Source organism: Microtus pennsylvanicus, chromosome 1 (genome assembly GCF_037038515.1).
Source record: "Microtus pennsylvanicus isolate mMicPen1 chromosome 1, mMicPen1.hap1, whole genome shotgun sequence".
In the NCBI taxonomy this organism is placed as follows: domain Eukaryota; kingdom Metazoa; phylum Chordata; class Mammalia; order Rodentia; family Cricetidae; genus Microtus; species Microtus pennsylvanicus.
The window spans coordinates 72026667-72170845 of record NC_134579.1 but is presented as its reverse complement, the minus strand read 5'-3'; the positions used below and the strand labels follow the sequence as shown (position 1 = coordinate 72170845).

Genomic DNA, 144179 nt, shown 5'->3' with positions numbered 1-144179 from the left:
CAACACTCAGGAGCCAGGAGCTGGTGAGCTCTGTGAGTTCAAGGCCAGCCTGGACTACAGAGTGTGTTCCAGAACTGCCAAGGCTACACAGAGAAAACCCTGTCTTGAAAAACAGACAAAGAAACAAAACCAAAATAAACAGAACAGCTATATCTTTGAACTAGGGTATCTCTGAAGTCACACGGAATTTCATAGAGGAAGCTAAGTTCTTCCAAGCTTAAGAAGGCAGTCTTCCTGGGGGCTGGAGAGATGGCTCAGTGGTTAAGAGCATTGCCTGCTCTTCCAAAGGTCCTGAGTTCAATTCCCAGCAACCACATGGTGGTTTACAACCATCTGTAACGAGGTCTGGTGCCCTCTTCTGGCCTGCAGGCATACATGCAGACAGAATACTGTACAATAAATAAATATAAAAAAAAAGAGTGACATAAAAGAATGATTTAAAAAAAAAAAAAGAAGAAGGCAGTCTTCCACTCAAAGGCAGGTTCCTGAGACGTCTTACAGGGTTTTGTCCATAAATATATTTCCCAGTAGTCCATCTCCTGGGACATTCACATTGGTTCTTGGTTTTGTTTTTTTTGTCTTGATGGTTTGACCTGTATATGGAAAAACAGGGAAAAGGGGTATATGGGCAAAGAATATGGGTAAAAGGATGCGTGGTTATATTCATTCTTATGGGGCTTAGTAAACACAGTTTTGGGTGGCTCCAGATCTTCCTAGCATTTTAGACGGATACCTGGTCCCTGGATGTTCTTGGAACATTTATCTGTTTTATAGGATGGTTAATACTGTTTTCTCTTGATGGTTACTACCAGTCTGTCCTGAAGTCAAGTCCACATTTGCTCTCAGGTAGCAAAATGGTTAGGCATTATGTTGATTTTGAGAAGGATGCATCTGGCCACAAGGTGGCGCTCCAGCCCTCCCAATTTGGTACTCCCCGGCCCAACCTCTCTAAAGAGAGGCACCTGTCGGCCGGACAGATTCAGGGCAAGCAAAGCCTACCACTCTCTCTCTAATTGTTCAGGACTGCCTGAACTGTCTGTCCAACCCTCGGGGAAACACGGATCCCTCAGAAAGTGAGTTGCAAGAGAACAGATCTCAAAAATCTTTAAAAATCCGCAGGAACAGATCCCTATTTTATGAGGTTTGTTAGTTGTCATAGTTACAAGACGACAGTGTGATTTAAAGAGACAGAGTTCCATGCTCCTAACAAATACTATTCTGTTTCCAAACTCAAAGTTTTAAACATTTTTCTAATTAAAAATATGTTTCTTTCAACATTTTTGTTTATGTGTGTGTCGTGTATTTGTGCGTTCACACACACGCAGATGTTCTGGGAAGACAGAAGGACGGCTCACTGTGAAAGCTGAACGAGCCTCAGGTTTCTCAAGAGAAGTATCCATTCTTAACCACTGAGCCATCTCTCTAGCCCTTGTCTTTCTAATTTCACAAACACCAAATGCTTATTACAGTGGCTGAAGCAATTATGAAAAAGAAAATAGTCAGGCAGTGGTGGTGCCTGCCTTTAATCCCAGCACTCAGGAGGCAGAGGCAGGAGGATCTCTGTGAGTTTGAATCCTGGCCTACAAAGAGAGTTCCAGGACAGCCAGAGCTGTCACACAGAGAAACCCTATCTGAAAAAAAACAGCCGGGCAGTGGTGGCGCACGCCTTTAATCCCAGCACTCGGGAGGCAGAGGCAGGCGGATCTCTGTGAGTTCGAGGCCAGCCTGGTCTACAAGAGCTAGTTCCAGGACAGGAACCAAAAGCTACGGAGAAACCCTGTCTCGAAAAATAAAAAACAAACAAACAAACAAACAAACAAAAGTCAAAAAATAAGAAAAAGATAATAAAACCCATCCTGTTTAATCTCTGAGTGATAACAAGTAAGATCTGCTGCTTTTTCCCAATCCTTTCCCGGTATATGTAACATATATATCTGTACTTAAAGTAGATCTGCTGCTTTATCCCAATCCTTTCCCGGTATATGTAACATATATATCTGTACTTAAAGTAGATCTGCTGCTTTATCCCAAGCCTTTCCCGGTATATGTAACATATATATCTGTACTTAAAGTAGATCTGCTGCTTTATCCCAAGCCTTTCCCGGTATATGTAACATATATATCTGTACTTAAAGTAGATCTGCTGCTTTATCCCAATCCTTTCCCGGTATATGTAACATATATATCTGTACTTAAAGTAGATCTGCTGCTTTATCCCAAGCCTTTCCCGGTATATGTAACATATATATCTGTACTTAAAGTAGATCTGCTGCTTTATCCCAATCCTTTCCCGGTATATGTAACATATATATCTGTACTTAAAGTAGCACTCAAGTCCCATTTCACTCAATGTTATGAACACTTCCCTATTTTGCTAAACTTCTTCAAATATATTAATATGATAATATGTTTTTATTGTTCCGTTGCTCCTGCATCTTCTTTCTTTTCCCCTTTCCTGATTTTTATTTCTTTGAGACAAGCTTGCCTGGGACTCACTCTGTAACACAGACTAGCCTCAGCCTCACAGCGGTCCTCCAAGAGCCAGAATGGGGACTTTCATTATTAAAAATGCCATGCAATAATCATGAATCTATTGATTTGTTTCAAATATGGAGGAAGCTTATTACCGGGTCGAGGTACACACCAAGAGACAAGTGCAGTCTTCTCAGGACACAGAAGCCACACAACTGTGATTGTCCATGCATTTTTATTTCTCACACATATTTTTCTTTTCTGCTTTTTAGAGACAGGGTTTCTCTGTGTAACAACCCTGGCTACCCTGGAACTCTGTCTGTAGACCAGGCTGGCCTCGAACTCACAAAGATTCACCTGCCTCCCAAGTGCTGGGATTAACAGTGAACACCACTACCGCCCAGTCTCGCACATATTTTCCTAAGAACAAGTGTGTGAAGGGCCAATGAGATGGCTTTGCAGGGGAGGGTGCTGATAACAACCCCAGGACCTGAGTTTGATCCCCTGGATTCTCAGGGGGCGAGAGAGAGCTGACTCTGGCAGGTTGTACCTCAGGACCTGAGTTTGATCCCCTGGATTCTCAGGGGGCGGGAGAGAGCTGACTGTTGTCTCCCACACTGCTGTTGCACATGCGTTCACATGTGTGTGTACTCATATATACATATGTACATACATACATAAATACATGCTAGTTGTTTAAATGGAATAAAACCCAGCTGGAGCTGTAAGGCCACAGTTCATCTCTGCAGGGAGGACAGATTATATATTTATATTATATATATTTATATATATAAATTATATATTATATATATAATTTATATATATAAATATATATATATATTTGATTTTAGAGACAGGGTTTCTCTGTAGTTTTTTTTTTTTTTTTTTTGGTGCCTGTCCTGGAACTAGCTCTTGTAGACCAGGCTGGCCTCGAACTCACAGAGATCCACCTGCCTCTGCCTCCCGAGTGCTGGGATTAAAGGTGTGCGCCACCACTGCCCGGCTGAGGACAGATGATATTGACCAGCTATTAAGATGATACCCATTTCTTCAGTAGAGGAAGTTATGCATCTATTTAGTGTCAGGCACGAGTCAGGGACAAAAGACATCTCAGTAAGCATGGGATGTGCTCCATTGCTGCTGGGCCGCATGGTTCTGGCAGAGACTAGAATGATTGAAGGGGGAAAAACCCCAGATCTCTAGCCAAGAAGGGGGAGGAAATAGATGGGATATCACTGAGTAAAGAGTCGGTGTGATGGGGAATAATGCCCATGTAGCCGGGAGGGCAGACCATCCTGGAGCCTGCTGGGGCAATCCGGGAGAGATGCAGTGCTCAGATTTACCTTATCCAGATGCCAGGACCTAAGACAGCTGTGCCTTCAGCATCATCGGCTGGCACATGGGTGTAACGTCACCACCAGCGGCTGCAACTGGAACCTGTGATCAAACACTGATCAAATACATCAATAACGATTTCCACTGAGTACCACACTTAAAGACTATAAAGAGTTTCACATAGTTTGGATCAGAATTTTCCATCCAATCAGCTCATCAGTCAGCTTCCGGACAAACGGTGTGAGAGGTTCTTCAGATCCTTAGATCCTGGAGCTAAAGAATGAGGGCCTGCGTCAATACTGAGATGAATACGTAAACCTATTGCAAACCATACCACTTACTGCTTTCTTCTTTCTTCTTACAAGATCACCCCAGAAGCTTATGAGAAGCTGGGATTCCCTGGAGCGGACGAATTGGCCAACATGTTTCGTTTCTATCACATGAAGCCCAACCGTGACATCAAGCTTACCCACCGTCTAAACCCCAAAGTCAGAAGCTTCAGCCAGTTCATCTCAGACAACCAGGAAGCCTTTAAAGACTTGTGAAGACCTTCAGCTGTTGAGGCAGCATGACCTCCTGCCCCTCAGGTCATGCTGTCCTTGCAACACAACACTCCCCTTTACAGAGCAGCTAGGCCGGGGAGGCAATTATCTGCACCACCCGGGGGTTCCCCCTGCCTTCTTTCTGGGGGATACACTGTACTGGGGATCCAACACAGCAGTTTGATTCTCTTCAAACTTTCCAGCTAGTAATCCATGGTGGTAGAGCTGCTTGGTAAATTGAGAAGTCCCAGAATACATTGCCTTCTCCAGATCTTTCTCTCCAAGATCCAAGTTGTCTCAAAAGGCTGGTGTGATGAACTCAGAGCACCTCCCTTAATATAAGTGGGAGGTCACTTATCTTTCTTCTGAACGAGGGATCCCCTTCTGAAATTTCCCTAGCATCTGTTTTCTCTGATGTATCTCAAAACTTTCAGCAAATTAAAACCAACCTAAGTGACCATCAAAAGATGGATAGACAACACAATGTTTTAGGTATAGTGAAGTATTATTTGATCCTAAAAAAGGAATGAACTACTGATGTATACTACAACATGCCGAGTTTTGAAAACACTGAACTAATTGAAAAAAAGTCAGATAGAGCAAGATAAATATCGAATGATTCCAATTATGAGAAATATCTAGATGGGCAACTTCACTGAGATAGAAAAGGTTTATGACTGGGGCAAGGAGGAAGTGAGTCACTGCTCAGTGGTTACAGGGCTTCTATTAAAGCTGATGAAAGTGTGGACAACAGGGGCCACAGCTACACTATATTGTGAATGCAGTTACTGCCAATGAATTGTATGCTTGAAATGGTAAATTGTGAATATATAATTGCATATACTTATTATGCCACAATAAAAATTTTTCCAAAATATAAGTGTTACAGCTCTGAAGGGAAAGATATCCTCACAGCTAGGAGCCAAAGAATATCACAAAGTCACACAACCTAACAAACTTCATACAAGGTATTTGTTGGGAAAGATACAAGAGGGTGGTTGCCTCTGCTTGGGAAACAAGCAGTTGAGAACTGGCAGAGGGTGTGGGGATTCAAACATGGAGGCAGTTGCTTGTGGAAGAGGAAGACTTTATTTTGCCCCATCTAGAGCCTTTTATACCTTTAGGCAGCTGGACTGAGGCATGCTGGGCAGCCAGAACCTGAGGTCAAGGTTAGGGCATCGTGTAGGAAGAACACTTCTGCAAAACACCACACACCAGAACACAAACATCCTTGTCAAATACAGGGTACAAGGAAGTTCAGCTGTCGGTCAGGGGGAGTGGTGGTGGCCAGGCCATCTGGGTGCAGCCAGATCACAACAACCATGTGGTTGCTAGGAATTAAACTCAGGACCCCTGAAAGAGCAGCCAGTGCTCTTAATCACTGTTGCTGTCATTCTTCAGGTTTGAGAGATGGGACCTGGAAGTCACTGGCTTGGTGTGGCTGTGCACACCTGAGGCTGAGGCAGGAAAGCCTTCATGGCGCCCAGGACACTGCCCCTCCCCCTTATTTCACCAGTAGCAGTATGGTTGCAGGACATTTAGGAGTTTTGCAACCTCTCGTGTTTTATTTAAAATGAACGCCCTTGTATACAGAAAGCATACATAGACTAATAAATTCAAGTGAGTGGCTCTACACAATATATTCCTTGGGAGGAGAAATAGATGTTAAAAGGTACAAGGTTTTTGTTTGTTTTCTTTTTTAAAGGCAGGGTTTCTCTGTAGCCCTGGTTGTCCTGAAATTTACTCTTTAGACCAGGCTGGCTTTGAACTCACAGAGATCCGCCTACCTCTGCCTCACAAATGCTGGGATTAAAGGTGTGCACCACTACCGCCTGGCTGGCACATGCCTTTAATACCAGCACACGGGAAGCATAGGCAGGTGAATCTCTGTGAGTTACAGGACAGCCTGGTCTAAAAGAGCTAGTTCTAGGACAGGCTCCAAAGCTACAGAGAAACCGTGTCTCAAAAAACAGAAACAAAAACAAAACAAAAAAATTATATAGAACTCTCTGGAGAATGTTGTATTCAATGAACAAGCATAAAGTATTAGTCCTGAAATTCAGCTAAGTATAGGGACATACACCTGTTATCTCCACATTAAAGTGGAAGGACTGCCTAGAGTTCAAGATCAGTCTGAGTTACATAGCCTGGGCTACAGTGTGAGGCCCTGCCTCAAATGAGCAAGACCTGAACCGTAACAAAACATTAAACACCTCTACAGCCAGTTCAAGCTTTGCTTCAAGACTGAGCGATCCCTCTGATTCACTCATTAACACATCTACGCATCCATTATAATCACCATTCGCTCAGCCGTTGCCCTGCGTTCAATTCTGCAGTCCGTGTTTTAGCATTGGTTGGGGGAGGGGTGTACACGTGGACTTCTCCCTTCCCTTGTGTGTGTTCTTACTGCGGTGGTCCATTGACTAAGGATGATAGGAAGCCGTCTCAGTTTTCGGCTACATTTATGACAAGCCAGACGTGAGGTGGCCATCTAACCACCAGGCTCCCAGTGGAATTCAGAGCATCTGCCAAGGATGAGAGGGCAGGGAGCTGGAGGTGTGGCCTGGCCAGGGCAGGGAGAAACCATCCCACAACTTGGTTGTCCCAGTTGCTATTCTTCTGGCTATGAGCAACTTGTATTTATTTTGTTCTTTTGAGACAGGAGCCCAGGCTGACCTTAAACTTCTTGGGTATCAAAGATGACCTTCAACACCGGATCCTCTAACCTCTGCTTCCCTGAGTGCTGGGATTGCAGATGTTGTATGTCAGAGCTTTCCCTGAGAAGATGCGAAACACAGGTCCACTCACCCTAGATAGGGAGCTCAAGCCAGACCTAAGTATGAATACCACCAAAGTCCAACTTGGTGAACCATAAATTTTATTGGGGTTACTTACAGGAGTATGGATGAGGAGTTACTTACAGGAGGAGAGATGGCTCAAAGACAGCTGCATTGCTAAAGCTCACCTCAGCATGGGAGACAGCTCATAAAAGCCAGGAACCTGGAACTCATTGCACAGCCTGCAGGCAGCTCACCAGGTTGAAGAGTGTCCCTTCCAAGTGACCTCTTGCACGCAGCTTGGCTTGTCTGAGAGTCCTATTTGCAGCTCAGCTGTGCTCTCTCTGAGAGGGAAGCTTAGTGTTTATTCTTTAATCTGGCAAGGAGGGGCCTAGTGAGTCTGGTCAGTTTCAGGGATTTCCTGAAGTTGTTATGAGTTGTTTACCTTTCGGCTCAAGGAGCTTCTGTCTAGGATGGAATGTTTCAATCTGGAAGAAACTGTTACAGCACCGCACCTGCTCAGTAGGCCTGTCTTTTTACACACACACACACACACACACACACACACACACACACACACACACACACACACACAAGTTGGCAAGTAAGCGATCAATAAATGTTAGTTGAGCAAGGTAAATAGATTTATTAGGTTTCAATCCCCAGCACCGCATAAACCCGACATGGTGGTGCACCTCTGTAATCCCAGTACTCAGGAGGTAGAGGCAGCAAGATCAGAAGTCCAAGGTTGTTATTGGCTACATAGCAAGTTTGAGGGGGCCTTGAATACAAAATGCAGGGACACTGGCTCATTGGAACATGTGACACTGGCAGGTCGTGTCCCCAGTCCCTCTGCCACGTCTTGTCTCCCCTCTATCCAGAGGCAGCTCTTTGTCCCTCTGGGGCAAATAGCCCTTCCCCCTTTCCCTATTTGTCTTCCCCTTCTCTTTCATCCCTTATCTTTATTCTAACACAGACCTCCCCTTTCCTCCCTGCATCCTAGCCCATTCTAACACAGACCTCCCCTTTCCTCCCTTTATTATAAGTTACACCTGCGAGGTCATTTGCTGCCTGAGTCAGAAAGCAGCTGCTTCAACTTTTCTTCCCTGCTTAACATAGGATCTCTCTGTGAAAACAGGTGTTTGGATGTGATTTGTGCCTGACCCAGGGTCCAGTTGCTGTACGGGGCTCTCCTTCACATAAGACTGTTTCTAAACGTCACAAAAAAATGAAGAGAAACAAAGGTTGGGATTGTAGGAATGGTTAAAACTAGCCACTGAAACTTTAAGGGTCAGGGGTGCCTACTTCTGCAGAGGCAGGGGACCCTGACTTCCCTAAGGCATGTGGTGCATGCTTCTGGGTTTAAGAAGGAACAAAGATGCTTGGTGTAATGGATTTGATGTGAATTCCCAGCAGCTTGCTGCGGGATCCCTGCGGCAGCAGACAGTGGATCCCTGGACGGTGCAAGTCCCTGGCAGTGGGCAGTGGAAGCAGCTGGTCCTAGGCAGGGACTGCGCCTGAGGCCATGCCGGAGGTCTCCAAAGGTGTCTGGTCCCTGGCCAGGCAGGGACAGTGCATGAGACCATGCAGCATATCTCCATGTGGCGGTGGGGGCAGGCAAGAGAGAGATGGATAGGCACACCATACAGAGTGAAGTTGGAATTTATTTAGGGGTTATGGAAGGGAAGGGAGAAGGACAGAAAGGGGGAGGGGAGAGAGAGGCAGAGGGAAAAGGGCAGAAAGAGGGAGGGGGAGAGGGAGAAGGGCAGAAAGGGGGAGAGGAAGAGGGAGAAGGGCAGAAAGGGGGAGGGGGAGAGGGAGGGAGAGGGAGGAGAGGCCGAAACTGCCTCTCAGAGAGAGCGAGCCAGAATATAGAGACTAAGGTGGCAAGCAGGAAGGAAGACCTGCCTGCCTCAGCAGATGGGGGAGGGAGTGGGCGTGGCTTGTTTCTTAAAGAGACAGAACAACCATTACAGTTGGGAGGAGATCATGGGTAGGGAATCTGACCCAGTAAGAGGCCTTCAGGATGGCAAGCCACCTTTCTGCAGAGATCTCAGCTCTGGAGAAATCACACTGAAGACTGTCGTCCTTCTTGGTGCCACTGTAAGCAGTCAGAGCAGGAATTAGGTCTTGACGTGTGGTCGAGATTGGAAAAGGAAACCCAAACTAAACTAAAAATCGATGATTTGTTACTCATCTGGGTGGGCCATGTGGGAAAAATGGCGGCTAGTCTTATATAACTCTGTGTTCAGCAGGATGGTGTGTGGCTTCTCCCTCTCCCGGACAAGACGGGGCAGCCATAGGCCAACTTCCACTGCTCTGTAAGAGTGTAAGTGCTTTTAGAATGTTCATCCAAGCTTTACAGAGGCCACCGGTGAGATCACTCCCTTTAGGGACCTCCGTCTCACACAGCAGGAGGGAAAAGAACCTCACACATTAATCTAAGACTTGTGAGGATGGCCAGGTAGGGTGATGCTTCTATTCTCAGGGCTGCACTCTGGGAATTCCAGGCTAGCCTGGTCAAGGCAGTGAGTGTAAGGCCCCAGGCCACAGAGCCACGGAGGGAGACCTGTCTCCATTGAGAGAGAGAGAAAGAGAGGGAGAGAGGGAGGGAGGGAGGGAGGGAGAGAGAGAGAGAGAGAGAGAGAGAGAGAGAGAGAGAGAGAGAGAGACTCCATTAGTCTCCAGAGACTAGAGACAAAGCCGTCTCTTTGGGGAGCACGGTGGGTTATCCATCTACTGGAGCAGACTGCTAGGACATGGGTTTAAGACAACTGAAAGTCTTTACTAGCTGGCTGGTGACTATAGTGACTACACTGGGTGTTTGGGATCCCAGTGCAGCACCAGCTCTTTCTCAGGGTGAGCTTTTACGCACAAAAACCACGACCTGGGTTGACACACTTCAGTTGAGATGGAACAACAGAACCCAAAAAGCAAGGTTAGTCCATAACTGTGGACTTTGGCGGGTTTAAGCCTTTGTTTTTGTCCTGGCAGGTGGAGCTGTCCACAGGCTGAGCTTTATGACCTGAGTGGTACGTTTATCATGGAGTCAGTTGTGCTGAGGTCTGGGGCTGTTACAGGAGATGCTTGGGCTGCAGACTTGAGGACCTGAGAGGCTTTACAGGTGGAATGGAGCCATGCCACACAGTGAACATGAAAGATAACCTGTCGTGTTTGGTCATGGGTGGAGGAAGGGACAGAAGGAAGGGGGTTTTGCTGCTTACCCATGGTTGTCCTAGAATTTTCTCTGGAGACTCAAACTTGAGGCAATCCTTATGTCTATTTCCCTAGTGCTGGGATTTTAGGTATGCGCCACTAATCTCTGCTAAGAGTGCCACTGGATACTCTAAGACCCTTCCCAGAATCCCCAGCTACGAAGTCATATAATCCCGATTTAATTGACAAGCTAAGTGAACCTGGTCAAGTTCTTTGACCCCTGGGCTCTGTTCTGCCTCCTCACAAGGACTGCAGGGAGAACCAAAAGGCAGAGATCACAGAAAGTCCTGTGTGTGGTACTTGTCAGAAGGAAGTGATGGGGAAACAGGATCATTCTTGCCCCAGACTCCTTCATAACGCCCCAGCCCACCCTGAGTTCTAGTGAGCCCTGTGACCTCTACCTGCCTACCAATCTTGACCTCCCCAACCACCTGTGTCTAGTCTATACCATTCCCGGTGCTCGCCACTAGATGGCAGGCCAGGCCAGGCTGAGAAAGACTCGCCAGAGCCTCATTCCAGGTAGATTTTATTTTTAAAGGCTTTTTTGGGGAACGGAGTCAAAGGAAATATGTAGAGCATATTATAGACCTTTGGGTCCCTTGTTTCTAGGCTCTCAGTCACCTCCAAGGCCCGGACTCTTCTCTGGGTCTGGCATTAGAGCTGTGTCTGTGGCTGATGTGGAACTCCGGGAAGTAGAGATGCAAGAGCCGATTGCAGTCTCGAATCAGCACTGTCTCAGTCCACACAGAAGGAGCCCTCAGGAGGACAAGCCTTCAGTGTGGACAGACGGCTGCATGGCCCTGCCTCATGCGCTCAGAGCACAGAGCCTGGGAGCTGGGCTCTTTGCTTTGTTGGTTGTGGGGCCTGCTGCAGCTACTAACTTCACCCTCCACCATCTTCTCCCACCCCAGGTATCCTTGTAACTCTGAATTTGCTAGAGGCTGCACAGGGCACTTTTAGAGAGAAATCAGCTGAGTAGCCCTCCACCTTGTGCTTGCTCTGGGAGCATGAGGCTTCTTAAAGAAACAAATAGGCAATAATGAGCTTTTAGGATTGGCCTTGGAACTCTCTATCCCAGGCTGGTTTCAAACTCATGGCAATCCACCTGCATCAACCTTGCACATGCTGGAATTAACAAATGTGATTCACCACATCCAATTAATAACATGAGGTTTTTGGTGTTTTTTTTTAAAAAAAAATTATGTGAATGGGTATTTTGCTTGCACAGAAGTCTGTGCATGCAGTGCCTGTGGAGGCCAGAAGAGAGCATCAGATCCTCTGAAACGGGCATTAAAGACAATTGTGAGCTGCCATGCGGGTGCTAGGAATTGAACCTGGGTCCTCAGGAAGAGCAGCTCTCTAGCTTTTAAATCTCTATACTAGCACCTTACTCAAGATTATCTCATTTTAAGATAAACACACTTTAGAGAGTTTTGGTGGCTAATCCAAGTCATACAGCTGTTGGAGAGGGTCTGTCTGCCAAGAATCAGAGCTGTCAGGTTAGAAAAGGATTGGGTCATCCTATCTGGAGTTCAGAAGTTTGGAATTTGGACACAGTTTAGCAACTCCATGAGTTCTAATCTGCCGGCAACTCTCCCCATAGCTAGTGAAACCACACCCACTTACGGCTGATAAACCAGTTATCTCTAGAGTGTCGGTAGCCCTTTCTCCCACATGGACACAAGGGAGAATAAGGAAACTAACGCTCGGACGGCACAAAGACGTAGCTGGGGATGGAGGCCAAGGGTCTTATATGGAGCCAGGGGATAGAGGCCAAGGGTCTTATATGGAGCCAGAGCAGCGGTACAGGCCTTTAGTTTTAGCTACAGGGGAGACCAAGTGGGAGGGTCATTCGAGCCCAGGAGGGCAGGGGCAGTCTGGAAATATAGGGAGTACCGATCTAAATAGAGCAAAAATGAACACATACACACACAAAGCCAGTGTTGTCAGCACGCCTAGTGCGTCAGCCTTCAGAAGGCTGAGGTAAAGGATGCGAGGCCCAGCCTAGCACAGCCCTGCTAAACCAAACACAAAACCCAAACAAACAAAATTATTCTTTTATGTGTAAAGAAATAGAAAGCGGAGACATAGGGCACCTGAAGGTTCAGGCAAAGCCATGGGGTCAAATGTCCGACCAGTGGGCAAGACAAGGTTTAGGGTGGAATTCATAGAACCGTGTGGATTCCTACATTGAAGTCTCCCTCAGTGCTGAGAGTATATCGTATGTTCCTGAGAGCCACACAGGCAAATAAAGGATGCAAGACAGAAGGGAGGGGAGGGAATTATGCCATGGGTGCCTGGGTCACACACCATGAGGCACGAGCAACACATTTTAGTGGCAACACTGGCAGCCAGCAATTCCAGAAATGGTGTTTCCTGACATTGGGGCCTGTCTCCTTGAGCTTGCTGATTTGGTGGCCGAGGAAGGACTTGGTGACCTGACACTGTGGGTACCATATGGGAAGTGGCCCCATCACGGGGAGGAGTCACGACAGGATGGCAGATCCTGCTCTTTGGAAATAGGGAAGTGTGGGCCTAGGACCAGCAGGCGCTGGGCAGCTGCAGTTCCTGTCTGTGTCATTACAAAGGACAAAGCTCTTGGCCACAGTGGAAGAGGAGGAGCCACGTGACAGCTACACATTTGTGGTCTGCATTTCGGGTCAGCCTCTTCTCTCTCAGCCTTACTGTGGCAAAGACTCAGGAGACAGCGCCCATGTTTCCTGGTACACAGCTGGGGCTCATTTTCTAGTGCAGTCTGCAGTGAATTGCAGCTGTGTGACTGACTTACAGATGCTCCGCGGATCAGAAACGCTGCGGGACGCTTGTGGGCCTGTGCACAGCGCTTAACCCTGTGGTAAAGCTCCACGGTCTTCCCGGGCGCTGGACTGATGCGTACAGGAAGTTACATTAGGAAATGGTGGCCCCAGCTACCTAAATCCCATCTGAAAGGACAGCCCCCACCCCACAAGACATCTCTTTAAGGGGCTGAAGCAATGGGTCATCAGTTAAGAACGTGCGCTGTTCTTCCAGAGGACTCGAGTTGGGTTCCCGGCACCTTCATCAGGCAGCTTACAGCCACCTGTGACCCCAGCTCCAGGATGTCCCAGTGCTTCTGGCACTTGTCCTCGGGTGTTTCGTGTACACACGGACAACTGAAAATAGAAAACAAAAACGAAATCCTGCAGATTAGAGATATCCACTCAGAACTTTATTTGATCCAGAAATAAATTTCCATAGTGCTAAAAGGCAATTTGCTTGGTGCTTTCTGTATTACCAGTGGTTCTCATGTCCGGGTTACAAAGAGGGAAGTGGGTTCAGGCGGGTCAAGTAATTTGCATAAGGACACACAACTGAAAGGAACTCACTTGAATGAACCTAATTGTCCAGCTCTCAAGCCCAAATCCTGCCCATAGCAACGTCGTGTCCAGCGTGAGGGATCAGTTCTGCGGTGCCTAGGCTGTGATTTCTCTGCCTATTGTAAGTCACCTCTCCGTGTAATGGAAGCCTCAGTTGCAAGCCAGAGAGAGGAAAGGATCCAGGACCCCACCCGATCTATACCAAGCTGCTTAGGGAGAAATCTGAGCAACACACTGCTGTGCCCCCTCTCCCCCCAGCAAGCTGCAGCCTCCGCACCCAGCCCTCTCATCCACCCCCACCTCCCCACCCTGCCCCCTCCAGGAGCCTGGCAGCGCTGAAGAGTTTTTGATCCCTTGGTGACACTCAGGCTGGTCCTCTGTCCATTGTCATCTGTGTCCCTCCAATCTGGGCTCAGAGGTGAACTCTGTGAACTGTCCAAAGAGGTCCCTGCTATCTCTTTGTTCAGGGACAACGGCTGTGGTAACAAAAGAAAATCAGATGCAGGTGAAGGTTTATTTTTAACATTTCTGAGGCCGAATGGGGATTTAACATGAAAATCAGAGCTTTGCGGCTCTCGCCTTCCAAAAGGGGCGCTTTTGGCTGGCCGGGACGCCAGTGTGCTTGGGTCCTTTCCAGGGGCTAGGGCTGGGGGAGGGGTGGGGTAGACAGGGAGCTGGGAATGTAGCTCAGTTGTTAGAGCACGTGGTTGGCCATGCCTGTAATTTAATATCATCCTTGGCCAGACTCGGTTCTGGGGGACCTAGCTTAAAAATACATACATACATACATACATACATACATACATACATACATACCTTTTACTTTTGTTTGGAGTGGGAGTTGAGCTTGTACTCTTTGGTGTTATCAGTTTAGGAAACCAGGCTGCGCAGGCCACCCCCCCTCCCCCATAGATACCATTTCTTTACATTTCAATCAAATCAGACTGACCCCTGAACACAAATGTGTAATGAAAATGAAGAGGCCATTTGTTGGGCACAAGGGCATGTGACTTTCGTCACAATCGGGAGGCTGAGGCAAGAGGGTTGTACATTTAAGTGTATTCTGCTTAGAAACGTACAAAAGTACAAAAGCAAATCAACCAATCAAACAAAACGCAAAAAGACAAAAAAGACCATTCCTTGAAACTCTTAGCCGGCTCCTTGGCCTTAGTCTTCTCTTGGGCCCCGTGGAAGCCCACAGGTTGGCCTGGGGTGTGCGTGCACAGCAATTGGGATGCCTGGGAGCTGCTGCAGGTAACTTATCTGCCAAGGACTTAGCCCTCTTTTGCTCACCCCAGTGACTCAGCAGTAGCCATGCTTGGTCAGGGAGAGAATCAGCTCAGAGCTGTTCCACAGTGGCAGAGTGTAACACCGCTCAAAAGCTTATTGACTGTCCATCGTCCTGTGGTGTGTATATGAATGCTCATTTTCTTTTCTAAGATTTATTTATGAATGTCTATCTGCATGTACGCCTTTATGCCAGAAGAGGGCATCAGACCCACTGTTGATGGTTGTGAGCAGTCATGTGGTTGCTGGGAATTGAACTCAGGACCTCTGGAAGAGCAGCCAGTGCTCTTAACCTCAGAGCCATCTCTCCAGCCCCCTGACCATTCATCTTCTTTTCTCTGATTGTGCTGTATTTGCGGTGGGTGGGTGGGAAGTGAGAGAGGGTCTAGAGCTGGCTTTCTCCCAGAAACCATCGCTGCATTTTTCCTATCTGGATCTTCAAATGAGAAGTTACAGGTTCATGGTGCCATAACTGCAATAAAATGTTTCCAGGAAACAAAACAATTGCTAGTAATGATAAAAAGAATGGTGTGTTCTTCTTTTTGGACTGAAAACTAAATTGGCCTTCTGATTGGAAGTGATTTTTCCGTCCTTTCTTTCCGTTCTTGCTCTGGCAAGCTCGGCCTGAGAGAGAGGGGAGGAGAAAGGGGAGGAGAGAAAGCGGCCTTTCTTCTTCACCTGGTGAATGTGCTCTGTCTTCCTCGCATTTTGTGTCTTTAATAGAAACGTGGAAAGGATGGGGTACTGAAGGGAAGGGTGGGGGGAGGAGGTAGATTGAAAAAGAACAGCTGTGTCGGGCAGGGCTGCCGAGCTCTCCCAGATGGGGAGGGCAGCCTGTGGTGGCACAGACAGTCTGGGAACTGGACCCTTTGGCCGTCATCTCTGCCCTTCAGGAGCTCTGCGGTCCTCTGAGTGGCCAGGTCACCATCATCCTGCTCTTTTTCTGGATGGAGAGATGGAATAGTCCTTGTGTACACTGTGAATATGTATTACTCTCATTGGTTAATAAAGAAGTTGGAAGTCAGGCGGTGGTGGCCCACGACTTTAATTCCAGCACTTGGGAGGCAGAGGCAGGTGGGTCTCTGTGAGTTCAAGGCCAGCCTGGTCTACAAGAACTAGTTCCAGGACAGCTAGGGTTGTTACACAGAGAAACACTGTCTTGGAAAAAAAAAAAGAAGTTGGCTGGCCAATAGCTGAAGAGGATGACATTAGGCAAGAGAGCCAAACTAAGAATGCTGGGAGGAAGAAGGGTGGAGTCAGAGGAGTCACCAGCAGATGCAGGGGAGCAGAAGATGAATGTGCCATGCTAAAATAGGTACTGCCGGGGCAGTGGTGGCACACACCCTTAATCCCAGCACTCAGGAGACAGAGGCAGGCAGATTTCTGTGAGTTCGAGGCCAGCCTGCTCTACAGCGTTCATTCCAGGACAGGCTCCAAAGCTGCACAGAGAAACCTTGTCTCAAAAAACCAAAAAAAAAAAAAAAAAAGGAAAAAAAAGGTGCTGCCTCTTGGCAGAGCATACATAAGGAATATGGCTTAATTTAAAATTAAATGTTAGCTAGTGACAAGCCTGAGCTATTGACTGAGCATTTGTAATTAATACAAGCAGCACTTCCTCCACGGACCCCACATTCCCCCATTTTCATCCCTAGCAGCTCCTGTCAACCTCAGCAAGGGTGAAGTCAAGGCCACACCCTCACACCGCAACTTCTGTTTTCTCTTTGTTGGCTTCTCCTCCCCCTCCTCTTTCTGTCCTCTTTAGAGAGTGTCTCACTATGTAGCCATTGTATGAAAATTTCATACAATTATTTTGGCCACATTTATACCCTATTCCTTCCCGGCCCACTCTGCCTATCTCTCCCCCTAACTTCCTGTCCTCCTCACTTTTAGTAACCCATTGACTCCGTTGCTGATGCTCACATGCTCCTGGATGTGGTGCCATTCCCTGGAGCATGGCCAACCCACTCATCGCCGCAACATTCAAGAGAACTGACTCTCCCTTCCTCAAAGCCATCTATTGGCCATAGCTTCTCGGTTGGGAGCTCATGAACTTGCTTCTACTCCATGCTAGAGTACTGACTGGCTTGATCTCTTGCAGATCTTGAGCAGACAGTTACAGCTGCTAGGAGTTCGTGAGCGCAGCACTCTGTCCTCTCTCTCTTTTCTTTTCTAAACAGTGTTTCTCTGTGTGTAGCCCTGGCTGTCCTGGAACTTGCTCTGTAGACCAGGATGGCCTGGAACTCACAGAGATCCTCCTGCCTCTGCCTCCGGGGTGCTGGGATTACAGGCGTGTGCTACCACCGCCTGACTCATATCAGTTTTAACGAGGACTTTGCCTGAGCACAGGCGTGGAGTCAATACTGATTCTTCTGTTATTTTCATGTCTTTCATCGCAAAGCCTTTTACCTTTTCTTATGACTTGAACCTGAAGGAAGTACTGTGTATGTTCCCACATGTCGAAGAACGAACTGAGGCATGGGGGGCTGAAGGGCAGAATCTGGGTTGAATCTGAGTGTTGTGACTCTGGAACCAGCACCTGTGTTCCTTGCACGTTGGTGCGGCCTTAGTCACTTTGCCACACGCCCCAAGCACCCCCACTCAGGATCTTTTCCTTGGGGATGCCTTTCTTTTTCTTATGTCACCCTTGTTTTTTACAGCGGCTCCCTCCCCCCACGAGAAGGAAACTGGATCTGGACTTAGTTCTCTATTTCCATCTCACTTTCCATCTGTCAAACCCCCTGTCGACTCTCAGTTCCCCCGTGTCTCGGTGGCGCGTCGCTGTCTCCCTCACAGCCTTTCTGACTGAGCACAGATGCCTGCATGTCCTCGGTAAGCTCTCCAGATGCAAACCCCTTTGGTGTCTTAAAGCAAGGATCCGTCTTTTAAACTTCAGCTTCCTCTTCTAAGAAGAGGACCAAAAATGCACGTTGTGTGCTCTTCGGCCCTTGATCTTTCTTCAGCTGCTGCTGAAACATTATTTCTGTCTCTTGTTCGCAGGGGAATAGTCCAAGACCACACCTTCCCACTTCCCCCATTCTCTGAATGACGGACATTTGTCTCCTGGCTTAATTCTGCATCCACAGTGTGTTATTTGTTTACCAAAGAAAAACACTGTGCAGGTTCCTTTGTGGCACCCACGTGGCCTTCCACCAACAGCCCCAAGCCAGTTCCGAAGCGGCAGGGCATTCTGCAAGCTTAGCAGCTCCATGACCCTTGGAGTGCTTGTTCAGCTGAAATTACCGCGTCTGGCACAGGCCTTCCCTTTTGACTTTGGCAGTGCACGAGGGAGCAAAAAAGCTGGGTTAGTGTTAGGGCTGGGATTAGAACAGATCATAGCGTTAACACTTCTCTCTTTGCTAGCTATATGAAGTTCAAGAAAAGCTTTCTGGGGACCGGCACCGGTTCATGTGCCAAAAGCTGAGATGGGCCAAGGGAGATGCAGTCAGCATTTGGAACCGCCTTGCCTTAGAATTTGACAGCCAAGGTGGGGGAGAAGAGTCTGCTGGGGAGCAGGCGACCATGTGGGTAGTGTGTAAAAGGAATTTGGAAGGATTCGGGATGCTGAACAGGCTTGGCTCCTGGCACTCCCGCCCCCATGATGTCTCTCAAGCCATCTCTCTCCCTTCTAGCCCAGAACCTTGTCCAGGTCCTCGTCATCCTCACCAACTAAAGCTATAATTTCTGATGCATCTCCTTGTCCCTTGTCTGTTCTAAACCCCGATCCCTGTTTTTATGAAGCCTGCTCAAGTCTCCTCGGTGTTTGTCAAGTCATCACCTTTGAGCACCGCGTTCAAGCCCCTCCCCCAGGAACCACACATCTTTCCTCACGGCGTCCTTTCTTTCCTCCAGAGACTCTAGTGCCAGCTAGATCCGTGCTGTCCTCCAGACGTGACATGGCATGCCCAGCCTAGCTGGCCTACTCTGGTTCCTCTGCCCAGATCGCCTCCTGTCTGTCTTTGTCCCGTAGGCTTCCTATCATCCTTGAGGACATGGTTCAAACGTTGCCTCTTCTGCAGAGCTCTCCTCACCTCCTCTGGGCAAAGCTCACACCCCATTGGTTTACACTGCAGACTCATGTACTGCACTTGTGTGTGCCAGTAAGGGACCTTGGGGACAAGACTATGCCTTGTTCGTAATTATACACCTTCGACTTTGTGCCAACTGTCTGGTTCAGCATGTTATTTTATTCATTCATTTATTTGTTTATATATATATTTATTTATTTGCAAACTGATGAGAGTAACTCCCATGATGCCCGGGAAGAGCCGGAGTGGTAGGTTGAGTGGATGACTGTGTCAGGCTCACCGACTCTGTCTGCACAGGGTACGGGCTCTGCCGCAGCGTTCATCATGGGTAACTGCTCATTATGAGTGTATCTGTCTCTAAGAGAGTGTCCCAGGGGCAAGCTTTTAACCCAACTAGGTTTACTGTATTAGTCACTTTCCTGGTCACATCGTGTCCACAGTCAAGAATGGTATCCGCCAGCTGATGTCTTCTTTTTATTCATTCCAGGACCCCAGACCATGGGGTGGTGCCACCTACATTCAGGGTGAGCCTTCCCACATCAGTCAAGCTCGCTGGAAACACCTTCACAACCACTCCCAGAAATGTGACAAGATCCTAAATCTAGTCAGGTTGACACTGAAGATTGACCATGACACTCACAAAAGTTATCTTCATCGCGTGGCAGAGCCTCTGCGGACTCGGGGGACATCCTCAGTGGGATACTGAACTGGACAAGGAGGTCTTAGTGGGTGAGATTCAAACTCAAGTCATGAAGCTTGATACATTCTGGTAAGCCTGGGAGCATTAAGGTAGGCTTCCTGGAGGAGGTGACCGAGGAACTAACCATTGAAGGATGTGTAAAGGTGGCAGATGTAAGGATGATGGGCACTCAGAACTGGAAGCTCATTGGTGGAGCCGGGAGGAGGCATCTGTCAGTGGGGAAGATGCTGGCATGTAAGATGGCTTTGGGACGTTAGACACAGCAAGAGAACACAGTCTGGAGAAACATCTGGGCAGAGGAACAGTGTGAGAAAATGCACGGAAAAGTAGCCAGCTTGCTGTAACCGTCGTCTCCAGTCTGTTAAGAGTAGACTGTGGGAGGAGGGGCCTGGAGAGGGCCAGTGCTCTGGGCCGTGGAGGGTCTCAGTGTCTCCCGAGAGCTACTTTAGAATGGCATGGAAAGACCTGCACTTTGGCCAGGTTCCCATGATCTTCACCATCAGTGAACTCTGCAGACCCAGAGACAGGGACTCCTGCTGACCTCTGTATTCCCTAGAGAAACTCAGCAGGCAGCTCGCTTCTTTCCTTTCTGTGTCCACGCTGGTGTGGTCAAGCCGACTCACCTGGTAGCAAAGGGAGGAGTGAAGGCAGAATGTGCCCAAGAATGAAGAGCGTTTTCCCGAGCGCTCCCTTCCCGTGTGAAAGAGAAACTCTGCACATAGGACCGTTTAGATGGGCTAGGGGCATGGTGGGATTTGAGAGGCTCTGGGCCTCCCCCAGATTAGCTGGAGTCCTATGCTATAGTCCGCAGGAGAGAACTGTGGTATTGCCTGTTAGCCTCCACCTGAGCTCAGAGGTTGGTCCAGTCATTGTCTCGCTGCTCCTTAGTCCCAGGCTTTGCAGGGATGAGGGTCTGCCAGAATGTGGGACTCTTGACCCGGCTGGGGAATACATCAATCCTGGGGATCTTGGCCTCAGGCTTAATATCAGGGTCCCATGAAAGATACACAAGAAGGGCCCTGGAGCCACGTCTTCCCTTTCTGGGTTGGCTCCACTTTCAGTCAGTCTTAAGTTTGCGATTATAAGTTGTCCCAGCTCCACAAGGCTATGCATTTAGTTTGTGTCTGATGAGAAATGAGAAATGATTTCTTTCTCAGGACCGTTAGCAAAAGCCTCACAATGCACCACTGTCTTTCAGAACTCTGGTCTTCGTAAGAATAGCAAGATCTCTTAAATATGGGGCTCTCTCTCTATTTGTTTTGTCAAAATAAATTTATATTTCTGTTTGTTTGATTTTTCAAGACAGGGTTTCTCTGTGTATAACTTTGTCCTGGAACTAGCTCTGTAGATCAGGCTGGTCTCGAACTCACAGAGATCCGCCTGCCTCTGCCTCTGAGTGCTGGGATTAAAGTTGTGCACCACCACAGCCCAGCTATTTCTTTTTAAATTTTGTTTTTGTTCATGCTTTTGGCTCAGGGCCGGTTACTTTAATCTGAAAGAACCCAGATTGTTACAGACTCAGACACCTTCAGAGTCTGTGTTTAATTCGGTTTTCTCTGTACAGCGTCACAGCACTAAGGGGTCACAACCGGAAGACTCCACATCGTTCATGGCTCCGAAAGGTCAGGGCGAATGGCTTCATTGATCTACTGTGAAGAGTGTGTTTGCTTATGGTCACGCTAGGTTCTGAATTAGTTATGGGCTAATTATCTCTTCTCTGGGATTAAACAGCCAGGGGACAGTGTTGACAGAGGAAGGGAATAAACATTGCTCCTGGCAGTGTGTGTGCCTGTGTGTCCTCTTTGCATTTTTGCTTACTACCACAATGCCTTTTGAAATAAAGTCCTTAGTCCTGGCTACCTTGAGGACCTCAAGGAGTCCAGCACACCTCCCACAGGTAACCCCGCCACTGAACCCAATTTCCCACCTGAAGGCCAAGTAGAACCACATACCTCCTACAGGCCTCTTGAACTAACACACCAACCCCTATCTTTCAGTCGACTGGAACTTACTCAAGTGGACATGGAGAACCACACCAGAGGGCAGCAGGGAAGAGGACCGGCAAGGGTTGGATTGACCCTTGGATAGCGTCTGACTGTGCAAATAGTGGCAGAGTCTCAGAGCCTGGAGGTAGGACCTGTAGCCTTCAGTCCAATTTCCACCAAGGAACACAAGGTCCTACCCCTTTACAGCTTAATCTGCTCCTAAATATTGTACGTTTACATAGAAAGAAAGATACGATTAACAAACTACTTCAGATGCCCAAGTCCCAGAGAAGAAATAAAAGTAACACGAAGAACCAAGATCACATATTCACCCCCAAAGTTACTAATCCCATGGTAATGAACCCCAGGAAGAACAGCCTGGAAAGCCTTCCAGACAAAGAATTCAAAAGAATGATTATAACTTTGTTTATATAACTAAAAGAAGACAAAAACAAAGAGCTGAAAGAAATGTGGAAGTCAATCCAAGCTAGGAAAATTAAAATAAAAAGAATTACTGGTCAGACAGTGGTGGCACACATTTAACCCCAGCTCTTGGGCGGCAGAGTCAGGAGAACCTGTGAGTTTGAGGCCAGCGTGATCTATAGAGTGAGGTCCAGGACAGCCAGGGCTACACCGAGAAACCCTGTGTTGAAAAACGGAGAGAGAAAGAGTGAGAGAGTGAATTGCTGAAGAAAAACCTAACTGAACTGATACTGACACCCAACAAGCCAAATGAAAAGTTCGGTGAAGCTGGGTGTCGTGGCACAAGCAGGCAGCTCTCTTGTGAGTTCAAGGCCAAGTTGACCTACAAAATGAGTTATAGACAAACAAACAAAAACAAAACCCTCAGTTAAAAGCTCAAGAGTGGATAATGCAGGAAAAAAAAATCAGGGCTGGTTGACAAGGTAAAGAAATCACGCAGTGGGGGAACTGGGGTTGGTATGTAAAATGAAAAGTAAATTCTCGAATAAAAAATATGAAAGGGAAAGAAATCACACAGCAAAAGTTAATAAAAAGGTTATACAAATCCATGAACAGAGGACACGAGAGCTTCGGGACACTGTGAAAAGACCTGATCTTCAGATTATGGGCACAGAAGGAGAAGACCTTCTCAAAGAGATAGGCCTTATTTTCAGTTAAGTCATAGGAGAAAAATTCTCACAACTAAACAAAGATTTCCCCCAGGTCCAAAAGGCCTACAGAAACCCAAATAGAGAGGGCCCGAAAGTAATTTCCTTCAGCATACTATACTTAAAACACTGAAGACACAGAAGAAAGAAAGGATTTTGAAAGCTGAAAGAAAGGCAGGCCCACCAGAACCACACCTAGTTTGTTGTTTTGGTTTGGTTTTGAGACAGGGTTTCTCTGTGTAGCCTTGACTGTCCTGGAACTCACCCTGGAGACCAGGCTGGACTCAAACTCAGATCTGCCTACCCAAGCACCGGGATTAAAGGTGTGTGCCATGACTGCCTGTCTTTTGGACAGAACTTTTAAAGCCAGAAGGATGTGGCAGTCTTCTGAAGGTTACATGTTTTTTGGTGTTTCACCATATGACCCATGTAAAATTAATTTCTAAATCACCATTAGAATAATCAAATAAGACTTACATCCATGAAATGTACAAATCTTAGATTTATTCCCTGTTCTCCAACTGTCAACACAGGCAAAATCGAAGGAAAAAGATTTCTCAATAACAGATTAAAGGAGCTGGGTGGCTCACTGGTTAAGAGCACCGGCTGCTCTTCTAGAGGACCCAGATTTGGTTCCCTGTGTGCACATGGTGGCTCACAACCATCTGTAACTCCCGTTCCAGGGAATCTGATGTCTCCTTCTGGCCCCTGCAGGCACTAGGCACACGTGTGATACACAGACATGCATGTAGGCAAACACCCACATATATAAAATAAAAGTTGAAAAAAATAAACTCAAAGAATTCATGACCACTCAACAATCTCTACAGAGGCTATTGGAAAGATTAGTTCAATTTGAAGAGAAAAATAAATACACCCAAGAAGTTACAATACAGTACAGTTAAATAAGAGAGGTCTATGAAAATAACCACAAAAGCAACAAAATGACAGGAATGCATATTTCCCAACAACAACTCTTAATATTAATGGATTTAATTCCTCAATTGGTGTGGGACAAATCTGTATTCTGTCAATTATGTTTTAAATAAATGCTGATTGGACAGTAGCCAGGCAGGAAGTATAGGTGAGATAACCAGACAGGAAGTAGAGGTGGGTAAAAGAGAACAGGAGAATTCTGGGAAGGAGGAAGCCCATTCCTTCCCTGTTCTGTCCAGACACCGAAGAAGCAGGATGTGACCTGCCCTACTGAAAAAGGTACTGAGCCATGTGGCTAACATAGATAAGAATAATAGGTTAATATAAGTTATAAGAGTTAATAAGAAGCCTGAGCTAATGGGCCAATCAGTTTATCATTAATATAGACCTCTGTGTAATTTCTTTGAAGCTTACCGGCTGTGGGAACTGGGCAGAACAGAAACCAGGCCCTCATGTTACACTTAATAAAAAGACACAGACTAGCAAGTTGAATTAGAAAGCAGAATCCATCTTTTGCTGCCACCAAGAAACATACCTCACTCCCAGGTGTGGTGACATATACTTTTAATTCCTTTAAACTCGGAAGGCAGAGGCAGGGGGATGTCTGAGTTTGAGGCCAGCCTGGTCTACAGAGTGAGTTTCAGGACAGTCAGGGCTAAGAAACTCTGAAGAAAAGAAGAGAAAAGAAAAGGAAAGAAACATAGACACGATCTTAGGATCAAAGGATGGAAAAGGGATTCCAAGGGAATAGAACTCAGAAGCAAACAGACATAGTTATTCTAATGTCTTAAGAAAACAGACTTCAAAACAAAACTAATCAGAAGAGATAAGGAAGGCCACTTCATACTCCTTAAAGGAACACTCCACCAAGAGAACATCACAGTTCTAAACACATACTTACCAAACACAAATGTACCCAACTTCATTAAAAAGTATGATGTTATAAGCTGCAGAGATGGCTTAGTGGATAAGAGCACATACTGCTCTTTCTGAGGACCTGAGTTCTATTCCCAGCACCACATCAGATGGCTTACAACTGCCCAGCTCCTGGGGGATTTGACACATCAGACCTCTGTAGGCACTTAACGTTCCCACATGATGTGGGAAGGTCATTTGTCAATCTGCTGTTTCATTGGTTAATCAATAAAGAAAACTGCTTGGCCTGATAGGTCAGAAAATTAGGTAGGTGGAGTAGACAGAATAGAATGCTGGGAAGAAGGCAGTGAGGTAAGATGCCTCAGACAGACGCCATGAAGCTCCAGCCCAAGATGGACATACGCCAGAATTTTCCTGGTGGGTCACTACCTCGTGGTGCTACACACATTAATGGAGGTGGGTTGATAAGGATGTGAGAGTTGGCCAGTAGGAGGCTGGAGCTAATGGGCCAAGCAGTGTTTATATGAATACAGTTTGTGTGTTGTTACTTCGGGTGTAAAGCTAACCATGTGGGAGCTGGGCAGGACGAAAAACAGGCCTGCCCGCAGCTCTAACTAGATCTATCACATGATCCACTCTCATATATGACATAATCTCTAACCAGATCTACCACGTGATCCACTCTCATATATGACACAATCTCTAACCAGATCTACCACGTGATCCACTCTCATATATGTTACAAGCTCTAACCAGATCTACCACGTGATCCACTCTCATATATGACACAAGCTCTAACCAGATCTCCACGTGATCCACTCTCATATATGTCACGAGCTCTAACTAGATCTCCAGTGATCCACTCTCATATATGTCACAAGCTCTAACCAGATCTCCATGTGATCCACTCTCATATATGTCACAAGCTCTAACCAGATCTACCACGTGATCCACTCTCATATATGTTACAAGCTCTAACTAGATATCCAGTGATCCACTCTCATATATGACACAAGCTCTAACCAGATCTACCACGTGATCCACTCTCATATATGTCACAAGCTCTAACCAGATCTACCACGTGATCCACTCTCATATATGACACAAGCTCTAACCAGATCTACCACGTGATCCACTCTCATATATGACACAAGCTCTAACCAGATCTCCACGTGATCCACTCTCATATATGTCACGAGCTCTAACTAGATCTCCAGTGATCCACTCTCATATATGTCACAAGCTCTAACCAGATCTCCATGTGATCCACTCTCATATATGTCACAAGCTCTAACCAGATCTACCACGTGATCCACTCTCATATATGTTACAAGCTCTAACTAGATCTCCAGTGATCCACTCTCATATATGACACAAGCTCTAACCAGATCTACCACGTGATCCACTCTCATATATGTCACAAGCTCTAACTAGATCTCCACGTGATCCACTCTCATATATGACACAAGCTCTAACTAGATCTACCACGTGATCCACTCTCATATATGTCACAAGCTCTAACTAGATCTACCACGTGATCCACTCTCATATATGTCACAAGCTCTAACCAGATCTACCATGTGATCCACTCTCATATATGTCACAAGCTCTAACTAGATCTCCACGTGATCCACTCTCATATATGTCACAAGCTCTAACTAGATCTACCACATGATCCACTCTCATATATGACACAATCTCTAACCAGATCTACCATGTGATCCACTCTCATATATGACACAAGCTCTAACTAGATCTACCACGTGATCCACTCTCATATATGTCACGAGCTCTAACTAGATCTCCAGTGATCCACTCTCATATATGACACAATCTCTAACCAGATCTACCACGTGATCCACTCTCATATATGTCACAAGCTCTAACTAGATCTCCAATGATCCACTCTCATATATGACACAATCTCTAACCAGATCTACCACGTGATCCACTCTCATATATGTCACAAGCTCTAACTAGATCTCCAGTGATCCACTCTCATATATGTCACGAGCTCTAACTAGATCTCCAGTGATCCACTCTCATATATGACACAATCTCTAACCAGATCTACCACGTGATCCACTCTCATATATGTCACAAGCTCTAACCAGATCTACCACGTGATCCACTCTCATATATGTCACAAGCTCTAACCAGATCTACCACGTGATCCACTCTCATATATGTCACGAGCTCTAACTAGATCTCCAGTGATCCACTCTCATATATGTCACGAGCTCTAACTAGATCTACCACATGATCCACTCTCATATATGTCACAAGCTCTAACTAGATCTCCAGTGATCCACTCTCATATATGACACAAGCTCTAACCAGATCTACCACGTGATCCACTCTCATATATGTCACGAGCTCTAACTAGATCTCCAGTGATCCACTACCATATATGTCACAAGCTCTAACTAGATCTACCACATGATCCACTCTCATATATGTCACAAGCTCTAACTAGATCTCCAGTGATCCACTCTCATATATGACACAAGCTCTAACCAGATCTACCACGTGATCCACTACCATATATGTCACTTCTGGGCACATTCCCAAAGGATTCTGTATCCTACTAGGGATACTCACTCCATCCGTGCTCTCTTCTGTTGTGTTCACTATAGCTAGGGAATGGAAACAGCCTAGATGTCCATCAATGAATGAATGGATAATAAAAAGAAAGTCCACTTACACTATGAAATATTATTTAGCTGTAAAGAAAAACAAAGTCCTGAAATTTGCAGGTAAATGGATGAAACTGGATTGATCATTTTGAGCGAGGTAACCTAGACCCCAAAAGACCACACTCTATGTTCTTTTTGATGTGAATGTCAGTTTTCACTTTTTGAGATTTTTCTTTTTCTTCTATGTGGTCGTGTGTTTTGTCTGTGCACCACATACATGCAGTACCCCAGAGGCAAGAAGAAGTGGTTATATCCCCTAGAACTTGAATTATAGAGTTGTTAGCCGTCATGTGGGTGCTGGGATTTGATCCCTGATCTTCCGGAAGAGCAGTCGGAGTTCATGACTGCTGAGCCATCTCTTCAGCCCAGATGCTAGCTTTGAAACACTCTGTTTTAAGTTGGAATACCCAGATAACAGGAAGGATAGCCATGGGGGAGTTTCAAGGGAATGGGGTCTAGGATGAAGGTAGAGGGAAGGGCATAACAGCACAGGAAGGGTGGGTGGGGGTGGAAGGGCAGGGTGGAGGAGGGCTAACCAGCACTAAATACCTTTGAAAACACCATTACTGTAGAAGTTTCCTTAAACAGATGCATACACACATATAAAAGGGGTTTACACGTAGCTACTCTATAATGGGAGACATTGCCTCTCCCCAGATACTATAGACTATCAGATAAAAAGCCCAGCGCCAAGTATGAATGACCTCTTTTCAAGTTGTTGGTGAGTGTGATTCTGTAGTGCCCCCATCAAACAATAATATTGCAGGTTACTGCCTTTGCTTTTGCTTACCCTCCAGAATTTGATGGTAAGCTTCTGTTGCTTACCCCATATTTAAGCCATAGAACAGGCAGAAATCAAGCTAACTTGAAGAAGTATCATTACTAGATATAGTGTTTCAAGTTTCCATGCATGCTGCTACGGGCATTCTACCCACTGTAAAGCCTGTGATCTATAGTAACAACTAGCTTGCCAATATATGTTCACTGGTGCAACAGTGGCACAAGTACTGTGGGGACAACCAACCACTTTCTTATTAGATTTTAAGTCCCCTCCACAAGACAAAACTGCTACCCAGTGCCCTTAATTGGATCAAAAACTCATGGCTGTCTAGGTCAGAGGCTCCAGAGGAGAAACGGACACTTTTGTTCTACTAAATAGACACAGTAATAAATGACATACGTTCTTATGTTTATACCACAGATTAGCCCATTTATCTACTCTGATGAGTGAAGTTTCTTTTGGCAGAAGATGGTAACTAATACAGAGAACCACAAATGTCAACATGTAGAGACTAAGAGACTGTGGGTCTGCCAGCACTAAGTGGGACATTTATATCACAATGTTCCCCCACCGCCCTTTCCACCCCCTGCTTAAGGCTCGGGGATCCCTGTGGAAGAGTAATGATCCTAAAAGCCAGAGAGAATAGAGACCCGCAGGGTAGCAGCAGTATTTGCTGAACTCGACAGGGCGGTTGCACATGTGAACTCAGAGCACCTGGGGCTGCCTACACAAGATCTGCACAAGCCAGCTGCAGTCTCGGCATGGATCAGGGAAGTCCCACCTCTGGCTGAGAGGCCAAGAGGCCACTTTTTTTTTTTTAAGGATGCAGGCCATGCTCCAGTAGATTGTCCCACATCATATTCATACGGGCCACCCTGCATTGCCTCAGTGGGTTAAAAAAAAACTGCATGAAGTTGGAAGAAGTGGCCAGAATAGGAAAGGAATTGGAAGGAAGGGAACAAGGGGTTGGAGTTGATCAAAACACATGCTATATGTGTATATGACATTCTTAAGCACTAACCCTCCTTAAAAGCAAACCAACAACAAAACAAAGCAAAACAAAATGAACAGTAACAAAGAACCAAGGTCCCTAGAACAGCAGTGGCTACATCATGAGGAAAGTTGTTGGAAATGCAAATTTTCCGCCTCTACCCTAGAGCCCTGGAGCCCACACAGGTGCACTCCAGGGGTCACCCCCAGTGTTGGGGACTAAAGCCAAACGCTATGGTGGCTCTCCGAGGCCGCTGCAGTATTTGGTCAGGAACGAGGAAAGTCTTAGGAAATGAGCATGGCTTTGTGAGGACTCTGGAAAATGAAGCAAATGGATTGAAGCAAATGCAATTTCATAAATAATATTCCAACTCCAAGGAGGAAAATTTTGAAAATTCTTTACACAGGCAAATTAATTGCCTCTTTTACTTATTTCCTTTCCATCTTTGGCTCCTGAGTCCATATACACACTTATTTGTAACTAACAAAGAGTTTTTCTACTTTGGTTTGGTTTTTGTTTTCTGAGACAGGATTTCACTCATCACTATGTTAGCCTTGGCTGGCCTGGAATTTTCTCTGTAGACCAAAATGGCCTCAGGGATCTACCTGCCTCTACCTCCTGAGGGCTGGTATCAAAGATATATGCCACCATGCCCAGCTATTACATAAACTTTTTAAACATTTGGAATAAAATTTGGGAAATTTATTCAGGAATTCTTTGAAGTTATCTGTGGATTTATTATCTTAACCCATAATTGCTATTGCCTTCTAATCTTTTTCTCTTGGAAATCAGTGACATAATTGGTATAGCAGTAGACATGTATTGTACATATAGAGTTAGCATGCTAGCACGAATAGTCCTCATTGTTGAGCAGTATTTGTAGCTATATACAAGAGGCTAATAAATAAACCCTCCATGGTTTATTTAGCCAGTGTCTTATCTCCTACTCCTTCTAATGTCTGTAGTGATGAACATCTTTGCTTGTGAGGTGCTTTCCCCCTTGTTCTAAGTTAAACCCTTAGCCTTGATTTCCAGAAGTGGAATTTCAGGGTCACCGGATACAAATTGGTTTATGATTCCCAATACATTTTGCCAAATTTCTTCCAAAAAGTTTTGTGCCGGTTTATATTGCCACCAGCGATGTGTGAAGATGCCAGCTTTCCCACATCCTTGGCAAGTTTAGGGAGTTTAATTAAAAATTTCTGCCAACTTAATAAGCATAGATTTTTATTCATTTTAATTTGCATTTTTATTACTTTACCTAGTATGTTTTTCCTATGTTGCTTTAAAGTTCTCAATAAATCCTTTTATATTTGCCAAGCCCTTTTAGCGTTGGGTTTTGATGGATGAACGTTCGGATAGAGCCATCTACTTTAGAGACCCCCCCACAGAGCCCGTGCTGCGGCAGGCCCGGAGGGCTCACGCGCGGCCTTTCAGGCTCAAACTCATTGTCTTCAGCTCCCGCATCCTAGCCCACCTCCTCAGTAAACAGCAATACCAGCTATCTCGATTTTTCCAGACAAAACCCAGGCGTGGGAATCACTGTCAGTGCCTCCCCGCTCTTTCCTAACCAGTTCCCCACCATTGCTCTAGAGATTCATTTCATCCCCTTCATCTGCGCTTCTACCACCCAAGTTCAAACCCTACCCTCTTCCGAAGGATAGCAGTCAAACTCCTGTGGATCAGATTTCCTTCTAAACTGTACTTCACGCTGCAGGTGGATCTATGGTTCTAAGTTTTAAATATAAATCAACATTTTGTCTTTTTTTTTTTTTTACAACTTCTCTTTGCTTCCTGGATGTAGTTCCCAACTTCCAAGTCCTTCTTGCTGACCCTGTATCCTCTGAACCCCACGTTGGTCTTAAACGTTTCTTTCTTACGGGTGTTTGGCCTGCACGTATGTCTGGGGACATGCATGTCTGGTGCCCACAGAGGCTAGCAGAGGGTGTCAGACCCCCTGAGACTGGAGCTGCAGATGGTTTTGTGCCACTCTGTGAGTGCTGGGAATCCAACCATGGTCCTCCCAGAGAGCAGCCAGTGCGTTGAACTACTGAGTCATGTCTCCAGCCCCGGCTGTCCCGCTCTGACCTGAGTGGTGGCACACTGTCAGGAGGCTTGCTTGCCCCAAGACTTTGGACACGACAGCCACGTATTCAAAATTGTTGACTGAGACCAGGGTTAAATGATGGGAAATAGAATCTAATTCCACAAGCGACTTCATTAATATGCCTGCCATTGCTGAAGGGTGGTCATCAGAGTGGTATTTTGTCTAACTCTGGCTTGGTCTCTGAAGGTTTTGCTACTGGTACAAGATGGGACAAATATGAAAATAATAAATAGTGCCAGGTGGTAGCGCATGCCTTTAATTCTAGGCCTGGGGAGACAGGGGAAGGCAGATATCTGTGAGTTTGAGGCCTGTTTGACCTACAGAGCAAGTTCCAGGAAGAGAAACCCTGTCTCAAAACAAAACAAAAAAAACAATAAACAAAAACCCAAAACCAACCCCCCCCAAAAATAAGAAGAAGAAGAAGAAGAGAAAGAAAGAAAGAAAAAAGAAACAGGAAATAGCCTTTAGAAACTGTCACAGCAACTGGGATAGAATAATTCTCCACTTAGGAGCTAATAACAAAATCTGGGTTTGTACTTTGGTTCTTAAATTTTTGTACTTGCTGCTGGACGGCACAGAATAACAAAGGGTTTTGAAACAGATGGTGGCTGCATTATTTGCCAGTGTTAATTTTGCTTTCTATATGTTCAGTGTACATGCAGGCATATGTGTGTGCTCACACGTGTTCATGTGTGCATGTATATATGTATGTGTGTGTGCATGAGTATTTGCTTGTGAAGACCAGAGGACAACCTAGGGTATTGTCTACAAGTAATTTCCGCTGGTTCCCCAGTGAGCCACAGGGGTCTGGCTGCTTCTGCTTTCCCAGCTCGGGAGCTTTAGGTGCACACCACCACTCCTCCTTCCCTCCCTCCCTCCTCCCCCCCCTCCCTCCCTACCTCCCTCCTTCCCTCCCTCCCTCTCTCTCTCTCTCTTTCTTTTTTAAATTTTTTTTTTGGTATATTCTGGGGATTGAACTCATGTTTGAAGGAGAATACTTTACCAACCAAGCTATCGCCCTAGCTCCAATTTTTTTCAGTGGAGGGAAATGCCAAACCTAGAGCTATTATCACAGACTTGGTGCTCCACCTTAAAAATGGCCGTGTGACTAGGCTGGATTTTCTTTTTACTTGTCTGTGCCTTGCGCTTTGCACTGAGGGCCACAGTTGTGTCGCCAGCCTCCCTCATGTGCCACAGGCTACAGAGGAGAACCAAGCGGTACTTCCTGGGAGGTTCCCCACCCTCAGCCAGATGAGCTCCTCTTCTGTGTTTAGAAATGGGCCTTTGTGTAGGGTTTAACTAGAGGTAAGATTTCATTGACATTAAGTAAATGGTGAAACTTAGGCTAAATGATTACCAGTATCCCTGCAACCAACCAACCTTCCTTCCTTCCTTCCTTCCTTCCTTCCTTCCTTCCTTCCTTCCTTCCTTCCTTCCTTCCTCCCTCCCTCTTCTCCTTCCTCCCGCTCTCCTTCCTTTCTTCTTATTTAAAATGTAAATATATTCTTTGACAATTTCATGCTTATATACAATGCGTCTTGATTATGTCCACTCCTCAGACCCCCTCCACTCTGTTTGGACCACCTCCCCCCCACCAAACAGATGCCTCGTCTCTCTCATCTTGATCTCCTCCTCCCCTAATCCTCCAATTAGAGCTACCCACATCTCTACCAGTGACCCTACCAGTGACCACATCTTCAAAGAAAAAGGACTTCGCCGCCGCCGGCAGCCATTCTCTGATAACTCTCCGTCGGGCACTGTGACATGTAATGGCAGATGCCTGACTCATAGGCATAATGTCAGGTGTGGGGGCTGGATATCTGAATGCATAGAAGCGAAGGAATGACATCCGACTGGCTACACACGCAATAGGGAGCAGGTAGACCTTGGTGGATGGAGAAGTGCCCTGTTTAAGGGCTTCTGCCTGAGGCTGCCACGCGGCATGTGAGCCTATTCATCAGGATATATAGTCTAGAAGCTAACCGTGCCTCATTCCCTCTGGACTCTGTAGTTCTGAAATTCTTGGAAATGTTTTAATGCTGAATAAGTGAGACATATGAAGCATCCGGCTAGTGGACCGGTGGCCTCTGCTGTTGCTTAGCACTGTCTGGCCCACGCTGAGCCGACTATGGTTGCTAGCTGTCATTATCATCATCATCATTATTACCTAATAATGGTGGAGCAGTCTTGAATCTGCCGATAATTGCCATGGAGTTGCAATGTAATTATACAATTTCGTGCCATTCAGATTTAATTCCTCTAAAAAACATATCATAAAACTGGAACATTTTGGGGGAATTATTGACAGCAGGAAAAAATAAAGTCTCAGATGAATTTGGGTCAAGTCCAAGGTGAGTCTTGTATTCTTCTGCCAAGTGTGGCCCTTCAGATTCCTGATTGCTCACAATGAAAGCGTGTGGGGGGCCGATATACTGTCTCATTCTGTGTGCCAAGTCAGGCCTATTCCAGAGGCTGGCCCACAGCGCAGTTACAGATAGGTGTCTAGATCTGTGGCTTCTTTCTCACACAAGACTGCTGCAGTTTTGAAAGCAACATCCTGTAATTCTATGCTAAACCTATGATAGCATCCATAGGATTAAACCCTCTACCTCTGCCTTACATAGAATACGAATGCCCAGAGAATGACTTCATGTATCCACTGTGAAATTTTAAGCAGGTTTTAGTTTTACTCTTTTAAAGTCACAGAACAAACGGAAGAGGAAATAAAAACGTTCTCTCCATCCTAACAATCTTCTAAGACGATTGTTTCTTCAGAGGCCTTCTCTTGGCCTGTTTTACATGAAATAAAGTAAGTCATAACATTACTGAATTTGTTAAAGATTGGTAAAGGAGTATGGTCATGCCGCAAAATTGTCTGTCTGTCTGTCTCTCTTTCTCTCTCTTACACACACACATACACACACATACACACTCTCTCCTGCACGCACACACAAAAGCAAAGCAACAATAAAAATTCCACACAAACAAAGCAGAAATAAACTGAAAGGTAATTTCTTTTTGGGAAAAAAAAGTGTGTTGTTCCCCAACGCAGGCCATTCAACACACAAGGCCAAGAAGGCCTCTGACTTTTTTTCTAGCACAGATGGTGACTGAGTCTCATTCTGTTGGTGGGCGCTTGATCGCATAGTCTGACACGTGGCACAGGGGAAGGGTATGGCAGATCTGGGGAAACAGGCACATCAAAAGATCGAGCTTCCTAATCAAGTCTATTCCAGTGCTTGTCCAACAGCGTAGTTACAAACAGACGGCTCAGGTCTGTGGTTCTTAGCCATCGCTGCACGTGGCTGCTGCGGTGTTGGGGGCTTGTGGAATGTTGGCTGTTGGAGGGCCGACTGCCTTTGATAGAAAAAACATTTCTCATGTCACAAAAGTGGGTAGGATATAGTGTACTTTTTGTGGTTTTGTTTTTTTGTTTTTGTTTTTTTAACTCTTTGGCGCCCACTACCCAGCTCCAAAATAAACACACGGAGAGCTATTCTTCTGGATGAATGCCTGGCCTTAGCTTGGCTTGTTTCTAGCCAGCTTTTCTAACTTAAGTTATCCCATTTCTCTTTACGCTTTCCCTCTGAGCTTTTTACCTTCCTTATTCTATATCTCTTTCTTTCCTTTTTACTCTGTGGCTGGGTGGCTGCACCTGGTATCCTCTCCTCCTTTCCTCACTCCTTCTCTCTCTTTTTTCTAGCCTAGATTTCTTCTATTTATTCTCTCTGCCTGCCAGCCCAGCCTGTTCCTCTCTCCTGCTTACCTATTGACCATTCAGCTCTTTATTAGCTCAATTGGGTGTTTTCTTTGTTTTTTTAAACATTTTTAAAGTTTTTTTAATTTATTTAACCTTATTTTATGTGCATTGGTACAAAGGTGTCAGACCCCCTGGAGCTGGAGTTTCAGACAGTTGTGAGCTGCCATGTGGGTGCTGGGAATTGAACCTGGGGTCTCTGGAAGAGCAGCCAGAGCTCTTAACCGCTAAGCTGTCTCTTCAGCACCAATCAGGTGTTTTCAACAGGCAAAATGTAACACAGTGTCACAGAGTTAAACAAATGCAACACAAAAGAACGCAACACATCTTTGCATCATTAAACAAATGTTCCACAGCATAAACAAATGTCACACATCTTAAGCTAATATTCCACAACAATACAGTTTTTACTGGGGCGGGGGTGAAGACGGTGGTTGAGGAGGAAAGGGTCTGAGACCTGCTGGATAGCACACCAGAGGCTTCGCCTGCTGGATGAGCACGCCACAGCTGACCTATTGCGGCCGTCCCAAAGAACTTAAAGCAGACCGAGAAAGAGGAGGAGCTGATTGTAGAGTGATGAGCCCAGAGATCCCAAAGATGCCTCTCAAACTTGCTGTCGAGGTGGAGAGGCGGCTCGGTGGGTAGAGACGCTTGCTGTGTTTTGCTTTCCAGCCATGCAGCTCACACACATGTAGTCATGTAGCTCAAACGCCTGTATTGTCCTACAACTTCTGGAGAACCGGATGCCTCTGTTTTAGAACATGTTATGTAGACCAGGACGGCCTGGAACTCAGGGAGACCTGCCTCCCTCTGCCTCCTGAGTGTTAACAGTTCAAGGTGGGTACCACCTTGCCTAGATTAAAAGAAATAAAAGATTGTATTTTATTTCAGTTGTGTGTATGTGTGTAAGTGAATATAAGTGCTGGGAACCAGGCTCGGATCTTCTGGAAAAGCAGCAGCTGCTCTTGACGGCTGTACCAGCTCTACTGCGCCTGTACTATTTCCTATAGTTCCCGAACAGACAGCTTGCCTTAAGGTATTTCCATCCCCCATCTTTTTTTAGACAAGTCTCATGGAACTTAGAGCCTTCTGATTGGCTAGACAGGCTGGGCTGTAGCACCCAGGAATCCTCTGCCTCTGCGCCGCCCCCCGCCCCCCCCCCACCAGTTCGTTCTGGGGATCAGGAATCCTCTTGCTCGTTGTGGCAAGCACTTCATTGATTGAGCTATTCCTCTAGCCCGGTGTTTTAGTATGTGTATTCATTGTAGAACAATTTGAACAATGTAATTAACATATTTATCACCCCTTTTATTTGTGTGTGTGCTGAGGTTTTTTTTTTTTTTTCTCTTAGCAACTTTAAAATATACTGAGTATCAGGCTGGGCATGGTAGCACACACCTTTAATTCCAGCCTGGTTTACAGGGCGAGTTCCAGTATAGACAGGGCTACACAGAGAAACCCTGTCTCAAAAAACCAAAAACTGAAAGCAGAAACAACAACAAATACTGACTAGGGCTGGAGAGACAGCTTCTTGCTCTTCCAGAGGACCCAAGTTCAATTCCCATATGTGGGTACATTGGGTAGCTCACAACTACCTATAACTCCAGCTCCAGGAAAAATCTGATGCCTCTGGCTTCCACAGGCACCTGCACGCCACATGCATATACCACTGCCCACCACACACAAACACACTAAAAAAAATAAAACCAATAACACATTGCCACTTAACAGAGTCACCTAGCTGTGCATGGGAGCTCAAAACTGCATCATCCCCTATGCCAGAAAGGGACACTTGGATCTGTCTGCGAGGGGCAGATCAATCTCTAGCCCCTTACCCTGCCCGCCTCTAGCCTTTGGCCATAGCCACACTCTTCCTTGGATTTATGGGCTCATCATTTTGAGATTATAAGGTAAGTGAGATTATGAGTCTTCTTCCTGTAACTGATTTTTTTCCCAGGGACCATTGTACAGTTTGATGCCATCATTTTGAATTTCAAATAGAAATTCTGAGTAGAGGAAACGGGTATGGATTTTCTTCCTCCAGTCGGGAGGAACTGGGGACAGATGCTGGCTGACCCTGTGGGGAGCCTGACAGTGGAGAACAGGCCTTCTCTCTGCTTGGGCCTTGTCCAGGACTCTGGTCCTTTTAAGAGAGCCCCTTAGGGCCTGGGTAGGCAGCTGCTTTCCTTTGGTGCCACTTTCTGGGCAAAAGATTCAGTGTTGGGATTTTTATTAGCCAATAAAGTTAAGGGGGAAATGCTGGGAGGAAAAAACTCCCAGCACACTGTTGTTACTCTTATGAATGAGCAACTAGACTATTAATGTCTAAATGGGTTTTCTGTGCTCCCAGCCAAAACACATTTCATAAAGTTACACAGAGATGGACTGCATCCCAGTTAATAAATCAGTCGTGTGCAGAGGATGCTGGTCCAACCAGAGGGGAGCTGACTGCTGGGTGGTTGCCACAGTTACTGTTCCAACTGTGGTTTGAGTTGACTTTTCAAAAACAAAGCATTTCATTAAATCATTAAACTTAAACATTATTACCAAATTTTAACTCCAAAAATTTATTTATTGTGCAAGATATTGGAAAGATGTAGATGGGCTTTTTTAATGAATTACTCTATCTCTTTGTAAGGCAGGGCCTCACATATCCAAGGCAGGCCTCAAGTTCTCTGTGAGCGGAGGATGATCCTGAACGTCTCATCCTCCCGTCTCTACCTCTCAAGTTCTGGGATCACAAGATTGCCATCATGTCTAGTTTATGTGGTGCTGGGGATCAAGCCTAGGGCATTGTGGATTCAGCGGGCACCCTCCCAAACGAGCAACAGCCGCACCCCAATTTTCAACATTCTATTAACAGCCGCAACTAATTATTTGTAAATAGATGTACTGGTTTGAAAGAAAATGTCCCCCAGAGAGAGTGACACTATTAGGAGGTGTGGCTTTGTTTGAGTAGGTGTGGCCTGGTTGGAGGAAGTATGTCACCATGGGGGTGGGCTTTGAGGTCTCCTAGGTTCAAGATACGCCCAGTGACACAGTTCAAGTCCTGTTGCCTGTGGATGTAGAATTCTGAGATCCTTCTCCAGCACCATGTCTGCCTGCATGCCGTCATGTTCCACCATGATGATAATGGACTAAATCTTTGAAAATGTAAATTGGCCTCAATTAAATGTTTTCCGTTAAGAGTTGTTGTGGTCATGGTGTCTCTTCACAACATTAGAAACTCAAACTAAGACTAAAGAGATGTTTCTTTTTCTCCTTTATTCCCTTACTTTTTTTTTTTTTTTTTTTTTTTTTTTTTTTTTTTTTTTTTTGGACAGGGTCTCACTATGCAGCCTTAGCTGATCTGGAACTCTTTATGTAGACCATGTTGGTCTTAAACTTGCAGACATCCTCCTCCTGCCTCTGCCTCCTGAGTGCTGGGCTTAAAGGCATGGACTACGACATCTGGACTTTTTCCTTTCTTTTTAAGATGATATCTTCCTATGCACCTTGGCCTGGCCTCAAATTTAGGATGTGCTAACTTCAGCTTCCTAGTGTGAGGAACACAACTTAAATTACATGGATTTGTCTGCAAGAGATGACAAACATCTTTCCCGCCCCCTCCCCGGCATAATATTTTTGTTACTTATTGGGAATTGCATACAATGCACTCTGATCACATTCGCTTCCCACTCCTCCCACACTACCCTCCCCTCCTTGCGCCCCACACCAAACCCATTTTGTGTTGTCCATATCATCACTGAAGCATGGTCAAACTCCTAGCAGCCAGTCAGTCCCTTAATGGGAACTGAGTTGTGCCCCCTACTACCACCAGAAGCCATCAACTGTGGAGAACTACACTGCAGCATCTTTAGTACAACTTTTTAAGGTCTCTCTGCAATAGCTTCCTGCCTGGACTACTTCTTTTCTTTTCCCTCTCTCTCTCTTTTTGGAGGGGGTTGTCACAGAAGACTTCAATGTCTCTTATTCTCATTTATGAATCTGCAGTCATCCATACCATGCAAAATGAGCTTCCTTGCCCATAACAGCTAGCAGTTGTGTGGAACATGGACCCCAACATGTTCTCTGGGAGCGGCATGGACCACAGACATCAGTACAGCCTGTGGCGGCTGCACAGGTCATACAACATGGTCTCCAGCAGCAGCGTGGACCATGGAGGTCTTTCTAGGAGGGTTAATCTGGAAAACGAATCATTCTTCACCTTAGATATTTTGTTGTTGCTCAGAGTCAGGGTGATCCTGTGGCTGGGCAGTGAGTTCAGGGGCAGAACCTGTGTGCAAGCTCCAGGCTGCTGCACACCATTCGCTGGCCCCGCTCGGCCCATTCGACCATCTTTCCCATCTCTTTATTGAATATTCATTTATTAAAATGGCGCTGCAAACTTCTGTGTGTCACACTGTGTATTTTTCCCCCCAAACAGCTTTTCATGCAAATATTTATTGTGTCGAGTCTGGTTCAGGTTTCTGAAGCACTGTAGGTACTGGACTAACTCTGAGACTCATCTCTTGTTGCCCAGAGTCAGGGTGGTCTTGCAGCTGGGCAGCACATTCTGGGACAGGATCTGTGTGAGCCCCAGGCCGCTGGCAAACACCTTTACTCCCAGCACTCAAGAAGCAAAGCAGGCAGATCTCTTTGTGAGTTTGAGACCAGCCTCACATACATAGTGAGTTCCAGGCTAGTCAGAGCTACACAGTGAGACCCTGTCTCAAAAACCAAAACAAAATAACACCAAAAAGAACAATACCAAAGGATTTGATCCAAAACATATTATATGCATAAATGAAGTTCTTAAATAAAAAATTATAATAAAACAAATACAGAGTAAATAAAAATAGCAATAAAATGACCCAGTTAATTTTATTGCCGGGGAAATGGAAAAAAAATAAATAAAATACAGGGTAACAAAATTTTAAAATTTTTAAATTATACTTCTGGGACCAGTAACATGGCCCAACTGGTAAAAGTGCTTGCTTGCTTCTTGGGCCTAGTAACTTGAGTCTGATCCCTGAAACACATGGTGGAGGGTGTTGTAAAAGGAGCGGAGGGCCGCTTCCTGCTGCCCGGCTCCTGGCCGCTTGGCTAGCTTATATCCCAAAATAACAACACACAAATTGTATTCACTTAAACACTGCCTGGCCCATTAGTTCTAACCTCTCATTGGCTAACTCTCACATCTTGATTCAACCCATTTCCAATAATCTGTATGTCACCACGAGCTCATGGCTTACTGGGAAAGATTCAGCATGTCTGACCTAGCAGCTTCATGGCGGGCAGCTCTCTGTCTCTGCCTCTTTTCTCCCAGCATTCTGTTCTGTCTACTCCGCCCATCTAAGGGCTGCTCTATCAAAAGGCCAATGCAGTTTTCTTTATTCAACCAATGAAAGCAACACATAGAAAGAAGACCCTCCTATCCCAAGAGGGAGTACACTGACTCCTGAATGTTGCCCTCTGACCTTTCACATATGTGCCATGGCATGCATACATATCCTAATAATAAATAACAAAACTAAACTTATATTTAATGGGCTGGGGATGTGGCTCAGTTGGTGGAATGCCTGTCCAGCATGCTCAGGGCCCTGGAGTCGACCTCCAGCATTGCAGGAAACTAGGTGTGATGGTACATACCTACAATTCCAGCAACTGGGAGGGTGAAGCAGGAAGATTGGGAGTTCAAGACCATCCTCAGCTACATAGTGTAAGGGGGGCCTAAGTTATATGAAGCTGTCTCAAAACAGAAAACAAAATAAAAAAATTTTAGATGTCTACATCAATCTGGGAAAGGCATTCATTACATTAATAAAATAAATTCTATTTTGTTTATTGATTGATTTTCGAAACAGGATCTTATGTCTCTCAGGATAGCCTAGAATGGCTCTGGAGACCAGACTGGCCTTGTACTCATAGAGATCTACCTGCCTCTGCCTCCCGAGTGCTGCAGTTACAGGTGGGCACCCCTGCGGGCAGCACGTAGGATTGTAATGCTAAAAATGACACTGATCGCTGTGGGGTCCTCAGCTCGAAGAGTTGTGATCGCCTCCCATGAATGGGGACAATATATTTCAGAGCTCAGCATCCTCAGGCAAAGAAGAAAAGAGAGTAGGAAAGGTGGCTGCAGGAAAGGCTTGGAGTTCCTCCCAAGAAGCCCACCTTGTGTTCTTAGAAACCCTTCCCCATTCCAGAACCAGCTGCCGGTGCTCAGCTCACACAGAGTTATAGCGGCCTCCTGGGCGAGACAGAGAAATACATGGCACAGGAAAGTGCTTGCACCAAGCCAGGAGAATGCTTTAGGTGTCTTCGTGCATTCCTTTCTTCCCTAAAAAGGAGCATGGACAGAATGAGGAATATTAGCAAAGTACCAAAAATAAATTCAACGTGTATATGGAACTATATCAGATGTAAGCTGCCAGATCATCAAATTTGGAGTGATTTTACTTTGTTATTTATTTATTATTTGTGCAGTACTGCGAATGGAGCCCAGGGCTTTAATGCACGCTGGGCAAGGCTCTACCACTGAGCTTACCCCACCCCACCTTTTAAATTTTCAGTTTGAAGTAGAATCTCTTTAAGTTTCCCAGGATGGCATCAAATTCACTGTGTGGCCAGATTGGCTTTAAATTCCCAATCCCCCTGCCTCAGTCTCCAGACTAGCTGGGATTACAGCTGTGCAGGACTGTGCTTGGCAGGATGGATATCGATTTGATCTGTTTGTCCTTTTATATAACGAGTCTGTTCCTCTTAGGAAAGAAGAATTTATTCTCCCACTGTGTGTGTGTGTGTGTGTGTGTGTGTTGTGGTTTTTGGGTTTTTGTGGGGGAGGTTCGAGACAGGGTTTTATTGTGAAGCCCCAGCTGTCCTGGAACTCACTCTGTAGACCTGGCTGGCCTTGAACTCAGAGACACACCTCCCTCTACCCCCAGAGTGCAGGGCTTAAAAGTATGCACCACTACCTCTCAATCTCTGCCAACTTCTAAGTATATATCCCCAGACTGGGAAATGACTACAGGATGAGTTTGGGGTCCCACTGGATCTACTGTGAATTGAACTTCAACCAAAACTCCATTAATCACATGACCTCTATCACTGTGGCTCCCCAACTAAAGTAAGGGGTGATAGTGTCGTTTCTGAACCAGTATCCAACAGACCTCAGAAAGTCTGATTGTTTCCTTTCCCCCAGTGTACCATTGCCTTTGTAGAAGGCCATAGGTCTCTCTAGGGAAGGGCAGGAGGAAGGCTAACAATAAAACTCTTAGGCATTTAGCAGAGTCTTTCCTCAGGGAGACCTGGCATCCCCTTAACTCCAGAGGTTCTGGTTCTGCACACTGGCTCAGATCAGGAAATTAATTCACAAGCTGAGATTCCCCTTTGCAACAATCCAATATAGTCTTTCTTTCATTTGTCTGAAAATGTTTCTTCCACAGATCAAATAAAAATGCAGTAGACTTCGTATCTATTTCACGTCTGGAAACACCATGATTGATTAGCCAATACCATATGAGTCAGGCCACCATAAAAATCACTTTGCCTATACCGACCATTACAGGTCAGGCCTTTATGGACATTAAATTGTCTGTGCTGCCCATCACAATAGCTACAATCATCTTGCTTTTGGTGATTCAGTGCTGCCAGCTGGCCCCTGCTACTTCAGGGCCCAATGCATTCAATACATTCAACTGAGCAGCGCATCTCCAACTCCTTTCTGGCACAAAGAAAAGGGCGACAACAAAGCTCAGCTGTGCTGGTGCCCTTCTCAACGTTTTGTGTCTGTTGGCATTAGTGAAGGGTGTATCTTCTGGGCTTTCCCATTGTGGAGGATTAGGTTTTACCCATCATACCACCCTAACATCGCAGTTTCCCCGAGTCTTCACCACCCTTCATCAGCCCTAAGCCAAAAGATATCAGGAATCTCCAGCTCCTTTCAGTAGGCCATCTTTTGACAAATGCTTCAGCGAAGCATTCAAAGAAACTTTTGGACCTTCTTGTTCTTCTTCTTCTTCTTCTTCTTCTTCTTCTTCTTCTTCTTCTTCTTCTTCTTCTTCTTCTTCTTCTTCTACCTCTCCCTCTCCCTCTTCTTCTTTCTCCTCCTCCTCCATCTCCTCGTCCTTGTTTTTAACTTGGCAAGCTTCCATATTTTTATGGCGTCCACTTGGAGCCAGCACAGCTCATGCGCCAAGTCAAAGCAGATGACAACAATTTATTGTGATCAATCCACTGCTGACGGATCAGGGCCGCAGAACTGATCTGAACTTGGGGGTTGAACTGTGACCCTGAGCCAGAATGTTACAGTTTTAAAGTCTGAAAACCACAAACATCTGCGCCAAGTTATAGTTCCATTTTCTACCAGTCAGGATTCCGGGACAGGGGACTTTTCTAGGAACACTGTTCTGTGGTCCACTTATCTTGTTTTCATTGGTCGGTTTACTTGAGTGAGTCAGGGTGGTTTGCCCACCATTCAAGTCTCACCTTGGTAGTCAGGATATCAGTGAAGTCAGTTACACAGGGAGATCTGGAGAGGTCTTGGGAATTTAAACTTTATTTGAGCTTTATTCAAAATGGAAGTTCTATCCAAAATGGCTTCAATTTGTTTCCTTCTTACAATAGTAAACCTAGATCTCCACTCAGTGGGCCCATATGGATATACTCAGACTGATCCAGTTTTATGTTCCTTCTGCCATTATCCTACACCCTTAAAATATATTCCCACACACGTTCCCCAGACTTCAGTTTGAATGAGTTAGCAAGCTCATTAAGCTCTTTAGTAGTGTAACGCACCTCCTCGTGGATTACACTTTCTATCTCCCCTCTAGGAGCCTGCTTAGCCTTATAGATCTACAGGCAACTGTTCTTGGACCCTGAGGGACATCAGTAATGTCTTGTCTAGCATCTCCTTTCAGGGAAAGTCATTGCTGGTTTAGCAGACAATGAAGGATTGATTTCTTTTGTTAAAGGTGGGAAGGCAATATTTTAGGGGGTAGAACTATACCTTCTGCTGAGGATAAAGAGACTACTTCCTCAACGAGATAAACCCTTGAGTATCTGAGGGTTCAACGTTCTCGGCTTCAGCAGGGTGCTCCCACACAACCCCATTCCAAGTTATAGGATCCCATTCTTTATCAATTAATGCCCTTACTTTAGCCATTGATACCCTCTGAGGCTGAGACTAGAATTTTAGCAGTAATCCAGGCAACCTTATAATGGCGGCTTCTGTTTGATTTTTCACAACTTGATCCTTGTGGCTGCTAGAGAGAAGATTCTTTTTCAGGGTGCACTTAGAAACCTGTAGAGTCTGAAGTTTAGACTGTTTATGTGCATATGGAGGTGGCCAAGTTTATCACCGAGTTCACTCTTGTCCTTCACTGTATTCTGAGCTTAGTCTTTTCCTTTGTCAGTTTACCCAGAGATGCTAGGACCAACTAACCAGCATCATTATTTTCCTTATTGTTCCCCAATTTGTCAAAAGTTATATATACAGAGTCAACAAATTCCTTTCCTCTCACAACTGGTGAATCAGGATAATCAAATGTATTTGTCTTAATAATTTTATGAAGTAGTTTATACCACGGGCTTTCAGGACTCTCCGAGTTTGTAGGAGAGGCTTTAGTAACTGCAGATGTCAGCAGGTTGGAAAGCCTATTCCAGATACTTAGACTCATCCTTATACTTCTCTTATTCTAGCCCCACTTCCAGTACCAAAATCTGTGCTAGTCAGGTTTTCTAGAGGAACAGAACTGATAAATAGATGGACGGATGGATAGATACAGATAGACACATAGATAGATACAAGGATAGGTAGAAGTAAATATCTATCTAGATATATCAAGAGGATTTATTGGTGTGGCTTACAGGCTGTGGTCCAGTTAGTCCCACAATGGCTGTCTACCAATGGATGATCCAAACATCCAGTATTTGTTCAGTCCACAAGGCTGGGTGTCTCAGCAGGTCTTCAGCTTGTGCTGGAATCTAGGAAGTATTCTCTAATGTCAGTGAAGGAATGGGCTTAGCAGTGAGAGTGAGCAGGCAAAAGCAAATGCTCCCTTCTTCCGTGTCTTTATTTAGACTGCCACCAGAAAGTGTGGCCCTGACCAAAGGTGGATCTTCCCACCTCAAAAGATTCAGACTGGAGCTGGAGAGATGGCTCAGAGGTTAAGAGCACTGGCTGCTCTTCCATAGGTCCTGAATTCAATTCCCAGCAACCACATGGTGGCTCACAACCACATGTAATTCCATCTGGTTCCCTCTTCTGGCATACAGACAGAACACTGTATAAATAATAAATAATTTTTTTTAAAAAAGATCCAGATTAAAGGTGGGTCTTCCCATTTCAAATTATTTAATTAAGAAAACAATCCCCCACAGTTGTACCCAGCCCTTGGGTTTTAGTTAATTCCAGATGTAGTCAAGTTGACAACCAAGAATAACCATCACAGGCTTGAATCCTGGGGAGCCAGGAACTCAACTATTCTGAGTTTGCCAGTATTTCCCCCCAAATGCACAGTCTTTCTGGGACCTTGGAATGTGATTTTACTTGGGGAGTAAAGTGTGGTTAAGGCATGTGCGAGGTATGGCAAGCCCTCAGTCCAATGTAACTGGTCTTGTGAGAAAAGGAGAAACAAAAACACAGCGGTGCCAGTGAGCTGAGCATGGATCAAGGTGATGTATCCGTGAACTGAGGGATACCAAGAATTGCTGGCAATCTCCAAAGCTAAGACAGCAGCACCCAGGCTCCCCGATCCACAAGTTCCTTGGCTGTAGGCTTCTGACCTCTGCTGTGAGACAGTACATTTTTGTTGTTTAAGCCATGTAGACTACATGGCTGCTCTAAGAACTGAACACAACATTCATAAGTGCTAGTGGATTGAAATATTATATACATTAAGAAGCACACATATGAGAAAAAAAGACATTGAAATACATAGATAAAAGGCCAACATTAAAAACATCTTTCAAAGTATTTTATTTTTTTTAAAAAAAAAAGTATTTTATTTTTACTTTTTACTCGTGTGTGTGTGTGTGTGTGTGTGTGTGTGTGTGTGTGTGTGTAAGTGTGCTCAGGTACATGGGGGAGCTTGAGGAGGCAAGGGGAGAGCATCAGATCCCTTGAAGCTGGAATTACATGGGGATTGTGAGCTGCCTGATGTCTTTGCAAGAGCAGTATACACTCTTAACTGCTGAGCCATCTCTCCAGTCCCTAACAAATTAATCTTATCTTGCTTACTTATAATATACAAAAAGTCCTGAGAAGTATAATGCTGTGTGACTTGTTTGTTGGTTTGTTTGTTTGTTTTGAGACAGGGTCTGGCTCTGTGGTTCAGGCTGGCCTGGTATTTACCATGTAGTCCATGCTAGTCTGGAATTCAGGGTGCTCCTCCTGCTTCAGCCTCTTAAGCACCAGAACCACGTGTGTGTGTGTGTGTGTGTGTGTGTGTATGTGTGTGTGTGTGTGCGCACGCGCGCCATCATTATGTGCCGTTTTAAAATAAACTTTTCATTCTGGAATAAGGTCACATTTATAGAAAAGCTGCAAAGAAAGCACAGCGAGTTCTCCCTGTTGTGTGTGGGGCAGATGGTGCCTCCCGGGCCCACAGGCAGCTGGGATTCTGAGGAGAGAGCCCTGGCTCATTCTCTACACAGACCCCAGAACATCTGACTGGTGATGGGCTACCGCCATCTTTCCACCCCCATTTCTCATTCGGGAACAGGAACACAATCACTGGGAAGGTGGAGTAAGTCCCTGCCCCGTGCCAGGCGAGCTAAGTGGTCCTGAGAGGACACTCAGCTCTTTGAACACAGGCTCTTCCTACTCAGAGAAGTGAAGAGAGTGAAGCCTTCCCTCCAGGTGTGAGTGGAAGGAAGGGGAGCTGTTCAGCCGTGGGCTTCTGCGTGCTTCTGCGTGCTTCTGCTTTTCCTTTCTTTACCCCTAAGCCATGTTTTCCAGGCTTCTCCTTATGCTGAGCTTTATTCGTGGGGTGAAAATGGTAGGTCAGACATCTGCATGATACATGCTGGCACTCCAAGAGATCCTGTTCTGAAATGCTACAGCTCCTGACACACACACACACACACACACACACACACACACACACACACACAGAGAGAGAGAGAGAGAGAGAGAGAGAGAGAGAGAGAGAGAGAGAGAGAGAGAGGAGAGAGAGAGAGAGGAAAGACAAGAGAGCACGGCAGGGGGAGAGAGTGTGTGTTGGGAGGTGTAGGTGAGAATAGAGGAAGAGAGAAAAGGAGAAGAAAAGAGAGGGAGGCAGGAACAGAGAAAGGGGTGATTGGTGACCCTTAAGGACCTAACAACCTTGAGGTTCTTCACACCAAGAGAAGCAGAATGTAGGCTGAATACTTTTCTGCTAGGAGTAGTGCCTAGCTCTGTCTGGAAATTTCCAGGAGGCGGCTTCTTCAGTACATATGTCTGAGAAGAGCTGATTTGTTCTAAAACGAGCAAGTGCGTGGGCTGCTGCGCACCGCTGCTCCTCCTCATCACCCTCCCCTCGCCCCCACTTCTCCCAGCACCAGCTCAGCTTCAGTTTAGGAACTCTGATGCCACCAACCCTTTCTCTGGGCTTCCTGGGCCCTTTTCTTCTCTTCCATGATGGCAGAGACCATGGGCCACCCATTTTAGTGCGGGCTGACTCAGTCTTGTCTATATTTTACTTTCGAATCTCTTGGGGCGGGGAGATCTGAAACCCATGGAGATTCTGATAGCTTTGAGACAGGCTATGGCTGTGGACCCCAGGCTGTCCTTGAACTCATCTCAATCCTGCTTCTTCAGCCTTTCGCGTGCTGGGATTACAGGCACACACTACCACGTCCAGCAGGCAGTTCTGATTTAACTGGACAGGACGAGGCTGAAGGGTTTTGTTCGTTGTTTGTTTGTGTGTTTGTTTTTTCAAAAGCACCCTCCTGGTGATTCAAAAGTTCAACCACGATTGAGAACTACTGCTTTCTGCCACAGGCTCCCAGATCTCCTCAGATAGAAGGCAGAGACAGCAAGTCTCTCCCGAGCGTGTTTGTTGGATGGGTGAGCAGACTTCTCAGCAGAGCCCTAGAGAGGTCTTTGGAAGCCATGGAAGGATGGAGAGACGGTGTCAGTTTTTGGACTCTAGGCCCCATCTTTAGTTCTACTGGAACAGCTCCTGTTTATCTGTTATTATATTTCTTAACTGCTTCCCAGTAAGTTACGTGCTATACTCTGGATCAAACGTCTCTATAGATCCATGTGTTTTAAACACATGGTCCTAGGTGCTGTAACTGGGAAGTGCTGGTGCCTTAGAGAGGTCAGGCCTGGTGATGGTGGCGGTCTTTCTTTCTTTAGCCACTGGGGCCGAGTGCGATTGAAGCGGATTGTGTGGCCCTGTCATTTCCTCTTTCTCTTTGGCCTTACCTGGAGGCAAGGTAAGCAGATGGTCATGCCAGATACGGCCTATCATTGTAGCTTGGCAACCCTCCAGAGGCCTGAATGCAGGGGCTGCCTGACTGTGGGTTAGAACCTCCAAAACTATGGGTCAAAACAACACTTTTCATTATGTTGCCTGTTCAAGCGGTGGGACGCTGCCCAGAACCGTGCAGAAGCTGCTAACTGAGACACAACTCCAAGTTCCGTGCAAGGGAGCAAAGGATGGTTCTCTTGATACGTGAAAATAGCCCACAGAAGCGGGAGAAAAATCCAACATATACTAATTAACAAGTTAAACTGGGATTTGTTGTTGTTGTTCTTGTTGTTTGAGAATAAGGTTTGATGTGTAGCCCCAGATGGCCTGAAACTCATTCTGTAGACCAGGCTGGCCTTGAACTCACAGGCTGGCCTTTGCCTCCTGAATGTTGGGATTAAAGGTGCTTGCCACTATGCCTGGTCCACAAGTTGAATTTTATAATTCAAGAATAATTTAAGGAGTTGGAGAGATGTTTCTGGTTAAGAGCATTTACTCTTCTTCCCAGAGGACTCGGGTTTGATTCCCAGAACCCACATGGCTGTTTCCTGATGTCTGAGGAACCCAGCACTCTTTTCTGGCCTGTAAGCACACGGTGCACACATGCAAGTAAAACACTCATAGACATAAAATAAGCCCTAAAAAAAAATACTGCCAAGTAGTGGTGGTGTACACCTTTAATCCCAACACACTGGAGGCAGAGGCAGGTGAATCTCTGAATTCCAGGCCAACCTGGTGGTCTACAGAGCCAGTTCCAGGGCAGCCAGGGCTACATAGAGAATCCCTGTCTCTAAACTTGGGAGGTTACGGCCATAGGATTGCTGTGAGTCCAAGGCCAACCTGGGCTACATAGTGTGTGCTAGCCAACCCAGGCTTCACAGTGAGATCCTGTCTCAAAAGCACCAACAAAAAGAGAAGACCTAAAAGCTGGGCGATGGTGGCACACGCCTTTAATCCCAGCACTTGGGAGGCAGAGGCAGGCGGATCTCTGTGAGTTCGAGACCAGCCTGGTCTACAGAGCTAGTTCCAGGACAGGCTCCAAAGCCACAGAGAAACCCTGTCTCGAAAAAACCAAAAAAAAAAAAAAGAGAGAGAGAGAGAGAAGACCTACATATATATAATTATGAACTCAGGGGAACCTGACAGCCATTTCTCCTAGCAGACTTTATCTTTGGAAGATCTTAAATCTAAATGTACAGACAAATTGCCTCTGGTGTTCTCCGACCAGACAGGCCATGTTGGTAACCAACACATGTCAGAACAGATGAGCTAATACAGACACACAAAGTTTCCACTCTTAGTGTGTTTCCTCAAGTCCTTTTCCAGAAGCCGACATTATGTTCAGTTATCATGTAACCTTAGGCTCTTCTTGGTTGTGACAGGGTCTCCCCCCTCTCTTTCTCTTTCCCTTCTCACCCTCTCCCTTTCCCTCCCCATCTTTGTGACCAAGTTTGGCCCTGTTAATCTAGGTTGGCTTTGCGTTTGAGATCTTCCTTCCTCAGCCTCCCCAGGGCCGGAACTGCCACCATGTGGAGCTATGCCTGGCTGCCCTTCCCCTCCTCCCCTGCTCCTTCTCACCCCCCTCACCTGTCCTGAGTCACAGGTTTATTTATGTGTGGTCTTCGGGTGGTTTTCCTTAATTTTGCTGCCTTTGTTGTTTTCGGCATTGGCCACTGGGCAAGCTGGTGGAGCTCCCGGTCTGTGAACGATTGCCACCTCCACTTCCTTGCTTTCTGGCACTGGGAACTGCCACAGATTCATCTCATGTATTTTCTGCTACAGATAAAACCGTTTAGAAAGACATTTGAATTTCTTATATACTTCTTGGGTTTAGATTAATGTATTTTTTTTCTCAGAATAATTGAAGTTTTAAAAAGATATGATTGGAGAGGTGTGTGAGGGAGGCTGTTGGGGTCTGCAGTACAGGCGAGCTTAAAAGCTCGAAAGCTTTGTCATTCTCTTTCTTGGTTGAAATAAATACTATTTTATATTCAACCTGGTATTCACAACTTGGAATATTTTCTTTAACAGAGTCTGCCTGCCTGTAAAGGTGTTAGGCCTTAGCTTTTCCCCTGGTGAGTCCCCAGGGTCCTCTGGCTGCCTACGTGAGCTGGAACATGAAGCCTGGGTCTTGACTCGTCGTGAAGTGGGACAAAGACAAAAGTGTAGAAAAACAGAACTCAGGCCAGCAAGATGGCCCAATGGATAAGGGCGCCTGCTGTCAAGTATAATGTCCCGAGTCAGACTCGCAAGCCCCAGAGACTGGAAGGACACCTAAATCCCAGAGAGTGCTCCTCTACACCCTCTCTGAGGTATGTACCTGTCCCCCCTGACCCTCATGTTCACACGTGCACATACACATACATGCGCACACACACCAAAGAAGGAAAGAAGGAAGGATCAACCATAAATGAAAATGTAAACGTCTATCTCAGTTTGTGAGTCAGGACTTCTGAATTTTCCTTCAGATAACGGCTGAACATGATACTTTGTACACAGGCCTTCTTTGTCAACAGTGTAGCTTGGGTTGTTTCATTCACTTTTAAAGATTAAAACATGTATGTAGCCAGGCGTCGGTGGTGCACACCTTCCATCCGTTCCTCCGGAGGTAGAGGCGGGTGAATCTATTGGGGAATACTATTTTCAGATGTGTTGCTTTTATTTATGCTGCATTTGACCGTGAAGCTGGGTTACTGTGCCTGTTTAAAATGCCTAATGGTCCTAATAAAGAGATGAACAGTCAACAGCGAGGCAGGGGCAAGGATAGGTGGGGCTGCCAGGCCAAGAGTATAAATAGAAGGAGAACCAAGAATGAAAAAAGAGGAACAAGCAAGAGAAGGAGAGGCGGGCATCAGGGGCCAGTCACCCAGCCAGTCATGGAATAAGAAGTAAAGAAAGGTATGCAGAAATAGAGAAAGCTAAAAGCCCAGAGGCAAAAGGTAGCCAGGTTAGTTTAAGTTAAGGAAATCAGGCAAGAAACAAGCCAAGCTAAGGCTGAGCAATCATAGCTAAGAATAAGCCTTTGTGTGTGATTTATTTGGGAGCTGGGTAGTGGACCTCTCAAAAAGCCAAAAGAATAAAACATCACACAATGTGGATCTCTGAGTTTAATTCCCGTCTGGTCGACAGAGAGTTCCAGGACAGTCAAGGCTACATAGAGAAACTCTGTCTCAAAAAACAAAAACAAAAACAAACAAAATTACATGTATGAGTGTTTGCCTGCATTTATGCCTATGTACCATGGGAGTGCCTAGAGGGCAGCAGATTCCCTAGAACTGAAGGTACAGTCAGTTGTAAGACACCATGTGGATGCTGGGAACCAAAGCCAGTCCTTTGCAAGAGCAGCCAGCGCTCCTAGTGGTTGAGCCGTCTCTCCGGCCTCTTCAGTTTTCTTATTTAGTATTCCACTAAGCACATGCTGTTGGCAGTTCAGCCAGGGCACGCTCAGTCAGAGCAGTCTACGTTATATTCATCTTCCTGAGTATAGCTGGAAATAAAGCAGAACAATGTTGCTAACTCCAAGAAGCCAATAGTGGGGAGGGCATAAGGCAGGGTGGCATGTGGGTAATTACAGACGGACCATGAGGGGACTCTGGGTCACTCTCCAGGAGTAGCTGAGTCTCTTCCGGGGCATCAGGAAGCCACCACAGAGCAGAGGCTCTTTGCACTAGATTCTGACAGATGAGTCAATGTTTATAATGCAGAGAAAGGGTGGCTGTGTTGAGGTACTTCCTCATTGGGACAGCCAGTCTACAAATAATGACATGGAGGCTTTCTATTAATTAGAAAAGCTCAGCCTTAGCTTAGGCTTGTCCCCAGCTTAAATCAACCCATATTTTTAAATCTGTGTTTGTTGTGGGCTATTTTGATTGCACTCAGATGACTACTAACCAACCTACATTTCTTAATTATCGTAAACAGGTTGCAATACCAGCCTTTAAGGGCTAGAGCTTTACGTACAATCTTCTACATGGCTTGTTACCTCATCCCCCAACTGCCCATCCTGCTTCTTCCGAGTCTGGCTGGCGACTCCGCCTTTCTTCTTCCCAGAGTTCTCTCTCTGCCTGGAAGTCCCACCTATTCTCTCCTGCCTAGCTATTGGCCATGTAGCTTTTTATTAAACCAATCAGAAGGTGCCTTAGGCAGAGACACATCGAGACTGTGTAAATAAATACTCCACAGCATTTTGGGCTGCAGGATGGAATGGAGCTGGGTGAGGAAGGCTTAGGGTTGTAAAACACGTCTTGCCAGACATGTATTGAACCCTAGGGGGGGTGAGTGAGCTCAAAACATAATCAGGTTTATTTCAATGTCTTTTCCTAGATTAAGGCTTCCTGTGTTAGATTCCCGTCTGCACCCCTAACCTCTGTTCAGTTCATAGCAAGTGATAGGTGAAGGAGACCCCCACATAGCAGGGGTTCTCTCCCAGATCCTGGATTAGGCACAAACCACACCCAAACACCAGTTTTCACAGAGGTTCTTTACTAAGTGGGGAAGAAAAGTTAAAGTGGCTGCTTTCTGACTCCTTAAGAAAAACAGCAGCAAATGGCCTTGCAGGTGTAATTTTTAAGAAGAGAGAAAAGGGAGACCTGGGTTAGAAGGGGCTAGGATGCGGTGGCATATTTTAAATGGGCATGTTAATTAGGTGAACCAGAAGGGGCTTTTGATTGCTGGACTTCAATACTTTGATGGCTGGACCTTGGTAGTCGGTCTCAGGAGGAGCAAGTGGCCAAATGAGGAAGAGACTTTGATGGCTTGGATGTGCTCTACTGGTTTTTAGCAAGACAGAAGGAACAGAGAGAAGGGCAAGGCCTGCTGGAGCCGTGCTCGCCACGCTGGCCACGCTCGCCGAGCTCGCAGAGTCCCTTCAGTAGGCGCTTATGATAATTTGCTGAGTGAAAGAAAGAAGACAAACAGCCCTGTTCTAAACGTACTTCTTTAAGTTGTAGGAATTTTTAAAGATGTAACTTTATTTATGTGTTTGTGAGCGTGTCTCTGTGTGTGGATGTCATCTGTGTGCACACTATCTGTGTGCAGGGGCTGTTGAATGCCAGAAGAGGGTGTCAGGTCCCTGGAGCTAGAAGTAGGGGCATTTGCAAGCTCCCTGACATGGATGCTGAGGTCTGAGCTGAGGTTCTTTGGAAGCGCTCCTGTCCACGAGGCCCTCTCTCAAGCTCTGAGCTCTATGAATATTTGGACATGAAAATGACCTCATTAAATTGCATATGATACCAAAAGTCTCCAGAGAACTTAAGTATCCAGCAGAGGTAGAACAGCTAGAAAAAGCATTGTATGTTACTACTAAAGCCAGATCCTTTGTACTATTAATAATGATAAAGATTATTGTTATGAATTTAGAAAGGTTGCTTATATTGTGGTATGATATGAGGAAATGAAAAGAATAATTATGTAAAATATGAACCATTTATAAACTGCACATATACACATATGTACATGTGAGATATCTGGAGGGGATTTTGCAAATAAGTTATAGAAAATTTCAATTTCATCCCTATGGTTATTTACTTTTCCTAATTTCCCCATCTATGTGAAATGTACAACAATAGAAATGTTCTTAGAAAACAAAAGTTTTGTGTAAAAGTGTTTACTGAAAAACCAAGTGTAGGGTTCCCTATCGGAACACATGCACCGTGTGTGTGTGTGTGTGTGTGTGTGTGTGTGTGTGTGTGTACAGCCATGAGCATATGATATAGTCATATGGATATTTTAGTACTTTACTGCCTGACATCAATTGATTGTGCCCTAGTCACTCATTGAATTTCCATGGTAGCCCTGGAACATACAGTGAGTGAGAAGCACCTACGTACTGCGGTTTGTGACTCAACACCTGGCTGACCCTAAGCCATCCAAGGCCTCTGCACTTCGAGGACCACTGTCTTTTTCTTTCCTGAGGGAGGCCTAGAGCCATAGTAATATCTCAGGGCTTTTTCCTGTCATCAGAGCCTTTGCAAGCGATAGCATAAATGTCCACACAAATCCTTAAGGTTAAAAAAAAAAAATCACATTACAGAAGTCTCGTCTGATATCAGTAAAAATTCACTGTCTGCATCAACACATGAAAAATGCATGCATTGGGAGGCAGTGCCAAGTGCATAGAGCCTTTCTCTGCTGTAAAGTGTGAAATAAGATTTGTGTTTGTTAGACGCTCGCGGGCCAGCGAGTCTGGAGTACACAGCGAAGCGGAGACAACAGGAGGATGCTACCTCGAAACAACACAGAAGCAGGGCGTTGAATTCCGAGAGTGGTCCCCTAACCACTGTGGCACGAGCATGTTTGCACACACACGTACACACACACACACACGTTTTGTTTTTTAACAGAATAATTTTGGGGCTGGGGATGGCTCAGTATTGAAGGGCACTTGCTGCTCTTGCAGAGAACTCAGCTCTGTTCTCAGCACTCATGCTGGGTGGCTCACAATCATCTGTAACTCGCGCTCCAGGAGATCTGACGCCATAGCCCCTTCCGATATCTGCATTCTCGTGCACATATCCATATGTAGGAACATAAACATACATGTAATTTAAACTTGTAAAATCTGGATGTGGTTGTGCACGCCTTTAATCTCAGCATGCAAGAGGCAGAGGCAGGTGGATCTGTGTGTTCAAGATCACCCTTGTCAGCAGAGTGAGTTCCAGGACAGCTAGGGCTATACAAACAACAAAAATAATGAAAATAAATCTATTGTTATTATTATTATTGTATAATAATAATATTATATTATGCCTCAATGTAGCCCCGGCTATCCTGGAACTCACTCTGCAGAACTGGCTGGCTTTGAACTCACAGAGATCTGCCTGCCTCTGCCTCATGAGTGCTGGAAGTAAAAGCATATGCCACCAGGCCTGGCTTTAAAAAAAAATTTAAAGAAAAGAATTTGTGTTTATGCTTATATTTGTATAAGGGAATATTAGGGAGGTAGAAATAAAAAATTTCACTTCTCAAAAAGTATTTTTTAAACACCATTTTTATCTCGAACCATTCAAAAAACTCAAATTAAGCCAGGCACCCCTGCAATCTGATTGCTTAAGAGGCTGAGGCAGAGAACTGTGAGTTGAAAGCTAGCCAGGGCTTCTGGATGAAACGTCTCAAACAAACAAATATCTGGTTGGTTTTAACCCTAAAATTAAAACACTTTAAAATGCAATAAATACAACAAAATGCTCCTTTTTCGCAGTAGGGAATCGGGAATACTTATTCCCTTCTTGGCACATCTGTATTTTCTCCGTGCTTTACACGTGTGAGAAAGGAGTTATTTTGAAACAACTTTCAAACTTATTAAAGTCTTTCTACTTATATTTGGAGACAGGCGTTGATTAAGATTTCTGAAGGGCTCCATGGCATCTTGCAGGCTCCTGAAAAGGAAGCCCAATTTTCACCTGAGACTGTTTGCTGCTGCTGCTGCTGCTGCTGCTTGTCAGACTCCAAAGATGCATTCTGAACCAGGCTGCCATTCCCAGAATTCCCTCTGGAATTACAGTCCCAACACTGTTCCACTCAAAGGTGACTTCAGGTCTTCCATTTCAAAGGGCCATTCCTCCTCTGCCCCAGGCAGACCCAGATAATGCGTAAAAAACAACCCAGGAGGCCCACCTTAAAGGAAATCGAAGGATTTCCAAGTTAAAGTCCAGAGATATTTTCTGGGCCTTTCGCTCTTGAGTGGCTGTGAATTTAAAGTATTTTTAACTCCATTCAAGCGCTTTTCCCTCAGGAGATGCATCCCCAGTTTCTCGGCCGAGTTGCCTTGCGTTGTATCCGTGAAATTTGGCTGGGTGTTTGTTGACACATTTTTCTGGGCAAGGCTATTTGAGAAACTGACATTTGCCTAACTTCCTCTCCAGGCAGAAGCTGGTTTTTCTCCCGGGCCCTGCTGGGGCTCCAGTCTCTGTCTTGGAAGTGAAGAATCTGCTTTCATCTTTACAAGCACGTTCCGATTCCTAGTCTCCTTCTTTTATTTTCCTCTCCTGATTTGACCCAGCCTGGACGCTTCCATCCATGCTGTCTTCTGCTCTCCCATGTGAAATGGACCTGCAGGGATCTTTTCAGTTTCGAATCAGGAATCACCTTTGCCACATGATCACCCAACAACTTCTTCTCCAATTTTTCCCTGTATGTAAGTTTTCCATTCATTAAAGAGGAAATCCATTTTGAATACTAAGGAGGGGCCCGGTATTTGATATTGCAGGACACACAACAACTTCCACATTTTCAAAGCTGACTGATATTTTGGTTTCATGATGACCAACAACACCCAACACTGGAGTCTACACCTTGTCTAGTCTTTGTACGGGGGGGGGGGGGGGGGGGGGGCCTGCTTTGAGGCCCTATTGTTTACCCTTTAGTTTCTTCTAAGGGAGAAGAATTAAGGAGGGTAAGGAAGAGATAAGGCTAGGTAGACTGAGCAGCACTGAGACAGGCATTTGCCCCAGGGGCAGTAGATGGTCTAAGAAGAGCTTGGCATTTGTCTTTAGACGAAGATTTGCCCTAGCTCTCTGCATCACTTACTGACCAGGTGGTCTGGGCCAGCCTGTTTGTAAAGGTGGAGCTGTTGTAACTGCTCCATGGGCAAATTGGAAGACGGAAGGAAATGGTGGAGGGGAAACCTTTTTTATGATCAGGTTTCCTCAAAAGAACCTAATTATTATCTGGATGTTATAGATCAAGGTTCAGAGCACCCATGAAGCTGCTAAGTCCCAGGAACTACAAAGTGGCCAGTCTTAGGCAGATCTATAATTAAAAGAGGACAAACTGAATAAGGAAAAACACAAAATGGAGAAAAAGGGTACCAGGAAGTACAAACAGGTTAAAGAAAATCCTGTTGCTAAGTCGAATAAAGGGAATGGTGACCTTGGAGCAAGATTACACCTTGTGACGAGGAATTAAAGGAAAAGTGTAGAACCAGGCGTGGTGTGCACAAGTAGAAGGCAGAGGTCGGGGGATCTCTAAGCTCAAGGCCAGCCTGGTGTACAGAGCAAGTTTCAGGCCAGTGAAGCTTAAGCACTGAAGGAAACCATAGAAAATAGGAAGCTGGTGAAAATGTATTTGAACAAAGGGACCATAGCCCCGGCAAGCAGCACAACTTAGCAGCTTCAGCTATGCGGTTCTGACTTTAGAATAAATGCGAGGTTGTGGGATCTCCCACTGTAACTAAGGAAAGCTGCTGAGGCTGGGCATGTGTCGGGAGTGTCCCTGTCAGAGGCCCAGAGAAGCCATTGTGTGAAGGTGTGAAGGTGAAGCCCGGATCACCTTGGAGACCCCAAGATGTTGGAGATGTCAGAATATTGGGATACCTTCTAAGGAGAGCTACTAACAGGGAGTGGAACCAGCCCAAGAGAGAGGTGTGTGTTGGATCAACAAAAGAGAAAGGAGTTGGAGATCTGAAGAGCATTTTGACATCAGACCTAGAGATGCCAAGTTTGGAGTTTGCCCAGCTGGTTTTTGGTCTTGCTTTGATCCAGTATTTCCTCACTATGTTTCCTTTCATCATTATTCGAATGGTAATATATATTCTATGGCATTGTATGGTGGAAATATGTGAACTGCTTTTTCATTTTGATTTTACAGGCAGTAAAAGTTAAGAGATTGCCGTGAGTCTCAGGAGAGACTTTGAACTTTTAGTGTTGAGACTGTGATAGATTATGGGGACTTTTGAAGTTAGACAGAATGCATTTTGCATTATGATATGGCTACAAGCCTATGGGGGGGGTCAGGGAGGAAAATGTTGTGATTTGAATAAGAATGGCTCCATAAGCTCACAGGGAGTGGCACCATTAGGAAGCCTGGTCTTGGAGTAGGTGTGACCTTGTTGGAGGAAGTGTGTCACTAGGAGTGGGCTTTGAAGTTTTAAATGCTCCAGCCAGGCCAACTGTCTCCCTCTCTTCCTGCTCCCTGTCCATCTAGATGCTGAGCTCTCAGCTCTTCTCCAGCACCATATCTACTGTTCATGGCCTCGCTTCCTGCCACAACAATCATGGACTAAACCTCCAAACTGTCAGCCCCAATTAAATGTTTTCCTTTATAAGAGTTGCCATGGTAGCTGGCTGGTGGGTTCTAAGTCAAGTCAAGCCAATCAGAGTCAAGGAGACTGAGCTCTAACTCGTTCGTTGTCTTTTTACAGAAGTCTCTTTCTGTGGGGTTTGGAGCTGTGATCCCAGGCTTTCTTGACCCATCGCTATGGATGGCTCAGGCAGAAAGCAGCGCAGAGAGAAGCAGAGATTTCCGTGGTAGAGACACAAAATCCTGGCAGTTACCTGAGCGTCTGGTGCTGAGGCTGACCATTATTTCCAACAACAAGTCCTACTCCCAGAAGACTCTGAAAAACAAAACCGTACCCCCATCATCCCCAGGCCAATTATTTGAAATAATGATTTCGTTACAGGTAACGTTCCAAATGTGAGTTTGTCCCTGCAGTACCAGCTTTCAACATGGTTGCCCAGCGGTGTAATGATGGAGAAACCTTATTCAGGCAGGCCATTAGATCAGAAGCTGCTAAATACCATTAGGTTAGCCAGGCAGTGGAGGTGTACACCCTTAATCCCAGTACTCAGGAGGCAGAGGCAGGTGGATGTCTGTGAGTTCAAAGCCAGCCTGGTCTACAAAATGAGTTCAAGCACAGTGAAGGGTATTACACAGATTAAAAACAACAATACAACAACAACAAAACCAAACAACCCAAAACATTAGTGATACTTAGTTGGTGAATGGGCTGTTATTATTAAGCAATAGGAGAAGAATTGTATTCATTTATTTCGCTATTTCTGGAACTGGCCAGAGGAACTGTTCGTCTGCATGGGTACAGGGCGCTGTTTCAACACAGTCAGACCCTGTGCGTGACTCAGGTGCTGAGGCTGTCCATCATCTCGAACACTCAGCTGTCTTTGTGATATGAATGTTCAAAATTCTCTTCTAGCTATTCTAAATAGCCATATTGCTTATGACTAGATTCGCTTGTCTGTAGGGTAGAATACCAGAATGTTCCCCTTCTCTGGCTAAGGTTTTATACGTGTTTAACCCTTATCAACACTTCCTATCCCAACCTCTGCATCTCTGATGCTCAGCTTCTTCAGGGTCCACATATCAGTGAAAAGCATGTGACATCTGGCTTTCTTTCTTTTTTTTTAAGATATATTTATTACATATACAGTGTTCTGCTTGCATGTATACTTACAGGCCAGAAAAGGGCACCAGATCTTATTACAGATGGCTGTGAGCCACCATGTGGTTGCTGGAAATTGAACTCAGGACCTCTGGAACAGCAGCCAGTGCTCTTAACCTCTGAGCCATCTCTCCAGCCTGTGACATCTGACTTTCTATCTTGGGTTATTTCAGGTAACGTTGTGTTGGAAAAAACTAACACAGAATTTCAAATAATTTTTTAAATAGCTGCAGCTGGCAAAATGACTTAGAGGGTGAAGATGGTGGCTACCAAGCTTGATGACAGGGGTTGGATGCCTAGAACCCACGTGATGGAGATGACCAACTCTCACAAGTTGTTCCCTGGCCGCCACACACACATGGCCCTCACAACACACCTACAGACACACACACAAGAAATAAATAAAATGTTCTTGAAAACTTGGCTAGATACTAGTTCATCGTGCATCTGTACCACATTTTAAAAAATCTGTTGATCTACAGCTGGACACATTAAAAAAAAAACCTGTTGATCTGTAGCTGGACACATTAAAAAAAAACAAAAACCTGTTGATCTGTAGCTGGACACCTCAGCTGAGTTCACAGAACAGGTACTTACTGGAACCCAAACAAAGTCATCAATGCCAGCATTCCTGATCGTGACGCCATCTGTAGCTGCCAGTAAGTGATGGGAAGCACACAGTGACACTCCAGGTGCATCCCTGGCAAAAACACTGGACCAGAATCCCAGCATGAGAGGGTATTAGACACACTCAGCTTACAAGACAATCTCCTCAACAATGTGTCTGGGGAATGGCCTGGCATCCAGGAGCTGAAATCATTAAAGAAGGGAGCAGATAGGCACTCATGAGGATTAAAGTCAAGTGCTGATTAGTGCCCATGATGCTATTATTTTCTGCTTTTCATGGGTTTGAAGTTGTTATAAGTCCGAACTGATGAAATGAAATACGTGTTCACAAAGTACATGCTATACGGCATCTCAAATGATCGCATACATACCGTGTCTTCAGTTACAGTCCTTTCTATCAGCTCATACTAGGAAATGTTTGTTATAATTATAGCTGATACTCATTTCAGATGATAATAAGATTCTGCACCTTCTATTAACAAAAAATAAGATTATATGCTAGCTGCTTGGGTAGTTAGTTTCAGCTGTATATACCTTTCTTTTTCATTAAATACATGGGAAATTTAATCACAATGTCTGATGAAATTAAAGAGGCTATTTTGGCTTTTTAAATGAATAACTTAATTGCATTATTCCCAAAAGCTCACCACCAGAATTCACAACCCACGGGAACACCCATTTGTCAAAGAGGTACCTTCCTTTTGGCATCACCGGTCACATGAATAATAACCCATAGCACAAAAGAGTGGAGAGATGGCTCAGTGGTTAAGTGCTCTGGCTGCTCTTCCAGGAGGATTCCTAGTGTTCACATATGGCTCACCATTGTATGTAACTCCAGTTCCACAAGACCTAACATCTTTTCCTGACCACTCTAGGCAAAACACCCATACACATAAAATGAGTTAAAAATAAATAAAAAATGATAACCCACGGCTTGAGTCAGTTCTACAGTTTGGATAATTGTAATGAGGTCACCACTGTCATCTTGTGTTGGCAAGTTGATAGATGAATTATATTTCTTCTCAATCAGGTTTATCTGCTTTAATAATCTTTTTTATTTATAAGGTCTCACTGGGTATTGTTTGAACTCATTCGTGATCCTCCTGCCTCATCCGTCTCCTGAATGGTGGTGTTCCGTGCGCGCACAGTGGCGCTCTGCTCTTCTGTAGTATTTCATATGGCAGGAGCTACAAAAGACACCACTCCACCTGATGACTCTGCCATTCCTTCCCTCTCTTTTGGCATCTCCTCATCCTGTTCCTTCTTCCGCCCCGCGGACTCTCTCTAATCTCTCTTCCTGCTGAATTCAGGAAACTTCTGAAGCAAAGTTGCCTTCAGTACCTCAGAGAACATTCTTTCAGTTCGTGAGGTGGCCAGTGGGCTCCTGCACACCATCTGGGTAAGCATCCCCTTCACCATGTCTGACCTACTCTAAAACATAAACCTTGTGGGCCCAGCCGCCCCCAGTAGATTTAACACCCAGTTCCCTATCCAGCTTGAACCACTGGAACTCTCTTGACTTGGATCTCAGCAAAGTGGCCATTTGCTGTGAAATGGCGACCCCAGGGTTGATATATTGCTTCATCTCTATGCATCACCTCTCCTTTTGCTTAAAGGGAAACAACACACTGTCCAAGGCCCTTTCTTACCAGGAACTCTGGCGAATCACAGAGTTTTAACACTGGAACTCTCAAATAAGACTGGACATTGTGAATGTAATTCTTACCTGATAATTGCTCTTGTTCTATATAGTTTTACTGGGTTAGAGTTAAAACATTTTCTTTTCATTTAGACAAAAAGGAGGAAATAATGCGGAATAATCTTTTTGTACACTGTGAAGATGTTAATAAAAAACTGAACAGCCAATAGCTGGGCAGGATTTCCAGACTCAGAGGATGCTGGGAAGAAGAGAGGTGGAGTCACCAGCCAGATATGGAGGAAGCAGCATGTAGATCAGAAAATATGGCTTAATTAAGTTATAAAAGGCAGTTAGAAACAAGCTTAAGCTATTGGCCCAGCTTTTATAATTAATAATAAATCTCCATGTCATTTTTTAAAATATTTATTTATTATTTATACAATATTCTGTCTGTCTGTATGCCTGCAGGCCAGAAGGGAGCACCAGACCCCATTACAGATGGTTGTGAGCCACCATGTGGTTGCTGGGAATTGAACTCAGGACCTTTGGAAGAGCAGGCAATGCTCTTAACCTCTGAGCCATCTCTCCAGCCCTCCATGTCATTGTTTTTCGTGAGCTGGTAGCCCAAAAAGAAACTACATGCTCAGACTCTTCATATTGCATGCATGTGCGTGCTCGTGCACGGGAACACACACACACACACTTTGCAAAAAATCCAAGTGGCATGAAGACCACCAGCAGGCAGGAACATAATAGTTTAAAAATGTGAGCCTGCCATCCCATGTTGTCATAAATGTAATTAAATTCACTGTTTTCCGTAAGACGATAAATTTTCTGTGTCCATCTTATTATCTGTCTCTTTAAGGAGGGGATAGAGTATAAAAGGGCAGGAAGAAGGGAAGGGAGATGGAGAAGAGGCAAAGATGCATCTTCAGTAAGAAAGATTGGAAGGAAAAAGACAGTATGTTTTGGATAAGAAAGGATTTTGTGGGTGGGTTTGGTAGTGCATGTCTTTAGTCTTGGTGCTCATGAGCCAGAGGGAGTGGGCAGGCAAGGCTATAGTGCGATGAAAAAATGAGAGAGAGAGAGAGAGAGAGAGAGAGAGAGAGAGAGAGAGAGAGAGAAGGAGGAGGAGGAGGAGGGAGGGAGGGAGGGAGGGAGGGAAGGAGGGAGGGAGGGAGGGAGGGAGGAAACCCGTGTGGTAAAATAGATTTGGGTCCCAAGGCGAAACTGACTGGATTTTTCCACAGTGGGAAAGTAAAGACGATGACACACCGGAAGTCCTAGTAAGTCACAGGTCTGTGAAGAGTAAAACTTAGGCCTTAGTGAAGGTGAATAAAATTCAGTACAAGGTTATAAACCTAAAATATAACTCTCTGGTTAAGCTATGAGGTTTTCTCATAGTTTGTTCTTGGTCACATGTATAAGAGTTGGCTTTAAAATATTGTTTGTGCCAGGTGGTGGTGGCACACACCTTTAATCCCAGCACTTGAAAAGCAGAGGTAGGCGGAGCTCTGTGAGTTTAAGGCCAGCCCTGTTTACAAGAGTTAGTTCCAGGACAGCTAGGACTGTTACACAGAGACCCTGTCTCGAAAAGAAAAAAATGTTTGTATTTATTGAGATAATTATTTATATTTCTAATAACCTTGTCAGGCTTAACTAATGGGAAAATTGAGTCTTAATGAAATTTGTATTTAATTAAAATTCTCTTTGTTTTTGTCTCAGCTTTACCTAACTGTTAACACAAAAGTTAAACCTAAAATCCATTTTCTCCTCAATGCTGGTAAAACTATCCTGGCTATCGAACAATCTAAGCTTGAGGGTCTAAGTCAAAAACAGTCAAGATTTTGGCCTTTGACCTCCAAAGTCAACCAGGACCCTGGGATGATGAATCTCTAACAGGGCTTTGCAGCTCCAGGAAGTCACTTGTCTTTTGGCTTAGAGAGCCATGGTGACTCCGGAGGTGGGACTCTGGCCAGTGCGCACCCATACAGAGAGGAGAGTCCCCTGTGCCTCTATGGAAGCCACATCTTCAGCAAGACTGGCCCGTCCCAAGGGATGGCACAACTCATAGAGAAAATTAAGGAGCCTGAGAATTCCTCATAAGTCCCTAAGAGTAACCCTGAGGGGTCTTGACTGACTTTTACAGTTAAGGGAAATGCTTATATTTTGGTCATTTACATGGTATTAAACATGCAGTAGGAACACATGATGAAAGAATAACATAATTGGTATTATTAATAACAAAATTTCAGGGGCTGGAGAGGCAGTTCAGCAGTTAAAAGCACTTGCTGCTCTTGCAGAGGACCTGAGTTCAGGGCCTGACACCCTTGCTAAGGGGCTCACAATTCTAACTCCAGACCTAGGGGCTCTGATGCCTTACTGCATTTCCATGTACATATTTATGTGTGGACACACACCTACACATGATTCAAAACAAAAATAAACACACATTTCTCTTTCATTACATGTGTATGAGTGTTTCCCTACATGCATGTATGTTCACCATGTGCACACAGTACCCTCAGATGTCAGAAGATGGAACCAGATCCCCTGTAACTAGGGTTACAGGTTGCTTCCTATTGGAGTTACAGATACCCTGTAACTGAGGTCACAGACTGTTGTTAGCTTCTGTCCCTCCAGAACTGGGATTAAAAGGCTGTACCACCACTCTCAGCTTGTGGGGGACATTTCACAGTCAAATCTCAGCTCCCATAAAAATCTTTTAAAGATAGTCTATTCTTCTGCCATAATTAATTGTCTGGATCTGAGTAAAGAAAAAGAAGTTCTCTGTTTGATGTCTCCTCTTTGACTGAGGAGAAAATCTCTATCGTACCCGGGCTTGTCATTCATCCCCAGGCTAAGCACACAGGCCTGTTCAGCCCCAGTCTTCAAGACAGATCCTTAACTCCACCTGTGCATCTCAGACTCCGGGGACCCCTGGAACATCACTGGACAACTGGCACACACTAACTGGACATTTTAAAGCCTGTCTTCTATTTTGCTTCTCCCTCACAGGGACTTTAAATACAGACATAGACACACACACACTGGGGAATATTATTTCAAGGTGTATGACTTTTGTTTATGCTGCATTTAACTCTGTGAAGCTGCCATTCTTTGCTTGTCTAAAACACCTGATGGTCTAATAAAGAGCTGAACGGCCAATAGCAAGGCAGGAGCAAAGATAGGTGGAGCTGTCGGGCAGAGAGTATAAATAGAAGGTGAACTCTGGAAGAGAAGGAGCAAACAAGAGAGAACCAGGAGAGGAGGATGTCAGGGGGCCCCTCCCTGCCTCTCCCCTTCCCTTCTACCCTCTCCCATGGTCCCCATGCTCCCAGTTTACTCAGGAAATCTTGACCTTTTCTACTTCCCATGTAGATTAGATCAGTGTATGTCTCTCTTAGGATACTCATTGCTGTCTAGGTTCTCTGGGACTGTGAATTGTAGGCTGATTTTCTTTGCTTTATGTCTAAAAGCCACTTATGAGTAAGTACATGTGATATTTGTCTTTTTGGGTCTGGATTACCTCACTCAATATGTTTTCTAGATCCATTCATTTGCCTGCAAATTTCAAGATGTCACTATTTTTTCTGCTGTGTAGTACTCCATTGTGTAAATGTACCACATTGTCCTTTATCCATTCTTCGGTCAAGGGGCATTTAGGTTGTTTCCAGGTTCTGGCTATGACAAACAAAGCTGCTATGAACATAGTTGAGCACATGTCCTTGTGGCACAATTGAGCATCCTTTGGATATATACCCAAAAGTGGTGTTGCTGGGTCTTGAGGAAAATTGTTTCCTAACTTTCTGAGAAATCACCACACTGATATTCAAAGGGGCTGTACCAGTTTGCAATCCCACCAGCAATGCAGAAGTGTTCCCTTTTCCCCACAACCTCTCCAGCATAAGTTGTCATCAGTGTTTTTGATCTTGGCCATTCTTACAGGTGTAAGATGGAATCTCAGAGTTGTTTTGATTTGCATTTCTCTGATGGCTATGGATATTTTAGATTCTTCTGTTGAGAGTTCTCTGCTTAGGTGTGTATTCCTTTTTATAAATTTGATTGTTCTTTTGATGATCAATTTCTTGCACTCTTTGTATATTTTGAAGATAGGTCCTCTGTCTGATGTGGGGTTGGTGAAGATCTTTTCCCATTCTGTAGGCTGCCATTTTGTCTTGTTGACCATGTCCTTTGCTTTACAGAAGCTTCTCAATTTTAGGAGACCCCATTTATTATTTGATGCTTTCAGTGTCTGTGCTGCTAGGGTTATATTAGGAAGTGGTATCCTGTGCCATTGCATTCAAGTGTACTTCCCACTTTCTCTGCTTTGAGGTTCAGTGTGGTTGGCTTTATGTTGAGGTCTTTGATCCCATGGACTTAACTTTTGTGCATGGTGATAGATATGGGTCTATTTTCATTCTTCTACATGTTGATATCCAGTTATGCCAGCACCATTTGTTAAATATTTTTTTTTCCATTTGACATTTTTTGCTTCTTTGTCAAAAATCAGGTGTTCAAAGGAGTGTGGATTAATATCTGGGTCTTCAATTTGGTTCCATTTGTCTTCCTGTCTGTTCTTATGTCGATTCCAGGCTGTTTTCAGTACTGTAGCTCTGTAGCAAACTTTGAAGCTAGGGACTGTGATGCTTTCAGAAGTTCTTTTATTGTACAGGATTGTTTTGGCTAGCTTGGGTATTTTGCTTTTCCAAATGAAGTTGAGTACCATTCTTTTGAGGTCTGTGAAGAATTTTGCTGTGATTTTGATGGGCATTGCATTGAATCTATAGACTGCTTTTGGTAATATTGCCATTTTTACTATGTTAATTATACCTACCCAAAAGCATGGAAGATCTTTCCATTTTCTGGTGTCTTCTTCAATTTCTTTCTTCAAAGATTAAAAGTTCTTGTTATACAGGTCTTCCACTTGTTTAGTTAGAGTTACTCTGAGATATTTTATGCTATTTGTGGTTATTATGAAGGGTGATGTTTCTCTGATTTCTTTCTCAGCCCATTTATCATGTGTGTAAAGGAGGGCTACTGACTTTTTTGAGTTAATCTTATATCCTGCTACATTACTGAAAATGTTTATGAGTTGTAGAAGTTTCTTGGTAGAATTTTTGGGGTTGCTTATGTAAACTATCATATCATCAGCAAATAGTGAGAATTTGGCTTCTTTTCCAATTTGTATTCTCTTGATTTCCTTTTGTTGTCTTATTGCTCTAGCTAGGACCTCAAGAACTATATTGAATAGATATGGAAAGAGTAGACAACCTTGTCTTGTTCTTGATTTCAATGGGATCGCTGTGAGTTTCTCTCCCTTTAGTTTGATGTTGATTGTTGACTTGCTGTATATTGCCTTTATTACGTTTAAGTATGTTCCTTGTATCCCTGTTCTCATCAAGACCTTTATCATGAAAAGAAAAAGACCTTTATCATGAAGGGATGTTGTATTTTGTCAAAGGCTTTTTCAGCATTTAATACGATTATCATGTGGTTTTTATTTTTTAGGTTGTTTATATGGTGGATTATGTTGACAGATTTTTGTATCTGTCAAATTGAACCATTCCTGCATCTCTTGGATGAAGCTGACTTGATCATGGTGGATGATGGCTCTGATGTGTTCTTGTATTTAATTTGCCAGTATTTTATTGAGTATTTTTGTACCAATGTTCATGAGTGAGACTGGTCTGTAATTCTCTTTCTTAGTAATGTCTTTTTGTGGATTGGGTATCAGGGTAATTATAGTTTCATAACAAGTTTGGCAATGTTTCTTTTGTTTCTATTGTGTGGAACAATTTGAGGAGTATTGGTATTAGTTCTCCTTTGAAAATCTTATAGAATTCTGAGCTGAAACCATCTGGTTCTAGGCTTTTTTTTGCTTGGGAGACTTTTGATGACTGTTTCTATTTCTTTAGCAGTTATAGGTTTATTTAATTTGCTTATCTGGTCTTGATTTCATTTTGGTAACTGATATTTATTCAGAAAGTTGTCCATTTCCTTTAAGTTTTCCAATTTTGTGGAGTACAGGTTTTCAAAATATGACCTAATGATTCTCTGAATTTCCTCTGTGTCTGTTGTTATGTCCCCCTTTTCATTTCTGATTTTGATAATTTGAATATTTTCTCTCTGCTTTCTTAAAGAAACAACTCTTTGTCTCATTGATTCTTTGTATTGTTTTCTTTATTATTATTTTGGTGTGGGAGGTCCTTCTGTCTATGTGTTGCTTTTATTGGTTAATGAATAAAGAAACTGTTTTAGCCTGATAGGGTAGAACAGAGTTAGGCAGGGAGAAGTAAACTGAATGCTGTGAGGAAGAAGGCAGAGTCAGAGAGATGCCATGGAGCCGCCGCCAGAGTCAGACATGCCCAAACTTTGCTGGTAAGCCACGGCCTCATGGCAATCTACAGATTAATAGAAATGGGTTAAATTAATATAAGAGTTATGCAATAAGAAGCTAGAGCTAATGAGCCAAGCAGTGATTTAATTAATACAGTTTCTGTGTGATTATTTTGGGTGTCGGCTAGCTGGGCACCCGGGAACCAACAAGTGGCTCCCTCCTCTAACACTATTTTGTCAATTTTAGCTCTCAATTTGATTTTTCCTGCAGTATAGTTCTCCTGGGTGAATTTGCTTCTTTTTGTTCTAGAGTTTTCAAATGTTCTGCTAATTCACTAGTGTGGGATTTTTCCAGCTTCTTTATGTAGGCATTTAGTGTTTAGCTGGTATTTTTATACACCAATAGATAACTACTACAAACATCAAAGTTTTTTTTGAAATGAGCATCTTGATATTGAAATGATTTTGAAACCAGCAGATTAAATGGTGTCCTGGAGATATAATCACAAGCACAATACATAGTAATTGTTCTCACGCTTGAATGCACATTCGAATCACCTGCTAAAACACAGATTGTTGGGCCTCATAGGGTTTGGGTTTATTATTATTTACTTTATATTTATACAAAGGTATTTCTATGTTGCTCAGGCTAGCCTCAAACCTGTAACCGTCAGGCCTCAGCTTCCTATGTACTTTGGCCAGGTCCAGCATCTCCCTAGAGTTTCTGATCCCTCATGTCTGGGATTGGAGGGTCTGTCCTCTAACAAGCTGTTTTGGATATTACTGGGACCTCCCTGGAATCTTCCCTTTGACAATCAAACATGTAGAGTCATTTGGTAGCTATGTTCTGGTGATGACTCTTTGGTATACTCCCCAGAAGTCCAATTTCTTATTTCAACAAAATTGAGGAAGGACCTAGAAGAGCTATGAACTGGTAAGTCATTAAGAGCAGTTCCTGCATGAGAGGACACTGGTCCAGCACATGGAAAGGTCTTTATTTCCATCCCCAAGACAAAAAAAAAAAGTTTGTGTTAAAAATTTTGCATGTGAATTTTGGCATACGACTTGAGAAGTCATCCAATCCTGGGTGGCATCATTGTTAAACATGCACATGGTAGGGATGGAGAGATGGCTGGGCCTGTAGTTGAGAGCACTTGCTGCTCTTCCAGAAGACCTGGGTACGGTTTCCAGCACCCACATGGTGGCTCACAAACATCTGTAACTCTAGTTCCAGGGGTTCTGACACTCTCTAATGACCTCTGCAGGCACCAGGTGACAGACATAAGTGAAGGCAACACACTTACTGTCTTAGGGTTTCTGTTGCTGTGAAGGACGCCATGACCATGGCAACTCTTAAAAAGAAAACGTTTAATTGGGGCAGCTCACTTGTAGTTTCAGAGGTTCAGTCCACTATCATCAGGATGGGCAGCATGGTGGTGTGCTTGCAGACATGGTGCTGGAGAAGCTGAGAATCCTACATCTTGCAGGCAATGTGAAGTTGACTGAGATATTGGGCGGTTATCCTGAGCAGAGGCAACCTCAAAGCCCACCCCACAGAGACACACTTCCTTCAACAAGGCCACACCTCCTAATAGTGTCACTCCCTGAGCTTATGGGGGCCAATTACATTCAAAATACCATACTTATATACACACACACACACACACACACACACACACACACACTTTTTAAAACTGAACAAAGTGTGTTAGAGAGGGTAAGCCGAACTGCCGTTATTCCTTAACTAGCTCTTTTTGAGCATGTGGTGAAACCCAGGCTTTTTCCATCTCAGGGCTCCACCATGCATGGGGTCCCACCATCTACATCCAAATGGAAAGACACTTTCATCTTAATAACGCTATACCATAGATAACACATCTTGTTTTATCTTTAACTAGATAGAAGTGGCTAACATGACCACTGAGTCCAAACTGAAGAAGCCATGAAGTAATTTGCATAGGAGAATTTCATAGGAGGACTCGCTGAGCTCCCAGGCACTTGAGAAGCAGGAATGGCTGTCCCCGAGCCTAGAGAAAGCAGGGCTCAGAAGAGGAGAGGACTTAGGAAGAGCCCCTACATTGCTTTTCAAGATTCAGACTTCACGGGAGAGGTGTATTTGAGGGTCAAAGGTTACCACTAGTCTTAGCCATTTGTGAGAAGGACTCAAAGAGCCCAGAAGAACAGCAATAGGTTGGGTTGGAGCCCGTTGCAGTGAAAAGGTACAGACTGAAGTCAGCCTAGGGGACAGGCACATAGCAGTGTGGGAGACGCTGACTTCCACTTGTCCTGTGGAGTCAAACAGCACTTAACTCTTTCAGCAACCATGTGTGGGGATGTTAACAAAGTGCTTCCCATCACAGAAGTCTAAGGAGACCTGATGTGTTGGGGTTAATCACGTCGCTATGACTGGCTGCCCACACAGCCTGTCTTTGGTTATTTGGTTCCTAGCTCCTCCAGAGACCAAGGCATGCTACACAGATTACAGACTCCACCAGGAATTAGAATGTTAGTAAAGATTGTTTGGTACAGCTCCAAGGTCCAGGTAAGTAAAGCCTGTCTTATCACACAGGATATCCCAGGGGCTTAAAGACTATTTTCTGGGAGCCAGGTAGGGGCAAACCTTTGTGGAATGTGCAGTGTTTAGACAATGCAGAATGAGTTAATCCTTTACTGACCAGAGGGCATGAGTCCAGTTTACTCAAGACCCAAAGTGCCTTGCTGGTAGAATCTGCTAGAAACCCACCATGATGTATTGGGGGACGCTATGAGGAACTCTGTTATAAACCTGCCAGGGAAGGAAGTGCTGGGTGCTTCTGGACACTGTGCATGGCAGGAGCCAGGCACTGAAGGGCCAGTGAGCTTCACAGGAGTTAGAAGCACTCTGCTCCAAGGCCACTCAAAACCAGTTACGGTCTGTGCACTTATAGCAGCCAGGTCTTGGAGAAGCTGGACTACCCATTGCAGGGTTGTGCACATGGGAAGAAAATCCTTTTTGTTTAATATCGCTCTGGCATCTTCTCCTGACATAGCCAATCACTAAAGGAAAACATTTGAAGGTCTAAAGGACTCAAGCAATTTCAGAGATGCAAAAAAAAAAAAAGGGAAAAAAATGATGCATTTGAGTTGAGAAGCCTTATCTTAATAATAGGCACAGCTGCATTGCAAAGGATGCTGGGAAGCATAAGGTAGTTGTGCATCTGGCTACAGTCTTACTACTAACTAAGCAGAAGAAAAATCTTCCTTTGGATATTTTCGCTACTCGCCTCAAAACTGCTAAGTCAGAATAGAACCGACATGAAGTCCGGTATCATTCTTGCAACAGGCTAATGGGAAAGCAGTAACTGTCCCATTGAGCTCACGGAAATATTCATTTATAAAATTTTTGTTTAATAATTGTGTGTCCAATTTGGTTATATCTTTGCTTTTGAACTTATAATCACAGACACTCAATCCAACATGATTTTAAAAATATAAGGCCTTATTGTCAAATAAATATATTTTAAAAAATATTTAACTAAAAATTTTACTGGTTTGTGTGTATGTGTGAACCACATGTGGGCAAGTGGCTGATGAACCAGAAGAGGCAGAACCTTGCACACAAATCTTTAATGTCTGAGGGAACAACGATGCTCACTTTCCATGTCCGTTGAGTTAGCTATTTTGAAAATATATTTTTAAACATTTTGTTTATTTATCGTGTGTATGGGTATTTTGCCTGCATTTGTCTGTGTGCCACATTTGTGCAGGTCAGAAGACCCCCTGGGCCTGGTGTTGTAGACACTTATGAGCTGCCGTGTGGATGCTAGGAGTTGAACCCAAGTCCTCTGGAAGAGCAGCCAGAGTTCTTAACTGCTGAGCCATCTCTCCAGCCCCTTAGTTAAGAATTTCTGCTTTAGAGATAACACAGTTAGCCAGACAGATACGTTCTGCTTTTATGGAGTTTCTACTCTGCTGGGAAAAACAGTTAGCTAATCTCGCACATGGGTGAAAAATTAATCAGTGAGAAGTTCTATTTTACGAAGCACTAACCACTGGAAGCAGCAAACAACATGGGATTAATCAGTGTTTTGCAAGACAGCGGAGTATCTTCTCCTTGGGTGAGGTGTGGTCACGTGGACTTTATGGTGGTTAGAGGTCAGGGCTGGAGGTGTTGTAACATTGTGGGTCCCAGGACTTGGGAATGTCCAGGCTGGACAGGAAGGAGACAGCTACAGTTACATTGTTACAGTGCGCATGTAACAATGATCTAAACCAGCATACGGACCTTCAGCCCTGTTTAGCTTTCTGATTTCTATTACTATATCTTAGTTTTGTCTATTTCAGACTTCATGTAAACAGAATTATACACTATTGTTTGCCATTTATGTTTTTAAGTTACTCTGTTTTTAAGATGACCCAGGTGCATGGTGCATAGTTCACACTTTGCAGACAGAGGATCACTTGGCAGTGAAACCACAACTTCTTTGTCTGTGTGGATGCCCTGAGCTTTAAAAAAAAAAAAACCAAACCCATCACTCAGTACATATGGAAAAGAGGTTGGGGTGGAGCAAGAGCGGAGGTGGTGAGACCTGCTAAGTGCTGCCCACAGCAGTCCAGGTGGACTGAGTTCTAAGACTGGCAGAGACAGGTCTGGGAGATATTCAGGAGGTAAAATTGACAGCAGTTGGTTCCAGGCGTTTCATCTTGGTTGGTGGTGACACTTGGCTTCATTTTGTGGTTCCTTTATTCCCAGCAAATGGGGCTCTTAGACATGTTCTATGGAATAGCATGCAGTCATTAAAAACGGTGGTGTACAGTAAAAAGTTTTTCAATCTTTACGTGTGTATATGATACGTATTATGTATGTGCACGGGGCTACAAGTGTGTCACAGCACAGTTCTGGAGATCAAAGTATAAACGTGGGTGTTAGTCCAAACCTCTATCTTGCTTGAGACTAAAGCTGCCCACCCCAGGCCCTGGTTTTTGTCAGACAAACCAGCTGATGGACTTCCAGAGATCTTTTTCCTGTCTCTGCCAGGAGTTCTGGGATGACAGATAAATGTGATTCCACATATGACTTCTGGGGACTTTGAACTCAGGCCTCAAGATTGTCTGAGAGTTTTACCCACTGAGCTTTATGACTAGAAAGATTTTTAAATAGTTTATTTAAAAAACAAGTTGCATGATGGTGTACAATGTAGTAGTGGCCAATTTTGTGCTTTAAAAAGTTAATTAATGAACTGGGCGGTGGTGGGTGCACGCCTTTAATCCCAGCAATTGGGAGGCAGAGGTAGACAGATCTCGATGAGTTCAAGGCCAGCTTGGTCTACAGAGCGAGCTCCAGGACAGCCAAAGTTACAGAGAGATTCTACCTTGAAAAACAAAGAAAAATAACAAAAAACCAAACCAAACCAAGCTAAATGATGATTTAATCATCAGTGTGCATGTCTGTAGGTAAGCATACGCCATGGCAAGCATGGAGTGGGCAGTGGACAGTGGGGAGCTGATTCGCTCCTACCAGGTGGGTTCTGGGAATTCAACTCAGGTCATCAGGTTTGGCGGCAAATGCCTTCCCTGAGCCATCTTGCCGGCCCAACCTTGTATATTTTAAAAACAGTGCTGAGAAAGCAGAGCGCTGGTGTCAAACACGACCTCCAGTTTGAATTTTCAAAGCGGTTTTAAATTCTGGCTATAGATTCTTCAAATTTTCCGCAAAGAACACATGCTAATTATAAGCTATGAAGAAGGTAATTACAAACATTTAATGATCCAAAATTTGGAATGTGCTCTAAGAACATAAAACAAGAATAAACAGAACCCCACGGGGCGGGAAGGTGCTAGCAACAGCAGCCTGCTCTTTCCTCTTCCTTCTCCAGAAAGCTTTCTACTCTATGAACTGGTGAGCAAGGATCCTACCACTCATTCAGAAGTTGTGCCTGGAGGCAGCAGGACGTGCAAGAAGCTGAGCTGAGTTCAAGCCAAGGTTTTGAAATCCATGGGGCTTCCCCTGGCCTTAACTCCAACTCTGAATTCCAGTAGTCCTGAGCTGTTATGTCTGCCATCCCAAGGAACGTCCTGTACAAGTCAACCCGGACTATCTTGCTATTCCGGCCTCAATCCTCTTCTGTCACGTTAGAAGCATGCAGAAAGCGGAGCCTGCCTTCCTCCGGAAGATGCTTCCTGGCTACCCTCCCTTCCCTGCCCCGGGTTTCCCAGTCTCCGTTGCTGACTCTTGCTCTCCTATGTGGTAGTTGTGGCGTATCGATCTATGCATATTCCTGTAAGGATTCCATCCAGTCTTGGCTCTTAGCACTCCCATACGCACTTCTAATTCTTAGCTCCCGCCTGGAGTTCCTTCCTTATCTCCAGACTCGGCAGCCCAGCTGATGTCCATCCCCCCTCTACCCCCCCCCCCCCGGACTTTTTCTCCCCTAATTTATTATTTTATGTGTATGACCGTTTCGCCTATGCGACTGTATGTATGGGCACTGTGTGCATGCCTTGTGCTCTTGAAGATGGTGCCAGAGCCCTGGAACTGGAGTTATGGGCCGTTGCTAGGAACCACGTGGGCACTGGGAATTGAACTCAGGTATTCTGCGAGAGCGGCCAACGTTCTTCACCGCTGAGTTCCCCATCTGATTTCTAATGGGTGCATTAGTTAAGTATGTCCCGGGTGGAGGCCAGCTCTTCCTCAAACCCAAATCATTTCTCCTCAAGTTTATTTCTAGGTTTCAGTCCACAGCAACTTCAGCCTGCCATGGCCCAGACCTTGGAGCTGTAATTAAATATCCTTTGTCCCAACAACCTTCCGAAACTTACTGGCTCCAACTTAAACCTGCATCTGGGTCTGCCTCCTCCTGCCCTGTCTTCTGCGTCCAGCTGAAGGTTTGGTTTTCTTGCTTCCTCCCTTGCCCTCTGCAGTCCCTTTCAATTTTAGAAGTCAAAGAGGTCGCTCCTGAGCTCAGGTAATTCTTTTTTTTTTTTATTGATATTTATTGAGCTCTACATTTTTCTCTGCTCCCCTCCCTGCCTCTCCCCTCCCTCCTACAATCCTCCCCCAAGGTCCCCATGTTTCCAATTTACTCAGGAGATCTTGTCTTTTTATACTTTCTACTTCTCATGTAGAGTAGATCTATGTAAGTCTCTCTTAGTGTCCACATTGTTGTCTAAGTTCTCTGGGATTGTGGTTTGTAGGCTGGCTTTCTTTGCTTTATGTTTAAAAACCACCTATGAGTGAGTACATGTGATAATTGTTTTTCTGTGTTTGGATTACCTCATTCAAAATAATGTTTTCTAGCTCCATCCATTTTCCTGCAAAATTCAAGCTGTTGTTATTTTTTTCTGCTGTGTAGTACTCCATTGTGTAAATGTACCACATTTCCTTATCCATTCTTCTGTTGAGGGGCATTTAGGGTGTTTCCAGGTTCTGGCAATAGCAAACAAAGCTGCTATGAACATAGTTGAGCACATGTCCTTGTGGCACGATGCTCAGATAATTCTTAACAGCTAAGAACAACGCAAACCCTAGCGTCCTGAATGAGCTGCCCATGGGGGCAGAGGCGTTGCTCCTCAGTTCTCCCTGTAGACCGCCCAACTCTCAAGTGGCAATGCAGTCCGTGCCCAACACCCCCAGCCAGCTCCGATCCGCTTTCAGAGTACTACCCGGTACCTGTTTTTTCAAGCCTTTGCTCAGTCATGTGGTCTTCCTTAACCTCAAGATTTAAAGCTGCAGCCTTCCACCCCACTTTCACCGTCTCCCCCACCCCCTTCCCACAGTGCTTCACGTCTTCTGGCAAATGCTAGCGCTTGTTTATTCCCTTTGCCCTTTCTGGTTCCTTTGCCACATAAGGTCCCAAAGACCAGGATTTGTGTTTGCTTTCCCTCAGCTACACACCCCAGAGCGGCCCCAGCCAAGGGGTGCTGCTGTTTACCGGACACTGCCAGTCAGTGTGTCACGTGTTCGAGTTTCGGCTGGGGGAATGTTCTGTCGGTGGTCCGAGAGCTGCGAAAGGACTGGGTAGGCTCCACTGTGATTCTCCCAGACTCAAGTGTCATTCCCGTAATCGGCAACCTGCACATCATTGAGTGATGAAAAGCAGACGCATTCCCCGTCACTATGGAGACAAGAACATCCGGGAGAAGCCTACTCGGAGTTTAAAGGGCAACACGGAGGACGCCACGGATGCTCTGCGACCACCTGAATGAGCCACACCGGCCAACAGTTCCCAGCACATCAATCCCTGCGCGACTTTCCTGGTAGACAGCACACAAGGTGCTGATATCCTGGTGTTAACACGAACTAAACAGGGGTAAAGGTTAGTGGGTAACTGTGTAGCATCGAGTCCCGATGGTCAGAAGATGTTGGAACAGTGTTTGAGTACGAGCTGGGAAGGGGAGCAGTAACCATCTGGAGGGTCATCTTTCGTATTACCATGCATGCCACAAAGCAACCTTGAACCCGAAACTGCTGTTTCTAAAGCCTTTAGTAGTAACTGCACCCAGTAGGTGCTTAAACAATGAACGGCACATGCTTGAATGGAGAAGGGCACTATATAAAGGTGGAGCAATGATATTCTGAACTGTTCCGTTTACCCTCAGCCCCAAGTACACACACACCTTAAATTCCTTGGGAAAGGCCTCCTCCTCCCTTCCTCCTAGGAGTTCAGGGAAGGAGCCCCTCACCAGTACCTTCACTGACCCAGGATGCCCTCCAAGATCTGAGTTGGGGCCAGAACCTAGGCACCCAGCCTCCCAGAGTCTAGTCTGGCGTCTCCGGTAGCCACTGTGAGCATTCTGAAGAGAATAATTTTGGAGGCTGAGAGCCATATTTTCAGATTTGATTTCAACCAAGTGTTTCCATTTAAGAAGGCCTGCCAAAAAGATAATGGAGACTTTAAAAAAAAAAGTGCTCTGTAAACTGTAAAGTGCTACCAAATGGTTAGTTATCTGAGGATCACTGCCAAGGTCAACAAATTGAGGCCTGGGTGTGGAGCCAGCTCTTCAACCGGAAGGGCTATGGAAAGGCTGGACATAGGGTCTGTGTTTGCCGAAACTGGAACACAACTTCCTGTCTGTGTTCCCACCATAGATCCCTCCATCTATATGAAGCACAATGCATTTTCACCCAAGTGAAGCAGTGTTGATTTTACATTTGGGCTAGAACCCATTTTCAGAACTCCTCCCACCCCTGCCCTCTTTTAAGGAGATAAGCTAAGCTCCATCTACCTGGCTGCGGGGCAAATGGCTCTTCCCAAAGTTCCCAGGCTCTTCTTCCAAACTTAGCCCCTGCTGCATTACAATTGAGAAGAGCTCTGCCTTTCAAACCACATCCTTTGGCCCTCAGACACCTCTTTGTCATCTAGCGGCTGAATGGGCCTTGTTCTGCTAACTTGGCTGGTGAAAGGGGACCCCACGAAGAATAAACTTCACATTTTCTGGCTTCCTTATCCCAGCATCCAACGCTGGCAGGGCAGCAGTGTTGGGTGACCTCTGGCATTAGGTTAATGATCTGGGTCGGAGCCTGGGCTAGATAATGAGCCCGCACACAATGAGGAGATGCCTGTCAAAGCTTTATCACCAGGAATCTGAGCGCAGAGGGAGAGCCCCTTTGTCCTGCACACCCTGCCCCCGATCCCCGAGCATCTTTTCTTCATGCGCGGAAGCTAATGGGTTTTATGTGGCGTTCATTCACCCTCCAAGAGTTCCCACTGAAGGGGCTCTGTACCAAATTCAGTCTCGGATGCTTCTACACTTAAGGGCTTGTAAAACAGCGAGAGAAAAGATAGCAGATAACTTACAGAAAGCCTTCTGTTCTGGGCCCGGGAAGGCTCTACTTTGTTCCTACTCTGCAATAGGAGTCTGGAATGCCCCATGTTAGAAGTGCACTAACAAGGATGCAGAGGGGGTCCTGCGCACAAGCTGCTGCCGAGTTCTGCCAGTGACCTTCCACGTTTCTCAAGTGTTCCGTGTGTGGCATTACAGGTAGCTATCACCCTCCTTCCCCAAGAGTAAGAGGTGAACATGGATGCAAGATACCTACTGTTACACAACTGGAAAAACAACAAACTAGTTCTTCTGAGGGACTATCATCAATAAAATAACATCAATAAAATACTTCACTCGCCCAAAGAAAAACCTATTGGGCCGGGCAGTGGTGGCGCACGCCTTTAATCCCAGCACTCGGGAGGCAGAGGCAGGCGGATCTCTGTGAGTTCGAGGCCAGCCTGGTCTACAGAGATAGTTCCAGGACAGGAACCAAAAAGCTACGGAGAAACCCTGTCTCGAAAAATCAAAAAAAAAAAAAAAAAAAAAGAAAAGAAAAAGAAAAACCTATTGGGAGAAAACGAGGAAATGGTCTTTGCGCTTACAAGTTTTCAAAGTTATCAACCAGAGGGGCTGAGCTAGAAAAAAAATGCTGCGACTCAAAAAGTAAAAAGCCCTGGCAAGCTAATCTTTTCACACAATCCAAGGTTCAAATGAATCATGCTTTAAGGAGAGAAAATTACTGAGCGCTCCTGGGGGCAAATTTTGGTCACCTTGTGTTAGGGTAGGATTTCTGCCTCCATCCCCTTGGATAGCTCTGGCTGTCTTGAACTTCCTCTCTGTGTAACAGCATTAGCTCTCCTGGAACTAGTTCTTGTAGACCAGACTGGCCTCGAACTCAGAGAAGATCCACCCGTCTCTGCCTCCCAAGTGCTGGGATTAAAGGTGTGCGCTACCACCACCTGCCTGTGGATCAGATTTTAAACCCTTCTTTCTACTCCATCATCCATTAAGGCTAAATGCTGAAGGCAAGGGTAGGGGTGGGGAATTGAGAGGAAGCCCCGGGGCTCTCGCTTGCTTGAAAATGAGAACACCAAGCAAGGGCAAGAAAGAGGCAGGCATCAGGAGCTCGTAAAGGAAAGCAAACTTCTTTATTGTACACAGTACAGAATATAACGCAGCTCAGCAGGATGTACACAGCCCTGCGCAGGGGGGTATTTCAAATCAAAGGCGGGTTAAAGCCTTTCTGCACTGTAGACTTTCCACACTCTGGAAAAGCAGCGAACAAATGGAACAGCCCCCACACCCTGAAGGAAACATCTATTTGGGGGGGCACATGAGTCCAGTGGGAATGCAAATGACGCTGCTGTCCTGTGTCCCTCGACAGCACAGGCTGTGCAGCCACAGCAGGGGAGGGGCAGCTCAGGTTACAGAAGGTTCTTTTCATACCCAATAAAACAGCATAAACATGGAAAAAAAAAACCAACAAAAAAACCCCAAACCAGTAGAAGGGAGGAAAGGAAAACAAACAAACAAACAAAGCAATCTATACAGCATTTACAACAAATAAATCTCGAGCCGGCTGGGTAAAACTCGCATCTATGTATAGGCTATGTGTAGATTAGAAAGCTATAAATATCCTTTAGGAAGAGGCCTTTCCTTAGAGCACAATGCTAATTAAGGCCCAAGCTTCAGGCTTGACACCTCTGAGGGCTGACCAGCTCTCAAGAGAAAAACCTTGGTTTCCCATAGCTACAAAAATACACCCCTCGTCCCTGTGAAGCTCTTCACATGGGTGAGAGGGCTACGGAGTGCCTCAGTGTAGGACAGCAAAGCCTGCCCCCCCCCAAGTCAGTTCTGGGTCCTGCACAAGAGGACACCCTTATCGCATGTGGAGTGTCAAGAACAACAGGCCTGTCAACAGGGTGGCGGGCGGGCAGCAAGATACCGGCGCTCCCCGGTGACTTTCCCTCCACTCCAGACCCGACTTCCATACCTCTTCAGTTTGGTTGTTTAAAACATTCCCAATATAATACAGCAATCAGAATAAAAATGTAAAAACGAGAGTAGCAGGAAGCCAGGATGCGAGCTAGCACTGTCTTACCTGCCCGTGACAGGTAAGTTTCAGATCCAAGGGAACCCTTTTGCGGGGGTGAAGGTCCAAAATGGAAAGAGAAAAGAAAACCGAGACGATGCCTCTGCGGCTCCCACCAGGTGACCAGTTGTTAAATGGATGTGACGTGTAGTATGTACATCTGCTTCCCAGAGAGGGCAAGTTAGAGAGCAAGAACTATACACAGAGAGTCGAAGCTGTGTCCAGGCTGCCCTGCACACTTCGAGAAGGTACAAACCAGGTGTAATGTTTCAAGAGGTTCTCTGGTGCACAGCGCACCAAGCAGGCTTCTACATGGCAAAGGGAAGCCCCAGCCGAGCCCCTCTTAAGCTGCAATGTCTTCGTAAGTGGGCACGGCCCTGCCTAAGGGACATTGTACAGTTACCAAAAGGTTTTTGTTTTGTTTTTTGTTTTTTTGCTTTAAATACCAAAACTACAAAAATCAGTTTATAGAAACTGTTTTCTTTTTTTTTTCCAAAACAACCACCAAAACAAAATGATCCCCCTAAATCAAAGCAAAACAAAATACTGTCAAGTGTTAGTCTTTCTTCTAAAATGAAAGCCATCCGCACTCAGCCATGTGACTGGGAGTAGAGGGGCTTGATCTACTTGGTGACCACTCTGGCTGAAGGCTCAAGGGGAGTGGCGGTCAGAGAACCATGGAGTGGCTAATAGCCGCCCCGGCCTCCCCAGTTCTGGGCTAAGGGGGAAACATTTCAGACTGAGCTCCAGGACTTTTGTTTACTTCAAGCCTTAACGATCTGAGCCTCCCCAACTGAGCCTTCGACTTTCCTATGGGTGTGCGGTTTCTTTCCATAGAATTGTGCAAGTCAAAGCCCTTCTATGTAAAGGCATTTAGTAGTCCATGGTCATGGCGGATTGTCATACACTCGGTCCCCTTTCGTGGGCGCTAACCTGAGCAAGGGACTGCTCTGCACATGTTGTCCTCAATGGCAAGGAGGCTCCACTTTCATCTCTTCTCACCAAATCTCAGAATCACCAGTCATGTGGTGGTTTTTCTGTCTCTCCCTGTCCCCACTCCCTAGCCAAGGTAATTTGTCTTTAAGGGTGTCAATCCAGAGATGGCTTGGGGTCTCCAGATAATACTCAAAGGGCAAGCTTTAGGAACAGCCAAGAACACAAACAAAACCACTGCCCTCATTTGCCTGAATGGGGACTGCTAGCTCTAGGGTTTGGCCACTCAGCCATTTCGGAAACTTAGTAAGCGAAGCCTTCAGCATAGGGGAGGCTGCTGCAGCGATCCATGTCCAGGAGGTAAGCAGGGTTGTCTTCGAAGTGAGTCAGTGGCAGGGTGTCCTCGTCGTTGAGGGGGCATTCTGACTCTGCCTTCAGGAAGGGACGCTGATTGTCTGGGAAGGCCATGGAGAAAAGCGCATCGGGGTCGCAGACAAATTTGTAGACGTACCGTTCCCCGGCCACCTGCATTAGAGCACACAATGCAAGACTCAGCTGGGACAGGGTGTGGGGCTCAAGCAAAGACATTTTTAAGAGGCCAATCTCTCAGGGAGTCAAGAATAGAAGGGCTAATTAGTAGCTGATTATTCCAATCGCATCTCAGGGACCTATTACCTGCCAAGGGTTTTGTTGACACCACAGTGAAGTATTATAGAAGACGGTATTTGAATTTCAAATGCAAGCCTGCTAAGCTCTTTCAGCAGCAAGCCTCACTCCATCTTACACTGACAGTTCGGGCAGCCTGGTTGCATTAGGGGAGATACAGGGACTTAAAGACAATGCAGATGACAGACCCACATTTCCAGTGACCTCCAAACCTTACAGTTTTCCCAGGATGGATGTGCTATTTTGAAGGGTTCAGAGCCCCTTGCTACTTCTCCCTTCTTTGTGTGTGCGTGTGTGCGCCGTGAGCACATCTGTAAGTGCAGAGGCCCACAGTTGCGACCAGCAGCCTTCTTCATCACTCTTCCACCTTATTCTTTGAGGCAGGGACTCTTCAATCAAACCCACAGCTTGCTGAAATAGCTTTAGAGATTGACACAGCGGAATTCTGAGGCTGGAAGTACAGGGGAGTCCTATACCCGTGTACTATTTATCTGGGCATCTGAACTCCAGCCCTCTTGCATGGAAAAAAAACGTTAACCACTGAGCAATCTCCCAAGCCTGGGTTAAGAATTTGATTAAGACAGCCTCTGTGGACCTCAGTCTGTTCCAAGCTCCAAACCCTGCTTCTGACACTTCTGCTTGTGCATGGGTCTACTGAACTGGAAAGTCACTGTGCAGCTCAGGCTGGCCTTGGGCTTAAAATTCTCCTGCCTTAGTTTCTGCACACATCTGCACTTGGTGACAGTACAACCCAAAGGTCTTGGTTACTCCAGGACCTTGTCATGCTGCTAGCCCAGGCTCTGTTGGTTCTTCAGTAACAGTGAGAGAGGAACAGGCAAATCTGTCAGGCACTGTAGACCGCAGCTACAATTCCTGATTACGAACGCACACCAATACTAAAACACCCCAATGTCTGGGTTAGCCCAGATCTGTCATTCTGCTGAGATCTCACATCTCAGTGTAGCAGAGGTCCGGACCCTGCTCCCCAGCCTTGGGCTTAACTCTGCTGCAGGTGCAGCCAGAGGCAGAAGGACAACCAGACATCCCGGAGCCCTTACAGCTGATCCTTGGTGGCACTTCTTCCAGCGCACATCTGTGTCAATATTCCCTTCCACCTGATACTAGAAATCAGGGATCACGCTTATCAGCACAGAGAATACAAGCACCAAAGCAAGCCCCAGGGGCAGCAGATGGAGAGAGTTAATCATCCTGACTATTCATTTGTTTGTTCATTCATTCATTTATGTATTTTTTAATTTTTAAGGTGGAGTCTTTTCGACGTAACCAAAGCTAAACTGAAACTCACTATGTAGCTCAGGTTAGCCTTGAATTTAAAATCCTCCTGCCTGAGCACTGGGACAAGTCTGTACTACCAAGGCTCTCTCTATATCCTGTTCTTGGGTGGATGGCACCACAATAACCCAAGAGCAGCATGGCTTCCATCACCGGTGTCATCGCTGTCTCAACTCGGTTCCACTTAGGAGGGCATGAACCACCTTTGACACTGACAGGCCACTTCACCTTTAAATCACCTCATTTAGCCACGGTTATAATAAAGCAATGGGAGCACATTATTATCACGTAGAGACTTTCAGGTCTATTATCCTGAGGTTGGACCAGAGCCCTGCATTTTCACTGTAAGGGATAAGAAATGGTACATGACCCAACAGGCTACTACTAACAAAAGTTATGATATGAACCTGCCGAAGCCACACTTCTGGGCTTTCCTATACCCAGAAATCAAGAGTCTCTTTGTCCTTAGTTCTGAGCTACTGTGCCTAGAATTTACACTCCTTCATATTTGATCTGGAGCTCTGGGACTAACTGAGGAATGACATCATTTGCAGTGGTTTGGACGGGAAATACACCTATAATCTCAGGCATCTGCACGCTTGGTCCCTAGTTAGTGCCACTAACTAGGGTGTGCTTAGGAGGTGTGCCCTTGTGGGGCAAGTATATGTAACTGCTGAAGGGCTTTGAGGTTTCAAAGCCTTGTGCCACTTCCAGTTGGCTGTCTCAGCTTCTTGTGGCCCGAGAGGTGAGCTCTTGGCTTCCATTCCTGCTGCACTGTCTGCCATTTCCTGCCATCATGGACTCTTAAACCCGCTGGAACCTTAAGCCCAAACAAATCCTTCCTTCTATGTGCTGCGTTAGTCATGTTGATTTTTTTCCCTCTTCCCAAGATAGGGTTTCTGTGTTCAGCCTTGGTTGCCCTGAAGCTGACTCTGTAGACCAGGATGGACTCACAAACCTGCCTCTGCCTCCGGAGTACTGGGATTTGTGTGGCCACCATCCAGCTTGGTCATTGTGTTTTAATCAGAGCAACAGAAAAGTAAACGATAAAACATTTTTTCCCTGTATTGGAGATGTGATCTGATATTAAATGGGTTGGGGGAGATAAAAATCTCCTAATATTGACTGTAGGACAGAGGCACAGATTAACTGAAGACTGAAAATGCTCCAATTTCTTTTTAAAATTAAACTTCAAAGCCTTAAATGCTTCTTGTTCTACACATTTCAGAGAAGGATACACAGTCTGTGCCATAAAGGCTGCCCCCGTGTGTAAATATTAGACTCTCGGGAGACGTATAGCATATATGTGCTACTTAAAAAAGGTACAATCAGTCTTACCTTCCACTTATCAATGGTATTTTAAGGTTGTGGCCCCTTAACCCCTATCCTAATGAGGACTCTGTAGTGGCTTTTCCAAAGTAGGCTTTATTTTCTGTACTGCAAAGAAAAACCTCATGCTGAATGACTGTAGCTGCTATCTGACAAATTCTGGGGTCTCTTAAGTTACAGGCTGTACTGACTTGAAAGAGAAACAGATGCTGGGTGGCTGGTGGCGCACACCTTTAATCCCAGCACTCGGGAGGCAGAGAGAGGAGGATCTCTGTGAGTTCGAGGCCAGCCTGGTCTACAGAGTGCGCTCCAAAGTTACAAAGCAAAAGTGAAACCCTGTCTCGAAAATCAAAAAAAAAAAAAAAAAAAAAAAAAAAAAAAAAAAAAAAAAAAGGAGAGAAATATATTGTCTATTTTTCTAACTCCTTGAAAGGGTTTCTTGCTGCGATGACAACAATGTAGATCGCTGTATCCCAAATGTTTAAACAACTAAGGGTTCCAGCTCTGTGGAGTAGAAATCTTAGGTCAATTCCTTCATGTGTTCCTTTACATATACAACAGCAGTTGGCCCAAGTATCTGAGTCTTTTGTAACCAGAAGCAGTCAAGAAAAGTAGAGGAAGTCAATTTCCTCTTGTGCCTTTCACATAAAACTTTGGTCATATACTCAACAACATTAAAAGCATTTTTTAAAAAAAGTGTCCATTTTTAAAACACGTATGCATGTGGACCCGAATGTATGTTATGTGTATCACGTGTACAGTACCGGTGGAGTTACCGAAGGCTGTCAGCTGTCTGACGGGGGTGCTGGGATTTGAAGTCAGGTCCCTAGACAGCAGCAAGAGCTCTCAAACGCTCAGCCACCTCTCCAGTCCTAAAACTACTTTAAATATCCTATTTGTCTCCTTTCTATTTTAAGTTTTTGAAGACAGGATCTTATGTAGCCTGGGCTGGCCTAGAAATTGCTCTGTAGGTGAAACTGGCCTTGAGTTTCTGATCCTCCTGCCTCTACGTCCCAAGCGCCGACACTGTAGCTATGCACCACGCCATCTTATAATTCCTGTCTTTTTGTTTTTTCTAGGTTCTCTTCTACCAGTCTCACTTATGAGGCTCGCGGGTTTCTTCTAGCTTCTGTAAATGTACTTACTGCCAAGGCTAGGGACACTTTCTCCTTGAAAGCGGCAGAGGGCTGTAAGCACCTGCCATCGCTCACCTTCTGCATGATGCCCTTTTCATAGTAATAGCGTAGCGAGCGGCTCAGTTTGTCATAGTTCATGGCTGGCCGATTCTTCTGGATGCCCCAACGCCGAGCAACCTGAAACAAGAGAGCAAAGATTCAAACACATTCCCAGGGGTGACTGTTCTGTAACTCAACAGTTCCGGCTGACGACGGCTTCTCTCACTCGGAAAGTAAAGCGTTTACTTCTCTCAAGATGAAATATTAAGCAAAGGTGATGATTCGGCCACAGTTCTCGCGAGGTGAGACCTAGGGGTAGACGCCTCCTAACACGGTAAGGCTGCAGAGGACTTGGTTAGCATCCCAGAGGATACCGGCTCTCTACTATTTCCCCGTTTATGAATTATTGACCAATACTCACAGACCATTAACATATTGCCATTAAGTGCTATGGTTTCTGTAGCAGTCAATAAGGGATAATTAGAACGGTCATTCCTGAGACATTAGGAACATGTTAGCGAGCTGCTAATGGGCCTGCAGAGCCCAAGTTCAATTCTAATAAGATTGGAGAGGGGCTGCGAGATGTTTACTTATTGCAGCTCACGGACTAAAGGGATTCAGGTCATTTCGGCCTCCTGCCATCCCACCTTCCCTCCCCGCAGATCTGAGGACGGACAGTAAAGCACACAGCACCATTAGCCATTTAATGAAAAATTAACAGGGCTTCTCACACAGCTCGAAAGCGCATTACAGCAACCTGGTCCGCTTGAGGTGCAGGGATGGGGAGATGTAATTGGAGCTCTGGGCAAAGGCGCTACAGCAGGGGAATTTCCTACTGGGCTCTACTCAATTATCAGGGCAGCAAGTTCTGATCTCCACCATCTAAACTTTCAGTCGCACTTGGGAGGGCAGCTGTCAAGGCAGATCGATCGTGAAAACGTGGGATGCCTGATGTCTTCGTTTCAGTCACTTTTGGAAACTTCAAAAAAGACCACCTAATGACATCCTTTTGATGGTTTTCTAAATTGCGTTATTTGGAGATGGGATCTCCTCTCTACATTGCCCAGGCTGGCCTTGAACTTTCAATCGTCCCGCGCCCGCTTCCCAGTTGCTTAGATCGTAGGCATGCACCACTAACCCCAACTTGCTCTTTTGAGACAGACACACAAAGAGAAGTTCACATCAGCTAATGCAGGGGCAGGATTCTAAAATGACCTCTAGCCAATACCAGAGACGATCTGGGAAAGAAGAATTCATCTGCCCTAACTATACCAGGGCAATCCACCAAAAATCTTGGAGGCAAAATTCAGCTAAAAGCGAACCCTGGTTAGCAGCCATTTTTATTTGAGACAGGATCTTATTATGTAGCTGGGGCTAGCCTGGAACTCGGAATGTAGCCCAGGCTGGTCTCAAGTCACAGAGGTCCACTTATCTCAGCCTCTGAAGTGCTGGGATTAAAGTTGTGTGCCAATCCACCCGGCAAAGGTAACTATTTCAAATCAATGGAAATACTGGTAAGAAGAGAAATTTGCTATGTTCATCTCAGTCCTGCAAGGTTCGACAGCAAGTCACACTCTGGAGCTGTTAACCTGTCTGCCACAAGCGACAGGGAGTGTCAAGGCAGCTGGCTTCGTCTCTTTCCTCCACTGGGTGGTAGAAAACGATTTTGCCCTGTCTTCATTCGGCTTGAGTGGTGACCCCTTTGCTGTCAGCGCATGCGGCAGCTTCCTGGAGAGAGGCTTCGTGCACGTGCAGATTCCAAGCTGCTCTGGTAGCTATAGCTACCGACTCATCCTCCAGGCTGGTGCCCTGTGATTCAGTGGCCTCGCCACACTGCTCCCTCCACAGTGATGCGTGATGCAGCTGGAGACTTGCTGTCCCTGTTTGGTGTTAGGAGGAGCAGGCGAGAGCACACTGCCAGCTCGCCTCTTCCTTCTGCTCCCCAAGTAGTAAGTTATAGAATATACACTTTGGGAGCCGAGGCTAATGGGGGGGGGGGCGGGACGCCTCACCTATTCCTCTTCTAAGAGTAAGTGGTCACAGAACAAGGTGTGGTTCTCACCAGCAGCCCAGCCTCCCACGGTGTCACTTATCTGCCATGCTCAACAAACAACCCTTCCCTCCCCCCCCCCACAAATATTCCTATTAATGCAGATTCACAGCTAAAATGGCTCCAGATTAAAGCCGAGTCAGTCATAATTGAGAGGGTGCTAAGCTGGGTGACGATCAAAAGACATTTGATTAGGGGGCCTGCCAGAACGCAGAGCTACAACCACAATTTCCATGCACAGTGTAATGGATATTATGGATAATTACCCAGAGTGCACTACTCAGCCACACAGCTGCCTACAATTACATCCCCAACAGCTTCCTCCTCGGCTTCACCCTTTAAGCTCCCCCACGACAAGTTCTTCCAGCTTTCCCTGGGAGCTGGTGGTATCTTCCTGACTTTAGCAAAGGACAGGGTCATCACAGTTACACAAGGCATGGAAGAGGGAAAAAAAAAAAGACCAAGCACTGTGCAGGACAAGGCTCAGGGCTCCGAAGATGTCAAAGGGCCCTGCATTGGGGAGCATGAGCACGCCAAGGACCTCAAGGCTGGCAATAAAAAGCAGTTCCTCAAGAAACAAGGGTGGGGTGGCTCAGTGGGCAGAGGCATCTGCTCCCCTGGACTGGATCTTCTGGACCCACATGGTAGAGAGAGAGAGAGAGAGAGAGAGAGAGAGAGAGAGAGAGAGAGAGAGAGACAGAGACAGAGAGAGAGAGAGAGACAGAGAGAGAGAGAGACAGAGAGAGAGAGAGAGAGAGAGGGAAAGAGTGAGAGTGTGTGTTCACTCCTGTGGGCTATCCCCTGATGCAGCACATGTGCCACCCCCACAATAAAAATGCATCGATGTAAACCAAAACAAACCAAAACACCGCAATGAAGACTGCTGCTCAGTCAACAGAGAGGCTCAGGGCTGCCATGGGCTTCACCCAGGTGACTTGGGAGCCGCTTGGCATTTATGAGCATTTTGGGTTAATATTGGTTCCTTCATTAAAGTGAGAAAGCAGGGGCCCTCTGCCATCTGTCCATCATTTTCCTGACCGCTGGTAGGAGAGCGGAAGATTCAATAACAGCCTTGCTGAGGTTCATAACCAGGTTTACCTGCAGCTGGACAGCCTGTGCTCAGGCCCGAGGCGGTGGCAATAAAGCCATAAAAGCTCCTGTTTGTGAATGAGATGAATCAATAAGGGCTGCCCACACGGACAGGCTGCCTTCCATTTCCGAAAGCCTTGGTGAGTCAGGGTACGAGCCTATCACCAAACCTCGCATTAGCCAGGCCGCACTATCAGGAAAGCAGGGAGGAAGGGGTAGCCTATGTGGGGCAGTGGCCCCCGCCCCAGCACGGCTGGCGGCTCAGGCTCCATCTCCGCACAGCTGAGCCCAATCAGAGGCTGTTTGTAGTACTCCCCATTGAGAGCATGTCTGCGAATAAACAGGAGACAGGGAATGCCACAGACATGGTGTGCACACAGTGTGTACGTGGTGCTGTGCTCACAGGGAGGCCCGAGGTTACACGTCTTCCTCAACTGTGCTCTACCTTCTGAAAGCAAGCCTCTCTATCTCTGGAACTCATCCGTCTGATGAAGCTGGACAGACAATGAGCTCCAGGGAGCTGCCTGTCTTTACTCTGGGATTACAGATGTGTGGAGCTCTGCCTGGATGTCCCAGGGGTGCTGGGGATCCACACTGGAATCGCCACTCTTGGGTGGCAGGCGCTCTGTATATAAAACCCATGTTTTATACTACTTTAAATGAAGCCTGCCTTTTCTGACCAATGCAGGATGTCCCAAGTTTCTATTCCACGTTTTCCTCCTTTTTCTATCTCTGCCTTCAGACCACGTCCTTCTTCCAAACAGAGTGTCAGGTTGTTGCCTTCTGCTGCTCACTCTGCGATCCTTAATGGGATGCTTCCCAAGAGGGCTGTTCCCATTTCTATTGTACCAACTCAGGGGCAGCGGCTGCCTAACCACGCACTATTAAAGCAGTGTATGTCGGCCGGTGAGCGTGTGTGTGTGTGTGTGTGTGTGTGTGTATCTTTTCCACCTACAATTTTTAAAACCCTAAACCAAATGAAAAAGAAAAATCACTCCCTTTGGCCTGCGATGCACTAATAGCCTGGTTTAATTCCCTAGGTTGTGTGTTCAGAAATGGGTCCTATGGGGACATGGTACCCACTGAAGACAAAGCTGTGGGTTCAGTTTTAGGTTTTTCTTTGAAAAGTTCTGGGCAAAAAGACGGTAACAATGTTTCCTTTTTGGAGGGAGCCTCGATGGAGAAAAAGCTTTCATCAAATTGGGCTGACAGGCAAGTCTGTAAAACAGCAGTTATCAATCTATGGGTTGTGACCCCTTGGGGAAGGGTCAACGACCCTCTCAGAGTGGTCGCCTTAGACGATGCGAATACCAGATATTTACATTATGATTCATCAAAGCAGCAAAATTACAGCTATGAAGTAGCCATGAAAATAATGTTATGGTTAGGGGTCACCACAACACAAGGAACTGTACTAAAGGGTTGAGGCATTAGGAAGGTTGAGAACCACGCCTATAGAGTACTTTCTCAATTAGTGATTGGCATGGGAGGGTCCATTTCACTGTGGGCAGGGACAACCCCGGGCTGATGGTCCTGGTTTCTATAAGAAAGCTGGCCGAGCAGCACTCCTCCATGGCCCGTGTCAGCTCCTGCCTCCAGGGTCCTGCCTTGACTTCCTTGGATGATGAACAAGGATGTGGAGGCATTAGTTAAACAAACAAACAACAACAAAACCAAATCCACAACAACAAAACCCATTTCCTTCCTAAGGTGCTTTGGTCATGGCATTTGATCACAGCAATAATAACCCTACAACTAAACTCAACAACCGGGATCCTACATAACATACTTAAAAAGGGAAAAAGTATTTATATTCTCGGGCTGGGGAGTTGGCTCAACAGTTAAGAAGACTCTCTGCTCTTGTAAAAGCCCCAGGTTTGATTCCCAGCACCCACATACCGCCTAACAACCACCTGTAACTCCAGGATCCAATGTCCTCTCCTGGTTTCCATGGGTACTGCACACATATGGTATACCAACATACACCCAGGCACACATACATACATACATGTTTATAAAATAAATACTTTAAAACCATTTAGAGAATATGAAGTATGTAGTGGGGTCAGTGAGACGGCAACAGGTTAAGGCACCTGCTGTCACCACCAATTCCGGCAACCTGAGTTTGATCCCTGAGCCCCCCACACAGGAAGAGAACTGATCCCCTAAGTGGTCCTCTGCCTTTCACACATACGCCACGATATGTGCAGACCCACATTAAACAAACTCATGTTAAAAAGGAAAAGAGATATGTAGTAGGATATGCATTACACAGTACGTTCATACAGCCTCAGCTGCGGGCTGTAACAGATTGGGGGTGAGAGGAACAGGCTGTAACACACGGTATGTTCAGACAGCCTCAGCTGCGGGCTGTAACAGACTAGAGGTGAGAACAGGCTGTAACACACGGTATGTTCAGACAGCCTCAGCTGCGGGCTGTAACAGACTAGAGGTGAGAACAGGCTGTAACACACGGTATGTTCAGACAGCCTCAGCTGCGGGCTGTAACAGACTAGGGGTGAGAACAACAGGCTGTAACACACGGTATGTTCAGACAGCCTCAGCTGCGGGCTGTAACAGACTAGGTTTGAGTCTGTGCTGCAGAAACAGCATTTCCAAAGCATTACAAGGAAGAACACAGCCTGCTATCATGCCTTCGCCCCTCACTTTTTTTTCTCCCCAGGAGTGTTAAAACAGTTTTCATGTTCTAGAATGAACCCTGCCTGTTCGTTTGGCAACATGCAGAAAACTGACCTACTGACGGGAAGAACGCTACTGTGCCCACCAGCTGGAGAGAAGATGAGAAGGCAATGCACACTTGAAACACAAAAGCCTCACTCACATCCAGCATCGGCCGCGGTGGTTTAAAGAAGAAAACGTGCCCCACGGCACGCCCCACTGGTGCCCAGCTGTGGAGCTGTTTGGGAGAGATCCCAAAGGCATGGCCTTGCTGAAGGAAGGACGTCCTTGGAGATAGGCTTTGAGGTTCCACAGTCCTGAGCCGTTCCTGGTGCTTGCTCTCTTTGCTTCATGTTAATGCTCGCTCAGCTGCTTTCTCCTGCCACCATGCTCCCCGCTGTCCTGCCTCCCCGCCCCAGCAGAGTCTACCCCTCTGTAAGTGTCGAGTCTAAACAAACTCCATGCTGCTTCACTGCGGCAGCAGAAATAAAAAGGAAGATGCCCAGACTCACCTCTTCCGGTTCTATCAGCTTAAATTCCATGCCTCGGCCAGTCCAGGCGATGAAGTGGGCATTAGCTGGGTCATCAAGAAGGGTGACAAGGAACTGCCACAGCTGAAGAGAGCCTCGCCTCTGGTAAGGAGGCCCCTCTCGATACAGGGTGGGCTCCTGCTTGACCTTGCCTGCAGGGGACAGGGGTCCATATGTTATAATTGGGGTTGGAGCTTTTCATGGATGTGCACAGAAAGCAGTGGTTTCCAGTGGCGCGGCACCGAGTTGTGGATAGGCATCTTACCTTCTAGTCTCTCAGGCACCACGCAGGTGTCATCGAAGTATAGCCTGGGGTCCTTTTCATACGTGAATCCTGAAAGTTTAAGGAGAGAGAGCACACCGCTTAACATCCTGTGCTGTACGAAAAACTATGGCGTTAAGGACTACAGTGGCAGTCTTTAACGTAACCTAGAAACATTATTATTATCATCCTTTGTGTGCACGGTGTGTGGGGGGCATGCAGAGAGCAGAGGGGTCGGTTCTCCTCTCCTACCTTTTACAAAGACTCTGGGACCAAACTCTCTCACTAACCCTTATCCTTTCCTTCTGGGTTCCTAAGTTCTCCTGTTGTACCTATGCCAGACCGAATTTCCAGAGGCTTCCAAAGGACTCAAACATTCAAGTTCTGATGTCCCTGCCCTGGCCTCAGTTTGAGCTATCAGGGCTTAGGCTGCAGGAGCTGCTAAGTCACGTAGGTTCCCTCAGATTTTTTTTTTTTTTTTTTTGGTTTTTCGAGACAGGGTTTCTCTGTGGTTTTGGAGCCTGTCCTGGAACTAGCTCTTGTAGACCAGGCTGGTCTCGAACTCACAGAGATCCGCCTGCCTCTGCCTCCTGAGTGCTGGGATTAAAGGAGTGCGCCACCACCGCCCGGCTTCCCTCAGATCTTACGAAGTTTGGAGGGGCCAGTGTTGCTATGACTAAGCTGTCTACTCTGGTCACCCTGGCTAGCTTTGCTTTATTTGTATATAGTGTTGTCATTTTCCTTTCAGCTAAGAGTAACTCAATCTTCCCAGCAAGCTTACCCAAGCTATCCATACACCTCACGGGCTACAGCAAAATAGAGAAGGGAAAGAAGACGGGTAAAGATGCAGGCCTGCAGGAGACCAAAGAACAGCATAACTTAAGTGCAGATCGCTGTCCCCAGACAAAGCAGAAGAAATCAAAGTCTTCCTTGTGGTGGAGTTGACAGAGAAAGAAAGGGCCAAGAAATGGAAACTGTGCAGTCTGAAGAAAAATATCAAGAATGAAATAGCCGAGGCACAAAGTGAAGAGGCCCTGGGAAAGGATGGCCACACGTCCTCCACATACACACGGCTGGCCTGTGCGCAGTCTGGACCACCAGGGGGCCTGCCTCCCACGCCGCAACAAGATGTGTGGTTCACACTCACGGCAGCTAACAACTCCTGTGCTCTCTGCCTGAAAGGTATTAGACTTGGTGTACAGTCCTTTAACTCTGGGTTCGTCTCTGGCTTAGTACCTGGCTGATTCACCTGGCTCAAGATTTAGTCTGTGTGCGCTAGATGTGCAGAGAGGACAGACGGGAATCTCTGTAACATGAAAACCCCACAGGTGAGGGAGCCCAGGTGTAATCCCTTTCCTGTTATCCTTGGCTTCTTCGGATCAGGTGGGGAAACGCCTTGGCAGGCCTGGCACCATCTTACAAACAGTGAAACGTGCAACAAATTGTTTTGATGTTTGTGGCATTCATCTTTCTGTCTTTAGCCTCGGGCATGATTTTTTGATGGTTTAACAGTATCACATAGGGGCTGGAGAAATGGCTCAGTGGTTACAAGCACTGGCCACTACACCAGAGGACCTAGGTTTGATTCCCAGCATACACATGGCGGCTCACAACCATCTGTAGCTGTGGTTCTAGGGAAATCCACTGCCCTCTTCTGACTTCTTCTTGTATGCCGTGCACATGGTACAGCCATATATGCGGGCAAAACACCCACAAGATACTCAAAATTTAAGAAAGAAGTGTATTTTATTGGCTTTCTTTTTTTCCCTGATTGACTTCACTAAAAATTTAGGCCACATACCATGCTGATGTGAGCAGGTACTAAGAACACAGTCACGGACCTTATTCTATTAGTTTATAATGTCTATCAGATTAAAGCAGGAAGCAGGTAGCAAAAGAATAGGAAATAAATGACATAGTATAGCACAGGGATTAAAGAGTGCACGCTCTAGAACGAGACAGGTTGACCCCACTTAGTTGTGTGACTTCGAATAAATCAGTTCCACTGTGTTCAAGTTTCCCTGCTGGTACCGTTAGGAGGGTTTAATGACTTAGTGAGTTTCCTGCTCTATCTTCTCAACAGAGTGTAAGCAGAGCTTCCAGTCCGCAAGCGTGAAACTAATGACACCTAAAGAGAAACAAATGCAGTGGCAGACTGTGACAAGCACTGTTGAGAGACTGCATGATCCGGTGTCAGGTGTGGAAGGCTCAGGCCTTGCACCCCAGCGCTCTGAAGGCAGAGGCGGGTGGATCCCTTTGAGTCCCACGCAGCCTAGGCTGCAGGATTAGCAATGAGACTGCCTCAAAAACGAACAACCAACCAAGACACCCTGAAAGACAGCATGGTAACTTTAATCCTGACATCCCCTGCCACGGAGTCAAAAACTCTCAAGGATAAGGGTCCTATCCTAGGTATTTTAGTGATCTCATGGCACCTTGCACATAGTAAGTGCTCAAGCAATATTCGAGGTACCACAAGAGCTCCTGACAGTTTAAGCAAGGAACGTAGACAGGGTCTCGTGTAGCCACATAGCTGTGCACGACCTTAGAACCCGTATCTCCCAAGTGCCTAACACCTGGCACACTGACTTTTATGACAAGCTGGTGTACTTGACGCTATCAGCAAGACAATTCCGTGCGTCATGCCTTTGCCCTCAGCTGCCAGGAGGTGATATATTTCCCACCTTCCATATGTGTTTTGCTACCCCGGTGCTGTTTAAATGGTCTTGTTATAAAGCCATTGGCAGTGAACTGCTTTCCGGCTTACACGCCCGTCACACCTGTCACACGTGCCTCGCTGTTCTCAGCGCTGTCCTCTGAGGAAAAGAGAAGGCACCCACAACCCCACCAGACACTCAAGTCTTGTTGTTATAGGGAACATCATTCGGGAACATTCTGTGGTTTCTAGTTATTGCCACACGAGGTCCTCTCGCACACCTGGAAGAGGTTTCTGGTCTGAGCAATAAAGTCAGCTGAGCTCACATCTGCAGTTATTTCGGTTGTGGCCAGAACCATCTAATCACCCGAATAAAGGCGCAGGAAGGAAGAGCCTGCTTGAAGGGCGAAGTGGAAATGAAAGACTCGCAATATCACACAAGGATTCCAGGTGAGTACCCGAGGCAGGCCGGCTATCGTAGCAATCAGAGATGCCAATCAGAAGCGCTTGTTTTGATTAACTGTTTCCTAGGCATCTGTGGTCAGGACAGCGAAGGAAGGAGAGACAAACCGGGCCAAGATAATTTAGAGCAGTTTAAAACACTGGCTTTTTTCAAATTTACTTTCCCCCCCCCTCCAACGTGTGCGGTCAGCTGGGCAAAGGAATAGGTTGGAGGGCGGAGGGTGGAGGTGGCTTCACAAGATGGTTGTGTGTGTAGTAAGCAACCCGAAATCTTACTAAAAATATTTCCCTTGAGAGCATGCTCTTTGCTAAATGTTGTAATTATACAAACTGTGTGCCTCCCTCTTGTCCCTGCTCTCTCCGCATGTGCTCCGTGCAGACATCAACCGCCTCGACAGGAACAGGGAGGGATCTGGAAGCAGCCTACACAGCTGTGTCTACACAGCCAGCGGGCCAGTAGACAGCCTGCCCACTCAGGTCTGGACACTCGCTGAGACTATCACAGGGCCCACAGCAGGGAAGAGGCCCTGGTCTGCTTAGCCTGGAGGAAGCCCCTAGTCAACTGGTCACTTGCTTTTGTTTGTTTGTTTTCCAGACAGGGTTTCTCTGTGTAGCCCTGGCTGAAATGGACTCACTCTGTAGACCAGGCTGGCCTCGAACTCACAGAGCTCTGCCTGCCTCCGCCTCCTGAGTGCTGGGGTTAGAGGTGTGCACCACCACAGCCCAGCTTCAACTAGTCACTTGTAAGAAATAACCAATGCTTTCTGAGTATCTAAAATGCCACAGGCAGGTGGTCAAAGTCTCAGGTACATGGGATCTCACCCTGGAATTTGGGGGTCTCACCATTTAGAATAAAGCCTTACTTCAAAACTTTAATTTAAAAGCCCCCTCAGGTGAGGCTAAGGTACAGCTGAGGTTGAGTGTAGGTTTCAAAACTGAAAAGAGAGACATCTGGGCTCCATGTTGGAGCCTTTGATTCAATAGCTACACTAGGTGGTTTTGTACGTCAACTTGACACAAGCTAGAGTCATCAGAGAGGAAGAAGCTTCAGTAGAGGAAATCCCTCCATGAGATCAAGTAAGGCATCTTCTCAATCAGTGATCCACGGAGAAGGGCCCAGGCCATGGTGGGTGGTGCTATGCCCGGGCTGGTGATCCTTGCTTCCTATACCCAGAGCAAGGTATAGGAGGCAAGCCAGTAAGCATTCCCCTCCATGGCCTCTGCATTGCCTCCGGAATCCTGCCCTGACTTCCTTTAGTGATGAACAGCAATGTGGAAGAAGTCTAAGCCAAATGAAATAAACTCTTTCCTCCCCAACTTGCTTTTTGGCCAGTGTGTTTGGCCACAGCAACAGGAACCCTAACTAAGACAGGGGCTCTTGGGAATTTGTCTATCCAAGCTCTAAGGGAAGCTGGTGCCACCAGTGTGGGGGAGACAGAGCTCTAATGTATTTATGTGGATGGATGTGTTTGACAGAAATGAAACATACTTCAGGAGATCCACTCTATGGAAAAGTACTTCCCTATCTCCATGCTGGAAAGGAGGTCCTGACTCCACCGCGCTGTCAAGAAGAGTAACTTCTAGCCCAGTGTAGACCTCTCGGGCCTTTCAGCTTGGAAATTTCCTCTCGGCCCCACAGGGCTCCTTCCCATCACATGAATGGACTGATCTGCCATTGCCATCCATTCATGCAGGAGCTATGCATTCTGCAAATGGTCCTTGCAGCTCTGACAGCTCAATTATCCTCCTCTCACACTGTGCCCCTCCCCCCCGGATTCCCATCCAATTACTTCTTCAGACAAGTCCAAAAGTTGGCAACTACACACTGGAGACAGACAAAATGCTGGCCTTCATGAAACCTGACAGTAGACATCTCAAAAATGTCTTGGCCCTTCAACCCACAAGGGTCGGGAATTTAGCTTCAAAAAGTAATCAAGGAAACACGGAAAGATTTAATTAAATGAATTAGATGAATGTTCATTTGTAATTATTTTGCTGAGGTATCTGAATATTTAAAATTTAACAAGAAGGTCATAGGCAAATGCACCCTCACACAGTACGAACTATGCAGCCACCATGGAAGAAGCTGCTGAGAGATACTGGATCTCGGTGATTTCACTGGACAGATGTGGAGTGAGATGAAGGTTGGGTTCTGGGCCCTGAGGGGCTTGTCTCAGAATTTTGGGGTCTACCACCTTCCAAGCCCTATCATTTAGAGTGAATCTTGTGAACTCTTCGAGTTTCAACAGCTAACAACATCCATCTTACATGACTGTTGGATGATCAAATGGCTTGCATGCAAGTAAACCGCTTACGAAAGGGCTGGGAACAAGGTAAACACGCAGCGAATGAATGACTCCCGCTAAAAGACTCGATAAAAGAAGTCCTGGCATGATCTGTACAGTTCTATATAGATGTATGCACAGAAAAGCAAGTTCATGACTTCCTTTGAACAGCGAAATCTGAATTTTATATTCTCTTATAGTCTATGTTCTCTAAACCATGTGTAATCCATATTTATTGCTGACAGAAAGAATAAGCTATGAAGGTTTGTACTGTGAACAAAAGTAGCAGAAAAGCAAAGGAAGGTTCTCTAGAAACGCTTGGATTCCAGCTCCTTTCTGATCATTTCCTTGAGGCTATGTGCTACACGATATCTACCAATCTTCTAAAAACTCTACGCATGACGTTAGAGGGCATACTGCGTGCCACACTGAAGGTCAGAGGACAATTTGCCAGAACTACTTCTTCCACCAAGTGGATCCTGAAGATCAAACTCGTGGCGGGAGGCTTGGCAGCACCTCTGACTGCTGAGCCACCTTTCCTAACCCTTACTCGGTGTTTGCCAAGGATGACCTTGAACTTCTGATTCTCCTGCCTCCACCTCCAGAGTGCTAAGATTATAGGTCTGTGCCTCCGAGCCTGGCTCTGTGCTGTGCTCGTAGGCTCAAACAGAGCCTCTTGATTGGTAGGTGGCCCTCTACCAGCCAGGCTACACCCCCGCCCAGCATCTTGAATGCTTTGTATTACTGTTAGTCCAATTAGCTTGGTGTTAAGAAAGATATGGTCACAGATCCAGCTCTGCCCACCGCTCTTGCTCTCAGACCAGTTAGTCAGTTCTAAAGGGACTGTGGACTAGAGCCTGAACAGACAGCATCCAGCGCTCATCCTTTGTGTATGTGGTTGTGTGAAACCTTTCGTCTGGAGGTCAGAAGTCAATGTCAGACATTGTCTATCACCTTCATCTCATTTTCTGGAGACAAGGCCTCAAACTAAAGCCAGAGCTCACTGCTAACTGGCTAGACTGGCTAAACCTTAATGCGCATTTATTCAATAAACTTCAGGCAGGACATTAATTCATGCTTGTCGGCAAATCACTTTTTTTCCCTCCTAGGTGTCCTTAAGTTTATCCAATGAGAAAACACCTCTGTTGCGCCCTGTTGTGTTTTGTACACAGCAGACCCCTGAAGAGTCTTCGCAACTGTCCTATTTATTGCCATCCCTTCCTGCGAGCAGCCAGCTCTCTCTCTCTAGCCCTCTCAAGGCTGAAGAGCAGTGACTTCCCTTTCAACAATCATCCATTACATCATCATTCCGATGATGTGCTACCCACCCAAACTAAGGGAAAAGCGGAAACGCGCCCTACAATCCTTTCCTAAGATGTCCTTGGACCCATGCAAAACCTCCTGACCTGAGACCTAAGGGCCCAGTTTAGGCTGACACAGCTGTAAACATAGACACCAAGTTCCCCTTTTCTTCGTGTTACCCTAGGAACTGTGCACAGTGAGGGCTACTGCCATTCACAACGACTACAGCCTCCGTGCTTAGGCGGCTGGCTCACAGTAACTGCCGATTCCTATCACGGAACTCTCAGACGCATGAGCTGCGGAAGGCCTAACCACTGACCTCAGAGCTCAGTTTGGAAACAAGAGTAATTCTAAGTTAAGCATATGCATTACCAAAAAAACTAAAGGAGAAAAAAAGAAAAGGAGGAAGAGGAAATCCTCCAACTTCCCCGTATGTGGTGGCACATACGGCCCCCGCCCCCAACCAAATTAACTGTAAAAGGGCAAAAGCGAGCTCCTTACCGTCATGGTTGCTGGAGAAATACCCTCCTCCTCTCATGTAGGACTGGCAGTTAGGCACTTCTGAAAGAGAAGCACAGATGCACACATTCTTCACTGTCCCTACAGAACAGCAGAGGATACGCCGGGCAGCAAAGCCCTTAAACCCACGCTCCAGGGCCATGCTGTGTATCTCTTGCCAACTTGACCCAAATCAGAGGTACTTGGGAAGACGGAGCCTCCACTGAGCAACTGTCTCTGTCAGATTGGCCTGTGGGGCATTTTATTGATTAATGATTGATATGGGAGGGCCTGACCCACTGTGGGAAGTGCATATCTGAGGCAGATCATCCTGGAAGTGTGTAAGAAAGCAAGCTAAGGAAGCCATGAAGAAAAAAAAATCAAGCCAGATAGCAGCATTCCTGTGGCCTCTACTGCAGTTCTGGCTTTGGCATCCCTCAATGGTGATGGACAGCCGAATACCTAACCCTCAACCCCACTCCCTGCACCACCTAGTTGCTTTTCATGAGTGTTTTATTACAGCAACTAAGAATCAACCCACGACAAAGGGCAAGTCTTTGGGGCCTTGTTCTGTGGAAGGGTACCAGGCTAACAAACAATATGGTAAACACCAGAACCCAACACCTGCAAGCAAGACCGCCTCATCAGGACTCGCAGGAGAAAGAAGACAGCAGCTTTGTCCCCATCTCACTCATTTCAGAAACTGGCTAACAACGCCTCTGGCCAGAAAGCTAACGGTAACACGAGAAGCCAGCTTTCAAAGGGGCTTTAGGATGGGGTGGGGGAGGATGATCGCTTTAGACCTCTCCCAGTCTGCTCCTTTGGCCACTGATGCTCACAGCCAATTCTGCTGCCAGAGATGAGGGTATTTAAGGCCGAAGGGATTAGTGGAACTAAAGCGTTGAAGCCAGGATGAGAACTGGCAGGGTGGGTACTGTAGTTTGGCAAGCATGTTTTCTCCATGTTGGATCTGCTAGGCTGAAACTAAACCACACTCTTTGAGCGATCTCTTCAAGTCCCATGAGAAGACAGTGACCCGAGAGCACACTGGGACAAGGCTTCCGACGTGATGCTTGCTTTTCTTCAAGGGAATGGGATGACACCAAAAACTGATTGAGACAGATAAAAATTTGTCAGTGGGGGGACAGGGGTGCTGGAGAGATGGCTCAATGGTCAGGAGCACATACTGCTCTTCCAGAGGACCTGAGCTTCAACTCCCAGCATCCACATCAGGCTCACAGTAACCTGCAACACTAGCTCCAAAGGATCTGACGCTTCTGGTCTTTGGAGGAACTCACATACACTGATACAAGCACATAACTAAACTAAGCTTGCAATTATATATATATATACATATATATATTCACATATATGTAACATTTATTATATAATATTATAAAAATAAATGAATAATCACGTGCGTGTGTCAATGCTAGCCCAAAAGGATCAATGTTACCATCATGACTTTCCCCAGCAGCTACTTTCCATCAGAATGTGGTAAGTTTCTCCCTCACCCTACCTTCTCGATTCCCCCCAAATGGTGCAATCTATGTGTTCTATCAGAGACCAAGAGCCGATTCTATACCCCACTCCACCCACAAGGGCCATTCAGCTTCAGATTGATCCAACCTTCCAAAGGGGCTTAACAAAAGTCCACAGTGAAAGGCAGAAGCGCCTAACAGCCAGGAAAGACTAGGAACACTTCAGCAAAGGGGAGAAACGTGTTTTTATACCTCCAGCCTGCAAGGCTCCACGTGTGCTTTCCTCTGGGGTCCCAATGGGTCTGGCCCACAAGACACAGAGAAGAGAGGTCAAACAGCCTCTTCATATGCTGAAGCTCCTAGACAAGCAGCAGTGACCCTCACAGGTCACAGCTCTACCTGGGTCGGCTGTACTGACAACAAAGCCACAATATATGGAAACACAAATTGTGTTTCTTGTGTCCAGTGCCATTAAGGGTAGGGCATCATCCAAGTATGAGTCCAGCAATCCTCAGCTTTGACTCAGAGGTATATTATATACACTTCTGAATATCAGTAATTAACTCATTAAGTTCTTTGAGGGCAGTTTTTTTTGTTTGTTTGTTTTGGTAGTTTTGGGCATGGAATTTAGGATATTGTATTCTATATACTGAGCTGCACACCAATAGCTGAAGACAATTCTTAAACAACGACTACTTAAAGCATCGCAGACAACGGACTCAATACTGATCAGACAGATGAATTTGAGAATATAAAAGCCAATACAATGAGTTTATGCTAACCTGAATCGGCGCAGTAATCTCGGGGTTCCTGCTTGATTCCCATTGGTGACTGGAACCCATGTGCTGGAGGACCAGGCATCCCAGGGACCCCGTGTTCATAGAGCGGGTCATGGTATTCCTGCTTGAATCCCTGAAGGGGTGGGGGAGCAGCGGGGACAATAGGCTCCGACATCTGTCGGTGGTAGCTGGGGCGATTATCTCCAGGAACTCCTGACTGAGGAGGGAAGGGGTGGCAGGGTTCAGACAGCTGTCGCTGAAATCTGGAAGAAGGAAAAAGTTAAACCGTTTAATACAAAATGAATACTTACTATGATTCAGCATTGGGCATTGGCCACACATCTGGTTTAAAAAGATGAATTAATGTCTAAGTTAAGAAAGTATGTTGTTCCATTATTAATGTGTGTATGTACGTGGACACGGGTGCGTGGGTACATGTGCCGTGACACACGTGATCGAGGATCACTCTGTGGAGTCATTCTTTCTGCATTTACATAGGTTCTGAAGACGGAACTCAGGGCATGCTGAGCGTATATAACATGTACCTTTAATGGCTGAGCCATCTCGCTGGCCCACCAATTTTGAAAAGAACTAATGACCTACTTGGTATGGGTACATAGCATAAAACTGCCATAATTACAATATAAGAAATGAAAAGTCAACTGGTAGATCAAAGAAACCGATTTTTTTTTAAAAAAAAATCAAGAACTGTCAAGAATATTGCAAAATATACTTTTATTACCTGTTAAATTAGGCATTTCAAATTTGTAAGGAAAGTTAAGTTCCATTTTATACTACAGTCTAAAGCATCGTACAGCTAAAAGATTTCCTATTATGAAGTAAATATATATGAGGACTTACACAAGCCGGGGTGAGAGAAGTTATGCTAACTTCAGAAACCATCAAGATAAACATGGACATGAAATCAAAAGTAAAACACAAAGTGGGAAGTGAAAAAAGTCACCTGTGATAGCCAGAAAATGCCAGAAACAAAATCAAGAGTAAAACTGGGAACATAGCAATGTTGACAGGGCTCTTACTTTTTTTTTTTTTTTACCTGTTTGTTTGCCTGAGTCTCAGGATGATTCCAGCCCCTCCAGCCCCAGCCTTCTGAATGCTAGGATTACAGGTGAGTATCACCATATCTTTCAAAAGCTAACTGAGGATCAGCATCTCAGCATGGTGGTTTGAATGAGAATGGCCCCCACAGGCTCATTTATTTGAATGCTTAGTCACTAGGGAGTGGCAGTACTTGAAGGCTTGAGAGGATCAGGAGGTGAGGCCTTGCTGGAAGTGTGTATCACTGGGGGTGGGCTCTGAGGTCTCCAAAGCCCAGCTAAGCCCAGAGTTTCTTTCCCATAGATCAGGATGAAGCTCTCCACTCCTCTGCCAGCACCCTGCTTGCCTGCCGCCATGCTCCCAGCCAAGATGATAATAAACTCTGACACTGTAAGCAAGCCCCAATTAAACACCTCACTTTGTTAAGAGTTGCCTTGGTCATGGCGTCTCTTTACAGCAGAAGAGTGGGTAAGTCACTGAGTGCGTGAGGCAGACGGGAAAATCAGTCATGAAATAGTAAAGGCCATAAATAAAAAGTTTATTAGCGATCATAAAAGGGGGCCAGAGAGAGGGCTTGGAGCACTCGCTCCTATTCCAAAGGACTCCAACCAGTTTCTGAACCCTACTGGGCAATCCTCAACTGCTTCTACTCCAGCTCCAAAAGACTGGATACCCTCTTCTGGCCTCTATCCTGTACACGGAGGAAAGGGGGAGGGGAGGGGAGGAGAGAAGAGGAGAAGAAAGAAGGAGAAAAAAGATGAAGTTGTCTAGTGAGATGTTTCAATGGGAAAGACACTTGCCACAAGGATTTGGTCCAAGACCCACATGGTACAAGAAGAGAACTGATTCCTATAAACTGTTCTCTGACCACACACATGCTGTGTGGTGTATACACTTACACAGCAATAAATAAATATAATAAACATTTTTTTTTTGACTAAAAACATAAATTACCTTGGGATCAGACTAACCAAGGAAGTGAAAGACCTATACAATGAAAAATTTAAAATTCTGAAGAAAGAAACTAAAGAAGTTACCAGAAGATGGAGAGACCTCCCAAGCACATGGATTGGTAGGGTTAATATCGTGAAAATGGCCATCCTAGCAAAAGCAATCTAAAGATTCAAAGCAATCCCCATCAAAATTCCAACTCAAAAATTTTCAGATATTGAAAAAAATCTTAGAATTCATAGGGAATAAAAACCCAAACGGCCAAAACAATCCTAAACAACGCAAACACTGTGGGAGCTATCATCACCGCTGATTTCAAGTCAGACACACCATAAGCAGAAACAGCATGCCACTAGAATAGAAGCTGACATCATGAACCCAAAACTAAGTTCTTGTTCCTGTTGTCTTCAACAGACAAAGCGGTGCTGGTCAAACTAGGCAGCTACATGGAGAATGAAGCTTCATCCTTGCCACTCACCCTGCACACAAGTCAACTTCAAATGGATCTCAACGTCAGACCCAAAACTCTGAAACTTCTACAAGAAAAAAGTAGGGAGTACACTTCAGGATACAGCCTTAGGTAGGGACTTCCTAAATAGGAGCCAAAACCATCAGTCAATCAGGACTCCACGAAATTCAAATTTCTGTATTGCAGGAAGCTGTTAATGATGGAAGAGGCCATCAAATGGGGGGGGGGTCGTCTTTGCTAGGTTACCGCTGACAAAGGATTAGTATCTAGAATATACAAAGAACTAAACACTAAAGGTAAACACCAAGAAAACAAAAGATCCCATTAAATCATGGGCTAGAAAAAGAACACGTGCTAAGAAAGACATTTTAAAATGTTGGCCACCCTCAGCCATCAGAGAAAGGCAAGCTAAACTAAACTATTTTAAGATTCCATCTTACCCCAGTCAGAATTGCTAAGATTAAGAAAACAAAAGACATGGTTCTTGTTAATAGATGTAATCAAACAACTGGACTTAGATTGGAATCAATCTGTGTCAACAGGTGGCTAACAGATTTCTAGAGCATCAAGACTTAAACCCTTAACCTTAGAGATCTGGGCACAGATAAAGCCCCGAGATCAGCAAGATCAGCGCACAGCACGGGACTGCTCTTGGGTGAGTTCCTACTAACCCCGCCTGCAAGCAGCCCCATAAAAACCACCACGTTAGAATGTGATCCCTGAGCAACTTACACATGTATGTTCTTCTGCCTTCCCAGACAGAAAAGCCAACACTCTCAACACCCCACCACTGTGAGGTTCAATGGGCACGGGTACACTATTTCAGCAGAAACCCGAGTTCTAAAGTTCCTGTCATTTAAGAGTCTCCAAGTGAGCACACATATGCATGCAACTCACGCTTGGGCAGACATTTCAAATACAGCCTCAGTCAGCAGCTCAAAACCTGAACTGGGGTCTTTCAAAACAACACAAAGATATTGCAGAGGCTTTATTCTTTCTTTATGTAATTTATTTTACTTTTATTTAATTTGCACTGGTATTTTGCCTACGTGTACGTCTGTGTGAGGGCAGCTAACAACTGTCTCTAACCCCAAGATCTGACACCCTCACACAGAGGCTTTATTCTTATTAGCTGTCCAAACCCTTTGTCACTTGGAAGAACAGCAGCAGGAACAGCCCCTCCCGGTTTCTCTTCTCCTGCTCCTTCAGAGGTGACCGCCACAAGTCAGTTGTCTGATGGCTCCAAGATGGCCCACACCACTCAGGTCTGTAACCAGAGCCTTGGCAGCTGGCGGGACCAACGGTCCTGCTTCCGCTTATCCTCACCTTCTCGCCTTCCAGAATGTAACTCTAGAGCTGGCCTGGAATGGCCTCCTTAGGAGAGGATGCTTCCATGGGCCCTATTCAGCAACTGTTCCCTCCCCCCAGCTGAGTTCTAGGATTTACGAAGCCAAGGCCTGGATAGAACTCAAAGACAGGGCAGTCTTTCACCAGCACTGCTCCGCAATGCGTGTTTCCAGAAGGGGGGTGGAAAAGGAAGCCTGGGGCAGGTCACGAGACCAACATATCTGAAAAAAGATTGGCTCGGAGCTTGCAGCTGTAACTGCTATTCTCAGAGATTAATAAAGTAATTCAGTACTCATCCTCCAAACACATCCTGTGAACTTTACTCACTGGCCTTCATCTGAACCTCACCCCCCCCCCCCACCCCAGCGATCTTTCTGAAGCATCCAAGAACGTGTGGTCCACATAAAACAGTCCCGACCAAGATGCTGCTGAGATCATCCCCAAAGGAGAGCAGCCCAATCACACCAGCCTCTCCTCTTCCCACCCCACCCGTGACCCCAGTGTGGCTCACGGGGGGCACACTGGGTGAGCAAAGGGACAGACTCTGGCGCAAGGCTTCTGAGTGCCAGTTTATTTAAAGGCCAAATTATTTATTTATTTGTCAGATTTATATAGCGCCTTCCCTCTCAAGAGCACGCCCACACCACCAACATTTGGTTTACGTTATGAAAACTGTTAGGTTCTCTTTCTGCATTTCCTTTTTGGTCTCAGCTGCCAGCACACAGAATAAACACAATGGCAAGAGAAGCAAGAGGAAAAGTACAGCTTCAGTGCAGGGCACCGAGTGTCTATGCCTGGCAGGTGAAACGCGGGCGGTTCAGAGGTCACGTCACCCAGAGACGATGGGTAAGGTTCCACAAGAACTGCGCCACACGCTTAAATCTCACTGGTAATGGCTAAGAGAACATGATGGAAAACAGAGAAGCAGCAGAGGCAAGCGAGAGCCTGGCAGTGAGGTCACAAGCTGCGCTGAAAGCCAGTCTCTACCACTGGCTCCCCGCGTGACTAAGGCAAGTTACGTAACTGCTCTGAGCCTTCATTTTCTTCTCACCAGCGGAATAAGGATGACCAGGACACCTGCCCCAAAGATCTGTTGTAAAGATCACATAAGATAATGCATGTTATTGGGCAGAGCACACTAAGTTCTCAATACATGAGACCTTCAGACTCCCAGCCAAAATCTACGCACTCCAAGCTATGCAAATACCAAGGCCTCATAAGGTCAGGGGATGGCCACACACACCGATCAAAGTAAGGCCCATGAATTGTCCACCATATCCCCTTTTGAGGGACAGAATGTTGGGTTTTAATTTTGAGTGACTCATTTATGCCCATCTGAGAAGAAAAGTGAGGCAGATTTGGCGAGCTGCAGGGGCAAGAGTCCCCACACCCAGGCATAACTCCAATGCAAAAGCTGTAAAAATACAGCAACTGAAGTCTGTACGTTTGTGGTATCCATACTGTAGGAAAGAATCCTTTTGTTAGAAGTGTATTTATAGTAATGTCATATTTTTAAAAATTATTTGTTATTACGTGGGTGTGTATGATTGGGTAGGCTCATGGCAGCAGAGGGCAGAGGTCAAATATCAGGACCTACTTCTCTCCTCCCACCTTTCTTTCATGTAGGTTCCAGGGATCCAGGCTTGGGTTGTCAAGCTGTGTAGCAGACATTTACCTGTTGTGACATCTTGCGGGCTCCAAAGCGACATTTAAAAAATTTAAAAGCCAGCGAGACGGTTATCTCAGCAATAAAGACATCTCCCGAGCCTGACCATCTGAGTTTGTTCCCCGGGACCCACACGGTGGAAGGAGAGGTCTGACTCTATTGGCTTTGGGGTTCCACAATCACTCCCCATCCCCTAAATCTGAAAAGGGGGGGGCAAGTAAAATCAGCCAGGCACCAGAACAGAGCCTGTGGGGGTCACAGCACAGGGGAAACACTGCTGGAATCACCCAAGTAGCAGGATGGGGGTTCAACTCCAGGCCTCTCAGTCTGCATAACTCCAGAGCTACAGGCCTACAAGTTTTTGTTGCTGTTGTGTGCCCCCCACCCCCCGCGCCGAGACAGAGTTTCTCTATAGTTTTGGAGTCTGTGGTGTAACTAGGTCTTGTAGACCGGGCTGGCCTCGAACTCACACAGATCCTTCTGCCTCTGCCTCCTGAGATTAAAAGTGTGTGCCACCACTACCCGGCTTCAGTTTTTGTCTTTTAAAGATGTATTTTAATATTTTTATGTGCGTGTCTGTGCCCTTGAAGGCCGTAGGAGGGCATCAGATCCCCCGGAGTTGAAGTTGCAGGCAATTGATGTGGGACCTGCACTCAGGTCCTGGGCAAGTTCCTGCAACCGCTTTCAACACCCTATTAGTGACATCTAAATACAAACCACACTGGCCAACGCACCAGAGGAATGCAGCTTTAGGAGCTAAGAATAAAGTTGTACAAGGTTTAAAGTTAAAAGCTGTGACAGCAAACCCTTAAACGACAAACCTCCACAACTAAGGCAACGTATCTAAAGGAGGGTTAGTGGAAAAGAATTAGGGCTGAGGCAGCCGTGTAACTGCGGACTCATTTACAGAAGACAGAACAGACACCAGAAAGAAACTAAGACAGACAGACGGTACTTGACTCGTGAGGCTAGATGTTTCTGTTGAGAAGCCAGCAGGGTCTGTCAAGGCGTCAAAAATTCCAAGTCAAAATGACAGAAAATCCAATTTTTAAAAGATATTATGGACAACTCTGTGCTAATTAATTTTAAAACACATAAATGGGCAAATATCTTTAAGTTTTTATTAGATTATGTTTAGCTGGGGGCTTCACCCCAGCTCCTGGCATCCATTTTGGAATGTGGGGTGGAAAGTTCCCTGTCAAAGCCCTTTTTCCTGGGAGTTGCCTCAGTCCAAACTCCACCCCCAAAAAAGCTGCCAAACAATGACCCCTCCCCAGAGAGGGTCAAGACCACTCCCACAGGCTATTTAAGCAGCCCCCCCCCAAAGAATGAGCACGTGGTCTCCCCCTTTCCCTCTCCGGTGGTCTGTCAATCCGGTTCCCCCTCTTCCCCTGCCTCCATGTTTTCCTGGGGGGCCACTCCGGAGTGTTTGTATCCATTAAACCTGGACATCTTTTAGTTTGTTGGATTACTGAGTCGGTGGAGAGGTTTGTTGGTCAGAAAACACTTAACAGATTAAACTACATAGACATTTAAAGCAAAACTCTAAAAGATAAAAAAAAAAAATTTAAGTGCTAGCCACAACAAGAATGCCAAGAATAAGTTTACCAGTAAATCTTGAAACAACTTCAAATAATCATTCAGATTCTACATGAAATAGTCCAAACATAAAGGCATCTTCTAACTCATTTGATGAGCACAGCTCCAGTGCTAAGCCTAACAAGGCCCCTGCGAGAATGAAAAACCACCTTATTCTCAATCACAAATTAGAGGCAGAGGCCCTAAACACACGGGAAGCCAAGTTCAGCAACTGCATATGACTGACTACAGAGCAGGGAGGGCTCAGCCTGCAAGGAGCTTGTACCAAGCCCAACAACTTGAGCTATCCCTTAAAACCTAAAGTGGAAGGAGCCAGGGGACTTTCCCAAGTTGGCCTCTGACCTCCGTACACGTGCTGCGCCACACAAGCTCCAAAATACAAACGTAAAAAGAGATCAACTGGGTTTGCCACATAATGCAAGGGTGGTTTCATATAAATCAGTGCAATGTACATTATTAAAGGCATTGACAAATTTCAACACTGATTCCATTAACTTTTCCTGAGGGGTGGAAGGAAGTTTCCTTTAGCTTGACAAAGGGAACAACAACAAAAAGAAAGTAAGCAGCGAAATGCTGGAAACCAGCTTTGGAAGTCAGAACACCCTCTCCTTCAGCTGCCAGAAGAAAGGTCTTCAGTTTGTCAATGAAGGTTTCATTAACAATTCAGGAAACACAACAAAATAGAACTATGCCTTTGATCCCAGTACTTCAGAGGCAGGTGAATCTCTGTGAGTTGCAGGACAGCCAGGGCTACATACACAGAGAAACCCTGTCTCAAAACAAAACAAAAGAATCCAAGACACTCGGTTTCAGTCCCCGAAGTGAGCAAGCTGTTAGGCAGCCCTGTGGTGAGGATACTGTGGTCTACACCCCAGGCCGGGTCACATGCCTGACTCTAGACAACCTCTCCTGTGACTACACAAGATCTGAAGGGCAAGGTGAAGGGCAGGCTGTAGGGATGGACTCCAAGAGGAAGTCAGGTTTGAGAAAACAGCTCAACCCAGGCTTTAGGCCTGGATTAAACAGTTCCCACAGCAGGACACTGTTCTCAGCAGGCTGGGACGGTCCTCTTCCAAAAGGTGCTGACCAACATGGCTGTACTGACAACATGGCTGTGCTGACCCACATGGCTGTACTGACCAACATGGCTGTACTGACCCACATGGCTGTGCTGACCCACATGGCTGTACTGACAACATGGCTGTGCTGAATCAATCAACATGGCTGTGCTGACCCACATGGCTGTGATGAACCAACATGGCTGTACTGAATGAATCAACATGGCTGACCTCCTGGAGCCTAGGCTCTACAGATAGAGAATGAACACCCTAGCCCCACAGTATGGATGCTCTTTCACGCTACTCAAAAGCACTTTTGCTTTTGTTTTTCTTCCCCCACCTCAGGAACATTTTCTTAAGTTTTGTCTTGAGTTTCTGCTTTTCCTGATGTCAAGTGTGGGAGACCGCATGGCATTTCAAGATTCTTAGAGGGAGCAATGTTTTCGGTGAAGCCTCTGCAGCTACACTGTGAAGCTTCTTCAAGTGGAGCTACAGTGAGATAGGATACGAGGAAAGACAGAAGAAAACACACGCAGCCACGCTGTGGGTAGAAAACAGCGCTATGCTCTCAGCACTTGTGACCATCAAGACTGATCTGGCTGAAGGACAAACACAGCTTCAAGGAGCAGAAGATGGAAATCTGCTGGAGCTTGCCAAATACACAAAGATTCCCTCCCACGCCACGTGGAAGGAACCACCAATATAAATCACAGCTTGCAAATACGGTATTTATCTTCTAAAAATAAACTGCATTGTGAAGAACTCTATAGGCAGATCATACGGAGCATTAAGAACATAATTTGACTATATTGTGTTTTAGCTGTTCAGAGCACGACCAATGCAAATGACCAAGACTCTCAGCAAACATACTGGGGGGCAATTAGGAAGCTGTTTATGGAAGAGGACACAGACTCGTCACCTGGACAGACCAGGTGCATCACGAACAAAACAAACACACCTTGGCCTATGGACTGAGACTAGATAACGCAGGGACTCCAAAGACACAGCCATTTACGAGAGGAACAAAGTTCAGGGATAAAATGGTCTCACTGAGGTCACTCAGCTGTTAGTGGGGGTCCTTGCAACTCAAAAACAATCAGAAAAACAAGGCAAATGGCATTTCATGTTTTACTGTGCTGATGTAAAATTAAACAGCAGCAGCAGCAGCAGCAGCAGCAGCAGCAGCAGCAGCAGCAACAACAGAGCTGTGTTCGCTTTAGCATACAAAAAGACTACTTTTAACAAAGGCGTGCCCGGCTGAGGTAGGAGAGCGCGTTCTTCATGTTATATCAAAGTGTTATAGTGACATGAAAGTCATGGCCAAGATCTGCCAACGCAGTCCCAGGGTGGAAGAACAAGGAATCTGCTTCTGTGTGTACCTGCGCGCGTGCACGGACGCACGTACAAGGTGGTGGTAGTGGGGAAACAGAAGGCCAACTTCAGGGTCATCCCTCAGGTTCTATTCCGCCCCCTCCCCCACCCCCAGCAGGGTATCTGACTGGACCTGGACCTCACCAAGCAGGCTACACAGGCTGGCTAGCACGCCCCAGGGATCTGCTTGTCCCTAGCAGGAGGATTACAAGCAGGGACCAGCATCCCTGGCTTTTTCACATGGGGTCTGAGAATCCAACTCGGTGGTTGTGCTTTTGCCTCAGCAAGCACTTTCAGACTGAGCCACCCCTCCCTGCAAGAATCTGCATTTTCCCTCCACCTCCTCATTCCTAGAGCCTCCAGTGTGCACTCAGCCTGAGACTGCACCGCTCTGGGGGAGGCCGGAGCTCGGGAGAGCACAGCTCTCATTTCGTTGCTGTAGAAGCTTCCACACTACTTCACCTTTCACCCCAGTTTCCTCGCGTCTCTGTCACCTCCATGAGGTCTTGTAGTTTTAGGACCATCATCACTACAGGCCAAGGGTAAACAGCAGGAAGTTCAGGACAGATAGGCCACTTCACACCAGAGTCATCGTGGAAAAGAAATACCTCTGTGCTTTCCCTCTGGACCCGAGGGCAGGCAGTCACAAGTCCCAGGGAGTCAAACCTTCTTGTTTCTGGAGGGTGGGCAGCCAGGAGACTAGTCTACTCTACAACTGATACTTGGGCTTCTCAGTCGGCCATTGTGACAACAGAGACTCCAGAGAGAGAGCTCTCCCTCAGCTCTGCGATCAGTTCATACAGGCTTTCATGCTGCTCAGGGTAAGAAACAAGGGCTGGGAGGAAAGTGAGAGCCAAACAGATTTAACAAGGCAACTTCCCTTTGCCCACATTTGCTAGGCATTTCTAACACCGGACAGAATCACTACAATCCCCACCCCCACCCCATTAGTAACTCCTGCATTGGGAATCAGTGAGATGCCATTTAAAAACACAACATCCAAACCAGTAAAATAAAAATGGAAACGTACAACTACTTTTGACCTAAAAATCCATTTTCCATAAAAACTCTCTTGAAAAAGAACGAGGTTACGAATATATGACAACTGCCAAGGTCTGGTGGCGGCTGCTCTCTCAGATGGGCTTCTGAGGCAGCGGAAGTTCAGGAACCAGCATGTCTGCCCTATCGCAAGTCTCACCCTATCCCTGCTTGGTGATCATCCCGGGGGACCATACAGCACAAATGCTCATTGGGGCTCTTGGCTTGACCATGGGAATGACCATCAACCACCTCTATCACCTAGGTCAGAGTCAGTGGGGGCAGGGCTAAGGTTACCAACTGAGTAACCTCTGGACAGACACTGGGCCGAACCACCCACACCCTCCTTTCTCTGTGTCCCTGACTCAACACGTGGTGTGACAGACATGAACAGTGCTCTCCACCTCGCAGTCCTTGGTAACGCCACTCCACTCACTTGTCATGATTGAGTTACCCCGTTATCCAACACAGGTAAAAATGTCTGACAGGCATTAGTCTATAACCAGCCAAATTCCTAGATCCCACAGAGCGGCAGCTCTCAACCTGTGGGTCACAACCCCTGGGGGGGGGTCATATGACCCTTTCACGGGGGCTGCATATCAGATATTTACATTACGATTTATAACAATAACACAATTACAGTTATGAAGTAGCAACAAAAATCATCTTATGTTTGGGGGTCACCACGACATGAGGAACTGTATTAAAGGGTCACAGCGTTAGGAAGGCCAAGAATCACTGCCACAGACAAAGAACTCAGAAAGCCAGGCTCCCCTCTCTACATTTGACAAATGAAGGACTCTAGAGACAATTTCCTCCAACGCAAACATAAAACTACCTAGGAGGAAACCAGGAAATTTGTACCCTAAAAGCAGATATTATCACTAACCGTTGATTGCAGAAATAAGCTAAAAAATGAGGAATAATAAATAATGCCTCCTAGAACTCAGAATTTCCCCAGGATGCAAACAGAATGATAATACTGCAGTTAAGAGTAGCATTAACTGAGAGGTTCAGCTCAGTCTGAAACTTGGGGGTAGCGGTCACGTGACTGTGTACCCAGGGCAAGCCATCCTCCTTTGCGGCTGGAGGCGGGTGGATGAGCTTCCAAAGGACGCTGCTGTGACCCTATAAACCATCTGAGTACCTCTGGAACACGGTGGTCCATAACCAGCCCACACCTACTGTGGACCGGCAGTCTTACTTCACTGTGGCCTCAGTGGAGCGGTCACTGTACAGGTAACTGGCCACCAGGGCTAACTGCTTCTCTCCTGATGAGCAGAGGAACTCCCGGGAGAAGGAACCAAGGACAGCCCAGAGCAGTACCCACCTCTGTTCTGATGCATACTGGCTTTCCGGCATCATCTTTGGCATTTGCAGGGGCTGATGTGGTGGCCGGGGGACCACGAACGTTTGCTGCTGTGACCCAGGTTCTGGAAGTGAGTGAGGGGCAGGACCCACCCCTTGAACTGGGCCAGCTCCAGGGGCAAGAGCTGAGGTGGGCAGGGTTGCCTGAGGTGGGGGAAATAGGGAACTCTGCTGGGTGGGTGACAGAGGAGTGGTAGGAGGGGTTAATGGCTTGAACCCAGAGGGAGGCTTCCTATCGTAGGCACTGTAAAAAGAAAGAGAGAAGGATCCATTGAGCTGCAGTCAAGCATTTGCATGGTAACCAGGTCCAGCAGAACACCAGTTTGCAGCCCATTGTTGCCAGGAAGTGACATCATTAACATAGTTAAATCGCTCCAGCCCTGGGGGAATATTTGTACCTCTGAAATGTGACAAGCGCTCTGCGTCAAAGGACGCCTTTAACACTTCTAGTGATTTTTCTCAAAGATAATTTTAGCCTCTGCTTCCGGTTTCCTTTTCTCCCTCCTTCTAAAAGAATTCTCTGTGTCTGCGTGTGCAGGGGTGGATGGGTGAGGCTGGGAACTTAGGGGCCTTCTCCAGTCCCCTCTCCAAAATAACCCAGGGTTCCTCGGAACTGGTCAAAATCTTTGTGGAAGGTAACAGCACTTGAATTAAACAAGCCTTCTCGGGTTCCAGGCAGATCTGTGTTTACCTTCTGAGTGCAAAGAACGATTAAAATTAAAGCCTCATTCCTAGGGCCTGGATATTCTTAAGTAAAGGGCACAAGCGTGGGGGCTTTTTTGTTTATTCTGATTTGAAGATTATTTCCTTGGTGCTTAAAGTTCACATTAACATATGACAGACAGGAAGAAGTGTAGATTACCTGACTCACAGATCAAATGGCCCAGGATCCCAGGCTCTTTCCCTAGCTGGTCTTGGTTCCCTGTGGAGCTACAGGGTTTTAATGAAAGTTTTGCCTATCGTGGATAGCACGTAATATGGACGGGCTACACCTAGATTACCTGCAAGGCAGGCGTGCTCTGCCCCAGGCGAGCTAGACAACACCTAGAGCTCTGCTCACAAAGCCTCCCCGAGCAGCACTCCCCGCCCCGCCCGCCCCACCCTTCCCTCACCTCCACTTACCAATAGTTGTAGAGGCACTTTTCTCCATAGTTAGCACCAAGAGCCTGCTCGTGGCTACAGGATGACAACTCAGAGGAGGGGCTATGCAGCTCCCGCTTGATCTTGGTGGGAGGTGGAGCGTGAAGCACCACTGAAAACACAAAAGGAGCCAGGGAGGGAGAAAGAGGACAGCAGTCAATACAGGACCCCTTCTGAGTCAGGCCAGCACCTGGAACTCAAGGTCAAGGACAACGGCCACACCTGGGAGCAACCTTTTGTTTGAAAAGAAGCAAGCTGTGAGCGCCCTTTCACCCAGCACTTAGGCTAGCCAGGGTTGCTCAGTGAGACTTCTCCAAAGAATCCATTCTCAAAGGCTTCAAATGGCTGTGGTAATACATTTCTTCCTTCTTTTCTTTCTCTGAGACAGGGTTTCTCTGTGTAGCCCTGGCTGTTCTGTCCCACTCTATAGGCCAGGCTAGCCTTGAGCTCAGAGATCTGCCTGCCTCTGCCTCCTGAGTGCTCAGATTAAAAGCATATGCCGCCGCCACCATCTGGCTACAATATATTTCTTATTCAGAACCATCTTTTCAAATTAAAGGATTTTTTGAAGTCTTTTTCAAGTAATTCTAAATATTAGTTCTGAATAGGAAGCATTCAGGTTTAGGGGAATTAAAGGAATACAGTAACTAAGCGGTCCTCCAGGGAAAGACTAACAACACAGAGTCTGTGGAGGACTCTGCTCACTGCATCTGCCTGCTCCCAGCCTTTCCCAGCAACCAATCAGGAAGGGCCCATCTCTATAACAGTGCCTCAGAACGTGGTACCCAGTGATGGTTTGGGCTTGTTTTGTCCCCCCCTAAAACTCAGACTGTCTCCCCATGTAATGGCAATGAACGGAGGGGTCCAATCGCAAGAGCTCCACGTGGAAGGAGCAATGAATGAAGAACGTTCTCCAGGGGTTGAATGAGCAACCACAAGGTCACCCTTCAGTGCACCTAGCTAGCTTCTTGGTTTTGTCTCTTCCCATCTACTTCCCTTTCCCTCGGCTTAGCACGAAGGCTTCACCAAATACTTCTCAATTTCCAAAACCAATAACCAAAATAAACTAGAGATACACATATACATAGTTACACATACATAATTATGTAGTCTTAATAAATTACCCAGTCTGGGTTATTCTGTTAACAGCAACAGAAAAAGGACTAAGACAATGCAAATGGCTTCTTCTGAATTCACAAAGCAAGTACAAGTGGCTGGAGCTGTGTTTGGAAGCCCACCACAGATTCCACATGGATTCTGAGAGGGCAAAGAAATGAGACTTTTCAAACTGAAGGTGAATTATCCACAGAGGCTCCACACTCCTGAGTACAGAAAGCTAAGTTTGCCCTTTCTGTCTTACCTAGCTGCTAAACTACTTCAGAGTGCCCCCCCCCCCCCAGCAGGACGAACCCTAACAAAGATACTGTACCACAAGGGCTGTTCCTTCCAACAAGGATTTAAATGACTACTGCCCGCCTAGCTACCTGCTGCTGGGTGTATGAGGTCACGCTTCTCAGAGGACTACTTAACCACCCCATCAGGAGGCTAACCCACAGTAAGCGTTCTGGTGATCCACCAAAATCTTCCTTGACTCAATGTTTGCTCCTAAAATACTTTCAGGAGTCTGGCTAAGTTCTAGTGATTATACTATGTATAATTATCCTTTTCTTTCTACCGAGACCGAGACAATCGGTATCTCTCATAAGGTCAATTTCGACAACCTGAATCTGACCCCCAGAACACATGGCGGACAGAGAAGCAGCTTCTGACATTTGTTCTCCAATCTCCACACAAACGCCACTGAATATGCAATGGCACACACATGCATTAGCACCCACACCCACACGTGTGTGCACTCCCACTGACCCCCATACATGTGTGTACACTCCCCCCCACACATATAAAGACAAGAAAAGGCTGTCTTGCCAACAGACTGGAGAAGACGGATTTTCATAATTCCTTTCTTACATAATACCAACTGTGTTTTCCCGAATCCATGAAATAAGTTGAGAACTTGCGGATTATATTTAGACATCTAATATTAGAGTCTCTCTCATGGGTTTCTGATGGTGACATCATGGTAGTCAAGAGTCAATTGCTATCAAATATTTTCAAGACCCCCCCCCACAAAAAGCAGCTAGGCTTCTCTGTTTGTGTTTTGTTAATAAATGAGAAACTTTGGCGGCCATCAGGATGGCCCCTCAGTCACAGCCTCTTTTCTTTTTCTTATTACTTTCCTGCTGTCAAAATTTCTGGTTAAAAAAATAATAACTGGAACAGTCTCAATACTCCAATTTAAAGAAAAATTATGTGTAGCCTTCAAAGTCTAACTTTGTCTAAAATTGTCATTTATAATCAGTTTTACCTAAATTTAGAAATGATTGTGGCAATGTTAAATGTCCTCATTTCAAGCTTTAGAAATATCTTCATTTTTACAATACTTTAAAGTTAAAAATGTTTTATTTTATTGACTAAAATATTCTATTAAAATAGTTAAAAATTTTAAATATTTTAAAATTACCACTTCTCCTGACAAGGCAAACTCTAGACTGCAAACCAAAGCTTCCCAGAGAGAAAACTTCATTATAATGTCATAAAATTCACAAGCCATTTCAAAAGGCAATCTAATGCTGCTTGCTGGCTCCACCTCAGTCAACGTCTCCCTCCACCAGGCTCTCAAGGAGTGGAATCTCACGTTTCCTACCAGAAAGAGAGCAATCAGGAAATTCAGAATTGCTGTGAGCACGGTGCTATGCTCCTACCATCCCAGTACTCAGGAGGGGGAGGATCCGAAGTTTGTGGCCAGGCTGTTTACAGGGTAAAGCCTCTCAAAACAAACAGACAAACAAACAAACAACCCCCCCCAAACTATCTCCCCTTCACGATTATCTATAAATTGACTCTATCACCAATCACTTTTTTTTTTTTGGTTTTTCGAGACAGGGTTTTTCTGTAGCTTTGGAGCCTGTCCTGGAACTGGCTCTTGTAGACCAGGCTGCCTGCCTCTGCCTCCCGAGTGCTGGGATTAAAGGCATGCGCCACCACTGCCCGGCCTCACCAACCACTTTTAATGCTGAAGGCAGGGTCCACATTTACTCATTAATTCTAGCTATGATTTAGCCATAACTACCCCCTCCCCTCATATCAATCATCTTGAGAGAAAAGGCATGGCAAAAAAACAAGTCATGTTTCACAAACCCATGTTGACAGCAGAGCTAGGGAGGCCTGACAGCAATGAGAGGGCCCAATTCCTCAAGTTCTGTTGGATGAGGGCTGTGAGCAGAGCCTACTTGTAGCAGGTGCCAGTGTGTGTGGGGGGGGAACTTAAGTCAGGAGTTCCAAAGAGGACGAATGTTCTAAGCTTCGTGTTTTTTCATCTGAATATCACTGTAGAATAACCTTTCTGTACACTAAGAAGACATGTCACTCGGACTGGTTTAATAAAAAGCTAACCGGCCAGTAGCTAGGTAGATTTCTTGGGCAGAAAGGATACTGGGAAGAAGGGCGGAGTCTCCAGGAGACACTATGAGATGCAGAGCAAGCACTATTGGAGATGAGGTAATAAAGCCACGAGGTAGAAAGTAAGTTAATAGAAATGGGTTAAGTTATAAGAGTTAGTTAGAAACAAGCCTAAGCTATAGGACAAGCTTTTGTTTTGTTTTGTTTTCTTCGAGACAGGGTTTCTCTGTAGCTTTGGAGCCTGGCCTGGAGCTAGCTCTTGTAGACCAGGCTGGTCTCGAACTCACAGAGATCCACCTGCCTCTGCCTCCCGAGTGCTGGAATTAAAGGTGTGTGCCACCACCGCCCAGCCTAAGCTTTTATAATCAATAATAAGTGTGGTTATTTGGGAGCTGGCTAGCGGGACTAAAACTTCTGCCTATGCAAAGCTACTTTGAGAGTGAGGGAAATGACACAGAACTCTAATAGAGCCATATAAAATTGCATAATGTTATTCAGCGCTTTGAAAACATTCAGCGCTCGCCTCTTCAAAGTGGACTTACTAACGGATGCCAGACATGTCTAGCTGTAAAGGATGGAACTGGATTAGATGGAAGGGTCATGAACTTCCCAGAAGTCTGCAATGTTCAAAGTGTAGGCTATTTGAGCTGATAAACATCTCTAATTAGAAACCTTGGCGCTCAATGGGAGATGGACCCACAAAGTGAGCTGCCTCTAGGATGGTACCGCCTTCACTCTCGGGAGATTTCACTCCAGTGCTGACCATGTGAGCGTGAGGGAAACAGCAAGGCCTCGTGGCACACACGCACTAGAGATTTGATGGTTTAGGTTCTGCTCACAGAGCAGTTGAGAGACTGCCTGGGGCCTCCCTGAGTCTACTTCCTTCAATCCCCTACACACAGGACCCCTGAGGCCCATAGGACTTGAAGAACTTGTCCCGTCTTAGCTCTACTGTGTGTAGAGGACACCAAGAGCTCCCTGCTGTCACTCTATCAGCCTTCTATGGCATGCTCAGAAACAGGAGACACTCCCATCACCTACTCTGTCCATTAGAAAGAGGACACGAACCCCCCCACACACCTAAAACAATAAAAGTTATCACATTATTCCAGGCTGAAAGTGTGTGTGTGTGTGTGTGTGTGTGTGTGTGTGCGCGCGCGCGCGTGTGTGTGCGCGCGCATGTGGAGACTGGAGGAAGGGCATTAAGGTATCCTGCTCAATCTTATTTCTCTGAGGTTCTCTGAGACAGGATCGTCAGAGTGGCTAGAGCTAGGCAGTAAGCCCCAGCAATTCTCCTGTCTCTAACCTCCGCCCCACCCCACTGCACAATACACGACACTGGGGTTCCAGGCACACCCATAGTCACACCTGGCTTTCACTCTCCTGTCCCCATTCCCTCAGCATTTGAGGTTATAGGCACGCGCAGTCACACTTGTTTTTTGACCTGGGTGCTGGAAGTTTGAACTTAGGATCCTCATGCTTGGTCAGCAAATGCTCTTAGCTGCTGAGCCACCTCCCCACTCCCAAAAGTACTCCCGAACAAAGGAAAATGGACAAGAACCAATAATTCTGGAAAAGAACAAAGGAGACAGATCGCAAAAGAGGCAACTAGGCAGACACCCGCCCCCCTTCGCACTCCCTACGTGCCAGATGCCATGGTTTACTTTATTCCATAAAGTCTTTCCAACCTAATGGAAACATTATTTGCACTTTTGCCATTTACAGATAGAGGGGGAAAAAAGGAGCTGGCTACGGTCTCTCAGCTAGTATGTTGCCAGGATTTCTGTCCAAGCAGTTCTTAGGTATCTTATTATAGTCTCCCAGAGGTAATCAGAGAAAAAATGTCTAGTTAGAAGAGTAGATGGAGCTGGGGATAGTGGCTCAGGTGTGTAGTACCAGAACCTGGGAGGTAGAAGCAGGAGGAGCAGGAGTTCAAAGCCATCCTCAGAGCAGCTTTGAGACCAGCCCAGGGCCATAGGAAACCATGTCTCCAAAACAAAAACCTACAAAGATGGTAAAGAAAGCCAGCCATGGATTGCAGGCATGGTGGGAGGTGGCTAAAGTCCCTGTACTCAGAGGCTACAAGATAAACTCAAGGTTACCATGGGCTGCAAAGCAAGATCCTATTTCCGGGAGGCAGTTTTAAAAAGTAGCTTAAGAGATGGGAAAGAAAGTCCAATCAGAAAACGCATAAAAAATTCTTTTGGCCAAATCAGGTGGCGGTGGCCTCATGTTTACCATGCATTTTCCAGACGGGGCACACCTGGCACCCACTCCACCCAGGAACAGACACCTTGCCCTCCTCTACCACACAGATGTCCGGGATCCTCCTTCACTCCCACTGGCTGCTAATCTTCCCCACGCCTACAGTCTTCATGCTTTGCAATCCATGCCTTCTGTTCGCATGTTCCACCTACAAGGTCTCATTCTCCCATCTACAGTCCAGTTGGCCAAAGCCTTCTGCTTGTTCAGACAGCTGCCAACACATCAGAAGACCTGTATCCTGTCCTGTCCTCTCTTAAACCACCTCTGCGGCAAGAACATTGAGTCCTCTCCAGGTTCCTATTTGACCATAACTCTATAGGCCCAAATACAGATTAAAAAAAAAATTAAGACAGAAACATTTAATTAAGCCCACATCTAGGCATATATTACCAAGCACAGCACTGTCTCAGAGCCCACTATAATGCCATTTTAAATTTAGATACTGTGTTTATCTATCCAACTCAACCCCATAGCTTTTTATCCTATCAGACTAGAAAACTCCTCATGTGGGGCACAGGAGCAATCCACAAACTAGCTGGTCCTCAACAATGGAGGAAAGGAAAACAACCAAAACCATACACACAGAGGGATCAGAAAAAACTGAACCGCCATTCTTCAGATGGGCTGGATGGGTACAAAGAAAACATAAATACTCTCACAAAAAATAAAAATGAATAGGCTCATCTGGCATTGTCATTTGTTACAAAGTCCATATAAAAAAGAACTATCTACAACTGGTAACCAAGGCAATATGAAATAAGAAAATATATTTACAGGGCTGGAGAGGAAGAGAGGCGATTCCTTTGTTAAGAGCACATGGTCCTCTTGCAGAGGACTTGGGTCTGATTTCCAGCACCCACATGGTGGTTCACAAGCTTCTGTAACTCCAATTTCTGGGATCCAATACCCTCTACTGACCTCCAAAGACACCAATGGATGGTACTCATACATACATGCAGTCAAAACATGCAGGAATAGTCTTTCTGTACACCCTGAAGATGTGTTGCTATCATTGGTTTAATAAAGAGCTAAACAGCCAATCCCTAGGCAGGGAGAGGTTAGCTGGGACCTGCAGACAGGGAGAGTGGAGGAACGAAGAAGGGTGGAATCTCGAGAAGCAAGAGGATGAGCATCCCATATGAGGAAAGGTTCTGAGCCATGTGGTTAAACATACATAAGAAATATGAATTAACTTAAGATGTAAGAGCTAGCTAGTAATAAGCATAAGCTACTGGCCAAGCATTTTCAATTTAATAAGTTTCTGTGTGGTTATTTGGGAGCTGACTGGCAGGACAGAAAATCCCACTTACAAAAACATACATAAAAATGAATAAATTTATTAAAAGTCAAGTACATTTAGGGCCAGTGAAGAGGATCAGTGAGTACCTGCCAACAAGCTCAAAAAACTCAATTTGATCCAAGAGCCATCTGATAGGAGAGACCTAATTTCCAAAAGTTGCCACGTGATGGCCACATGTATGTTGTGGCATGTGCCACCTGTAATGTTTATGCACAAGAGGGATTTTGGCAGGAAGGAGCCAAGAGGCCCCACGGAGGGCAAAAGACAAATATGCCATGCAGACAGAGCTTAAGTGGGGAGTATATTGAAGAAAGGGAAAGGAAAGGGGGAAGGGAAGGAGGGGGGCGCACAGAACAGGACAGACAGACTCATGCCTACCTCTTCAGAACAGCAGCAAAGAGTGGGAATGGGCTGAGCCTGTCTCTTAAAAAGAGGCCTTTTGTGCATACAGAGTAACGTAGCAGGCCTATAGGACCCTGGGCTGGCCAGGGTACTCCCTGAGTACATCCTGTCAGGTGACAGGCTAGTATAATGCCTGAATCCTAATACCCCCTCAAACAATTAAAATGCAATGAAAATTTTAATAGCAACAAAAATAACAATGACCTAAAACAACCTAATAAAAGATTCCTATAAAGCATTAGCAAAAATTAAAGACAATAAACGGAAGGATGTATCATGGACTGAAAAGCTTTGTTAAGACATCAGTTCTATGTTACACTGAACAAAACCTCAGCCCCGTGCAGATGTTAGAATTGAGTAAATCACATTTATTCAGAGATGGACCTCACAGATATGCTAAACAAAACAAGCAAGGCACTGATACAGGGAGTCACCCTGTATCAATTTACATACAAAACCTTTTAAGAGACCAACCTAACCTGCGGTGCTCAATGTCTGAAAGGAGACACAGGTCACAGAGCTATCATAAGGAGTTAGGAGGTGGCTTGCTTCTCAGCTGTATTATCAGAAAGGGCAGAGACTTCTCCACTTAGGAATAAGAAGACTGGAAATTTGTCTCAGGCATTTTACACACAGACAGACAGACACACACTTTCTGACGATTTCATACATACATACAAGGCATCTTGATCATACCCAACGTTAACTGCCCCCACCTCCTCCCACTACCCCAGACCACTCCCATAACACGTCCCTCTTATACCCTCATGTTCTGTTTTTATAATAATCCACTGAATCCATTAGTGCTTCTGGTGAGGGGTTGTAAGCTACAGTAGGTATACCTGCAAGAAGGTATCCCATCTCCCCCACGTCCACAGTCACCACTGCCCACAGACTCTCAGCGGGCAGTGAGGGCTGGTGAGCCAGAATTACTGACTGGCTGGATCTCATGCACATCTTAGGCGGATATCCAAAGCCGCTGTGGCGCCCTGAGTGCAGCAGCCACCCGTGATGTCACCGTCATCACCTCTACACACTCTGCGTTGGCTGCAGCAGCACCAGGGAATGGTGGAGACGCAGGCAACACCCTGCTCTGGGAGAGGAGCTAAGGAGACAGACTTTATCACTGAAGGGGATATTTGGAAAAGGAGGGATCTAAGATTTCCCAAGCCCAATAAGAGGCATGCTCAGATGTGCAGCGGGGCTGAGGGGCCACTCTGTCTGATAACTGTCTCAAAAATTAAAAGCCAGGAACATTACCAACTATAATTAGGAGGCACAAGTTCCAAGAGTGGAAATGAAAGAAATACAGGGAACCGCACCATGTTCACAGCTAAAACAGCTAACCTCTATGAGAACTCTCAAATTTAATATAGTGAAACCAATTATTAGATGAGCTGTGCTAAATACTTAAAAATGTATTTGATTTATTATGTATGTGTGGTCCCTCTGCATGCGTACACTCAGCATCACCCGTGGGGAAGCTAGAGATGGATACTGGGGATTCTGCTCTGTTATTCTCTGCCTTATTCCTTCGAGACAGGCTCTCTCATTGAATCTGGACCTAGACTGGCAGTCAGCAAGTCCCAGTTACCCCGTCTCCAGCCCCTCAGCACCGGGGTTCCAGGCACGCACAGTCACACCCAGCTTCGCTTGGGTGCTGGAGATTTGAACTCAGGTCCCATGCCTGCACAGCAAACTGAGCAATGCCCTCGGCCTTGTGCTAAAATCTGCGGCGAGTTTCCCCAAAGATCTCTCCTCAAGCACGCGCAAGCTCTTTCTGATAAAAGGCTTCTCGACATCAGATGCTATTCTTTTAAGCTCAACACGATAACGCCGAGTGCGAAGCGAAAGGCTCAACAGGGTAGGAGATTTCCGAGACCAGCATCTTCACAAGCTGTTCTCACGTCTACACATTCTTTTTAAATAGACCCTCAAAGTGGGTCAGCAACTAGAAAGCAACTGAAAACCCTCTGAGGTGGCCCACACCCGCAACCCTGGAGCTAGGGAGAGAGCAGGATCATGAACTTGAGGCCAGCCTGGGGTACATAGCCAGACCCTGTCTCTAAAAAATGCGGTGTTAGGAGGGAAACTATGGGCGGAGTAGGGAGGACCAGACTGGGATGCTGAGACCCCGGGCCCCAGAACAAAATAGATAAATAAATGAATTGGGGAGAGTGTGATAGATTAAATAGTCATATGAAGCACACACACAAATGACTCAATTCTAAATCAAAAGCAATGTCAATATTAACCATAAGAAAAATCCTTGGGGACAGCTGGAGAGTTCAGAATAGGACATTACTTTCCTTAGACTATAGGGAAGAACTGCCCCAACTTTTGGAAATGTACACCACGGTATTTGGAGGTGAAATGGCAGTTTTTTCAGCCTTCTTCTAGATGATTCAGTGAGAAAAGAGAGAGAAGAACATGCAATGGAACAAACGTATAAATCTAATGATCTGTTTTCAAAGAAGGGGACAGAATGGATCTTTCATCTGCGGTCGACTGACAGGTCAAAAGTTAAGAACTTTGAACCTGGAGACAGGGAGAAGGCTCATTAGGTACAATGCTTGCTGTACCAGCGAGGACCTGAGTTCAGATCCCCAGCACCCACTCAGAAGGCCAGGCGTGGCAGTACCCACCTGCAATCCCAGCTCTAGCCAGTTGATGAGGTCCAGCTTCTTCAGTGAGAGACCCTGTCTCGAGAAAAATAAATAAATAAGGAAAGACAGCTCCCGCCGAACTCTTTCTCACCACTGTATGCGTGGGCCCGCACACCTGCACACACACATATTCACACCTGAACCTGCACAGGGCGGGAGTGGGGGTGGCGGTGGGAGACACATCAAAAACCTTGAAGCCCATGCATTTACATATGAAGAAAGCCAACCTTGGCCTGTTACCAAACCAAAAGCAGAAGATAACCTCGGGGATCTGAGAACAAATGCTGTGTGCACCTTAATGCTTAAGACCGTGCTTCTCAAATATTTTGTTGGCTCTGACCCACTTAGAAAAAAGAAGAAAAAACCTCCTCGAGAGGGCAAGAAGCAAATGGCCACTGTCACCACTACTCTCGGCTGCCCTGCTGCAGGGTACAGAATGACTGAAATAAAACCTATCCGTAATTTCATCCACATATGGAACCACACAGAGCAGGAACTAAAGCATATGTCCCACTCAGAACCTCAAGCACTCTTGGGGGCAGGGAACAGAGAGAATTTCCTCCCCTTTTGAATATATATATACACAAAACAGACTTTCACTATCACCAGACCAGCTGGACAACCCATTAGATTCATGCCCACAGTCCTCAAGGGAGCACGAAGCAGCCATCAACAGCCTGTGACAATTAAAAAGACTGAAAATTTTAAATCTCCCCCTTGAAGGTCTCCTATTCAATCTCCTTCCAAGTAGCTGCCTTGACTCCCCACTTCTGCCCATAAAGTCTGAACAGGGCCAGGACCAGGAGAAGAGCAAAGAGGAGGAGCTTTGGGCTGAAGCATTTCTGAGGACTCTGGTTAGCCCACCCTAATGCAACAGGCTGGGGGAATCAGAAAAAGATATAAAGCCAAAGATCTAAACTGGATTTTAAAACGATGGATGGCCAGATGGTGGTGGCACAGGCCTTTAATCCCAGCAATCAAGAGGTAGAGGCAGGTGGACCTCTGTGCATCCACAAAGCAAGTTCCAGGACAGCTAGGGTTGTTCCACAGTCAAAAAACCAAATAAATAAGTAAACAAATAAATAAATAAAGCAAAAACAGAAACAGAAGTATGCTGAGCTGAGCATGGTGGTTTATACCTGTAACTCCAGCATGAGGGAGGCTAAGGCAAGAACGTTAAAGTGCAAACTGGGGCCAGCCAGGGCTGTACAGTGAGTTCCCGGCCAGGCAGTTCTACGATGTGAGAGTCTGCCTCACACACCCTCAAAGCAAAAAAATACGCATGCCAGCTTAGGAAATACTTACAACGGAGGAAACACGGGATGGCAGTAGGACCCTGGTATGGCACCAAGGCTCGCCATACAATAGGAGACAGAACGATCCCCTGGTACAGTCAGCACCGAGGTGGGTATATGTCACATAGGGGCTGAAGTTTCAGGGAGGTTCAGTGTGCAGTCTTAAACTACAAGGACGGACAGATTTGTCCGAGGTAAAAGTCTTACAAGAAGAAGAGCCTAGATTCTGCTCTGGGACAGACCTGGCGATTTGTGTGCACTGGGGAAGGCTGCCTCAGATTTGCAGTATTATTCAGGAACTTAGACTGGTGATCAACCGTGGTGGTATGAGGGGGTTTAGCATTGCTTATTACTGGATATCCATATTCTCTACATGCTTCTCTCCCTCTCCATTTTCCTCTCCTTCCCAAATAGTCTCACTATGTAGCCTTGGTTGGCTTTCAATTCTTTATACAGACAAGGCTGGCCTCAAATTTTCTGGGATCCTCCTGCATTTGCCCCCTCAATGCTGAGATGACGGGTATCTGCCACCATGGCCAGATGGGTTATTTGTCTTGCATGTCATTTCAGCGAGGATCACAGGCTGTCACCCTGGTACGAGGGTTTAGGAAAAAGCAGAATTCATCAATGAACACCTACAGAAGACCTTGTCATACAGCCAGCACCACCCTCTGTACAATAACTAACTTAACGGCTGAAGGAGGAACCAATAAAGCTGGCTCCCGGAACATTTGACTTCGGGAGTCAGGTCTCTCTGCTGCAGTCAGCACAATCAGACCTAGAAACAAGGTAATAGAATCACCTAAAGAAAGGCTTTGACAGAGAAGTGAATCTGGGGGAGGGAGGAAGTGAGGGAAGGGACTGGGAGGAGTGAAAAGAGATCGCTGTCAGGATGTAATATATGAGAGAAGAAAATTAATTAAAAAAAGTTAGCAGGGCTTTAAATGTAAAGCCACAACATGGACTATGGGAAAAGGGAACAAAAAGGGCCTAGGCTATGCGGGCATAGGACCCACTGAAGAATGAGGGTCACAGTTTTGAAAATCAAGCTAGCTGGATGTCAAGCTGTGGGAAATAACCAAAAGCAGCAGAGGCGGATCTTGCTACAGCAGGAACCAACTGACCAGAACCTTTGGGGGCACTACTTTTGGGGTATAAGCCCAGGGATCTTGTTAGTGATGAACTACCTAAAAATGCTAGGCACCTTGAAAGACTCTGTGGGGATGTGGGGACGGGGGCATCTACTCTGATCTAAGTGGGATGGCAGAGATACACAGTTGTCAGGACAGTGGAAGACTGGCTTCGAGTTCTGAAAATGGACACCCAGGGTCTCCACATGCAAGACTTAGAATTCTGAAGAAGGAAATTGAGCTGATCAAAGAACTGAACTCTGAAATTTTGACAGTTCCATGAAGCTGCCTGGGTAGGGTCTCTCTCCCAAGACACAGGAATTAACAGTTCATTGGCTTTACTCCACTCTGTTCAATAGTCAACTGAAACCACAGATAGGGGAAGACAAAGACACCACGCTGTGTAAACCTTCCTCTTGAGGTCTGTCTATCTCTGATCAGCTTAGATTTAGGTAGTGGACTCCAGGCACCAACACAGCAGGTGCTAAGCTGTGGCCTGCACACTGTTGGGCTTTGCAGGGCATGCTTCCTCTGGGGACATGCTAGAGGGTATGGAGTTAGTCTTCCCTGACAAGGGCGCACCTGGGCTGGGGACAACATTTCTAACTTCAGCTTGTGTGGAAGTCATGTTATACTACTTTATCATCTTACTGCTCCCGGAAGTATGACAATAGCAAGAGGCACGAGACAGATTCAACAGAGAACACTTGTCTAGTTTTGAGGGTATCTTAGCACATGGGGTGATGCCAGCCTTGGGGGCTCTGGGTTAGAGTGCCATTTAGCTTCCAGAACAACAGATCCGGCTATGACCAAAGCAGGGTAAGATGAAAATGGGGCTTTACAGTCCCAAGGCAATTTCAATTTCTTTATGGGCAGGGACATTGACATGACAGGGGCTTTAGATGTGTGCTGGTACATTCTAGGAACTATAATGTTTATTTTAGCTCTTAACGAGATATAAACGGGGGGGGGGGGGGAGCAGTTTAGAGGTTTGTTCCTGGTAGGTTCAGCTCACTAATGCTGGCTGGAAAGCACTTGACATCCCATAATTAAATCATCAAACCCAGAAGGTAAAAAAATTAAAGCTGCCCGTGAAAGTAAATTTAGGAGACTTCTGTGTGATGTGCGACCCATCAGAAGGGAGAGTACGACAGACCAAGGAAACTGTGGTGGCTCCAGGAAAGACTTCCTAGCAAGGCCAAGGACATAATAACTCTTTGGTGTTCTGAGGATCACACAGAGAGGAAAAGCCTCGCTGGGAAGAACAACAATGGTCCTCAAAGCTCCCTACCTCATCTGCAACATGAGACTGGCAGCTGCCACCAAGGGAGTCAGTGGGTTGTACCTACAGACACACAGGCTGGCCTATTTCAGACCTTTATTCAAAGCTCTTCAAAGGGAAGGGCGTGGTGGCATATACCTGTTGTACCACTATCAAGGACGTTGGGACAGGAGGATTGCTTGAGTTTCTTACTTCTAGAGCAGCCTGGAGACTGCTCCATTTGAGGAAAAAAACAAAAAATCTCGCAGTGTTGGCTAAGCTACAGCTCAGTGATACAGGACTTGACTGGCATATGTGAGACTCTGGGTTCATTGGGTACAGCAGAAAAACTGGCCAGGCTTGTCTGTGGTCATCTATTAGAGGTTGCCATGGATCTGGAAACACTGGCTTTATCCTTTCTTTGACTCTATCAGTACTAACAACAATGATGGTGGCTTTCAAAGAAAGCCTAGTTCAAATGGAAAGATTAACCAAAGTCCCCTGTTGTGAATCATCTTTTGTACACTGTGCAGATAGATGTGTTGCTCTTATTAAAGGGCTAAGTGGCCAATGGCTAGGCAGGAAGAGGTTAGGCAGGACTTGCGGACAGGGAGAGAGCTTGGGGATAAAAGGAAGAGGGTTATTAGGAGACTCGGGGAGAAGCAAGATGAGCCTGCCTTACTGAGGAAAGGTACCGAGCACATGGTAGAACGCAGATGAGAAATGTGGGTTAATTTAAGTTGTAAGAGTTATTAGTTTAACAAGATTCAAGCCTCTGTATGGTTATTTGGGAGTTGGCAGGTGGGACAGAAAATTCTGCCGACAGTCCCCTCCTCTTCCCAAAGTTGCAAAGTTGGTCTCAGGAGTGAGAGGAGCCCACTGTAGGCATAGGTACCAGATCAGACACCTCTTGACTCAGACCTCAAGCTACGAATTGTCTACTAGTCTAACTCTGAACAGCTGCCTCTGGCTCTATATCAAATTGCATCACTTATAATTACAAACAGAAAACCGGTTATCAAATAAGGAAGGAAACTGGGTGACAAGGACTACAGCTGCCAAAGCCAATGATAGCACTTTTTTTTTTTTGAACCCAGGTGTATTAGTTTCAGATTCTTCCCTTCGTCACCACACTTCAGCATCGCTCTCAAAGCAGCCCAGAGCTGTGCGGTACCTGCCCTTCAAAGGATGTGTCTATGTATGTCAAAAAGGCAAGCCTGGCGCTTTGGCATTCTAAGAGAGGAACTCTGGGGACCTCAAGTCCAAAGGTTAGAACTGAAGGGAGGAAACGGAGTAGAACACAGACCTAGACTGAGGGGATCATGCTATGGGTCTCTTACTCTGGGGGCTGGAGAGAAGGCTCAGAGGCTGAGTGCCTGCTGCTCTTCCAAATAATCTAAAAGTGGTTCCCAGCACCTAAGTCAGGCAGCTCACGGCCTCTTGTCCCTTTAGCTCCAGGGGATCCCATGCTTCTTTTGGTCTCTATGTTTATATACATATACACATACATACATATATATGTACGTATACACACACACACCCCAGAGGGCTTTAATTGTCAAGGAAAGGGCTTGCCCACCTGCACAGAGCCAACTCCAAGGAAAGCCAAGGCAAGCTTCTGGACCAAAAACAGCCCAGTCACCCAGTTAGAGTCTTTGCAGAGTTACGATGTAACTGATCGGTTTGATCTGAGTGCCCTGCAGACTGTTTTACTACTTCCCTTCAGCCACCATGCCTAGGACATTAATATCCAACCTCTGCCAGTATGAGATACAACAGAAAAAGAGGCCGGAAGAGTGTCTGCGCTCCAGGCTCTAGGGTGGCCGGGTGGGAGACAGCAGCATGGCCGCACTGACCACGGCAAGCCTGGCTGTGAAGTTAGTCACAGAGGATTATTGTGAGGCAGTGGAGCTGGGGGAGGGGGTGCTCAAAGTGAACCTTTAGCTTGACCTTAAGCATCACTGTCTCGATAACTTTCTCTCATCTAAACTGACATAGAGGAAACTTTAGGAATATTAAAACCAGGCTATGTAGAGAGACCCTGTCTCAATAAAACAAACAAAAACAAAAGGAACATTAGAAGCATCTGAAATGCATTAAGGCCTGTACAAGTCTTCAGCTTTGCATTTAAAATTCGCCTTTCTAGTTTGACAGGAGGAAGTCCAAACTTTAGCAAAGTGGCCTCTCCCTAGAGCTATTTCTTTGTGTCACCTGCCACCTTTCCCTACAGGCAGGGCATCTGGGCACCTATGCTGGGCCCCGCTCCTCCAACATATGCAGATTTCCCTGGAGGAACAGAAGCAGCTGCTCAACCTAGGCCACCAACGAACACGTCACTACATGCATACAAAAGAGCGAACAGAAGAAAAGAAACAGCCCAGATTCACTTTTTTTCCTAAGGTCATCATTGGAACACAGGCTTTGGGAGCCTATGTAGAGTTACTTCCTACTGTTTGGAGACCAGCACTGGGAGGTTGGGTGGGGCAAGAACAGAAGGTACCCCGCTCCTGTGCTGAGTACATGACCAGGTTCCTCTGACCTTGCAGAGCATGGGTCCATGCCTGAGGAATGTACCAAAAAACACTACAGGACTTTTCCACTGTTGGAAGCACTTGGAGACTAAAGGATTTCTCAATGTGAACAGGAATGGAAAATGGGAAGTAGGGATTAAGATTAATATTCATAAAAATAAGGATGCTCAGCATCTTCACAGAAGTAAAATTCTATGGCTGCTGAGGCAGGAAAGGGATGACAAAGGACCCGAGGACAATCGGAAAATGTCAGGGTATTTAGGTGACACAGGGTGATTGTCTCTATTCAAGTGTTTCCCATTAAGATTCAGATTAGGAAATCTGGGCAGGCTCCAGAATCTGGCCTTCACTATGGGTGGGTGGCTGTGTACAAGAGACACCCATGCTGTAGAGTATTTGTTTACACTACGAAGATATGCCTTTGCCAAGGCACCTTCTGGTTCATTTAATAAAGAACTGAGTGGCCAAATGCTAGGCAGGAAGTGGTTAGGTGGGACTTCCAGAAAGAGAGGACTCTGGGAAGAAGGAGAAGTCGCCCGACACAAGGAGAGGAAATGAGAGGAACAAGATGGAAGAGAAGTAATGCCACTTGACAGAACAGATTAACATAAATGGGTTAACTTCATTTTAGGAGCTAGCTAGGAACAATCCATGCCATTATTTGGGAGCTGGCTGGCGGGACAGAAGGACTCTTTACCCAACCGCCCCCTCCGGTATATACACGTGACTCTTGGGAATTGCTCTTCAGACCATTTCCAGACCTGCAGCTGAAATGCAGATGTCCTCAGCCTGGAGGGGGCAGTGAGTGCGTGCCCAGGGTGGGAGTGGGGGACATCACCAGCCTCCCGATAGCAGACACCTAGAGCCACCTCTAGACAGGTTAACTCTGGCAAAGGACAGTCTACCAAGGTCTATTCTCCTAGGAAGAGGGGTGGGGTTAGGGGGAGGCACCCTTGCAAGGTCTACTGCCAGAGAAATATTCGGGATAAAAAGTCCTTTTGACAAAACATAAACAACTTTATTTTGGTCATGAGGACGAAAGACAAATTTTAAAATCCTGCTGAAACGACATCCACCGTTACTGGTTAAGCTTTGCCCTTTAACTGTGTCATTCAGTGCTGACCTAGCCCAGCTCGCTGGAGGAGCTGGCTGTTAGCCAAGATGCTGGAGGATACTGAAGGGTGTATTCTACTGAGCTGGGTACCCCTAAATCCAAGCACTTCCTGCATGAGGAGGTTCCTCTGGCTCTGGAGTTGTTCCAAGGCAGAGTTCTTTTTGGTACTCCCCGGGTATTTAATTGGAGAGGACCAACCCTTTCATTGGTGTTCAGGAAGTGGCAAAGCCACAGTGAGGGGTGGCTTGTAACTAAATCCTGAAGTTTGGGAAACACCATTTTAAAGTGCCGCTTTCTGAGCCTAGACGAAAATTAACAAAAGAGAGGCCAAGGGGTAGAGAGAATACTGTTTTATTGGCCCCTATGAAAGCCTAAAAACAAGAAACGTCCTCCTTGGCCTTGCAAATATTGATCCTGCAGACCTGGAAAAAAGGGCTGAGTTTGGGAGAGGGGCAGCCATCTTCGGGAGAGAAGTTGCATAGGCACAGAGGAAGTGAAGGGCTGACATCCTCACACCAGGTCTCTCTGGAGAAAGTAGCCTGCCCTGGTCTCCACCACTTTAGACTACTGCCCTAGAAAACGGAAGGCAGAGCAAGGAGGGAGGACTCGATGCTCCTCAGATCCTCTGTAACTCACCCTCTCAGCCCAGAACAGCGGCCTGGTAGCGAGAGAGTTAAAAGACAGCCCTTAAAAGAAAACTCATACCCCATTAAGCTCAGGCTTGGAGAGCAGGGAGCAGTTAGCAGGCCAAAGGAAACTAATTCTGGAGGTTCTCCAAGCTGCCAATCACGGGCATATTTCTAACAGTCGCAGCGTTGTTGGAGTTGGTTGTTTTTCCACAGGCTGCACAATGGGGTCTGGTTATTCATTGAAAAAGTCTGCCAGTGGGCCCCGCCCTCCATTCACAACCAATTTGGAATGCTCCATTCATGCAAGAGGGGGAGTCTGCAGCTAGCTGGGACAGACCTACTACTAGTGCCCAGGGCTCAGCTGTCGCCACAGAGAAGCTTGCTCGCCCAGTGCGATGTGTTTATATAAGAAATTCAGGCACAGTAGGGGGCGCTGGCTGGGTCTGCACTCTCCCTAGGACCCAAATGGCTAGGATTACTGCTGAAATCTGCAAGGCTGAGCAAAGAGATGAGGTTCGGAAGACCAGCTATACCAGGCAAAGGGGTAAAGGAATAGCAGGATTACAATCGCTGTAGCTTCCAGGGGAGAATACCGGTTTCTACTGCCCTAATTATATTAAGGGGCAGCTCTCTCTCTCTCTCTCTCTCTCTCTCTCCCTCTCTCTCTCTCTCTCTCTCTCTCCCTCTCTCTCTCTCTCTCTCTCTCTCTCCTCTCTCTCTCCTCTCTCTCTCTCGAGAGCTTGCCCTGCCAGACATCTTTTTCCCTGGTAGCTAACACAAGACGCCCCATTGCTCCCCAGGGCAGAGGGACTTGGGAGACATTAGGAATTTCAACAATTTCTTGGCTTCTGAGTGGCCCCTGAAGGGTTTAGCACACCCTCCTGGATGTCCAGGCAGCAAAACAGAAGACTGAGCAGATCTGGAATGGGAGGATAAAATCTCTCAAGACTTCAGAGGGTACAAGGCTAAAAACTGGTTTGGTGTCTTTAGGGGACTTTTTTTTTTACTCCCTCCCTTTTGATTCCTCTAAACACTCAGTGATTACCCTGAGGGTGAATGGAAGGAACCTGTCTGCCAACCCAACTTGATTTCAAGGAGAAGTAGACTTCTTCAGGAAAATGATGGAAGGAGATCATTTTGAACTCTCAGGCCGCTTTCTTCATAGCAGACTTATGTTCAAGTGTCTCATGCTCACTGCTTCTCACTGCCCGTCCCCACTTCTGAGACCTTTCTCAGTATCAAATTCCCACACAACGCCTTGCTGTTTGGGAGGTAAGTGTGGGACTCCTGGCCCAGATGTCTGCCTGCTCTGAGATCCTCTACCCCGCTGCAATCCTCTAACCTCCCCTTTCAGAGCTGAGGGAGCCTCAGTTGTCTGCTGGGCAGGGTCTTTTTTTTGGGGGGGGGGGTATTCTCCCAGGAAGGCCTGAGCACCAAGTCCACGGTTACCTCATGTACCCGACCCCCAAATGGACTTATGCCCACACACACTCACGCACCATGCCCACACCAGGAGTCTACAGTCTTGCTGTTCTTTTAAAAGAAGCCTAGAGGAGGGACAATGGCGGGAACTGACGACCGGAGCCCCCTGTTAACTGAGCTTGATGAGTTCACAAAATGAATTTTTTAAAAACCAACCTAATCCGGTAGTGGCATCAGCATACCTGGCATACATCCAAAAGCTGGGAGCCGCAACATGACGAGACTCTGAGCTCCCCGGATTCCAAATGGAGAAGCACTGAGTGCCAGGGGACAGATGGGGCCCAAGCTGCTCAAGGGCAGTGCCCGCCCAAGAGGGGGAAGTCAGTGAGGCTGCTTCTTCCCACCATTTAAACCCAAGAAACGCAGCAGTCGCCTGTCTCACACACCCCAACCTGCCTCACTCCCAGGAATATTCTTTTCTGCGGCTGGGAACACAATAATGATTCGATAAGACAGAAGAAAGGGCAGAGAGACTCAGCTTTTCAGCTCCCGTATCTTTGTCTCATAAGACCCAAGGATGCTGGAGAGCAGGGGCTAAATGGTGAGTTCGTGATGGATGCCAGGATTTTGTTCCTTCTGGCACCCACACAACTGATCTGCCTGGCAGACAGATTCATTTCCCTACTCAAGGCTTTTTTCACCAAATACAAAGGACTGGAGAGGCTTCCAGGCTCTCCTGGACAAGAGTAAAAGAGAACCACCACTGTTTTAAACATGCCTAACTTGACCATATGGCTTTCGTTTAGGCCAATGGTCTTAGGTCACTAACAGTTCTCAGGACGCTAGAGGCTATGAGACCAGGAACGGGCACTAATCATGGACTAGCTAGCAAGGTCTCCGAAAGTAAAGTCCTGGGCCGAATCATCTCTCCTCCACATTGTTCCTCTGCTTTCTTCTCTGTTCTCTCCCTTCTTTCAGTACTAACACCCCCCAACAGCCCCGAACAGCCAAACCTCCTCTTCCTCAGCCACCTAAGTTCTCTTTCTTCCAACAACCAATCTAGGATCCTTTTACTAGGGTGGTCTCGTTCCAAAGAGCAAGGGCTGCCAGCCAGCGCCCCCTCCCCACAACCCACCGCTACAACCGTGTTCTCAGAAGGGCCCCAGTGTCACTACTGTGCCTGGTGTTTGTGGCTTCAGGGTTAAACACAACCATTAACCCTGTGTCCCACTGAACTTAGGAAAAGCTGATTTTAACAGTTAATTAGCTGGTCCTTGGGAAATTACTTGTATTTCCTGCAGTCATTCCTTTATTATTTTTATTTTTATTATTATTATTGAAATAAAGATTTTTTAAAGAGAATTTCAAGGGGAAGATGGGGTCATTCAGATTTTAAGCCAATTTTGTAAATTGTATGTGGTACAGAGCTATGACTCTACGAAGAGATTCATCATCCCCCTCTGCATTAACTATTTCCATTACTCAAGATACTGGTAATTACTCACAATGCCACCCCTGAAACAAATGAGACGTTTAAAATAAATCAGAATTGAAACCTGCATTTAAAAAACACTCATTAGTACCCAGGAAGTCAGCTCAGAGAAATGAACCTATACAGCTTCCTCATTTCCACATCAAAGTCCCAAAGTACTCTGGAGTCCCGATCTTAACTGTGCCTCAGACTTAACTCTGTGAAAAGACGTGGGAAATGGGTAGAGAGACCCTGGAGCCCATGGTTTGTGTAACAAGTGGTCTGTGACACTCTCTCTCTCTCTCTCTCTCTCTCTCTCTCTCTCTCTCTCTCACACACACACACACACACACACACTATGCAAGGCATACAGTTTTAGACCTCTCTTTACAGTAATGCATCTTTAAGGAACTATGCCAGTTGTAACAATGTTTTTGCTTTATATCTCTTCCAAGTCCTAAATGGAAAATGTCTATGCCCTAACTTGCGTAACAGCATTCTCTGAGGTGCTGACAGGATGGCCAGCTATCGCCCTAACGCCTGTCTGAAAATCACGAGTCTGATCCACCCAGGCAGGCTGGCAACAGGACTGCAGCTTTCCTTGAGGATTAAAAACTGGTACTGTTTATTTCACTGAATTCTTCCTGATTGCATCCAAACTCCATGTTGGTTTTCTCAGACTTTCTCTACAAGAGATTTCCAGCTCAAATAAGCTTGGATCTTCAAGTCACTTCCTAACACCAAGGGATTATTTGGGGGGGGGGGGGGGGTGGCACACCCGCAGGGCCCCTAGGCTCTAGAGCAGCAGTCCTCAACCTGTGGGTCTCAATCCCTGGGGGGGGGGGGTACATATGCTATCCTGCATACCACATATTTACCATTATAATTCATAACCGCAGCAAAATTAGAGTCACGAGGCATCAATGGGAGTAATTCTATGGCTGGGGTCCCCACAGAATGAGGAGCTGTATTAAAGGGTCACAGTGTTAGGAAGGTTGAGAGCCTCTGCTATAGAGGATGCACTTTCTGTTCTCTTGATTGTAATTTTTAAAATTTCCAACCAGGAGCTAGCAAGATGGCTGAGAGAATAAAAGTGCTTATCACCGAGCCTGATTACCCACACGCAGGGTGGAAAGAGAACCAACCCACACACTATCCTCCAGCCACTGTAAGAAAGCCGAGTCCGAGCGCAGGAGTGTGTATCCGTGAGACAGATGGAGTAAGCCGTTAATCTCACAGTGGGTCCATTTCTTTAAATCACCTTCACAGGTAGATGTCTACAAACAAGATACCCAAATCTCTCTTAGAAACTGGGCCTCTACTGTTTTTAAAATAAATAAACAACAACAAACATGTTTTTCACATAATCCTTTCAAAAGACAGTTGTGTGATCTTTAACACAAGGCTATGGCAAGTGCTCACAGGGAAGCAAGGTATGCAGTTTGATAGAAGGGCTCCACCAGCTCCCCTGGGGATCCCTTGCCAGTCTGAGCCTGATCGAACACAGCAACCTGCATGAACGAAGAGTTCCAGGCTCCCAAAGCCATAATGGGGGGGCTCTTGCCTCAACACTCCGGACAGGTCAGTCTATTTGATTCCACCTTTCCCCAAGCTCTACCTCAGAAAGAGTCGGGACGAGATTATTACGAGGCTTATTTAGGCTACTTGACCATCTACGTTATCCTTAAAATACAGACAAGCTCAACCGTAAGCAGTTATGACCAAAAGCAAACAGACAAAAGTCACAACAACAAATAACCATTATATCTGGTAGGCAGGGGCAGCCCCCAAAGTACCTGCACTTCAGGTATGGTATTTTAATTAAAGAACCCAGCGCATTCCATCTGCCGAGCAAGGATCATTTCTAGAGCACCAAGACACATTTATCGATTTCTTTGCTCAAGACTACTCCCACAGATAAGAATCTCTGCAGAGGAACTCTGCCCTGCTGCCGTCACCGTCACCCCCATCCCCCACCCCAAGACCAGGCACAGAGCATGCAATCAATCTGAGGTCAGCTGTCTCACCTCCCTCTTAACTCTGGGGGGGGGGGGCGCGGGTTACAGAGAAACAAACTGTAATGTTCAAAGAACCTCTGCCATGAGAGCCACCTCCCAAGCCAACTGCAGCCTACCGGGGGTAGGAACTGCAAAGGCTGGGCCAACTTTCAAGACAGAAACAAGATTGAGTAGATTCTATCTCTCTGCTCGAAAACACTCCCCCTCACCACACACACACACACACACACACACACACACACACACACACACACAGCCCCCTCCGGTTATCTCTACTTAGCCTTTCAATGGCAAGTTCCCCAACCGCTTGAAAGCAATCAAAGAGCAATAATAAGCATTTCCTTTTGTACAGCCGATCTCCACAGCAAGCCGTGACAAAGCTAAGGTAGCTGCTAGCGATTCATCCCCGGGCTGCAGCCTATTCCCTCTTCAAGTTTCATGGCATTCTGCCTTGAACACGAGGCCTATCATTACAGAATGCTTAGCTGGTACCTCTGCGCTTTTATCTAATAGATTTAGGACACCCCACTTTTAGGCAGACCCAGATACTCGCTCTCCGAGTGGCATTTTTACACACTTATGCACACGTACGCCCCAGAGGTAAAACAAAAGCTGGGAAGAATCTGCTGGTGCAAAATGAGAACTCAAATACCAGTCTGAGCCGGGCGATGGTGGCGCACGCCTTTAATCCCAGCACTTGGGGGGCAGAGGCAGGCGGATCTCTGTGAGTTCAAGACCAGCCTGGTCTACAGAGCTAGTTCCAGGACAGGCTCCAAAGCCACAGAGAAACCCTGTGTCGAAAAACCAAAAAAAAAAAAAAAAAAAAAAAATCCCAGTCTGGCTCAGGTGCTTGCTATTATAAAGCATGACTAAGAGACATGAATTTCTCTCTATGATGCAACTCTCAAGAGAGGCAGCGTTCTCCAGCCCGCTCTTAAACCTGCTCATTCGCCAGTGACTAATGCTCTCTAGAGCAGCCTGGTGCTGCTCCAATTTCATCAGCCAGCTTTGTCCTTGGTAGCTCTGCCTGGACCATAAAGCCCCCAAATGCGTTGAGGGCAGCCCAGAAAGAGCAGGGCAAAGCCAACTATGCGCTGCCAGCATCAGCAGCCATTGTGGAACCCTGCATCGATTATTTTAAGGAACGAACACTCAGAGACCATGAGGAAAAAAGGGCTTTACTCTTCTCAACAGTGAGGTCATAACAACCACATGACAAGCGCAAATCAAAGCCTTCTGTGACCACCCTTCTTCACTGGCTTAGAAGCAAAATTGCCATGTTAGGTGGACCCACAATCAATAGGAATTTTCCATTAAACATGTGCTGTACTTTTCAAAGGAAGAAAAGTGTCTTCGCCTTAAGTATAGCTCTGTTTTAGCAATGCTAGCGACTGGGCTTGGAACCCTATACACGCCAGGCATACGAGTGAGCTACATCCTCATCCCAAGAAATAAATTTATAAAACAAATAGACAAAAAAAAAGAATTTGAAAAAACCGTATGATCAATAGACACTAGGGGCTGGAGAAATGGCTCAGCAGTTGAGAGCACTTGCTGCTCTTCCAGAGTTCCCAGCACCCACAAAAGGTAGATCACAACCACCTGTTAACTCTAGTTCTTGGGGATTTGACACCCCCTTCTGGTCCCTGCAAGTACTAACACGCATAATACACACACCTCTCGCGCCCAGATAAATCTTGGAAGACAAAAAGATGTTTGACACACGATCATATATGGTGAAATTCTCGTTACAGCCACCATGTGGTGGCTGGGAATTGAACTCAGGACCTCAGGAAGGGCAGGCAGTGCTCTTAACCTCTGAGCCACACAGATGGAAAACTAGCTTAACATTCTGGAGTTCAAGTTTTTAAGGTAAAAAGCAGTTTTATTAAAATTATCTTGAGTAAATCTTATCTCCAAAAGAGCCTGAAATGATTAAAATACAGGTATACCACCGCCCAAAATCCTCTGGCTATCGCTAAAGAACGCATTCTACAGGGAAAGATCCAAGACCAAACAATTTCAGAACAAGTGTTGCCAGCAACAGAAAAGAACTTACAGTTATCAGACTGGAAATCTGGGACAAATTGTTCATCATCAGGAACTTGAGCTGGAAAAGAGACCTCTGTTTTAGATCTTTGTACTGCATGGAAAGGCACAGTGGAATGTTTCACATAAAGAACAGCACAGTCAAGAAACTTGCCTTCAGCTAACCAAGCCTCTTGAAGTTGACTAAGATCCTGAAACAACTCTGCAATTAAAAAAAAGAAAAAAAGGATTCAGAATGAGGTTATTTCTTGTGCTTAGGAGGAGCATGGGAGGCTGCGCACTGGTGATCTGAGCAGTCTGAGGCTGCGGCACAGGGAAATCTCCACTACCTTCAGAATCGTGAGCCAGATCCGTATCCAAAAACTTCCTCTTTCTGTCCGTCACAGGTCGCCCTCGACAGTCCTCTGAGCGAGATTTCTGAAAGAGGTCGACAAATGAAGACTCAAGTGCAGGAAAAGGGGTGCAGAGGGGGTTCCACCCGCTCCTCCACACCAAAGAGCTCAGGGACAAAACAGCAGAGACGCCAACTCACCCCTGGGACCATAAAAGGGACTTGTTGATCACAAAACCCATCCATGGTGCTTCCAAAGTCTCTGGTACCACGGTGAAAGGCTTCAGCATTGAGTAGTTTCTGGGGTATGTGGGAGGGAGTATAGAGATCCTCCTGTAACATGAATTTGGGAGATTTAAAGTGTCGTGGGTGGGGGGGGTGTAGTCTTTCCTTCTTGCCTGTGTAGTCGGTCCTATCTCTGCGTCCCCAAAGCCTACTCAAGGTGTAAACTTTCAAGATAAGTTTTCAAAGCTCACTAGGCACTTGGGGACAAATCCATTTATGCGATCATCAGGGGGGTGTTGTCCATGGTAGAACACTTAACCAGCTGCATGCACAAGGTCCTAGGTTCAATCCCCAGTAATGACGGAAAAAAGAAAGAGAAAAAAAAATTGCCTGTCTGCCACATAAACCAAAACCAAGCAACCAACTAAACACCTCAACTTGTTAACTTATTTTTTTTAAGATAATTAAGTTTTTGATAGTGCAGTAACAAGAACTAGAGAAACTGGGTTAAGTATTCCAAATTATTGGCAATTAAGAAACTAAGATACATGTGTTTTTTTCAAAGCATTTTGTAGGTCTATTTGTAGGTCTCTGGTAAAAACACTAGGTACAGTTCCAGGAACAAACTGATCAAAAGTATACTTTCTTCACACACAATTCTTTATTTAAAACCTAAACCTTCTGTCCAAACAGGTGTGTATACCTGAAATGACATAAACATCTCCATGGCAACTTACAAAAATTATCTGCCATAGACTAAACTTGTAGAAGAATGAAACATCTTTAAGAGATAAAGGAAACTCAATTTCACTTTATATATTTATGCAGCTCTATCAAAGCATACCCCCAACTCCAAAAAAAAAAAAAAAACAACTTTCAAAGCAAAAAGATCCATGGAAAGAAAATGCCCTTTACTGAGCAGTGAAATCAAATTTCCCAACAAAAACAGTAAAACACTGGTAAGAATTGGACAACAAAAGAAGACACTTTTCTAACGTGGGAGGGGCTTATCAGCAAATTTAGAAAGAGATCACCTTTCTTAAACACCTGATTTTCCAACTAAAAACTCAGGTCAAAGCAATGGGGGGGGGGCATGATAATTCACTCACCCCGGTTCTGAATAACAGAAAGCCCTAAATAGCCATTTCTTTTAACTTGTACACAAACTAGGCAACTTTTTTCACAGTATCCTTTCCATCTGACTTGTTTCTCATGCTGTGAACACCATATCAAATTTTCATAAGCGAGCAGGATGAGAGAAAACCCTTCGCAGCCAGTTCTTGGCCCAAGTAATCAGATATTTTCAAAGTCAAAGGAAAGAGAGTTCACAACTTCCTAGAAAAACAGCCCTGCCAGCTCGCCCTCCACACAGTGCAAACAGCGTTCAGAATGAGGCCTCTCTCTAGTACCCAAATCTGAAAAACCTTAGTAGAGTCGAGAAGCATGAAAGAATTCTGTGTTGTATTTAAAAACCTATCTGATTAAATTGTGGCCTCAGAAATTCTTAAATGTCTGTTGTGGGTAAGAGGAAAACGTGTAGGAAACTGGAGGGTAAAATATTTTTAGAATCTCATGATGCGCAAAAATATCTTTTGAAAAAAAATTAGTAAAAGAAGCTGCCCTAAGAGAATCCAAAAGCAGCACCGAGGATCTTCTAAGTAGCCCTTAGAGTTCAAGGGCTGGAAACATTGTGTTCAAAGTATCTTTTAAAAGCCTGCAGGGAAGGCGCTCCAGTTCATCCTGGAGTTTTAAACCACTTCCTTTGTGTCGTCGTCGCTCCCCCCGCCCAAAAAAAAATCCGGGCGCCCCCAGGAAAACTTTAACTCAGCGCAGCGACCCGATCGAGGCCCCTCCCCGTGGCGCGCAGCGGGCCTGGTTTTATGAATGGGAGAACAAGCCGCGGCCGCCACCGCAGGTAGAGGCTGTAACTGGATCCCTCGCGCCGGGCCCCATTCACAAAACAAGACACACTTCCACCCAATTCCCAGCCTTCCCATTCATGAAAACTCCTTCAGCTGCGCCCCCGCCCCCACTCCCAACGCACGCCTAGCCTCCGACGCAGGCCCCTCACCCCAGCGTCTTAGGGAAAAAAAAGCTCACTGCTTCATTCACAAAAAAAGGGAGAGAAAAAAAAAAACACCTCAGCGAGCTCCGAGTCCACGAAAGAAACCTGCTTCATTCATAAAAGTCACCCACATTCAGAAAACGAGGTGCGGCGCTGGGCGATACCAGTCGCCTCTAATTTACTCCCGACCCCACACGCCTTCTTTCGTCGCCCCCCTACTCAACCCCCACTCCGCTGAACCGCCCCCCCCCCGCACCACCCCAATGCAAGCCAGTCCCCGAATCCTGCACGAGGCTCCAGCATCTCTCGACTGGCTCCGCACCGCTTCTCTGCCCTCCAGGCCGCAGCTCAGGCGGCCCCAGGCACCCTCAGCCCGCAGAGGAGGGAGTGGGGGGCTGGGGGCCCGCTGCCCATTCTCTAACTTGCCAGGCCCACAGAAGTTCGGACCGATCCTGCATCCGCAGGCAGCACACGTCGGTGTCATTTAACTCTCGGGGTTCTGGAGCGACACCCCTAAAACTGCTGCCCGCCCCCCTCCCACCTAAGAGTCGCGGAGCGTTTCTTCTCGCGAGCCTCCCAGGGCCCTCGGGGGCCCACAACTCGGCGCCCCGCACCCCGTTCTTGCACCACGTTCCCGCAGCCTGCGCCCCGCACCCCGCTCCCTGCACCCGCTCCAGCATCCCGGGTGCCTCCTCCACGACGTACGGAAACCGGCTCTCCGCTCGCTCCGGAACCGCTAGCCGCCCCCGCCCGATGCCTCCCAGGAACCGAACCGAACCGGGCCTGGGGGGGGGAGGGGGCGGCTAGCTCCGGGAGTCACCCCAGGCACACCCGACGGAGGACTCGGAACCGGCCCGCACCTGAGCGGCCACTCCGCGCGCCCGCCTGCGCGCCTCGGTGGCGGGCTGGGCCGCAGCGATCGGGGTTGAGGACCGCTCCGCGCGCCGGCCTCCGGACTCTGCGCCGCCCTGCAACCGGCTGCAGCACTGGCCCGGCCCCCGCCGGCTCCGCCCGCCGCCATTGGCTCGTGGCCCAGAGCAGACACGTCCTCATTGGTTCCCGGTCGTACCCCCGGCTGCCCATCACCTCTTGTTTACCCTGTCTTCAGGCAAATCCAGCTGGGCCGCCCCACCAACTGCGGCGCCCATTGGCTAACGGTCGGCCTCTCTCACCGCCCTCAGAGGTCTGTTTTACATAATTTATGCACTGGGCGCCATTGACCAATCAGCACCGGCTTGTTTATATAATGAATGTAAGGACGTTTTTCATTCATAAAAAACGCGACCTGAGGGGGAGCTGAGCTGAGTCAGTGAAGCTCTTAAAGGGGCCACTCGCGAAGTTCCCCCCCCCTCCCCCGGCCTCCGCCTGCGCCTCTCCTCCCGCCACCCCCGCGCGGGGCCGCTTGGCGCCAGGCGTTCGCAGCTGCAGCAGCGAGCTAAGTTATCATTTTAGAACTCAGGCGAGAGGAATTCGTCATTCCACACACCGAAACTCGCTGACCCGCCTGGGCATTCGGCCCATAGAAACACAGAAAACGGAAACCGAGCCCTCTAATCTTAGCTACCTTGAAAAGGAGAGGCTTTAATTTCTTTTAACCAGGTTTCCAGTGAAAAGAATAAGCAGTTATCTTCCTTTAAAAACCCGAGCTCTTCCAGTTTTTAGTTGATGTTTCATATTGACAAAGCCCGGCCTGATCGCGCCTCCTCGGGTTAATTGACTCTGAGCTCGGCAACTTAGAGGCTCCAAGCAGAAATCCGGTTCTCGGGCCGCACGGGACCAGTAGAGGGCCTTGGAAGCACAAATCCCTCTGAAACGTGTGTGCAGAGTTAGACCGTTTGCTTCCTTCCCGGGCTGCTTGTTTTCCGTTTAATGCAAGATGGTGTATTTGCGAATTAGATGCCGTGCAGCTGGGAACTGGGAGAAGCAGCGTTGCTTGCCAAGAGATCGGGCACTGACTGCAGTCGCTGAGATTCTTAACAGGGTGTTCCA

The 144179-nt window shown here is 46.1% G+C and overlaps 2 protein-coding genes across 5 annotated transcripts in view; one reads left to right on the top strand and one right to left on the bottom strand.

Moving 5' to 3' along the window:
- Positions 1 to 6166, top strand: part of LOC142839649 (nmrA-like family domain-containing protein 1) — a 19588-nt gene extending 13422 nt beyond the window's left edge. Inside the window, exon 5 of the mRNA XM_075955871.1 lies at positions 4173 to 6166. Within this exon, the coding sequence (XP_075811986.1) occupies positions 4173 to 4352 (180 nt within the window). The 3' untranslated portion in view covers positions 4353 to 6166. The remainder of the gene's footprint in view (positions 1 to 4172) is intronic.
- A 72893-nt stretch (positions 6167 to 79059) lies between these two features.
- On the bottom strand, positions 79060 to 143169 carry Etv5 (ETS variant transcription factor 5). 4 transcript variants are annotated; one of them, XM_075967935.1, is made up of 14 exons: positions 143051 to 143169; positions 140102 to 140233; positions 139899 to 139986; positions 139724 to 139771; positions 139580 to 139630; positions 124629 to 124682; positions 114540 to 114669; positions 113380 to 113661; positions 101495 to 101754; positions 99235 to 99294; positions 92032 to 92100; positions 91749 to 91918; positions 85455 to 85556; positions 79060 to 81480 (listed from the first exon to the last, which is right to left on the bottom strand). In XM_075967935.1, exons 2-14 carry the CDS (start codon positions 140144 to 140146, stop codon positions 81259 to 81261), a joined length of 1581 nt encoding a protein of 526 aa, XP_075824050.1. In that variant the 5' UTR covers positions 140147 to 140233; positions 143051 to 143169; the 3' UTR covers positions 79060 to 81258. The 4 variants fall into 4 exon arrangements, with proteins under 4 accessions (XP_075824050.1, XP_075824068.1, XP_075824057.1 ...); XM_075967953.1 differs by lacking the exon at positions 143051 to 143169 and adding an exon at positions 142896 to 142986; XM_075967942.1 differs by lacking the exon at positions 124629 to 124682.
- Positions 143170 to 144179: the final 1010 nt, after the last annotated feature.

Excerpts from the sequence above, each read along its gene's own strand:
- Etv5 (XM_075967935.1), bottom strand. The coding sequence starts at position 140,146 with ATGGATGGGTTTTGTGATCAACAAGTCCCTTTTATGGTCCCAGGG. Across the intron at positions 92,101-99,234 it reads TTTCTCCAGCAACCATGACG|GATTCACGTATGAAAAGGAC; the intron begins GTAAGGAGCTCG and ends TTAAACTTTCAG. Across the intron at positions 85,557-91,748 it reads AGCTGATAGAACCGGAAGAG|GTTGCTCGGCGTTGGGGCAT; the intron begins GTGAGTCTGGGC and ends CTCTTGTTTCAG.